The following is a 144179-nucleotide window of genomic DNA, read 5'->3' as shown; positions in this document are numbered from 1 at the left end:
CACACACAACACAGACCGGGCCTAAATCGCCATGTGTCATATGTAGAGGAGACCACTTCCATAGAGATTGTCCCTGTATTCCCCGGATACTAAGGGACCGGTCCCCTCGTTTGCACAATTCGGGAGCATCAACCTTTGATAGCCATGTTGAATGCTTACCGTCAACTAGCGAAAGTGAAGGTTCAAGACAAAGAGGGGGAGTAAGATCCCCCTGCAGACTGTGTGAAGGCGATCACGCCATCCACCGTTGTCCCTTCTTAGACGAAGCGAAGAGAGTTTTGGAAGATCGTCCGGTTTCACCGTTGAGACTTCCTCCTGGATACAAAAAACTCGTGCCAAGTCCTTCGTTGGTTGAGAATATAGCCGGCCCGCTCAAGTGGTCAGCTGAAGCGTCAGTCATTGAAAATGAACCTACTGAATCCAGACCGGACGAAAGTCCAAAGGTCGAAACGGCAGTTGACCCGGTTCTTCCTTCAGAAGTTTCACCTTCAAATGACACCGTCACTGAAGATTCATCTTCAAATGACACCCTCACTGAAGAGAATAAGGATGACACCATCCAGATTCTTTTCATCAACACAGACTCTGATGAGCATCAGGGCAATGCACCCATTCCTTTATCGCAGGAAGGAACATCGTCAGGGTCATATCCGGCCGTGTATTCGGTCCCACCACCAAGCAACCTGGTTGTGTCCTTTGATTGGAACCAACTAGGCAGACCCCGGTTGCCAGCCAGTATACCATTCAGAATCATGGTCCAAATATACAGAATGGTAATGGCTGGCACTATTATTGATGAAGGGGCATCTGTGAGTATCCTTTCCTCTATTGCTTGGAAAGCACTGGGTTCCCCGGCGCTTTTGCCTGAGATAAGAAATCTCTCGAGTTTCGATAAAGGAACCAGTCGACCATTAGGGATCCTCCCCAATGTGCCTGTTACATTGAAAGGGAAGACCGTTCAAATGAACGTGATGGTCGTTCAAGGACCCTTGGATTATAACCTACTCCTTGGACGAGACTATATATATTGCATGGGAGCAATAGTCTCCTCACTCTTTAGAGTAATGTGTTTTCCACACGAAGAAAGAATGGTCAAACTCATGGACCAACTTTCATTTCCGGGATCACGCATCGCAAATAGTCACATACCAACCCTGAATGGTCTATTCAATCAAGAAATGTCTCCACCCCCAGTCCTTCTTCCTGATGAGTGCGAGTGATTCGGAAAGATGGGACTGGAACCCAGGGGGCATGCATCCTGGTCTGCTTTGGGCAGGAAAAACCCTGGGTATAAGGTAGAATTTCCGTGAGAGAATATGACTAGTCCGTACCCCGTCCGTGGATGGAAGAGGGGTTGTTCTGGAATAAGATTCTTTTGTCAAAGTTACGTGTTTGACAAAGGTCATTCACCCTTGTCTATTTCGGTAGACAGTGCCGAGGAAATGTTTTGTTTGAAGAAGTTAACGAAACAATCTTTGGGTAACCAGAAAGAGGCAAGCCTCCCTCAATAACACAAATGTTTTGTCTTTGAGTAGTGTTCTTCTCTTGTCGCAAGTAGTTGCTCTCTTGTCGCAAGTAGTTGTTCTCTTGCGATCTTGCGAAAGATCTGTTAAAAGTTGGGCTGACGAGAAGACAAGTATCGCGTAAGACCCGTTAAAAATAACGAGAAGACAAGTATCGTTAACATTAGACTGGCAAGACGACAAGTAGCTGTGAACACCCAAAGAAAAACAGAGGTGGGAAGGAGGAGGGGCAGCCTTGAAATTGTATTTTATACCTGGGGGCATGCAAACCTTTTGGAGTGCAAGCAAAGAGCGGTTATTTATCTGTTTTTTGGATTAGTCGTTTCCGAACTTGCATAAAGAAAGGATATGGAGTAAAGCTTAGTGAAGATGAAACTCCTTAAAAAATAGAGATCTCACAGGGGACATTTCTTATCTTATGACTGGTAATCGAGCAGTTTTAGCATAAAGTTCATGCTCGTTAAAAAATAAACGCAAGATCCGAGCAGTTTTAACACGGAATTCATGCTCGTTAAAAAATAAAACATAAGCTTGAGCAATGTTTGGTGCATTCAAGCTCATTAAAAAATGAACCTATTCCGGTAAATAACCACTGTAATCGTAAATTTATCAGCCACAAAAGCCTTGGTCGTGTTTGCACCTGCCACCTCCACTTTCCATTTGGCCGATCGTTCACCTCCATATGATTGTTTACCCATTTTGAGGAACAGCTGCGAAGAGTGATTTCACCTAGCCATCCTTGTGACACTGCCGTGATTGGAAAATTCCAACCTGTACCTGGAATCTGCTGCTATCCCTGTTTATCACTCGTTCCTCAAAAGACGAGTCTTCTTTGAGCTCTTTTCAACTGACTCGTAAAATATGAAAAGATTGCTAAGTTTTGGCCTTCCAGCTCGTTAAAAGGACCGGAAGAGCTATCCCTCCTCTAGATTTTAATCTTTTTGGACCTGAGGGATTATTGCACAAAAAGGTCGAGCGCTTGTTTTATTCGGCTCGTTAAAGTTATCGAAAACTCATCCCTTCTGTATTGTTTTATACTTTTTCGGACTTAAGGGATTAGATGACAAAAAAGGAATTTTGGAGTTAACTTTCCCTACCTTTTCAGACTCTCTAAAAATGAAAAGGACCGAGTTTTCCTTGTCATTAGACTCGTTAAAATGATTAAATAGCGACAAACTTGTCTTTAGACGAGAACGAGTTTCCCTATCGCTAGGCTCGTTAAAACATAGCGATGGGCTTGCCCGAAGGGCAGGTTATAGAACAAGCATATGTTATCCTCCTCAAGCTTGACAAAAATAAAGAGGTACTGGTCAGAAATGACTGGGGAAAAATTGGGAGAACCTCAAAGCTTTAATGGTAGCAAGTCGCTCTTGAATATGACACTTTTCCTCCGTATCACATCGGGTTGGGTTGTTTCATTCACCGGTCTCATCACCATGGTCTCGCCAAACCATCCACATTTGGGGTAATGCTACTGATCCATCGCACCAGTGTCGTTATATGTTCAAGAGATGTTGTTCAGAAAGAGTCAACCATGTCCCATCCACTGCCATACATTATCCTTCATCCATCCATGACCGCCACCCTGAATCATATGTCACAGATTGTTTTCACCTCCATTAAAATCATTAGCTCCGTTCCGTGTCACTGATGTGGGATTCATTAAGGCCCTCCTTTGACGGATCGCTTCTTGTCGACTTCAGCTCATTATCCAAGAAGTTGATCTAGGAACAACCCCCTCAGTACTTTGAAGCTTGCATGCCTCAATGGCAAGTTTCTCACTTCCGGCGACAGGTATACATCAATGACCTTCGACCGAAAGATTTTGCATGGTGTTCGATGCCAAGTCCTTTATTCACACAACGTAAATTGTACTGCAGTACCTTGAGGGTCATTATCATTATCGGTGATTCCTCTCGCGCTTGTTAACGGTTTACATCATTGACCGGTAATCAAGCGATGTCTTTCCATGTTCGACTTCAGCGCAATTCTCACATGGATCGACTTGTACTTAGAGTGAAGATCGAACGAGTTTGAAGACCCCGGATCTAGTTTCATCCATCCGGGCTGCGATATATATTCAAGAAATATAAAGACATTTGACATGTACATCATTGCAGCAGATGATCATCCTACTCAAAGGATGATAATTTCAGCAGAGAATTATCAGTCTACCATCAGTAGATCGTCTGTTCTATGTACCAAAATGAATTTATAAAGCTGAGCATGGGAATGCCCGCCTCAGCTAGATCATGAAAGCAGAATTAATCATAATGTATTGTATTGTATTTTATTACAGGTCACCTCTCAGCGATTGAATGAACTTCGGATCCTCCTGATAAAGCATTTCACCCGATAAACGACCTCATACTTTAGGGGGCAACTGTTATAGACATTTTTGTGCCTTACAGCATGAAGCATGAAATGTCCATAATCTAAGGGATCCAAAGTCCCTAAACATGTTGTTCCTACCCCTAGAGGAACAAGGTCAGCAAACCACAGCACTGAATAGCAGTTCTCCACCTGAAAACACTCAAAAACAAGGCAATTCTGGATCATGTCAACTGCTCCACTGAGCATCTGCACTGAATGTCAACTGCTCCACTGTCAACCTGCGCTGAATGTCAACTGCAAAGAAGGCTACCTGCGTTGGGCGAGTTTGGACAAGTGGCATAGTCATTCCTCAAGGTGTCAATGCCCAGGAAGCTTCCAAAATGACACTTGGATCAAGGAATTCGACTGGTGATGAGTAAGAGGGTCTAGATCTCCAAGTGGAAGCAAGAACCTCCAAGTGGACTCAAGAACTGAAGAATAACTGAAGTGAGAGAGGACACTAGTCAGCTCTCAAGCTGACTCATCCTTTCTCCAAAACTCCTATATATAGAGCTCTCTCATGAGGTCTAAGGGGGGTGGAATCTTGTGAATGTAAGGAAGTGCTGTTGGTTTGAGTTTAGAACTATTGGGTGATTTGCTTTGAAGGAGGTGAAGAGGAGATTTCTTTCTGCTGGGAAGGTGATGCTGGATTGGGCCTCTTATGGTTGTATCACTTCCTAAACTTTACTTCTTCCATTAATAAAGCATTTGAGGTTCTTCTATATGCATGTGTCTCAATGATGTATTGTTATACTTGTGTATTTTATTTATTCTAATCCTTGAATCAATTATGAATGTATGCTTCTTGTAGTTTCCCTCTCTTGCCATTTTGCAGGATCTTGGTGTAGCTGGGCCAGTGAAAGAGCAAGGAGCTGGGAGTAGGTAGCAAGGAGAGAAGATTGGATCAACCATTAGCGAAAGACATCGGTTAGTGGATCTCTTTCTCCCCTATTTTACTTTCATAAAGAAGAAATCTTAGATAGCTTTGCTTCGATTGTTGCTGAGGTACTATCACCCTTAGAGTGGGATAGGGTCATTCCGTATTGGATACTTTTCCCAACAACACCTCTATGTTCATTGACTGAACAATTCCTTCGTCCGTAGAATGTACATGCGACCAAGGATCTGAAGAGGAACCATACCCCTTAGACCTATCTACCCAAACGATTGATGAGCGTTCATTTTGGTTTTCCTCCCATTCCGAGAACATTAATTGCTACAATACTTCTATTAGGCTTGGAGGCAATACCTGGTGATGATCCATGCTAACATCGTGTTCGGATACCTTCTGAATGGAAGATACCATATTGCAGGTTCCCACTGTGGCCACTTCTGCTAGGTTGTTTGGAGGTGGTAGGGCAAAATTACCCATCAATGTAGGGTATTTTAGCAGGCCTACTCCCATATTTTGAAGCAACTGAGAGCTTCAGTGGATCATCGGGATGCTTCCCGTAATTTGTGAATTGTTTGGGAGAAAGGTTTGTTGGTCAACAATTGCAATTCCTCCTTGAAAAGGAAATGAAATCTTCTTGAAGTATGTTGACACAATAGTGGCCATAGCATAAATCCAAGGCCTTCCCAGTAGGATGTTATAATCGAGATTTCCATCGATAACTTCAACATCAATTTCTACTGTTTTGCCCCCCAATTCAACTTGTAAGTTACTCAAAATCCCGTATGGAGTGTATGTTCGTCCATCGAATGCTTTTAACGTCGTTGACGATCGTGACAAGGGTGGTGATCCTAAATTTTTCCAGCAACTCATTGACATAAGACATATAGATGCCCCCTCATCAATAATTGTTTGATGAACAGTTTTTTTTAGGTCTTTCACTTGAATGAGGAAAGCGAGTTGAGCCGGTAACTGAGGTTCACATCCTTTATGATTAAAGGCCACAAGATTAGAATCCGTTGGGTCAATCCCACCTATTGCTGATAATAGAGCCTGCTTTTGGGAGGGGCAATTTTGAAGTACTTCAAGTGTCGACATAGCAGACGGCGATTGGGCCAGATCCTCTACTATATTATAATTTTGTGTCACTCTGGCATGAAGATTAAATGTTGATTTATGTACTACTCCCTTCGGCAGCTCTATCGTTAGTTCAGGAATGATGGGTGGCACAACTTCGGTCGAAGTTGTTGTCGAATTACTAGGTTGATCAGTAGCCTTGTTGTTCGACAGATATGGATTCTCGTAATCTTTATTCCTTGTCGATATCAAAGCATCATTTTGCTCTTTTGAAATGGACAACATAAGCACTTGGGATGGGAAAGCATTGTCGCTAGCAACCAGATTGGTTCCTGGGTTCGGAAATGGGTCAGTCAATACTGCTGAAGTTATTGAATTCTTAAAGATTTTCTTAACTTCATCTTTATATGGACAATCTCTCATCCAATGATCCTCATCACATATGAGGCATGGCTGAGTAGGTTTCCTTTGCCCAGAAGGGTTTGCAGAAGATTTTTCAGGAGACGAATCATCCTGTTTCTTCTTTTTGCTCTTCCCTTTCTTCTTGCCCCCTAGTTGCTTTAGTTCTTTGCCTTTGTCAGTTGACATGGCATTAACCTCTGAGGCAAGAAGTTCTTCATCTGCATTTTGACCAGAAACCTTACGGGCTTTCTTAGACGCAGCCTTTGTCGATTTCGTGCTTGTCGTACCTATCACGCCATCGCCAACATGAGAGTCCTTGTTTGATTTAGGAGGAGGAGGAATGGAAAATTCTAGCCTTGGAGCATCAGGGATTTTGTCATAGAGCGTGCCAGACTGAGTATAGATCAAGTCTAGATATTGCGCACAAGAAATGACCTACTCTTTAGTGATGACTCCTCCCTTTGCCACATCTTCTATAATAGAAGGTAACAAAGACTTAATAAACCATTCAGCTAGTAGCTGATCAGGGACATATGTTTTTACCATTCTACGACGACGTCACCATTCATGAATATGATCAAATATGTGAGTGGCCGTCGTCTGTTTGAAATTGGTAAGAAGCTCTGTTCCTATTTCGTACCTTATTGGTAACTGAAAATGGGTTAAAAAGGTGGTGGCAAGGGCGCCGAAGTTATCAAATGAAGCTCTAGGAAATTCGATGTACCATTTTGCTGCCAGACTAGTTAATGTTTGCTGGAAAAGGCAAAGCCTAATCGAATCATCATTTAGAGTGTTGGAGGAACACCATAGATGAAAGTTCATCACATGATTCGACGAATCTTCATCTAGATTTCCATTGAATGTAGGAACATTTGACCGAAGTTTATGAGGAATCGTCGGCCACTAAGGGGCATAAGCGATTGGATCGTTCGTTAGCCGATTTAGATCTGGTAACTCTAAAGTCGTCATGAAGGGCAACTATTGATTCAGGTTCGGTGAAGCGTACCTAGGATAAGATGGGATCGCCTGAGCAGTGGATCTTTGCATACCAGCATAATGCATTTGATGCTGATAACTTTGATAAGGTTTCTGGGAATAACCAATTTGAGATGATTGATGATAATTGTCTTGAATATATGGTTGTCCATTACCTGCAAAGCTTTGTTGCTCAGGTCCTTGGTAATCTTGTTGGAATTGCGGTTGTTGATGTTGCACCAGCCATGGTTGTGAAACTATTTGTTGTTTCCCAATACTGGATGTTTGACCAAGATGAGGGGTAATAGTACCCATTTGAGCCTGTGTCGCTCCAGTTAAGGAGCCACTAATTGGCAATTGTGGTTGCGTCGTGGAGACAAGAGGCTGTTGTACTACGACCTGAGAAACTTGAGGCTGGCATACAACAGGCAACGCTTGTACTTGCGACACTATCACAATAGCTGGTGTAGTGGGGATATTTGACATAGGTAGACTCAGTTGCATTGAGTATACAATTCTTGGTTTTTGAGGCAGTATTGGCACCCAACCATTGGATGTGATTCCAATTTGACCCAAATTTGGTTGTGAACTCTCATATGGTTGTTCTCCTAGAGGGAACAATGAAAGGGTATAGTGCCCCCAATATGGTGGAAATCCATTGCTCAAAGGAATGATCGGCCTTTGGGGACCAAACTGCCCAAATTGATACTGTTGTGAAGGATCAATTTGTTGAGATTCAACATAAGGAATTCCAGATACTATTCCGAACGAACAAACGAGAACAGACCATACTGTTGAACGGTCCCTAGGTGGACTCCCTTTAGCTGTTGAGAGATAGTTGGGACAGATGGTATACCAGCAAACATTGTTGGAGTGGTGGGAGGAGGTTCTGCTACTGCTGTATTGAATGACACAGTCCTAGATGTCGATGGTTGTCCAAACATATCGAGTCTATCCAAAAGACTTCCCAACGATTCTACAAGAACTTGTGATGAAGGAGTTCTAACTTTTGAAGTAGAAGAATATAGGTGGATCCCAGTTCCAAAATATGATGGAGTACTAGATGGGAGATCCTCCATAATCTCTTCTATAGCAATCAATCCGGGTGGAAGAGGTAGACCGTCAGGTCCGTAAAATATTTCTGGTGCCGAAGAAGGTATAGATTCTGCAGCGAAAGATGTTGGAGGGGTAAGACCTTCTGAATCAACCCTAGATGGAGTTGGTTCAGGAATAGAAGTGTTTACTGTTACACTAGGATCAGTTCTAATGTCCTCTTGTAACTGCGGAACTTCTTCTGTAGAGGCAGGGATACCAGAAATGGTTGGAGTAACTGGAGTCTTAGAGGATGTTGAAACACAAGTTTCAAACAAACCAGGAGACTTTGACCCAGTTAAACGAGTTCGCTTGGCCCGGAATGGTTTCGTTTCCGGAGTCAAAGATTGTTGACTCATCAGTCTCTGAAAACGATGGGGTTTTGATTGACTTTCTTCCATGATTGCGGATTATTTGATCAACTCAAAATAAGAGGGGAAAATGTTATTCCGAATTAAATGAATTTTAGACGCTTTGACACAACTTGCTTTTTCAATTTTTAAGAGTCGAGAAAAAGCTAAAGATGACTCTAGTCGCCTTCGATTTTTAATGAGCCTGAAGTGACAAGTGCTCAGATGGACCTTTTCCTTTAAGGAGTCTGAAAAGGAACGAAAGAGACTACTCGGGAAATCTAGACAGAGGGATTACCAAACCAATCGTAAAACTGCAGAATAATTTTTATGGTACGACAATCAATCTTCCCGAATGTTGTGTTCAGTGCATTGCGATCGATAGGGCAGCAGATACAGCTTCCTAAGGATAAAGGATATAGCCTATTGTGGTCTCCCAATATATACTCGACGGTACGTGGGAGCACAAGTCCGTACTGGCACTTGTCATCTCAAAGAGGAGGAATCACCCAACCTACGATGAAAGTGACAGTTACCAGGCTTTATGACGTCGGATGTCTCTAGCCTAGACTTCTAGATGTTGTGTGTTAGGTTCCAAAGCGTTTTTATGTTCATTGAATTTATTTTACAGTCGATCTTTCTTAAGAAGTTTTCCTTTAAGTTTCACCGCGTGATGTAGATATACAACTCCTAAATATGCAATCTAAGATGATAAACAGTCGTTTACTCTTCTTTTTGCAATGAAAATCCTAGCTACTATGGAAAGAGAAAAGAAATCATTTCAACATAGAGCAGAGAGCACACACTAGATGCATTGTCCTAAATCAAAATCAACAAGCAGTCTAAATGAAAATGCACATGCATGTATTTGTTTTCCGCTTTCTTAATGTGTAAATGACAAAAAGAATGTTGGGTACGAATCTGAATTATATCTTCTTTCAAAGCAAAAGTACTAACAATTTTCTTTTCAAAAAACGAAAGGGAGACAAGACGACATTTTGCGATTTTGAATTGAAAACTGCTTTCGACACTTGAAATACTATTAATTCAGATCAAATACAAGAGTAACAGTGTAATTGACTATCAAAAAGAAAAGGATTATTTTCCTTGACTGAAAACGACACTTGCGACACTTTCAAATCAAAAGACGACAATTCGATTAAGCTACTATTTTGTAAATGAGAACTGTGAATGGCGAAAAATACACAAAAACATTCACAAATCTTTGTACAATGGAGGTTGGATGATGCAAAGGAAGGGGGTTTCAACAGTGGTCTACTGATCACAGACAACAAAACTCCTGAATAAAGCTGAAGACAGTGAAGAAAAAACCAAAATCTGGAGGCAGAAACAGTCTTATTTGATCATCACACCTATAACACAGGGAAACAGGGATGCATCTCACCTACTGCACACGGGAGGTGCGATGCATCTAGATTGCCAAGAAGAGAAGGTGTGATGGTCCAGGGACGAGACTTTAACTTGGTTTTTGGTCACAGTTTGCAGCTTAGTTCAGGGATTTAGGCCAAGCTAATGATAGTCAGTAAATACAAAGTATAGGGGCTGATCTAATGAGGTTACTTGAGCTACCTCTAGGGCACTTAGGATGTTTGCAAATCAATTGTTCAATTCATAAACAAACTCGGAGATTGACTAAAGCAGCGTTGATCTACTTTGCACTTTCATAGCAAATGCAGTTTGAAGGCTAGCTGGCTTAACTTCAGGCTCCGTATGTGTCTTATGAATCAAACAAATAGAGACAAGCAATCAAATTAATCGCTCCCCAACAGAGTCGCCATTTTGTTACCAGGAAAACTAGTGTCTATTCAAAACTACTAGTCCCACTAAGACGAGTAGCTATCTTAGAAACAAACAAACTAAAGTCACTTGTGCTTTCCTTTACTAGAGATAGATGAGAAAGAAGTAGAGAGTACCAACCTCAGTCTTTCGCTTGGCTCCTTGCTTGTTTCCTTTCCCCTTCGACAAAATCTCTCCACTGCTTCCTTATATGTCCCACTTCAAAGAGCACCTGTAGAACCACAGCAACATAATACCATCAAAGCATAGAGATCTATCACTGTAAACAATATATGATCAAATATATATTGACCATACAAATGCATATATCAACACAATATTCGGAGATACACAAGAATATGGAGGAAAACTCAAATATTTTTATTGATAAAAGTAGTAGAAGAGAGGATTACCACCACTTGGTCTGACCCAGTGCCATCCTCCTAGCTTTAAAGCCCTCTCCACCTCATACAAAGCAAGATCACCCAACAATGTCTTCAAAGAGAAACCAATAGCACTTCTTTGCAAATTACTAAATTCCAACCTCTGGATCTCTGCGATGAGGGATCCATATATAGATATTTGCAGGGGGGTGAGTCAGCTTCTGGGATTTTGATTAGTGTCATCTCTCTGATATTTCTTGGTTCTACTTGGAGATTTCATGATCTCTTACTCATCCTTGGGTGAATTCAGGGAGGCAAGTGTCAAATGAGAAGCTTCTAGAAGATTCTCAGGGTTTCCACCTAGCAAACTGCTTGTGCCATTTGTCTGCTCTTGCTCATCGCACCCTACAGAAGGGCATTCCAGTATGCATCGTACTTTTTGCATGTGGCAAGTGAGATGCATCACACCCTTAGCACTAGGCAGTCTGTATGGTCCTGCTTTGACCAGTTTGGAGTGGTTTTTCATGGAGAACTTCTGGGATATGATGTAATCAGCTGACCTTGCTCCTTTAGGGTATGAAACAACACTTTTAGGGACTTAGAAGCCCTTGGTTTATGGACATATGTGATTGGGGTTGCAGTGCCCAAATATGCCTATAACAGGAAGGTTGTTGGAATTGCGCATTGAAACTACCCTGGAGGAAAGTGAATGTGAACTGTGTAGCTCTAGGCAAAAAGGTCACAACACTGAGGGACAAGACTGTGCAATATGCAGTTCAGTTGAGGCCCGGTGAAGTTGAGTTGCGTGGCCGGGAAGGTTTTTTTGGAAAAATGGCTAAGTGCGGGAGGAAGATTTGTGATGAAATTGAAATTGTTATCACACACTTAGAATACTTCGACGACATGACAACATAGACCACCAAATCAAAAAACTAGGAATTGCCTCTGTGTGACTAGCTCATGACAAGAAGCGACAAGTTCGACACTTGAGATAGACTTAGGGATGACCGTGACGACACTTGTGTGACAATGCTCAAGACATTGTGTGCATGTGCGACAAATGTTTACATGGATAGGACAACTTGTATACACAAAGGCCAACCTTTGAAACCACCAAAAAGGGTTCACAAACTTGGAAAAATAGTCAAACAAGCCAAAAGAAGACAATTAATCCAACAAGCGAAAGGGTTCAAAAAACTTTGGGAAAGCTTGTGAAATGAACTTAAGTGTTTGCAACAATCAAGGGAAATACCAAGGCTCCGAAATTTGAATGCAAGCCAACTTTTTGGAGGGTGTTGCAACTACTACAACAAATACATAAAAGATTAAGAAAAACAAAAATATTTCAGAGAACCAAAATCCTTCAATGAACCAAAATTGAAAAGAGCCTTCTCAAATAATAAAAAAGAAGCCAAATGATTCAACTTCGAGAATGCAAAGCGAAGTAATGAAAATATTGGATTACAAGAAAGTTGAGAACTAACTCATTGTCCCAGAAGTATATAATAGTTAGACACTTCACAAAGAAGGTCTAAAAACCAACTTAAAACACAAAAAATTTGAAAACATGAAAACCCTAGGTTGACAAATTGTTTTTTGCAAATAGAGATGAAAAAAACTGACACCAGCAAGAAACAAGACCATTCCAGATTGTAGATGACCTCAAGAAATCAAAAATACCATGCTACACCCTTGACGGAAGGCAAAACTTGAAAAAAACAAAAAATCCCAAATATACGTGACTTTGTAATAACAAATCTGCGTGTATACACGATTTCTTCCAAAGAAAGTGGAATATACACAGGTTTCCTTGGTAGAAACCCCATGTGTACACTTCTGTATATAAGAAAAAGAGCGTATATGCATAAAAAATAGAGAAAAATAAAAAATACAGACCTGATCCAGAAGATCAATCTAATTTCCTAGACTTCAAATGAGTCAACAATACTAGAAATTCAAGTAACAAGAGAGAAATCCTAGATCAAGGAAAAAACAACCCTTTTAGGGAATATGTGACTTTATTCCCCAGCAGAGCCACCATTTATGTTGGTGGGAATCTTCCCTAAGGTAAGGATTGACAACCTCAATAGATCGAAGGCATACTATCAGAAAGAAGCATAAGTTCAAGCAAGAAAACTATATAACCTACCAAATTTGGGTTTGAGAGGAGTACTGGTAGGTCCTATGTTTGATGTTGATCATGTAGGGTTCAAACCCTCTGCAACACTCCAAAGTGATCAGACCTACAACACAATTCATAGAAGCATATACATAGTAAGTAGTTCAAAGTGCATGCATAATAAACATGTTATATCATCAAGCATGAACATATAAATCATGACATATTACACATGAGTCACAAAAAACATGAGATCATAACATATCAGGAAAAAGATAGAGCTCTTTATTCATATCAACAAATAGTAGTGGATAGATACAACTTGATCCAACCAAGGCACCAACGAAACCTTCCTCTAGATCCTTCTAGCCCAAGCCTCAAAGATCACCTCTCAAGCATGTGAAAAAGTATGCCATATAATGAAGGATCAACATCTATGCAAGGAAACAAGGGCTTCCTATGACTGGGAGTGCAGGAGGCATAGAGAAATCAGACTTGATCTAGGGACAAAAGGAGTATAATGTCGATATCTTATCTCCTTCTATGATTAGGCCTTCCAATGAGGTGTATAATTACCACCAGAATTCAGTTGATTCATTCAGGCCACTAGATCTTGTAGGTGGGATTTTGGTGAAACCCATAAGCCCTGCCTGGAAAATAGGACATATTTTTATTTTTTCATATTTTAAATCATATATGCAGTTTTTGTGTTATGGTAACTGCGTGTGTATGCACTTTTGAAAGAGAAGAGTAGCGTATGGAATTCAAGTATGTATGGGAAAGGGTTGCCCAAGGCCATACTAGAACATCGAGACTACAGGAGTGTCGAAAGATGCTATAACACTCCCTTTATAATGTCTTACTGGAATAATTCGAAGAAAAATATATAGATAACAAACTACTCTCATAGCTCATGTCCTTCACATATTGACTTTAATTGTTTTCTTTCTTTTATTTTTGTAGTAAATTATCATAAATCTTTCAAGTTTCAACAAAAATTGCAAATTAAATTAAACAGTAAATTAAAGTATGTACTTTCAAACTATATGAATGGCCTTCTCCATTGCATGTCGAGCTTCTATCCATTTCTCCACGTAGCAGCGTCTCCACTTGTCCTTCTGATGGAACTCATGCTTGCATGCTTGCTAATGTGCTGACTCCTGAACTGTGTCGTGTTTCCACCATAGAGATTATCAACTCTTATTTATCAGTATTTCCCTCGGACGCGTGCGTTTTCGGCCTTTTGCTTTGCATGCATCTACCCTACTTGTCTTGAACCTATGCTTACCTCAGGGTGGTAGACTCTGGTTTCCATAACCTTTCTGTTCTAGGATGTTCTTAGATTCAATATCCATCTCCTCTCACAACAGAATTATCCCTGCTTATATCGTCGGGACTCCTTCTTTTTCTGACGGCTTGGTGATGGTCGGAAGATGAGGAATTTTGGTGCTCTCACTCTCAAAAGGATGCTCTGATTATAAGGTTATGGAGTGATAATAAGATCTCTATGTGTCTTATTCCCTGTTGTTGCATAGCCACAGATTGTTTTAAGATATAAAAGTCTGGTATCGATCATCTCATAATGGCCGGTTTTGGTTTGATAATAAGATTTCTATTTGTCTTATTCCCTATCATTGTATAGCCTTGGATTTATGTATTTAGTCATAAGGCCATAAAAGGTCATTAGGTTTTGCCGCATTCTCATTGATGTGGATTATATTCCAATTTTTTCTTTTGTTTCATGATTTCTCATTTAGCTGGGCTCATGTGTTTTGGTCATACTACCTTAACTGGTTATGGGTCCCCATTATTAATCTTAAGCAATATATTGTCATTACAAAACCCTGCTCTGAATTCAGAATTAAGATTGGTCCATGGTGGTGTATCTACAAATATTGCTATTGTTGTTGCATTATTTGCCCGAACTACTCTTCCTGATTCGCTCCCTCTCTTGCCACGATCTCTCCTGCCTTTTCCATTCCCAGTTTCTTTCATTGATTCCTTTTCTGGCCATCGATTGGCCATGATGTAAGATGGAGCGGGTTTTTCCCACTTTCTATTGAATGAGTACTGCCATCATTGAAGTCTTCCCTGCACATTCTTCTGATTCGACATCCATCTTTCCTTTTTGGTGTCAAATAGTGAAGCTTCCTGGGATTCGGTATCCATATTTTGAAGTTTCCATAGGCCGTCATTCTTACGATCTTCCTGGAGTCTTAACTGTCGTATTGTTTTTGCACATTCGATCCTTCATTTAGGATTGACTAAATGTCTTCTAGACTCTGAACTTTTTTCTTTTCATTTATTCCTGGAGATCTTTTGTCCTTTCCCGCTATCTTTTCGAGAATATTGTCTTATATTTTTTTGGTTGTGGATTCATCATCATTTAATGGAACTTCTCTCTAACGCGTCTGTCACATCGGCCATGGTGCGGGCCACCATGGCAGCGGAGAAGTCTTTTGCCAGATCAAAAACAATTGCTAATTGGAAATCCACTTTGGCTAAGGAATTAATTCCACATGTTCCTATCTCAAACTTGGACCCAAAGGGTGGCGAGCCTGGTGTCCCGCCGGGCCATAAGAATCAGCGTCCAATGAAAACATCCCCTCCTCCTACTACTATTAACCTAGATAGCTCATTTCTATCTGATAGAATAGCTAGCTTACAAAAGAGGGCTCTGGTTGGTCGTTGGCATTTCCTAGCTATGGAGGATGCCCAGATGTGAACTTGGATTGGTTCTAAGTGGACATCGCTTTTGGGATACAACCCGACCATCGTTCGACTAATGAACAATTGGTACAGCTTTCATTTTCTTCGTGACCAAGATTTGGAGGTTATCTTGGCTATTTCGTGGGTACATGACAAAATCTTTCTTGCTTTACACAAATGGTACATTGGTTTCAATCCCCTCCGTTGCACCCCTCAAAACAATTATATCTGGGTTAAGTTGCCGGGACTGCCCATTGAGCTTTGGACTAAGCAGACTCTTGCGGATATTGGAAACGCAATTGGTCATTTTATCTTTGTCGACCCAAAATTTCTCATTGCCAAGGATAAGCGGGTTGCTTGGGTTCTTATTGAGAAAGAATACAGGGGGGTTTCCCTGAGTACATAGATCTATCATGGGGAATGTCCAGTATCCAGCAAAGGCTGGATTATTGGGGTGTTTCATTCAAGTGCTCTATATGTCATAAAATTGGCCACCTTAAAATCCACTGCCCTCATCGTCCTAGTGGTAGACATAGGGAGCGGAATCATTTTGAAAACATCCATGTGTATCCCTCGAAAGACACCGCTGAAGAACTAAATTGCTTTATTAATCAAGATATTGATCGTGATCCCAAAGGACGAAGGGCCCAACAATCTTCTCCTCGTGGGATTTCCCCGAGGTGATCATCAAGTCTATCTCTCAAGCATTCTCAATCTATTGAGTTCATCCGTAAAATTCACAACCCAATTACGGAGACCTGTAGCCGCCCCCGATCTTCATCTAGGATTATGACCCTGGACCCGTCTCATATCTCCCCTTCTAAAAGTCAGTCTCATTTCTCTGTAATCCCTTTGCCCCCTGAACCTGGCTCGGATATAGCTGTGCCCTCTCCCCCCACTATTCCCCAACCCTCACGGGATATTCCATCCACATCCCACATTACGTATATATCTTCTTCCCCCCAATATCCCCTAAACATATTCCGCCAACTCACAGAATCCCATCTCCACCCCCATTGTCTTTTCCCCCATATCCTCCCAAATCCACAACTGATCCTAAAGGTAAAGCTCCTTGTATATCGGTCACTCCTCTAAATTCACCTGAATCATCGCCCGTAAATTTATTTTATTGTGATCTAGGCCTCCTTCTTAAACGAGAATCCCTAAAACTTCACCCTTTGACTATCCATAAGCCTAATCGGTCTCCATCCCCTATTATCAGCCCAACCTCGGCTAGTAATATTACTATAAGGCGCAAATAGAATAGAGGAAGCAGACATTTCAAGGGTAGGAAAGGGAGGTCGGATTTGAATATTAGGGACCTTTCCTTGGTTGACATCCATATCTCTGAAATCGATGTAAAGGAAATCTTTGATAAGGGGCCACTTAGAGCATGCAGGCCAGAGGATGTATCCAAATTATTAGTATTCTCTCGATGAATATTCGGGGTCTTAGGGCTGGCCCAAAATTTCTGGCCCTAAAGGAACTTTTTCATTCTTCAAATTCTAAGATTCTCCTCATCCAAGAGACTATGCATGAATGTCATGAATCAATATCTTATTTCAGACGTATGTTTCCCACATGGCATATGGTTGTGACAAGTGCTCCTGGGCTATCTGGTGGTTTGGCGGTTATGTGGGATCCGATTTGGATCTCGACGGTTGCTTTCCATTGCTTTGTTGGCATCCTTCTTCATGCCTATATTAGGGGTTCTCCAGGCCCTGTTCACATTTTAAATGTCTATGCCCCGTACAAGGAGTGATTCCCCTTCTGGGATCATTTTTTATCATCTAAACTTATTGAGCTTGACTCTCTTCTGATAGCAGGAGATTTAAATTGTACTCTGTGTAAAGAAGAAATATGGGGTAGGGGCAGATAAAATGATCAGGTGGGGGTATTGATTCGAGATGCAATCCTTCAACATAACTTTGTGGACATTCAGCCTATAAAAATGGGTCCCACTTGGGACAATGGGAGATTGAACGATGCATATCTTGCAAAAAGACTCAATCGATTCCTCATGCATGATAGCTTGATTGACCGATTTGGCATCCCATCGATGAAGATTATTCCAAATTTCATTTCGAACCACAGACCCATTACCATGCAATGGAACCTCATTGGTCACAAGTGTGGTTATCCTTTCAAGTTCAATTGGGTGTGGATTGAGGACGAATAGTTCAATAAACTGATTCAACAGTTATGGCATTCTCGTTCCTGCGAGGATCAACCGGTTTCATTCTTGGATCGTCTGTCGATCCTCAGGAATGGGGTCAAAAGATGGCAGCACGAAAAGACAATCTCCAATAGGATTGCTCTAATGGATATAAACAAGAAGTTGGAAAAATTATCGGTATACTTTAATGCTCCATGTATGTCTCAAGCATTATGTGCTAAAATATGGGATTTGGAGAAAAAAAAACAAAAAATTCTATCAATTGAAGAGGTCTCCTTGCGATTAAAGAGCAGAGCCATTTGGCTCTAGGAGGGCGACAAAAGTACGAAATTATTCCACAGGTTTGCAAATAAACGGAGGGAAGCTAATTCTATCTGGGAGATTAAGAATGAGTAGGGAATCTTGCTCATGACTCAGGAACAGATCTTTGGGGAAGCAGTTAAATATTTTCGGCATGCATACAGCAGGTTAGGGGGCAGTAATTTTGATGACATTTTATGGGGAATCGAGCCATATCCAACCATGTTTGATAATGAACAAATGATCTTCTTTATTCTATTGTATCTGAGGAGGAGCTTTTTTCTACCATGAAATCTTTTCAAAAGGAAAAATGTCCTGGTCCGGATGGGTGGCCTATAGATTTTTTCATACACTTTTTCGATTTATTCAAGATTGATCTTCTTAAAATGGTTGAGGATTCTAGGATTAACGGCTCTATATGTCGCAGTGTTTCCTCCACTTTCATTGCTTTAATCCCAAAAAAGAAGGAATCTCTTACATTTAAGGACTTCAGACCCATCTCCCTATGCAACATACTTTATAATATTATCTCAAAAATTATTGTTGTTAGATTGAGAAATATCTTATCAATATATTTTACCCCTGAACAACATGGTTACCTGAAAGATCGAAACATATTGGAGGCAGTGGCCCTCACCCAGGAATGTCTCCACTCTATGCATTCCAGAAAGATAGATGTTGCATTATTAACAATAGATCTCAAAAAAGCATACGATTGTATCGACTGGGGATTTCTTAGATTCCTCTTGGCTAAGATTGGCCTTGACAGCAAATGTTCCACCGGGATTATGGCCTGCGTTGTATATGTTAACTATGTGGTGCTCATAAATGGTATTCCTACCACTTTTTTCTCGGCTGCCAGAGGATTGCGGCAAGCTTGCTCCTTGTCTCCTCTCCTATTCATCCTGGTAATGGACTCCTTGAGTCTTCACATTAAAAGGGTGGTGCATGAAAAAAGATGCAGACCATTGGCTATCAGTCGGGACATTTCCATTTCTCATAATTTATTTGTTGACGACATCCTTCTATCAGCAATGCTTTGTAAAGTATCATGGATTTGTTTACATGAAATTTTGGGAAGGTTCCAAAAGGCTATGGGGATGTGTATTAACGAAGGAAAATCGTCTTTCCATCTGGAGAATATTCAAGGAGATCTCATTTCCTTTCTTTCCCATCTATTCAACATTAAAGCTATTCCTATCAATGTAGGTCTGAAAGACCTGGGTTATCAGTTAAAACCTGTGGGCCACTCCTCGGATAATTTGATGTGGATTCAAGATCGATTTTACAAAAGAATTGCTAGATGGGAATACAAATGTTTATCTATCATTGGGAGAGCAATATTAACTCAGTCAGTGCTAGTCCAAATTATGGTCTTCTAGGCTCATCTCTTCTACATTCCTGCTTCCATAATCAATAATATCAATAGATTGACAACCAACTTTATCTGGGGATGTAGCAAAGACAAAAATAAATTTCACCTAACAAAGCTCTCTATGCTGGCTCGTCCAAAAAAGATGGGGGGCTGGGATATAATGGATCTTAATATGTTCCGCAAAGCCCTCCGCTGTAAATCATTATGGAAGGCAATATTGGGAGATTCACTATGGAGCAAGGCCATCAAATCAATGTATATGGATAAGAGAGACATTACTTTCTGGTATAGATAAGGCACTATCAGTTCATCTCAGGGTTCTACTATTTGGAGAGGTTTTCGGAAAATAAAGCATTTCTTACTCCAAAATCTAATATGGAGTTTCCAGACGGGGAATAAAATCATTATTGGATTGGATGCCATTGCAGGGGGGGATGAAGTTATACCCATTTCTCAACAATTACTTGGAGCACTTCAACATAGAGGGATATTTTTCTGGGACAAGACCATCCTCAGATGGGATGGATCCATCCCTATATGGAAGTCAGCATTTGAACTAGGTCTCAATGAAGAGTTGGCTCACCAATGGAACCAAACCACATCGGCTATGAGGAACAGGGGTATATTTAGAACAGAAGCCGAGGACATGCTAATATGGAAGGGGTTTGGAGGTAGATCGACTATATATGTTAAGCATATCTATCTCCAGCTCCATCTCACGGAACATGATCAACTGAATGACATATTCCCATCCTCTTTATGGAAAACAGGTTGCTCTCTCAAGATCATCATTTTTGCTTGGCTAGTCTTCCACAACAAGAATCTTACATGGGATAATCTCCAAAAAAGAAACTGGAGTGGGCCTACCATTTGTCCTTTGTGCAGAACAAACATAGAAAACAACTTTCATATTTTTCTACTCTGCCCCCAATCGCAATTGATATGGCAGAATTTGGCTGTCCACTTCGGCTTCAGCAGGACCGCTTTCCCCTCCATTATGGAAGCTTTTGAATGGTGGGGCAATATGAAAATAGACTGGAGACCTATTCCTTTGCTGTCCTTATGGGCCATATGGAAATGGCGGAATAGGGCTCTTTTTTAGGCAATCTTGGAAAAAATTTCCACTGTCTTCGGATGCATTCTCTCTCAATACAATTCTCTACTTTCCACCAAAAATCAATGAGAATGAGTGGCAAGAAGGCTCTCCCTATGGAACCCTCCGGTGTCGCTCGGGCCTATTTTGATGGGGCCGCTCAACATGGATGTTGTGCTTGTGGAGTTTATATTATTCCAATGGAGGGTTAGCATATAGAAATATATTGGAACGAAGGTAATGGGTCGAATAACAAAGCTGAGGTTATGGTGCTGACAGGTCTGCTCACCATCTGTGACTTTCTCAACATTCAAAATCTGCAAATATATGGGGATTCAAAGGTGATAATTGATCATGTTCAGTGTATTCACGTCATAAAAACCTCAATCTTTTGGGATGGCTGAACAGGATAGAATCAATAAGGAAATACAGGAAGGATTATTCTATAGATCAGATCGACAGGGGAAAAATAGAGTGGCTGATGCGCTATCAAAAAAAGGAGTTGCTTCACAATATGAAGTCTGGATGATGAGTATAACAGTGGGCAACAAAACACACCATATTCAGGAGTTTAATATACTGGGTACATAACTCTCTTTCTCCTTGCCACTAATCTGGTATGTATCAGACCCCCATATTCTATGATTTTGCTTCTCTAGGTGGTTCTCTGTCTATTCGGTCTTGTTTATCCACTGATGCATCATACTTAGCATACATATGATTTGAACTTTTTGATGAGGTTTTATGGTCATGGGCTATGTAAATGCCACACACTATTAATCTTGCTTAGTCATAGATATGCAAAACTATGGGATTTCCAAAATTGGGTTATGTTGTACTGATATTTCTCATAATGAATTAATAGATATACAGCTTTTTTCGTGCTGAAAAAAAAATAAAATTGTAACTTAAATTCCCAATCTAAAATGTTTTACACAATTTTATAAACCTTTCGTAAAGTTGAATGGAATTTAGGAAGAAATGTATTATATTTATATGAATTGTCAAATGTGAAGGCTCTGAATTTTCGAGCAAATGTGTAGGTTCAATTGGATTTACAGATGGGAGCTACTTTTAATTGCCAATTCATAACTCATATTAGATGGAGAATGGTAGGTGAGTTAATTTTTTTTAGACCTAATGCATCGTAACCATTGATATTTTTTCTAATCAATGGTCCTCGTTTTATATTGGGTGGAGAGTGGGAGGGTGTATAAATACTCTCCTCACGTATATTATAAGGTGAGGATTTACATATGTCCACATAAAGTAATTTATAAATCTTTTATAATGAGATTTATGGGCAAGTTAAAATCTCCCATTTGTGTCTTAAAAACTTTCCCTATGCCCCTTTAAAACGAAATATTATTCATAATAAAATTCCATATGCATCGTTGGTCCCTCAGATATCAAATGATTTATGTTATCCATGACATAAATTTGAATTTCCAATTAAGAAAAATAAACCTTTGAAATTTCATGCTCACTCGTTTAAATACATAGGTTTCAATAGTAATTTACTACGCTTTCGGATATTAGGGAGAGAGGTTCTGAAGTTTTAAATAAAAAATGTTTTATATTATTTATATATCTTCCATGATTTATGTCTTTAAAATAATAAAAAAAATTAAATAGTTGTTTTATGAACTTTGTGAGTTGCTCATAAGATTTAAATATCTATATCTAGATGTAAAGGCGAAGGTTAAAATTTGAAATGTAATTTGTGAAGAGATTGATAGTAAATTCATCGGGATTTTAATATTCATGAAGTTTTATTTTTCAATATTGAAAATATACATACATTATTTAGGACAGTTTTCCTTTTTTTAAGGAGTTCTTAATTAGGAATACAAATGCTAATCATATTTAGTGATATGCTTTAGTTAGTAATGTTAACATTTAACTCTTATTTTTCTTATGTGATTAACAAAATTAAAAACATAATAAAAACATACACATATATATCTATGGATTGTGAAGTTCCTTAAATGATGTCACTTATATCATTAACCTCATTCCTCATTCTTTAAATTTCATTTTGATATATTTTACACATTCTTTCTTTTTTGTATGACCACGAGTAAGTGATAAGGATTTGACTATGATCCTAGGAAATTAAATAAGGCTAGAGAAAATAGGAAAAGACTTGTGATAGGGAGAGAAACCCAGCTTTTTGAGGAGGGTTTTATTTTGGAACACCATCTAGCTCCTATTGGGAATCGTGTCTCCCTACGAGGCACCAAGAAAAACAAACGAGATGTCTCCTAAATTCGGAATGGAATTGACTTACGACATATTACTATATAACTATAAACATGAATGCTAATGAGTTGTAAGAAAATTCCCTGCTAATAATTTTCCCTGAAATTACCACTGCTTTAGATTGATATTCAAGCTTAATGACCAGGTTGGAAACTTATCAATTAGTTTTCTCAGTTTATCTTTTACCGCTATCTCAGAAGTGTGCGAGATGCAAGTGCATTTTCTTTGTCGGTGGATGCATCATGGTGATCAAACAACATGTATATTAATACCCAATATAATGTATGAATAATTAATCATTTTCCTTTCCCATCATTCGATGATATAGTGAGATATTTCAACATTATCGACCAATCAACATGGGATTTCATAGAGTTTAGTAGCAAATTTGCAAGATTCATGCGTACATAATCAAATTCTGATGAAGATAAAACATATTGAACATTTAGACATGAGAAAATTTTATACCATTCCTTTTTTATTTATGCTGAAAGATGTGCCATTTTCAAAGTTATGATGAAAATAAGACATACAAATGTTTCATTTGTTATAAAGAGGATAAAAAGAGGCTTTGAATGCAAAAAAGTGTAAAGCCTAACCTATTCTATCCGCATAGTGAAAATCTTTTCATCTTAACATTTAAATTGATCAATAGCAAGAATCAAAACCAAGGTAATTGTACGAAATCTTAATATATAGGTTAATGTGCTCAGTCATTGTTCATATACAAGACATGTGTTCATATTTTCAGTTTACTAGGGTGATTATGATAATGACAAGGGCATAATGATCAAATTTCGATATATGCCTCAACTTTCATAAGAGCATTTCTAAACCATATGAAAATAATTGCATTGTTATAGTTACTGAGGGAAATATTGTTGAAATTATGGCTCAAAGCCCCTGTGTAATGTCAACAATAGAGGTACTCCAATCGTGTCTTACATAAAAGAGTGCATTTCTCACTACGATCATAGAAGTAGATCCAAATAACTCTCTCGTTATTACACTTGATATGTCAAGTGTTAACAATAGACTCCCTCATCACATGGCTTTCCATATTAAATCTACATGTCGGAAAAATAATATCTTTCGAGTTGTAGTTAATGAAGGGGCTTCCACATGTGTCATGTCAATGTCATGTTGGAAGGATATCGGGTCTTCAAAATTTGTTTCTTTCCCTACTCTCCTTGTTGTATTCGATGGTCATCCTCATAGGCCTCATGGAATTATTCCATCCGTTCCCATCTGTATTGGGGGCAAGGTTGTCAATGTCAAGGTAGAGATAGTTGATGCCAACCTTCATTATAATCTTTTATTGGGCTGAAATTGGGTTTATGCAATTGATGTCATTGTTTTATTGGTGTTTCGCATCCTATGCTTCCCTCATAAAGAGATAACTGTAACAATTGATCAGATTTATTATTCTTCTAATGATCCCAATGCATCTTCTGACTCTACCATCCCCTTGGGGAAGAATACCAAGCAGCCTGTTGAGAATTTGGGCGTAGGAATGTATTCCTCGTTGATGGGTACTTTTGATCTTCCTCCTCCTATCACTCATATTAATTCCATTTCATCCTCTAGGGTGGATCCTCGAAAAGGTTCATTCAAAACTCATTATTTTTCTGATCCTTGGCCCTTGCCCCCCCCCCCCCACTGCCACATTAAAATATAGGCAACTAGGTGTAATGGCATATCCTAAATCTGTAGCAAAAATCACATACCAATCTATTGGGTATTTTGTAGATTTTGACCCCATTCATAACCCATCATAGGATTTGGATGGTTATGTGGCTCCGGTATGAAATTTTGACTCTACTTTGACTATGGATTTCCTTGACATTGCCTTACCATCTAAAGAGGAAATTTTAGATGAAATGATCAGTGCAGAAAGACTGTGGATGATTTGCATCATCAGTCACATTTTCTCACTAATTTGCATGAATTTGAATCAAATTTGTCTGGTCCTTCTTCAATTGGAAGTGTTCATAAAATTATAAATCCTTTGGCCCCATCATATATCTTTTCCGAAGGTAATATGTATAATATCTCAAAAACAATTCCACGAAACATTTCCAGGAATCCTAACATCATCGAAAATATCTTCATCAGAGTTGCATGTTCCCATGAAGAAATCAAGATTTATACCAACCTCTTTAAGGAATTTCAAGATGTGTTTTCTTGGGCTTATGAAGAAATGCTTGGAATCGATCCATCGATAGTTTAGCATGAGCTCAAGACTTACAAAAACACTAAGTTTGTATAGCAAAAGCTTCAACTTATAAATCCTAGGAAACCTATGACTCTTAAAGTTGAGGTTGAAAATATTCTTAAGGCGAGATTCATATACCTCATTCCTCTAAATAGGTCTCGAATTCACTCCCTATTGATAAAAAGAAAGGAACGATCTGGGTATGCATCGACTTTATGGATTTGAATAACGCTTGTCCTAAAGATAATTTCCCCAATCCATTTATCAATCAAATCATTGTTTTAACTAAAATTTGCAAGGGAAATATTGTTTCATCACTTCAAAACATTATCATTGTTTTTCCAAAGAATTGCAGGTGAATTCACCAACTCTGAAGACTTGACCATCAGTCTTTATGTGTGTGTCTTATGCAAGATATTGGCTTTAAGGGTATCTAGACCGGTTCTCTTCTCTCTCCCTTTTTTCATTTGTCGCTCCACTGTTATTGTTCTCCTATTTCTTTAATTCCTGCTTCTTACCATCAATACTGAGTTCCTCTTTTGAAAATGAAAGAAGATACAATGTAGAGTATAAGACATAAAATGTGATGAAAACATGAATATAAGCTAATGTAGACAATAAAGGATTTATATGACATATACCTCAACATCAGCAATGTCGATGCCATTTTTCCACAAAAAAGCAAGAAACTTGAATAAGTTTTATTCAGTTGGGTGATAATGCCCACTATGTGGCCAGATGACCTATATAAACAAAGAAAATAAAATGTCACCATAGAAAAAATACGCCTTAGTAACAAAGTATTCAACCTTTAGGGAAAGCTTAAGCACAATCATGCCAACTAAGTTACATGTTAAAAAACTCAGGCTATAGATCACTTGTGAAAACAAATAATCTAAGGTGTGATGTCTAACCCTTTTCATTTTATCCGCAACAACATTTCATTCTCTAACACGTGAACTTGGTCAAGTATATAGACAACCTGTACTCAAATAACAACATGAAAGTAAACATTTCTAATAGTCATGAATTTTTTTAACACAAAACAACTAAAGGATTTCAATCAATATTATGTAATACTAATTTCATCTTCAACGTTTTGATGTTGTTTAAATGGACATGATACCAAGTATTTTCAATTTCATATTTAAAAGACAAAACAAAATCAAGTTAAAATTCAAAATAGAATCAAACAATAGAGAGAGGATACCATGGAATGAACATTGAACTTATAAAAATATGTTTACCTATCCACTGGTGTCTTGTATGGCATTCCTAAAACATTTTTTTCCAAAAATAGCCATGAGGTGAAATAATAACAACTTTAAAAACCATAGGAATCCCTACTAGAAACATTTCCAAAGTCAATGGGTCAAGTGCTTGAAGGATCTCCTAAAACAAATTAATCATATCAAACACATGCTCTGCATTGTCTCTCCATCCTTTTTCCAATCCCATTTCTTGTAACATGCTTATGTTATAGTCGAAGTAACAATCAAATGAAGGCATTGAAATTTTTTTTATAAACTTTGATTCTGATTTGTTTTAGGAACATATTAATTTATATTTAAAGCCTTTATGTCATGAGAAGGTATCAATCAAGTAGGACATCAGAAAATTGACCTTAACGAGGTCCTAAAAAAATTCCTACAATATCAATATTTTTCTTTCTCTAATATATTGGGTAGAAAAAAATGACATATCTGCACAAGAGAAAGCCATATATTACTTGTGTTCAAACTTTGTATATGGTGTATTCTTAGGAAACTTTTTAAAATGTTCCTCTGCCTTTATCAAAGCACATTGTAGCTTGGCTAAACTCTGTATGCTTTCATTTGGCATCAATTTCTACAATATAAATGTCACATGTTATTTTTTCCCTTTTCTCAACATGCTATAAATTATAAACTGAAAGTCACATGAAACCAAGAGTAAACCCTTTCCACACATATATCAACAAACAAGCAATGCCTCTAATAAAACTTCACACCTCAGAAATTACTCTCCCACATGCTTAGCTAAAGGTGACATTCTTTGAATCATCTTTAGATCATACTTAATGGGATATTCGTATGCTTACCGTGATGTCAATTGGGTGCTAGAAGAAATATATAAATCTCAGTTATTATCAATGAAATTCGAGTAAAATTCAGAAAAATAACATTGTGAGGTAGTGGAGAGAGAAACATATTCAATAGTAGGCTTCTGTATTTTAGTTTGATTTGAGTTGAGTTTGTATTTGAATATACAGTTTTCTCTAGAGAAGTGAAATACAAAAATGAGAATTGAAATAACTGTGTGAATTTTTAACCAATTCATATTATATATCTCTAAAACAGTTAGGCCATCTTTCTTTGCTATTTGATAGAGATTTATTGTGCATATAAGAATAATGAATTAACTATCAAACCCAATGATGAAATATATTGACCAATGAAACAAAAATGACTTAGCTATGGTTTTTGTGTGCTCAAAGGAAATCCAACAATGATTGCATGCTTTATTTATCATGAAATAGCCTTGAAGACAAATGACGATTTAAATATTTAACTCCATTACCAATGGAACATGATTATGTTGGGAAAGAAAAGCATGCATTGAAGGGCTCAAGGTCTAGCTTCGATACATAGTTATCCTTGTCACTACAAAATACAAAGTTGTCATCATTTGCTTATCTAGGTAAAAGGAAGAGTGAGTTTGTATTTTTTCACATATGACAGTATATGGAAAAGGGAGCACTAGTTTACCCTAGAGAACAATATATCTCTCCTCCACAAATACTATTGTACCCTGTACAGTATTGTACAAACCATTTTAGGATGGCATTGTTTATTATACTTGACACTATTATAAAGAGTTCTAATGACAACCTTCCTAAATTAAGAGAATTATTGTTGGAACATTCTCCAAACCAAATGGATAAAGTAACACTAAAGAAATTGAAAAAAAAAACTTGAAAAGACATGAACTTTTTCGAAGGTACATGAATAACACCATTAACAATGATAATATCAATGGAAAGTGTATTTTGTACCTTAAATAATGATAAAAATATGCATAAAACTAGGCATACTCATAGGAATGGAACATCGATTAGATTCCACCTATATATGCAAAAGTATTGAACAAATAATATGTATGACAATAAGTTTATGGTTAAAATTGTTAGATGAAATGCTAGAAACCAACTAGTTTCATGGTAGGAGGATATATCTTTTTCTTAGAAATCTTCACATAATAAATGGGTTGATAGATATTGTGATGCCCAATCATTTTCCTATTCAAACTATCATCTCAAAAAGTAATTCATTTCACTTGGCACATTCCACTTTGTTAAACGTGTCTCACTTAGAGTTAGTGGATTTGCATGTCCTTGCTTAGAGAGTAGAAAGCCCCTGGGCCCCTTGGCAAGAATGGTTGATTTCTTTAGTGGGAGGCTATTGTATGCCAAATTGTTACCCTCATGAGAGGTTGATACTACATGTTGTTCTAGAAAATAAGAAAGGAACTACATGCGGCTCAACATAGACTTGAGGAGGTGCACATCTTTCATGAGAAATATCTCCATGAAAATGGAAATTTGAAAAAGAGGGCATTATATTGCTACTTAGCTGAAGACTGGAGGTTCCTCTCCATCCTCAATAGCTTCTTCCAGACCTTCAAGTGTCACAAGGATTGCTTCTTCCACCGTTGATACAACAACTCTTGTAGGAGTGGCTTTTGGCTTCCTTGACATGTATGAAAAAGAGAGCATTATATATGCTACTTAGATGAAGATGGAAATTTGAAAAAGAGAGCATTATATTGCTAGCAATGCTTGGGTCCATCCACAACACCAATGGATTTAAGAGGGGGGTGAACGTTCTATGTTCTATTTTGAATTTCTAAATAGGAAAGCAGAAATTTGGGCACATGGATCTCTTACTAAGGATCCTACTAAAGTGAAAGGTATATTTGGAATTAATTTTCAAACTATTTTTCCCCTTATGATTTGATGGATCATGTGGTGGATTGTGGATGCTACAAATTCTTGTTGTAAAGTTATCCCACACAAGGATTCTATTAGCGACGGGGACAAGTGAAACAATGACTTTTTGAAAAAGGAGTTTTTTCAACCCTTATCTCCATGAAGAATGGAAGATCACCAAGCATGGATGACCTTTTTTGTGAATTTACAGGGCCATGTTGAACACGATTGATTATTATTTTTGTTTCTTAGCAACTAAATTCTTCACTTATAGCATTGAAACAAGAAATAAACATAATTTACCTATTATATATGTAGAGTTTAAGAGCCATGTCTTAGATTTCCCAAATTGAGACAGATGCCCATTATGGAATGTGTTTCCTTGTGGGAAAATATATCATGTCTTTAGCCTAAAACCAAAATGTGAACAAACCAAAGAAGTGGATTTTGTTCTAGTAGTGGTTGTCAGGATTCAGAGAAAGTTTTTAAGAATGCACTTAACATTCGCACATAGACTAAAGCCCAAATATGAATTTATAAGCTACATTCAAAGCTCTCCCACATGAACATCTAAGGCACTAATATGGAAGAAAACATGTTGAAATGATGAAATGCCTCCTTTGGGAATGTCACCATTCTGGAATGGTGAAACACCTCCTTTGGGAGTGTCGATTTTCAAGGAGTCATTAGCAATTCATTCAATACCATTACTATATTCTTCTTCAAGAAAAACTTCATTGGTGTGCCACATTGTTTGGAGATTGCAATTATCTGGTTTACTCATCCTTCGTTGGGATTCGACAGTGCTCGAATTTTCTTTCCTTATTCACCCTCTAGAAGATTAGGTATAAGTATGCTTTTGAGCCATGTCTCTGTTATGTAACCAGCTCACAAAATAGAAGAAAATATATATCAACGACTTCAAAATCAGCCTCTTTGAGGCAACCTCCTTTACATTACATAAATGAATAATTCTTGGATGGTACAAATGAAAAGACCTCCTTTCTATATATAGGAGTCTAATGGATCACAATATAGTCAAGCCAACATAACAATAATAATATAAGGGCACAACAATAACAATAGTAGGCTTCTATGGGGAACAATAATAACAATATGGGGACAACATGGTCACAACAATAACAATAAGGAGCTACAATGACAATAATAATAAGGGAATATACTAGTATTATAGGGGCCTAAAATTCCCCTTTCCTTTAGAAAAGTGTTGTCCTAAACACTTGAGTAGTTCTGGATGCTTCTGTATAAAATTCTCATCCTCCCATGTGGAATCTTCAGTGGGTAAGTTATTCCACTTGATGAGATACTCGGAAATTGATTAATTTCGTAGCTATTGAGTCCTTGTTTCTGTGACTTCTTCAAGCTCCAATATGATTTTTCCTTCTTCATCAAGTTCTCACAATATTTTTTGAACTCGGAGCTTGTCATCTATAACCTTCTTTAAGCATGAAAAATGGAAAACTAGGTGCACTTAGGAAGTTGTAGGACACTCCAATTTATACGGACCATAATACTTTGGTGATAATTTATTATCCTTCTTAGCTTCCTTGAGGGACATTTGTTTGTATGGTTGTAGCCGTAGAAATACCCAGTCACCTACATCAAAACTTATTTCACTGTGATGTTGATATTCTGTTGTTTCCTTTGATTGGACGAATTTCAAAAGCAATGGGTCTTTCTTCTTTCATTAAAACAACACCAATTCCATTTCCTGAGGCATCACATTCCATAATAACGGTTTTTGTGAAGTCTGGCATAGCTAAGACCAATGCTTGGCACATTGCCTTTCTAAGATATTCAAAGGCTTTCGTTGCTCTTGGGGTCCAAGAAAATGCATCTTTCTTCAGTAATGTTATTAGAGGTGTTGTTATTCTCCCATAATTCTTAACAAACTTGAGATAATATCCTGTCAACCCGATAAATCCTCACATATTATTTACGGATGTGGGGATTTTCCATTTCTTAATGGCTTTAGTTTTCCTAGGGTCTACCTTAACACTTTCATGAGATACAATATGACCAAACTATTCCACCTCTTGTACTCCAAAGAAAACCTTTGGAGATTTTTTCATATAATTATTTCTCCTCCAATAATTTGAGCACTCTATCAACATGTTGAACATGATCCTTCCAAGACTTGTTGTAGATTAGTATATCATCAAAAAATACTAACACAAATTTTCTAAGAAAGGGTTTTGTTGACAGTTTTGGAACCGCCAACATTCAGGGGATCACCTTGGTATGAAGTCCCAACTAGACCTCACACTGTTTGGTGTGGGTGTCCCATCTGGTATGATGGCTCGGTTGCCATTATCTTAAGGATTTGCCTCAACTCTTGTTTGTTAGCACAGGAGAGTGGTCTGCTTTGTCTTCGAGAAGTGAGGTTTGTGTGCCTCTTGGGTGTAAGTGTCACTTATGTCAATGGTTCTTTCACTATCGAGGGAGAGAATGAGAGTGAGTTCCAAGTCGATTGGGAGTATTCCCAACGCTGCTAGGAACAAACAACACAACAGGACATACACAACTTCCGGTGGAGTAATCCACACGGATGCGGCAATCACAACACACAAGGGAAGATAACACATATAATGCTTAGTGGATTAGTCCACACGAGTGCAACAGTTTTTTATAGCAAGTTTATGTGAAAGGTTTCTCTGATGTCCAAGAGGGTAGTCTACACGGGCGATACAACATTAACGGCATATATGATACATTTCCATTAATAGATTATGTATTACAACAAGTGAAATAGTTCAAATGTAGAACACAGGTTAAATCAACATGCATCACAAATGTTAAAGATTAGACTTATAATAGTTACAATACATGTGTTAAAACTTGTTGCCCTGTTAACAGGCTTCTGAATTAAGCGAAACTTCCAAGACACATCGTTACACCATACATCACTAACCCTGTGTGAGGGTCATTGGAGCCACTACTTACTCATCAAAGGAAATATTATAGACTCTCTTGGCTACGTGGGAGGAGCTGAGGTGAAAATTTCACTCCATGTACAAATGAGGATGTATTTATAGCCAAGGGTAAAACTGACCCCTTGTGGTTGTTCAGCTACCCTCATGATTGTTTGACTTCCATGACTTTTTGACTCTACATGAATCATTGTACAACAAGTGGGTCTCTTGGACTTCCACGTTACATTACATCGATTGATAGTATGGCCCATAGTAGAGATGCGGACGACATGACAGTGTTGGTACACTCGTACTACTGTTGGTGTGCATGTTGAGCTACATTGTTGTTGGGTGATGGATATCTTCATGGTGTGTCACAGCTTCACCTCCATATGGAACAGTGTGCGGAGTTTTCGATGGTCGTTGTTTCGCTTGATGTTGCTTTGGCACGTTGCTCCTTGCTTGTATGTTGGAAGGCTTGATAGCTCATCTATTTGTGAAAGGTGCATGTTCATTCGTTCGTCCCTCCACGATCACATCTTGCATGTTTGCTTATCCACCCATCCGCAAACACATATTTACATGATCATCTGTTCATGAGCACATCTCTTCGCATGCATCGTTCATCTGTCCGTTGGTGAACCTGTCCTTCTGCACATGCTCCCTTCGTTCATCCCATTCATTGTCGCACCATGTTTGTTGGTGTACTTGTATCTAAAGTCACTCATGACGAGACAACATCAATTCAAAAAACCTCCTAGTCTACCATGACACATGATCATTTCGGATGCAGGTGACTGGGAGAGGCAACAAGGTTGTGAGGTGGGATGATGGCTTTGGGCACTGCTGAGTAAAACTGCGCAAGAGCCGTTGGGTGATGAAGATGGGAAATCTGAGATGACATTGACTGTCCGCGCGGTCTGGCTCAGTTGGAAGGAAACACTGCGCAAATTTTGGGAGGAACAGTTCGGGCTGCGGAAAGGTAGGGCATAAAAAAATCTGTGCATTTTTTAGCACGAACAGGCAGCAAGGGTTTGACAGCAAAATTTGTGCAATTTTCTAGAGGAACAGGTCGGGCTGCATGGGGCATCAGCAGGCAGAAATTGCGCAATTTTTTGGAGGAGAAGGCCGAGACCTTAGCAGCCAAAACTGTGCAATTTCTAGATGGAACTAGCAGTTGGCTATTGGGTCACTGGCAACAAAAATTGTGCAATTCCTTGAGGGAACTGGTAGTCAACTACTGGGGCTTGGCAGCAAAAACTATGCAATTCCTGGAGGGAACTGGAAATCTGCTGCTGGGAGCTGCTAGCGGGGAAAACTTTGATAATGCTAGGAGGCTGGACTGTTGATCACCTCTATGAAATTCCTAAGTTGAGCATACTCTTGGGCAGCAGAGCGATTGCTCATGAAAACTACACAATTTTTTGGGTGAGCAGTTGGTCATCTATCGAGAGGACTTGCTAGAAAATTGTGCAATTTTCTGAGGAAGACAGGGATGGGCATTATGTGTCTATCCGACCTGTCTGCGCAATTTCCTCAGTCAATAGAGTGGGTATGGTTAGTAGCATCTGTGCAATTTTTTAGGTGAGTCAGTCCAGGATGGCTGCCGGGTCAAACTCTTTGGATATCCAACATGAAGGTTGCTTCAATTACTTGCAAGAAGTGCAGATTGAAATGATTTACTTGGTGCTTTTGCGTTGTTCTGGGTGAAATTCGATCAAGTCGATGGCGGGGTGATGATCTGGCTGTTAGAGGGGATTTTGTTCATCAAAACTTCAACAAAATGACTAAGTGTGTGAAAAAGTGAAAGATGCAAATGCGATCTTACAAACACACACAAACATGACTTGATGATGAGATGAGTCAAACCATACGGACACACATGCTCAACATGACTAACCAATGGTGTGAGCGACAAGTGCGACACTTGTGATTTTTTGTTGATCGACCGTGATAACGCTTCTGAGATAGTGAATGTGACTCCATGTGTGAGTGTGAAGGATATTTTCATAGTGAACACAATGAGTACACAGAAAGTGAAGACTTAGAGCATGACCAGAACATGGTCGCAAGCATGACTTTGACATCAACATGAAAACACTCGGGTGAAATGAAAAAGCAAGGTGTATTCGAAGACTCACACAAGCTCATGGAGTGAACTCGAGCATTTGTAGCCATCAAGTGAAACTCTCAAGGGAGGCTCTGAAATTCGTTGCAAGCCAAAATTTTGGAGGGTGGTTGTAGCCGTTACAACACTTGGCGACACACTAGTAGAACTCCAGCTTCTCTATTTTGGTTCATTGATAGCACACGGCCTTGGCCTTTCGATGAGTATTAAATCATTGTGTTAGTTACGTTAGCTTCTCCTCTTACCCCATGGACATACATGGTTCACCTTTTTTCCAACTCAGTCAAACACAATCAAAAGTTCAGCTTGATCATAGTGTTTCGAATCCAAGAATGGTAGTTTAGCTCGTGAGTTGAAGATTTTTAGAGTATAAGTTTTCATCTCTAGTGTTTCTCTGCTACCAGCAGACCTGGAGAGTACCTCGACAGACTCACACAGGAACACACACATTGCTCCACTACCAGCGAGCCTGGTTAGTACCCCGGTGGAGTTGCATGCTTCACCTCTCTGCACAAGAAGCTTTTTCTCTTCTTTTTCTTTGTATTTTTCAAGAGGATTGTGCATAGGCACTTATTCATATTTTGGGGTGGAAGAGGGATCTTGACTTATTGAGAGAAGAAGAGGTTGTTCCTTCAGAGAATCATGTAAGACATCTGAAATAGGTTTACTCATTTAGATTTTCCCCTTCTCCGTTTCTACTTGTTGGATGAGCTTAAACACACAGAGTAGAAGGCCGAATACAAGCATGAGGGCTTCCCAGTGTGGACATAGGCTCATGGTTGGACCAAAACTCCTCTTGCAGATGATTCTTATTTTCCATCAAAAATTATTCGACCGAAGGTTGTAACCAAGCACAGAGAAGACGGATACAAGATTGGCCAAGTGCTGCAATATCACAAGTCTCTTCAAATTTCAGTCACATACTCTATTCAAAAGATGGAACGTAGTAATTGGCAACGCTTATTTCCAGAAACAAAAATATTAATATACTAAGAAAACAAAAGAAACGTAAAAATAAATAGTAAGAAGAACAAAGTAAGTAAAAACAAAGGTAATAAGAAAATCAAACAAGATGAAACAACAAGCAGCAAGAAGACTATGTACATGGCACAAGCACGACCCGACCTACTGAAAGTAATGCTTGAGATCTTGATAGTTGACAGGAAGGTTGTTAATCCTTCCATCAAGGAATTACAAATGGCATGTGTGTGTGCCAAGTTTCTCACGGACCAGTGTAAGTCCACCGGGCTCTGCTACCGGAACCTGGTGGTATTCCAAAGACCATTAAGTGAAGATGACACCACTGGTTCAGATACTACATGCAACATAGGCTTAGATGATGGCATGGGGTAGTTGTTTTTATTCCGGGAGCAGTTCAAGTTCCTGAAATCAATGCATGGGCGGATTTCCCTAGATTTCTTACATGTGGGATTTAGATTAGAAAACCAAATATGATGATGAACTTTGAAATTAATCCAATCATCAAAAATCTTAGTCAATTTTTGCCTAAGGAGTTCAAATGACATGTGTGTTTTACCTAGCTATTCCTGCAATGGCTTGGCTCCTTCTTTCCCTGAAATCCCATGTTGGATTATTTGCATGTCGTGTGAACTCAGGTCATCATCAGCCCATGTGGGCACATCCCGATATTGTTTTATCAAGCGACCAAAGACTTGTCGTTGCTGTGGTGTATGGTTTGTACCGAGACTGGCCATCTTCAAATCGTGATTGGTTCCTAGGTTTCTTTGTTTGTTCATGGTGGTAGTTCTATGTGTTTTTTTGTTTCTTTGCCCTTGATAGAAGTTTTGCAAATCATAGAGCTAGCCGAGAAAAACCACACCCTCAGGGATGGGGTTTCTTTTCTTGCCATCAGCTATAGTTTTCAAGGGTTTCTCATGCTCATCTTCATCAGTTGTTATGTCCTTGAAAGCATTAACATTATTTGTGGGGCGCAGTACCACTTTGACTGCGACCACGTTGAGGATGTTTCTTTAGTTCGTCAAAATCCATGGCTCACAGCTCGCCTATACACGAACCGTTCAACATGCTAGTATTCCTGCTACTACTACTTCTACTATTGGTACAATGCATTGTACATGTTTCATTACCATCAGCTAGGCAAGGAAGGAGTCCCAACTACGTGTCTGGTGGCGTTGGAGTTAGTCGTGCAGGATAATGCCCCAATGTTTTTTCTAGGAGGCAGTTGTTGAACATGAGTTTTTTGAAGGCCAACGTTCATTCTCACTGTTAAGGGGAGTAACATTGTGCTTCATGTACCTTTCGGAAAATACCAGAACGTGGTTGCATTTTCCCTTGTACAGAAGCCACATGTGGGACCAGTCTGTAGCAAAATATCCATCCAGCTTGCTCGACTAGTCTCTACTGAGTAGTAGACCGTATCCTTCCAGTATGTCCACAACAACTATGTTAATGCATTGGTGGACTCGACTGTCATGAGATAGTCGGATGATCACGTCTTGTAGTTCACCAATGGTTGGTACTGATGTTTGATCAAGTTGGATGATTCACACAGATGTCTTGCTCCACTGTTCATTAATATTTTTCGCAATGGAGAGTGGCATGACATTGGCGGTTGCACCAGAATCAACCAAGCAATTATGAACATTGTAATTAAAAATCTCAAATGATAGTAGGAATGGAAGGCAACCTGAGTTTTCTTCTTCCATTCGGAGTGCGTTGAGCATAGTAGAAAGCTATCTAGGAGGTGTGCTTACTCCCTTGCTGGTAGAGGTTACACTGTCCATTATTGTCTGTCCCAATGCATGCAACAGGATGTCTCGCTCACTCTAGATCTTAGCTGACTCAAACAAACTGATGTTTGCCCTTTTCTTCATGTCATCCACAATGTTGTAGTCTAGAGGTGGTAGACTCATCGATTGTTATGGGGTAGAATGGATGTTCGTGTTGTCAAACGAAGTGTTTTTCAGTTTGTTGCTCATGGAGGTACTCTTGTCTGCCACTGTCTTCCCAGACTTGTTCTGGGTTTTTTTCTTTGGGATTGCTGGTGGATCAGCCTTCCTCAACAATAGTCTCATCTTTTCTTGTGCTTCCCCAACTATAAGGGGGGGCCCTTTTTGGTATTCATCTTTGCCATTAATTGTGAGCACTAATATGCATTCACCACATACCTAGAACTTGATGCTTCATTAGGTCCAACCTCTTCGTCAGCATCAGTGTATGTTGGATACTCCTGCATAATCATTTCTACATCGAGTGTATGACTGCATACAGATCTTGCGACTCGCTTCCAATCCAAACAAGAGTTCTCAGGGTGATTTTCTTCATCTAAAGAACAGAACTTAGGATCTGCACATTGTTCAACCTAGAACACAAGTTGCTACGCATTTTTTGGAGCGAACCAATTGCTACTCAATGGGATGCTTTCCTGTCTCTGCCTGGGTAGATGGCTGCTTGAAAATGTGTTTGTCTTCCATTGTTTGAGCTTGAACACTTCTGTGGTAAATTTCTTGACGAATCGAGTGAGGGTTTCAATGTTAGTTGCTTCCTTATCTCTACCCTTACTCGCCATCGCTTGGGACTCCCTATTCACATCTCTAAATTCCTTTGTTGACTCATCATCCTTGATGACTCCAATTGCACACAGGTCTTTCTCAACAGCAATAAACTCTTCGCAATTTTCTAAGAGTGTTAGTTTCACAGCTCGCTTGACAAACTATGCAATGTTGGTCGACAGTGCAGACATGTAGTAATCAACAATGATGGAGTCATGAGGTTTGGTGTCCACTGCAAATTTGTTCAACATGCATGTAAACCTCTGATTGAAGTATTTTACTTTTTTCTTTTCCCTCCATCTTCAGTCTTCCCAACTCTTTGAGTAGCATGGTTGGGGTCTTGTCATCAGCGAACTTCTCAAGGAATATGTGTTTGAATGCACCCCAGTTCTGTATAAAGTTCGTTGGAAGGTTGTGATACCATGCAGCCGCGCAACTGTCCAAGGTACATGGAAACAATCTATATGATACGTCGTCATACTGTACCTCAAGGGTCTATATCTGCAGGTAGAAGTTTTCCAAGTGATCTTTTGCCTTCACTGTGTTGTCAGGGCTAAACTTGATGTTCACTCTCTCCACTCGCTTCGGCATCTTGTGCAGAACAGCCGGGAGAGCCAATGGTCCCTGAGTCATCCATTCAAGATTTGGGTCAACCATATCTTCTTCTTCTTCTTCCTCTTCCTCTTTTTCAGAGTCTGATGGTTCCTGCTCTGATTTCATTGGTTCATCTCTGCCTCCACCTCCTCCATTGCCTTCCCCTCTACCTCCTATACCGGATTTTAATCTCAAGGTCACAAGAGTGTCTTGTTCACCTTGCCGGAATACTGGAGGTTCCTCTCCATCTTCAATAGCTTCTTCCAGACCTTCAAGTGTCACAAGGACTGCTTCTTCCACCATTGATACAACAACTCTTGTAGGAGTGGCTTTTGGTTTCTTTGACGTGTATGGAAGATGTTGTATCCCTAGGATTAGTCCGACTGCTTTTGCGAATTGGCAAGTGATGGGATGGATGGAGCGAAGTTGATGATATGGAATCTCGTGTTCAATCATGGGAGGTGAGGACTAACCAACTTCAAAGTCACGTGTGGATGAGAGGGAGTGTTAGTTATTGCCTTGACCAGATGGTTGATGAATGACTGTGAGGGGATATTCAGCCATAAACTAGTAGCCCTCCTTCTAGCGCCATAAATGTTGATGGTGTTGGACCCACCAATATTAAGGGGATCATCCTAGTCTGAAGTCCCAACTAGACCTCACATCGTTTGGTGTGGGAGTCCCATCCAGTATGATGGCCCGGTTGCCATTATCTTAAGGATTTTCCTTAACTCTTGCTTGTCAGCACAGGAGAGTGGTTTTCTTTGTCTTCAAGAAGTGAGGTTTGTGTGCCTGGTAAGTGTAAGAGTCACTTGTGTTAATAGTTCTTTCATTGTCGAGGGAGAGTGTGAGAGTGAGTTCCAAGTCGATTGGGAGTAGTCCCAATGCTACTAGGAACACACAACACAACAGGACGTACACAGCTTCAGCAGAGTAGTCCACACGGATGCAGAAGTCACAACACACAAGGGAATATAGCACGTATAACACTCAGTTGATTAATCCACATGAGTGCAACGGTTTTTTACATCAAGTTTATGTGAAAGATTTGTCTGATGTACGGGAAAGTAGTCTACATGGGCGAGATAGCATTAACAATACATACAACACATTTCCATTAATAGATTATGTATTACAACAAATGAAATAGTTCAAATGTAGAACATGGGTTAAAGCAACATGCATCACAAGTGTTAAAGATTAGTATTACAACAGTTACAATACATGTGTGAAATCATGTTGGCCTATTAGCAAGCTTCTGAATTAAGCAAAAGTTCCAAGACACATCGTTACACCATACATCACTAACCCCATGTTAGGGGTGTTGGAGCCACTACTTACTCCTCAAAGGAAATATTACATACTCTCTTGGGTATGTGGGAGGAGCCGAGGTGAAAATTCCACTCCATGTACAAATGAGGGGTTATTTATAGCCAAGGGTAAAACTAACCCCTTGCGTCTTTTTGGCTACCCTCATGATTGTTTGACTTCCATTACTTTTCGACTCTACATAACTCTTTATACAATAACTGGGTCTCTTGGACTTCCACATTACACCACATCAATTAACAGTATGGCCCATAGTAGAGATGTGGACGACAAGACTCGACATGACAGTGCTGGTGCACTCATGCTACTACTGGTGTGCATGTCGAGCTACAATACTACTGGGTGATGGATGTCTTCATGTTGTGTCACATCTTAACCTCTGTATGGCAAAGTGTGTGGAGTCTTTGATGATTGTTGGTTCGCTTGATCTTGCTTTTCCACATTGCTCCTTGCTTGTATGTTAGAAGGCTTGACAGGCTCATCTGTTCGTGAAAGGTGCATGTTCATCCATTCGTCCATCCCCGAGCACATCTTGCATGTTTGCTCATTTGTCCATCCGCGAACACATATTTGCATGATAATCTATTCGCGAGCACATCTCTTTGCATGCATCGTTCATTCATCCATTGGTGAACCTGTCCTTTTGCATGTTCTCCCTTCGTTCATCCCATTCGTCGTCATGCCATGTTTGGTTGTGTACCTGTATCTACAATCACTCATGAGGAGATGACATCAAATCCAAAAACCTCCTAGTCTACCGCGACACATGATCATTTTAGATGTAGGTGACCGAGAGAGGAAACAAGGTTGCAAGGTGGGATGATGGCTCCAGGAATTACTGATGAAAATTGTGCAAGAGCCACTGGGTGATGAAGATGGGCAATCCGAAATGACAGTGACTGTTTGTGAGGTCTGGCTCGACTGGAAGGAAAAACTGTGCAAATTTTGGGAGGAACGGTCCGGGTTGTCGAAAGGCAGGGTAGACAAAATATCTTCATTTTCCAAAACGAGTGGGGAGCGGGGTATGACAACAAAATTTGTGCAATTTTATGAAAGAACAGGCATGGCTGCATTGGGGATCAGCAGGGAGAAATTGCGCAATATTTTGGAGCAGGTCGAGAGCTTGGCAGCCAAAACTACATAATTCCTGGAGGGAACTAGCAATTGACTGCTGGGTCACTGGCAGCAAAAACTGTGCAATTCCTAGAGGGAACTGCCAGTCAGCTACTAGGGCTTGGCAGTAAAAACTGTGCAATTCCTAGAGGGAACTGGTAGTCTGCCGTTAGGAGTTACTGGCGGTGAAAAATTTACTTAGGCTGGGAGGCTAGCCTACTGATCACCTCTGTGAAATTTCTAAGTTGAGTGGACTGCTGAGAACAAGAGGGCTTTCTCATGAAAACTGCATAATTTTTTGGGTGAGCAGCCAGTCGACTGTCAGGAGGATTGGCTTGAAAAATGCACAATTTTCTAAGGGAGACAGGGACAGGCAATAGGTGTCAGTCTGGCCTGTCTGCTCAATTTTCTCAGTCAACAGAGCAGGAAAGGTCAGTAGCCTCTGTGCAATTTTCTTGGGGAGTTAGTCTCGAGGTGGCTATTGGGTCAAACTCTCCGGATGGCCAACATGAAGGTTGCTTGAATTTCTTGTGGGCAGCACAGCTTGAAATGACTTGTTTGGTGCTTCTACATTGTTCTGGGTGACATTCGATCGAGTCGATGACGGGGTGATGATCTAGTTATCAGAGGGGAGTCCAGTAGTCAAAACTTCAGCAAAATGACTAAGTGTGTGAACGATTGAATGATGCAAATGTGATCTTACAAACACACACCAACATGACTTGACAACGAGACGACTCAAAACCATCCGGACACACATCCTCAACATGACTGACCGATGGTGTGAGCGACAATCACGACATTTTTGATTTAACGTTGATCAACTGTGATGATGCTTGCGTGACAGTCAATGTGATTTTGTGCATGAGTGTGACAGATGTTTTCATAGTGAACACAACGTGTACACACGAAGTGAAGACTTGGAGCATGACCAAAACATGGTCGCAAGAATGACTTTGACATCATCATGCAAACACTTGGGTGAAATGAACAAGCAAGGTGGATGCGAAGACTGACACAAGCTCGTGGATTGAACCCCAAGTGTGTGCAGCCATCGAGTGAAACTCTTAAGGGAGGCTCTAAAATTGGTTGCAAGCCAAAATTTTGTAGGGCGGTTGTAGCCGCTACAGCAGGTTTGAAAATGGAATTCATCAAACCTTGAAATGTACAAGGTGCATTGGTAAGGCCAAAAGGTATGACCAAAAATTCATAATGACCCTCATGAGTTCTAAATGTTGTTTTCGAAATGTCTTCATTCTGAGTTGATGATATCCTGAAAGAAGGTCCAACTTGCTGAAGTAAATTGCTCCATGCAATTCATCCAATAATTTATCAATCACAGGAATGGAAAATTTATCTTTAATAGTGTGCTTGTTGATGTCCCTATAATCTGGACACATGCATCATGATCCATCCTTCTTGTGCACCAATACTACTAGAGCAGAGAAAGAACTTTGAGTAGGTTTAACTATACCAGCCTCTAGCATTTCTGCAACCATACATTAAATTTCACTCTTTTGGGCATAGGGATATCTGTAAGGCCTGATGTTTGGAGGAACACTTCCTGGAATCAAATGAATAAGATGATTATGATATGAATAGGTGGGAGGCCTTTGGGAATCTCAAATACCTTGGAATGATTTTACAAGGCTTTTTGAAGATCATTAGAAATAGATGATTTCGACGTGGGAACCTCTAGCGAACATAATTGTGCAATTATGCCATGATGTTCTTTCTTTATAAGCTCTGTCATGCTGTTAGAGCTGACTATATTTCCCATTTTCCTTGTGATACCCCTTAATTCAACTTCCTTTCCTTCTGAAAAAAATTTCAAGAAAATTCCTTGAAAACTAAAAGATATCATACCCAAAGATTATATCCATTGGACTCCTAGTACAACATCAGCACCACCCATTGGAATGGAAAGCATTTGGACTATTCAGCACATATTCTCCCATGGATAGCTTGATATTATCGCACTTTCCAGATAAATTTATGGTTCTTCCATATGCAACCAACACTTGACACTTTGGTGCTGGATATAGGAAGAAATTCAATTCCTTCACTATCTTACAATGAAAAAAATTATGGGTGCTTACCGAATCAATCAACACGATTACCCTTTTCTTCCTTATATGTCCTTCTATCTTGATAGTTTGAGGTGTGGTTGATCTAGAATTTATCCAGGATAAAGAATTAAAGGTATTACAGACTTATGTGCATGGATGTGCCTATGTTACTTTATGAAATGGATCGATAATATTGTGAAATACATAGACATTGAAGCAATTAGAGAAAACATAATAGGAAAACATATAAACACAACAAGTTTAATAAGGAGTTCACCCAAGACTCCTGGGCTATATCTCTTGTTCCAACCTTCAGTGGTGGCCTCTCTATTATGTTTTCAAAGAAGAGTTTTACAATAGTGAGCTCAATTTGAGTCTCACTAAACAGATTTAAATCAGTAGGATTGGACTTGGATCCCCCAAGTCTCTGGAGTACATAGACTCTCCTTACTAAACTCGACCTCTATTGGTCACAAGGGTATGAGCCCAATCTGAGACTCATACATGACAAGCTATACACAGAGGAGTTCGCTTGAATCTCTCAAGCTTTTCCGAAGTTCATAGACTCTCTGACCCTCTCTAGCTCTGTTTGGCTCGATGCTGCCCTCAGGTCAGCTCAACTTCTTTTGTTCTCTGCTCTCGGCTTGCTGCCTTCACTAACTCTCCTTGCTTACCTGTCTTTATTAGTTCATGGCTTTAAAGCCATTCTGCTTTCTAACTATTTGTTGGAATTCCCCTATTCTACGTCATCATCACTGTGTAACGCCTCACATGGAGGTGGCCACCTGTTTCCTAATGAACTGAGCATATTAGATTCCTTGAATCGTATTTGAATGGATGTTATTTCTGTTTTCTTCAAGATCTCTGGTGAACACGAATATTTTTCCAACTCATTGTCCATGTTAGACTTCAAATACCTTGTAATTTTTCTTTATAACCTCGCCAAATCCGGTCATTTATCAGTATGTGCCTCTGCCATTGATCTGGGCCCCCCAGATCCTACTGTCATCATTCATATTGGGCAGGCAAGTTGTGTGACATTTACCTGTCTGATGTAGGCATTTTTCTCTCTCATCCATCGGATGTGTGTCACTCGATGTGTGGCATTGGGTGGGACTCAGTCAAAATTTCTTACCGCCTCGAGGCCTTCCAATATCCTACTAGTTTGTGGAATCCCACGCTACGGAACCAAATGCATTACTTTTCTGCATTTCATAGTCATTTCAGGTTTGGGCGCTTCGGGGCTTTCCTTCACTGAGGGGAATGCCCTGCAATACGTGATTAGTGTTTTCCTTCAGAATCTAACCCCGTTTCTCGAATTGGCCTCTGTTTTACCAATTTGTGCTAGTGCGCGTCACCATTGGCCAACGGTCTGCACGCTCGACCGAGAGTCCTCGTTGTTCTGCTTTAGCAACAACTGCAACTGTCCCGATGATTCCTTCTAATAGCTTGACTTTTCTAAGACTTGAATCTTTTGGCATAATTTGAAACAATCATGAAGACTTAGAGAGTGTTTAGGATCCAATTTGGATCACGGCCTTCCCACTAAAAAAGCTTTTGGACCACCAAAAGTTGGTTTTTTTAAGCATCAATCAAGTGAGGATATTGTTTCCTTGCCTACTCAATTTCTACCCATCGAGCACTGCTTGGTTTTGAACCTTTGAGTCCAACCCTCAAGTAATCAACATCCCCTTTGCGAGTAGTTCTCACCTTCCTGTCTAGGACTGTGTCTTCTTGCAACTCATTGAGATATTCAGGTAACAGATCATCAACAGAAGGCAATTGACTCTGCTCTTCAGGATCTTCAATTAAAGTAAGTTCAAATAGCCTCAAGATGTTTGCATTAACAACTGAGTAGATGTGCATGTAAGCTGGTAAATCAAGGCAAAAAGCATTCTCACCAATTTTCTCAAGTATCTTGAAAGGTCCATACCTTATTGGTTTTAGCTTCTTACCTTCACCTTGCATTCTGTCTTTGCTGATATATAGCCAGACTTGATCACCAACTTGGAAACTATGCTCAATTCGATTCTTATCATGCCTTGCCTTGTACTTGGCTTGGCTCTTTTCTAGTTGTTCTTGTGCTGCCTGGTGAATCTCTTGGATTTGTTCAATGAAATTGATTGCCTTGTCCACATCACTATGTCCATCAACTACTATGTCTTTACCAAAGACAAAATCCAAGGGAGACCTTGGTGTGAAACCAAAACAAGTCTCAAAAGGAGAAGTTTGTGTAGAATAATGTTTAGCTCGGTTGTAAGCGTGCTGCACATAACACAAATGTTCATCCCAAAGCTTGGGATGCCTGCTGCAATAGCCTATGAGCAACTGGATCACTGTCTTGTTGACCACTTCTATTTGGCCATCTGCTTGCAAATGAAAAGTTGTGCTCTTCTTTAGTCTGGTGTCCATTAATTCCCACAGACTCGACCAAAATTTCCCAACAAATCGGGAATCTCGATCAGATATAATGGAAGTGGGTAATCCAAAATGAACCCATACATGTTGAAAGAACAACTTGGCAATTTGTTGAGCTGTAATCTATTTGTCACAAGGTATTAAAATACAAGATGAAACTGTTGTAGAAAACCCATCCACCTATAGTGTCTTGATTGCTGCAACTTAGTTTGTGAGTGAAAATATTGAAGTGATTGATGGTCAGTATGTATAACTGTCTCTTTGCCCATTAAATAATGTTTCCACTTTTTCACACTTTGTACTAATGCATACAATTCTTTATCATATGTGGGATAATTTACTACTGCAGAATTAAATGTCTCAGAATGATAACATATGGGTTTACTGTGTTGCATCAACACTGCTCCCATGGCATAGTCACTAGCATCCATTTCAATTTCAAATGATCTTTGAAGATCAGGCAGTGCTAGTACTGGTGTTGTACTAATCTTTTCTTTCAAGGTGTCGAAGGATTTTTGTGGTTTGCCTCCCCACTGAAACACCTTATTCAATCCTGTTAATGCATGTAAGGGAGTTACAATCAAGGAAAAGTTAGCAATAAACTTTCTCCAATATTGTGTTGCTCCTAGGAAGCTTCTAACTTTTGTAGAAAATTTGGGTTTAGGCCAGTTAACAATGACTGACACTTTAGAGGGATTTATCTTCTATTCACCACCTCCTACAATATGACCCAAATAATTCAAAGATGTTGTGCCAAATTCGCATTTTGAGAGCTTAACATGCAAATTCTCTTTTCTCAAAACATCTAATGTCTACTTTACATGCTTCAAATGTTCTTCCCATTTTTTACTAAATACAAGAATATCATCCAAGTATACAATTACAAAATCATCAATAAAAGGTTTGAGTACATCATTCATTACTCTCATGAAAGTAGCAAGAGCATTAGTTAAGCCAAAAGGCATCACTAACCACTCATACAATCCCTGCTTCGTTTTGAAAGCAGTCCTCCATGCATCTTGCTCTGCAACTCTGACCTGATGATAGCCACTATGCAAGTCTAATTTGGAGAAATAAACAACTTCTTTCAACTGATCTAATAGATCATCTATGCGAGGAAAAGGATAACGATTCTTAATCGTTATTTTATTCAGTGCTCGGTAATCAATGCACATTCTCCATGAGCCATCTTTCTTTCTCACCAAGACAATTGGAGACCCACATGGTGATGTGTTAGGCCTTATGAACCCTTTCTCGAGCACCTCCTATACCTGCTTCTTATTTCTGCATTCTCTAAAGTGGACAACCTGTATATTCCTATGTTAGGCAATGGAGCATCTTGCTGCAAATTAATATCATGCACTATTTCCTTTTTGGGTGGTAGACCTTTAGGTTCTTGAAATAGTATATCATATTTTGAAACAACTATTTCTAACTTAGCTTGTTGTTTAACATTACAACCCTTAAATACACTGGTTTTATCATGTTTCTTTTCCTTTACAACCATCAGTAAAAAGAATTTTCATGAATTTACAATTATTTTTATCTGCCTTGAGTTTATGAGAGTATAATTATTTTTGAGTTCATGAGCTCTTACAAAATATTCAATTCCATCTTTAATTAGTAGATACTTGTTCTAAGCTCTATAGAAAATTGCTTTCCTATCATACAAGTAAGGAATTCCTAAAACAATTCCACATATATCCAAAGGAATGATATCTAACTCAACCTCATCCACAAATGCTGACCCAAAAGAAAACTTAAGTTTACATTGTATAGTCACTTGTAGCTATGCTTTATCACATAACCAACCTAATGGATATGGTTTCTTGTGAGGTGTAGTTAGTAATCCCAGCTTCTTTACAATTGCTTCAGAAATTAAATTTACTTGTGAGCCACTATCAAACAAAGTATCAATCTTTTGATGCTTGGAAATAACTTGAATATGAAAAAGCTCATGTATTTTCCTCTCATTTTCTTCATTATCAGTGGATTGCGTAGAATTACTAGTAGATGCTTCAGAATTCTCACCTTTTATACCTATGGCTGCAATCATTGTTTCATCCCCTGAGTCTGACCCCAAATCCTTTTGAATAGCTACAACAGTCTTCTTCTTCTTGCCATTGAATTTCTTGGGTTTTAGCTCCGGATGCAGAACCTAGTTGTGTTCATCATCATGCCCATCCTTCTTGCAGTGAGTGCAGGAAGGTTTGGTCTTTTGTACAATATTTGTCTTCCTCTCTTTCCATTTATGTTTTCTCTTTTCCTTATTTTTTCTTGTAGTGGGTTTGGATGATCCCCCAACTTCTGGGTTCACATTCTTGCCTCTAGCTTCTAGATGTGTAGCCTAAACAGATACCTCATCTATGCTAGTGGGATTAAACATGAGAATGGTGTGCTTTAAATAGCTATGTAGACCATCTATATACTTCAACAAAGTTTTAGGTGAGTCTAAAGAAATTCCTAGAATCAAAGCTCTTTTCCTAAATTCTTGAGTGTAGCCTTGTACACTTTACCCTTTCAATTGGTGAATAGTTTGACAGCTCATCATGGCTTGCTGCATATAGGCTAGTGGATAAAATTTCTTTTTGATTGCAGAAACAAATTCACCCCAGAAAGAAATAATTTTACTATGTTTCTTCAAGTCAACTTGGGTCTTGCCTTCCCACCATACCAAGGAAATGCCTCCTAGGCGTAGGCTGGCCAGTTGAATCTTGCTACTGTCTGAATCAATATTCTATACTCTCCAATACACATCAATCTGTCTGATCCAGTTATCTAGCTTCTCTGCATTCAACTCTCCATCAGGAAAATCAAATTTAACATCTAATTTAATCAAGGATGTGTTTCTTTTATTTTCAGGACTTTCATGAGGAGTGGGCATTTTTTCTTCTTTCCCCTTGCCTTTAGAATGGTCATGGAAGAAAGATTATTCTACTTCTTTATCTCATTTTGATGAATCTTCATCTTTACTTTTCTTAAATTCTCTATACATTTCTTCTACCATGGCTCTCATGGTCATGAAGCTTTCCAGGCACTGAGGGTTTGATTCTAGGGGAACTTCTTCTTCTGACATTTCCCTCCTAGTATAGACTCTTCCTCTTTCTGGGTTAGCTTCAACCAACTCTCCTTCTCCTAATTTAAGCTTTGATCTAGTTAGCATTCAACAATAAATCCAACACAACTTGTCTAACCTTAATAAAACTTGAGCTCTGATACCACTTGATCTGGAATTTATCCAGGATAAAGAATTAAAGGTATTACAGACTTATGTGCATGGATGTGCCTATGTTACTTTATGCAATGGATCGATAAGATTGCAAAATACATAGACACTGAAGCAGTTAGAGAAAACATAACAGGAAAACATATAAACATAACAAGTTTAATAAGGAGTTCACCAAACACTCTTGGGTTACGTCTCCTAGTCCAACCTTCAGTGGTGGCCTCTCTATTATGTTTTCAAAGCTGAGTTTTACAACAGTGAGCTCAATTTTGGTCTCACTAAACAGATTTAAATCAGTAGGATTAGACTTGGATCCCCCAAGTCTCTGGAGTACACAGACTCTCCTTACTGAACTCGACCTCTATTGGTCACAGGGGTATGAGCCCAATCTGAGACTCATACATGACAGGCTATACACAGAGGAGTTCGCTTGAATCTCTCAAGCCTTCTCCGGAGTTCACAGACTCTCTGACCCTCTCTAGCTCTGTCTGGCTCGATGCTGCCCTCAGGTCAACTCGGCTTCTTCTGTTCTCTACTCTCGGCTTTCTTCCTTCACTAACTCTCCTTGCTTACCTGTCTCTGTCAGTTCATGGCTTTAAAGCCATTCTTCTTTCTGACTGTTCATTTCCTCTTCCTGGCGTTCTGGTTCTCCTACCTCTCATCCATTGGAATTCCCTTGTTCTATGTCATCATCACTGTGTAACGCCTCACAGGGAGGTGGCCACCAATTCCTAATGAACTGAGCGTGTTAGATTCCTTTAATCGTATTTGAATGGTCGTTATTTCCATTTGCTTCAAGATCGCCCGTGAACATAAATATTTTGCCAACTCATTGTCCACGTCGGACTTCAAATCCCTTGTAATCTTGCTTTATAATCTCGCCAAATCCTGTCATTTGTCGGGATGTGCCTCTGCCATTGATCTGGGCCCCCCAGATCCTATGGTCATTGTTCATATCAGGCGGGCAAGTTGCGTGACATTTACCCATCCAATGCGGGCGGTTTTCTCTCTCATCCACTGGACGTGTGTCACTCGATGTGTGGCATCGTGCGAGACTCAGTCAAAACTACTTACCGCCTCAAGGCCTTCTGATATCCTACCAGTTTGTGGAATCCCGCGCTATGGAACCGAATGCATTACTTTTCCGTATTTCACAGTCATTTTAGGTTCGGGCACTTCGAGGATTTCCTTCACTGAGGGGGACGCCCCTGCTTCTCAAATTGGCCTCCAGTTTTGCCAATTTGTGCCAGCGCATGTCACCATGGGCCAACGATCTGTGTGCTCGACCGAGGATCCTCGTTGTTCTGCTCTGGCCACAACTGCAACTATCACGAGGATTCCATCTGATAGCTTGATTTTTCTAAGACTTGAATCTTTTGGCAAAATTTGAAACAGTCATGAAGACTTAGAGAGTGTTTAGCATCCAATTCATATCAGTGGTTATTCCAGCCAATGCATTACAAGATATGGTTGGATTCATTTCTTCTTTCTCTAAGCTTTGTTCCTGGTGTGTATCCTCTTCTTTTGATGTTTCTTGTTCATTTTATTCTTCCTCTTCACAATCTATGTAAAGTAATTTCTTCTCAGCACAATTATGATCCTTAGTATATTTTCTATCCGTCTTAGCTTCCATGCCATCCATCTTAGATTCTGTGCCATTCAACTTAGCTTCCATGCCATTCTTTAAGCCATCCATCTTATATTCCACATAATTCTTTAAACCATCCATATTAGCTTCCATGTCTTTCTTTAAACCATCCATCTTAGCTTTTGTTACTTTTTGTGAGAGTGAAATTTGTTGCACTTGGTCTCGTAATTTTGATATATCATGTTGCATTTCTTCCTCTTCTTCATGAGTCATGCTAGAGTTTTCAGGTTTCTTAATAGGTGTTTCCATTTTCTTTCTTCAAGGCACCAATTACTGATAATTATGCTTCACTATGCCCTTTGAATTCCTTCAAACTAATTTTTCAAACCAATCTTATGCAAAATTTTAAAAAGACTACACACCTTTTTTGGCTTTGTAGAAGCTCAATATTGAATTGGTTGTATCTTTGTAATTGCAGATCTCCAATGTCTAACATTTTTTCCTTTGGTAGCCCTGTGGATCCTCGTTCCAACCCCACAAGTCTGATCAATATTGGATTCTCCATGAAAGTTATTCTAAATATCCCATGATGACTTGATTATCGACTGGTTCAATAGAGCTTACTTGTACGAAGTGCCACGTGTCCCTATTTCACCATTAAAACCTAAAACTGATACTCAAAACACTACAATCCATCCTTTTTCTGCACCTTCTTACGAAATTTCCATTTGATGCTCAGAGACAAAGTTATGACGATTTTCCCCAAGTCTCATGTTTGAGATATAATTTGGGAGCCTGAAAACACCCTAAATTCCTTGGATCATATCTCCGCATATATAGCGATACAAGATCTGAAATTTGTCCTCGTGGTTCATCAAGATTGTGTCTCAAATGGGTTTTAATTTTAACTTCTGAAACATCGTATAAAAATAGTTATATCGAAAATTCCATGATGACCTATTTGAAGTAGTGAAACCATAGAATCCAAAGCTCTATTACCAATTATTATGCAACTAACTCACAACATAGAAGAAAACAAATATAAATGAATTCAAAATCAGCATCTTCAAGTGGGAAACCTCCTTTACATTACATAAATGAACAATTCTTGGATGGTACTTATGACAAGTCCTTTCTATATATAGGAGTCTAACGGGTCACAATGTAGTCAAGTCGACATAACAATAATAATGTAAGGGCACAACAATAACAATAGTGGACTTCTATGGGGCATAATAATAAAAATATGGGGACAACATGGCCATAACAATAACAATAAGGGGCTATAATGACAATAATAATAAGGGAATACACTAGTATTTTAGGGGCCTAACAATATCTGTTCATATTTTTCACCATATGGGTTGATAAAGTACATCCCAATTTGTTGGCCAAGGGTACCTTGTTGATCAATGATGTTCAAGCTCTATATTATATATATTATTTTGACTTTATTCATCTCTAGTTGCTCTATGGAAGAGGAAATAAGTCCATTATATATACCTTCCACTTCTTGATTCAGTGGTTCTAAATATTAGATGTATTTTAAAATATATATATATATATATAATCACTAATGTCTTCTTGGATTTATATTATCATTGAAGCTTAAAATATATGAAATGTGACAGAATTAGCCTCAAGCGTTAGTTCAATTGGTTGAACCATGTACCAAAGGCATGGTTTCAATGGGGAGGCCCTAGGTCATAAGTTTAAAACCTAATCAAATCCCTTGGCGCTACAATAGTTGTTGTTGTTGGAAGTTGAGCCACTTTCCATCTAGATATTGTAAGGAACAGGGAGGGGTTCCATAAGATTTTCCTTGGAAAAAAAATAAAAATAAAAATGTGACACAATTAGTGATATGAGCTATCAAACATTATCTCAAAAATATGGTGGCTAGAATCATATACAAGGAAAATTCATGTATCCCCATTAGGTAGTTCAACCATAGTGAACATGTTTCCTTCATCATATGTAACACCTATGTTACACCTATGCAAGAACATGTGACCATAAGAAAGAAGTTTCCCCCTAATTTGTAGGAAAAAATGGGCTCGAAGCCAAAGCATATATTAAAAAAATCCAAAGAACAAAGACACCTATGTTACACCTATGCAAGAATAGGTGACCAGAAAAAAGAAGCTACCACCAAATTTGCAAGATATAATGGGCTAGAAGCGCAAAAACATATCTTGAAAAATTCCAAAGAATAGAGAAGATGTCAATAAGACTTTGTAAATTAAATTAAACTTACATTATATAATTACATAACACATACTACTTATTTTTTTCTTTTGGTAAAGTTAGTTGGATCATTGTTATCAAATCTTGTGTTTTTGCTCTGGCATTTATATGATACCAAAGATTTGAATTTAAGTAATGAACATATTGTTGGAAGTGTTAACCTGATATCAAAGTTCAAAAAGGAATCTGACATGTGGCAATAAAAATATATAACAAAACAATGGATCATAAGAAGATTTACAGGACACTATGAAGATTGAATCACTAGAATTTGAATCTATCAGCATAAACTTGTTAGTAGTTTAAGTTTCTTCCTTGTTCAATCTAATGTTGCATAAGGTTTACCTATATTTAGTTATACATCATTGAAGAAATTTTAACTATCTTTAAAAGATAATATGGACAAACTAACACATCAACGACACTCCAGTGGCACTCCATTGTAGAAAAATCCTACAATTCTATCATTTTGGTTTTAATAGAAGTTCTTTAACAAATGCATGGATATATATTGTTTTGTGTGTAACAATAATCATATCCCCATATTTCATGGCCAATTTTTGGGGATCCATACCAGGTACTCTGTGTCTGTCTCCACCACATACTCACAGTATCCATGTACCAAAGATATCTTGATTATAGTTAACATGTTATGAAACTTTGTACCTGAATTCATGTCATTGAAAAGTTTCATTCACTAAAGAAACTCATAAGCGATGCTAAACTAAATGTTGGCTTAAGGGATCCTAACCCAATGTTGAGCACGGGATCCCCCAAGGGTAGTTTTGGAGCTAACAGCCCAGATTTTGGTCCAAGTTTGTAATTACAATGTAAATACTCCACATTTTGTGGGCGTGGAGTGCGTAGTTGTTAAAGATTCATAGGGTTGTCCGCCCTTATTTTGATAATGTAATGTTGGTTGTAGAAGATCTACCCATGGTCCGTAGACCATGGAATTGTATAAATAGAGCGAAGCTTTAAGTAGTCAAAGGCATAAGATCTAAGATGAAATAATGCATATGTATGCGAGATAGTTCTAAAGTGTAAGTCTAAGTTTTGAGTCATAGCGTAGGTAGAGGCTCTACAGTTGAGTGTGCAGAGGCCTAGTAGTCTGCAGCTGAGTGCGCAAACCCCTACAGCTGAGTGCACTGGGAAAGTCAAGTCTGTAATCATCCGGAAGTATTAATAAAGAGAAGCTTCTATCATTTCTGCATATTTATTTCATGTTTATGCATCTGTTATATTGGTTATGAATTTCACTTATAATGCTTATATGATGCGCGAATGTGTACGAATATATTGTTTAAGTGGACACAAGTAAGAACATTTGTTTACGCAAAGGTAATTAAGATCTATCAATAAGATAAGTAAGTTGCTTAGACTAGTTTGGGAAATAGCGCAGCTCGCCACCCTAGTAGTGCAAAAGCATCTTAGCCCCTGATTAGGGCTACACGAAGGTCGATTGTAATGGATCGCAAAGGTGTTGAAGGTTAGAACAGGACGTGAAGGTGCTGAAGGTTAGAGTGGGGTGCGAAGTGACATGCACGAAGGCAGGTCTAGTTGGAATAAACCGACATCACATCCATCTCAAGGGTGCAGAAACTTGGTTCCAGCATCCCCCCATACTGCTTTGAGTGAGACATTAGTCTGTGCTCCGCAAGCTAATGCCAAAAGGGCCAGTAGTGTAGGGATTTGTTTGGCTAACTAACTTTGAACTTGGGTTAGGCCCCCTCAAACCAACAAATGGTTTTATTACTAGGACTAGAATCTGCATAGAGATGTGCGATGTCATACCATTGGAATCCAACTAAGAAAGAAATTGAAGGCTGGTTGGACAGAAGAATTCACGAGTTCGTAATGCAGGAGAACAGAAACCCATGACTGTCAAAAGAAGAGTGGTTAGAAAGCTACCTGTATACAGAGATCCATGAAATCTTTTTCACGTCCTTCCCTACTAAGCTATATGAGTGGATCGTGAAGCTAAAAGATAGCCAAGGAAGGTGGAAGCTTGACGGTCCTATTGTGTGCACCCTAGAGCTAGAGTGGAGATTGGAAGCATCGGAGGATAATATCATGCACGTCGTTGATCATTGTATTGATCGTATTATAGGAGGATTTGTCACTGAGTTTGTGGTGGAAACCTTAGTTAGCTTTAGCGAGGCAAAGAAACGCTTTCTCAAAGGACCCCGAGGTAAGTACGTAAAGTCTTTGAATACTTGGATTAAAATGTTATTGTGCGAAAAGTGAGTTATGTAGTTACCTTGATGTTCGGGGCTATGCAAAGCAGAAAGGTTTACAGGAACGAAGAAAATAATGGTCTAGAGAATGGCCCCTTGATTTCACCTCCGCGAGGGGATGAGGAAGAGCTCGCGAAGGTATCTCCGCAAAGAGTTATTCACTTGATAAGACAAAGAATTCCACGAATACCACCTCCACCCACACCACCACCACCATCACCTCCAACTTCACCCATACCAACTCCACCACCACTGCGATTCAGTATGGAAAACACATTGAAGTTGTCTGTGCTCAAAGGTTTGGGAAATGAAGATCCGGACCAATTCTGGTTCATTGTAAGGGTTGTATGGGAAGTGCAAGGTGTTACAGATGACCATATAAATAAAGCAACGATGGTTAGCATGCTAACCTGGTATATTAAGTACTCCAACGATAACCCAAATACGAGATTCACGGATATCCAAACAGCGCTAAATAGAGAATTTAGTAGGCCTAAATCTAAAGCATAGTTGATCGTGGGATTTAAAGAGATCACAATGCTACCAAGAGAGACTCCTTGGGAACTAGATCAGAGGCTGAAATGTACGATTCGCAAAGCCAATATGAATCTGACAGATGGACAACATCGCGAGTGGTTTGTAGCTTCGCTACTACCACATTTAAGGAGTGCGCTATCACAACAGAAGATAACAACTCAAGCATAGGCCTTAGAGATTTCTATGAGGCTAAATGAGACCCAGATGTAGGATCCTCACGTAGGAGTTCAGCATATAAACACACAGCTGAAGAAGTTGTGCCTTGAGATGCAGAGTCTGAAACAGGACAGGATGGTTCAACCAGAAGTGCACAAAGAAGTATGGTGTGTAAAATGCAAGAGTCAGGGTCATGACAAAGACCATTGCCCGATTTTTACGAATTACCTTGCAGGAGGATGACCGATTCCTTTAAGGCTGGAAGTTCAATAAGGACCTAGTGTGGCGCCTGCTTTGTGGTGTGCTATCTGTCAAATAGTAGGAAAACATGCCATGGATAACTGCCACTTATTACAGAAGTATACACAAACTTCGCAACATTTGTTCTGCAACTTTTGTAGGTCGGTGGGACATGACGAGCATACTTGTAGGAGCTATGAATTGATGATGGATATAACTCTCGTCTACAGAGTTCAGGTCGAAACATGGCCCCTTGACTAGAATGCAGGAATGGCGCGAACAAGATTTCAGGGGCGCGGAAGAGGTCGAGGTGGAGGAGGACCTGGTAGAGGTCGCGAACAGTTGATTGCTACAATTGAGGAGGGCCACGACACTATGCCCACGATTGTATGAATCTAATGTGCCCATCATGCAAGTATTGCACATTGTTTGATCATGAGATAGAAGATTGTCCTACACTGATAGTTAGGATCCGTGAAAAAGGAGCGCTACCCCCTCCCCCGACTCAGAACCTGCAAATGATGAGGTATGAGCCATGCGAGGAAGATTCGAATGTAAAAATTATGCTCCGAAGTGGAATCACGACGGGAGATGACAAAGGAAAATAGAAAGAACGTAGTACATGGGTTAGCAAATCCCCAGCGAAAGAGGTCGAGTTTGATTTGGAGCGCACTCGGGAAACCTTCATGGAAGCTAAGAAGAGCTTCACTGATGCCTCCACTTCAGGAAGTAAAGATAAACCAAAGCCAGAAATGGACCCATCCATGCTGATAGCTTTCTTGGAAACCTGTATGAAGTTATTGCGTGATAGTAAGGTTGTGAAAGGGCTACAGGAACTTATCAATAGATGTGTTGGGACCACGCCAGGAGAACCGTGCATAGTCCAGAAGATCGGAAAGCATAAGACAAGGACAGGCTGTGAAATGAGACTTACCGCGCAGATCAGAGAATATGAGATGGATCAAGTCATTCTGGATTTAGGATCAGATGTGAATGTTCTACAAAAATAGACATGGGAGTGAATGGGGACACTTGCGCTACAATGGTCTCCGATTCAGTTAAGGATGGCGAATCAATAGAAAATAATACCCATGGGGCGATTGCAAGGAATAACTATGGATATTGCGCGAGCGAGCGCGCTGGAAAATTTCGAAGTAATAGAGATTGTTGATGACATCAATCCCTACCCCACGCTCTTGGGGATTGACTGGGCCACTGGTATGAATGGGGTAATTAATCTAAAGAAGTGCAAGATAATCTTTGAGAAGAAGTCATTGTGCATAATAATACCCATAGATCCTGTTGAGGGATCTCGCTATACGAAACCAGTCCACGACTATGAGAGTGATGATGATCTGGACTACATCTACGTGATAACAATGCAAGACCAAGGCTAGGTGAATCCCACCTGGATGGATGGATTACATGGTAGCGCGATATTTCATGCACTTTGGATTCCGATGAAGAAGTAGAGTGATGGCAGAATCGGTTACACGAAGTAACTATGTTGAATTGTAACATGATGACCCGGTCGTTCCGTTGTGTGTCGACAGAAGTCAGAGATCTGCCTACTTATGATGGTATAAATGAGGTAGATACCTTCTTGGATTCATTTGAAAGGGAGGTGCCAGAAAAGCAACACTTCTAGGCCTTAGACTAGGTACTACATGCTACGCCCACAAGATGGTGGGGTATGCACAAAGGAAGCTTTGATGATTGGTGCGATTGTAGGAGAATGATGCAAGTATGATTTGGGAAGCGTAAGGTGTGACTGACAGACAAGTATTATGGGAAGGATGATCCATGCGTGCATCTAGCCAAGTGGATGCAGACCTATGGAGGAAATCTACAACCTAAGTGGGTGCACCTATTCTGTCATACCCTAGATGTTATACCAATGAAATCGTATATAGAAACAGAGCTCCGCCATGGGACAGGCGAATGGGATATCCTCTGCAAAGGGTTGATGATGACCTTCAGTTTTGAGGATGGGTGAGACAGTATTGATGAAGTGCTACAATAGGTAAAAGCAGCCATCTTTTGGATACCACAGGAGCCGATAGACTTGATTTAGCCTGAAAAGGCTACTCAGTTGAGTCGCGCAGTGGAATGTTATAATGTAACTGCTGAAGAGGCAGAAGAGGATCCGTGAAATATTAACATTCCAGAAACAAAAGGCTACCATGAGGTTCACGGACTACAGATTGAGAACCCTGATATAACCGCGTCGGTGAAAACTAAGCAGGTAAACATTAGTACGGAGGCAGAACCGAAATTCGCGAAGTTCGAACACTATTGGGATGATGCGATGGTGGATAAGGTTGTTGAATTACTCCGTGAATATCAGGACTTATTCCCGACCAAGTTTATGGATTTGAAAGGAATAATCAGAGATCTAGGAGTGATGAAATCACGTTAAATCCCGATGCGAAGCCAGTTAAGTAGAGGACTTACCTCTAATCCGAAATACAAGGAGAAGGTCTGCGTAGAACTAGACAAAATGCTCGTAGCAGGTATCATTGAGCCTGTGGAAGAATCCGATTAGGTAAGCCCAATGGTGGTACAAGAGAATAAGAAGAAGGATGAGATAATGATATGCATGGATCTTAGAAAATTGAATGACACTTGTGTGCATGATCCATTCCCAACTACATTCATAGATGAAGTGTTGGAAAATGTAGGAGGTCAAGAAGCATATTCTTTCACTGATGGGTTCTCGGGGTACCACCAGATCAAAATTGCACCAAAGGATAGGAGAAATACAACCTTCGCGACTAAGTGGGGTTGCTTTCAATATATTGTCATGTTGTTTGGATTGATGAATGCCCGTGCTATCTTTTTGTGTGTGGTTGTTGCGGAATTCAAGGGGTATATTCATAAGTTATTGAAGGTCTATTTTGATGACTGGACTGTATTTGGGTTGGTTAAGTGCCATGTAGCGAGCTTGTGCTTGAAGTTGGATACCTATCAAAGACACAAAATCATGCTTAACCTCAAGAAGTGTTTGTTCCTCTTTCCTTTTGGGAACCTATTGGGGCATGTGGTTTGCAGACAAGGGCTAATGGTAGACCCCGCGAAGATCATGATGATTCTAAACTTGGAAGCATCGAGAAGTGTGAAACAGCTATGCGCCACTCTAGGACATATGAGATATTACAGAAAGATTATCAAAGGCTATGCCCAAATCACCGTGCTGATGGAAAAATTGTTGAAGAAAGATGTCACATTCTGCTGGAACGATGACTATAAGAAAAGCCTAGATATATTGAAAGAAAAGATGGTTATTGTGCCGATTCTAGTCTTCCCAAACTGGAAGAAAGAGTTCCATGTACATGTCAATGCTTCGTGTATAGCGTTTCGGGAAGTACTAAGACAGGATGGTGAAGAAGGCTTGGATCACATTATCACATTTACAAGTCACAAATTATCCAAAGAAGAGAAGAACTATTCCACCACTGAGCACGAGGGACTAGCTATGGTCTATGTGCTCCAAAAGTATCGACACTACTTGCTAGGAGGCCACTTTAAGATGTATACAAGTCACTCCACACTAAAGTACCTGGTCAATAAGCCTATGTTGGGGGGGCGAATTTGCAGATGGATTTTATTATCCCAAGAATACAATTTTGAAGTTGTTGTGAAGCCTAGACGATTAAACGCAGGACCAAATCACCTGCCACACATCGAGACAGGGGAGGAACCTACTAGTTTGGAGGAAGGATTACCTGACGCATAGCTCTTTTTTGTGCACGTAGCAGCTGGACATTTTGAAGATACAATACACTTTCTAACAATTGTAACTACGCTAAAAGGATACTCTGTCTAGCAGAAGAAGGAATTAGTGGTGCGCGCGGCAGATTTCTCTATCATCGTTGGGCATCTATACAAGATGGGGAATGATGAAATACTGCGAAGGTATGTACCTAAATTTTAACGAAGCAGCACCCTCGCGGACGCTTATGGGGGCGCCACTGGAGGACATTATGTGGGAAGAGCAACCGCGCAGAAGATTCTATGCGTCGGGTTGTGGTGGCCAACCCTTCATCAGGATTCAAAAGCATATTGCAAGGTAGGTGATGTATGTCAGCAGATAGGAAGGCCATTGCGGAGGGATGAAATTCCTCTGAATCCACAAATGACATTGCAACTGTTCAAAAAGTGGGAAATATATTTTTTAAGACCTATTAAACCTCAAGGAAAGACAAGCGCGAGGTATATTATCACTGCGACGGAGTATCTGACTCATTGGGTAGAAGCACAGCCGGTGAAGGATTGCACGGGCACAACTGCCACGAAGTTTTTATTTGAACACGTACTTACGTGATTTGGATGTCCAAAGATCTTGATGAGCGATCGTAGTACACACTTCCTAAACAAGACGAACAACACACTAACAGAGGAATTTCAGGTGTATCACCAGAAGAGCACTCCTTATCACCCACAGGCTAACGGGATAGTGGAGGCATTCAACGAAGTGCTTGAAAACGCATTGACCAAGGTATGAAATGCGAAGCGAAGTGATTGGGACCTACACATACTTGCAGTGTTATGGGCTTATCAAACGACATGCAAGAAAATGACGGGACATACACCTTTTAGGCTTGTATATGGAGTGGAAGCCGTAATGCCTATGGAATATATCATGCCTAGTCTGTGCATAGTAGTGCTCACAGGAATGATGGATCATAGAGCCCTAGAGGAGAGGCTCATGTAACTAGAAGAGCTCGAAGAAGAATGATTTTTGGCTAGATTCCACCAGCAAGTCCAAAAGTAGCGTGAAAACTCATGACACGACTAACACATCAAGTTGCACATATTCAAGGTAAATGATCTGGTTTTGTTGTATGATATTAAATTTGATAAATTCTGAGGGAAATTCAAAATGCACTGGTTAGGGTCGTATATTATTAAGGAGATTACAGATGGTGGTGCGGTATAGTTGTTAAAATTGAATGGTGATCCCTTCCCAGGAAAAGTGAATGGTATTCGTTTAAAGCCATAGAAAGGTGGCTTGGTCACCTAACTAGCCAACTGAAGCACAGTCTTAGTGCTCTAGGCAGCTGAAAGGAGGTGCAGGACTATAAACTACTATGCCCGAGAACTACGTGATTACAGGACTATGCGCAGTAGCGAAGTGTCATAGGGTTCGCGACAGCATGAAGACAGTTGCGCTGGCATGTAGGTCTACGGGAAAGTGACCATTACAGTCACTATTCATCATGTGATGCTTTGTTTGAGGCCAAATGGAGCAGGTAGCAGGCATTTAAGGTGAACATTATGGGCTAGATTCTTGAAAATCTACCGCCAATCTAGCATTAATGGACCGAATGTGGGGGGAACGGTCGAATTGGAATTCGAAAGGTGTTATAAATTACAAGTGGTTGTCCAGCAAACAACACTTGGCAATTTGAGAACTGAGTTGTTGTGCGCTCAGGTATTCATGAACCGAGACTTATTCGATATTCTGAGATCGAATTCGTTGTTTGAGAAATTACCAGAAACACTAAGAGAACTGTGGAATAGCACTATGTCAACACCCGAAGAAGCCATGGATATAGGAGTAGTGACAGCCAAGGAAGCTGCACAGGAAATAATCATACTAAAACCAAAGAGCACTGGCATAATCGTTGAGGTCCTTAAATCACCATGCACACCGAGACCTAAGAAGGACAAGCAGGCCATGAAACCGGTGCGCATCTCGCCCAGAAATCCACTGAGGACCAGGCTCACATTGCAAGAAAAGGGGAAGGCCATTAATTTGGAGGCCGATGAGGAGGAAGCGTTTGAAGAAATCCTGGTGGAGGAGGAGGATGTAGAGATGGAAGTTGAAACCCAGGGTGCGGACCCTATGACAAGGCTGTCAGAATATGTTCCTCCAAAAAAGGTTAAAGCTAAGGTTGCAAAGGATAAATATGAGAACAAGAGATCTCTACAAACCCCATTGCTCCCAGACGATATTATTTTTGAGGGCATGCAATTGAGACGGGTTCCCATATTGAAATTTGAAGATTGGGAACTCGCAGAACACGATAAGTTCCTGCATTTAGTGACTGCGACGCTAATGCACCAAAAGATGGATGCACCAACTGGAATAAAAGAGTTGGAGCCACGCAAATGGCTCAGAGGTGTTGAGAAAGCAGAGTTGCTAAACCTTCTCTGGGTGCCACATTACCACCGCGCCCTAGTGATCATTTTTGTCATCAGGAAACTACTCTGCTTGGTGCATGATGGTTGCTTGTGACTGGAGGAGCCCATCCCCATCACAGACCATCTCGTTCACCGGATTACACGGCTACCTTGCACAGGGCAGGAAAGGTGATGCGAAAGTGTCGTGAGGATCAAGTGCCCGCGCCAATGGTTGCACTAGCAGCGCAATGTGCAGAAGGGGTCTAGTTCAACTCAGCAAACTATATATGTGGTGAGTTCCTTGCGAACTTCCACAAGGCATAGGAGCAGTGCAAAACATTTCGTTACGCATGGCTCCTGTTGTCGATAGTACTAGTGGCATGGGAGTTTCCCGAAGATAGCTAGTTCCCATTGATTGTGCAGGACCTTCTAGAGGCAACAAAGTACGTTTCTCTATGGGTGACTAGGGACGTGCAGAGGATAAGGGAGAGAAAAATATTTTGGGTTCTCATGGAGATGAACATCATGATGGGGATTAATCACAAGCCGCGGTTATTGCCCACAATCTACAATAGTTTGTAGAGCTTTGCGGAGTTCAAAGCCGACTTCCACCATGTCTTAATCAGGGCGCGAAAGGACCCTATGAAGACGTGGCATGAGATACATACTTAGCGACTGACGATGTAATTTTTGTGGTCCTTGAGTCTTGGCCGTCGAAGTGGCGCGCTCCAGCTGACTCTGCGATGGAAGTAGAGAAGTCCACCGCGTAGCGGAAGAAGGAAGAGTCAAAATTGTGGATGGCACAGCTAGTGGAAAAGCATAGGAAAGAAGAAGCAGTGGCTAAGGCCCAGGCAGTGCGTGACACATCGAAGTTAGCAAAACAACAAAAGAAGAGCACGAAGGACAGAAGTCACCTTCATCCGAACTGGAGATAGACACATAACAAGGTGGCACGGACCTGCAGACAATGTCCACCCATCTCAAGCATCCAAGACCATGAGCTCATGTAGGGTTGTGAAAGAAAACAAATGCCTCAAAGACATATTTCGACCCTATCACCCTTACTGAAGGGGACTTGCATGATATCAGCGAAATGGTGAGGGATGTCACTATGAAGGCCCTCCAGCAGTTTGAGGAACAACACCAGTTGGTATTGGGGCCTCTCTAGACACAAATACAGGAGTTGTAGGTGCACACTCCACAGGCTGGAATAGCGTCCACCAGCCTCGTAGTCGACACTTCAGCTGTCGAGGAATTGTTGCGTGCCAAGATGACCAACACAATAGTGCTACCAGATGGAGCACTCATCGCCGAGAATGAGGCCGATAGGCCTATTGTCAGCAATTTGAAAGGGGATGGGTTAAACATGGTTGTGCTCCCTTGAGAGACCCTCTATCTTTTGTAGGATGGAGTCACCGCAGAACTTCGGGCCAACGAGAGTCGCGCTCTAAAGGTAAAGAGCGAGCAGCGCATCAACATTGAGTAGTTGAGCCTGTAGGACAACGAGGTAGTGGAACAGAACAAACAGATAGTGCAGGTTGTGGAGGAAGCCTACCAGATGATCCCAAATTTGGCCATTCAAGTAAAGGAACCAATGGAGGGGTGCGTCTACAAGTTAGCCACAGGGATGCGCAACGCAAGAGCAGAAATGGCTAGGGTTCAACTGGAGCTGAACCTGCAAATAGCAGAATTGTAGTTGAAGGCTCAACCTTCAACATCACTAGAGGTCAGAGAACAGTACACCACTGTGGTTGCAACAACAATGGTGGCGGTTGACAGTGCAGTGACAGACTGCATGAAGCTGTTCGAACAATCGTTCGAGGTCCTAAGCACCTTGCAGGAGGACCCAAACATAGAGCGCTAGAGACAGAGGTGCACGAACTGCAACAGAGATACAATGACGTAAAAGGGACCACGTAGATAGTTTCCCTTATACAGAGGCTTGCAAGGATGCAGCAAGAAAAGGCGCTCAAGGAGCACGTGGATGCCGCTCAGCATAAAGAGGCAGTTTTGAAAGCACACCTACAACCATGGATCGATGAGGCTTATACAATTACATCCTCCATTGAATAAAAGCTTGTGCAACTGCAAGCAATTCATGAGAGGATTCAGGGCAGCAATTCAATAACAGTGATCACCGAACAGGGCATAGAAGAAGTCCAGCAGGCAGCCACTTAGTGCGATGCCAAACTTGCAGCGATCCAATAAGAGTTGAGAGGTCTTCGCGGTAAGATCTCCGCATTTGCAGAGTGACTCAAGGGCAAGTCACGATGTTTGTGTTGGGGGCCTATTGGGTGCTGGATCCCCCAAGGGTAGTTTTTGGGCTAAGAGCCCAGATTTTGGTCCAATTTTGTAATTACAATGTAAAGACTCCACATTTTGTGGGTGCGGAGTGCGTAGTTGTTAAAGAGTCATAGGGTTCTCCACCCTTATTTTGATAATGTAATGTCAATTGTAGAAGATCTACCCATGGTCCACAGACCATGGCATTTTATAAATAGAGCAAAGCTCTAAGTAGTCAAAGGAATAAAATCTAAGATAAGATAATGCAGATGTATGCAAGATAGTTCTAAAGTGTAAGTCTAAGTTTTGAGTCATAACGTAGGTAGAGGCTCTGCAACTGAGTGCGCAGAGGCCTAGTAGTCCGCAACTGAGTGCGCATACCCCTGCATCTAAGTGCACAGGGCGAGTCGAGTCTATAATCATCCGAAAGTATTAATAAAGATAAGTTTCTATCATTTCTGCGTCTTTATTTCCTATTTATGCATCTGTTATATTGGGTATGAATTTCACTTCTAATGCTTATATGATGTGCTAATGTGTATGACTGTATTGGTTAAGTGGACGCAAGTAAGAACATTTGTTTACGCAAAGATAATTAATATTTTTCAATACGATAAGTAAGTTTCTCAGCCTAGTTTGGGAAATAATGCAGTTCGCTACCCTAGTAATGCCAAAGCATCTCAGCCCCTGATTAGGGCTACGCAAAGGTCGATTGTAATAGATCGTGAAGGTGCTGAAGGTTAGAACAGGAAGCGAAGCAACCTGCATGAAGGTAGGTCTAGTTGGAATAAACCGACACTACATCCATCTCAAGGGTACGGAAACTTGGTTCCAACATCCCCCCATACTGCTTCAAATGGGACTTCAGTCCACACTCAATGGGCTGATGCCAAAAGGGCCAGTAGCATAGGGATTTGTTTGGCTAACTAACACTGAACTTGGGTCAAGCCCCCTCAAGCCAACACCCAAGTTCAGAGTTAGTTGCACCAACCAACAAAACCCTCAATTGCTAGCCCTTTCAGCAACAACCAACATAGTGCAGGTTGCAGTCTCACCCGATGCAGTAGTGGGGATGATAAAACTAGGTTTCTGCATCTAGAGGTCAGTGTGATGGGTCTATGTGGGTCCTAGGGCTTATTCTGGTCTTCATGAACCCTAACCTTTACAATACAGATAATTGCAGTAACGTGCATAAACCGAATCTAAACCTCCGCGAAATTCTTTAAACATTCATAACATCAATCAAATGAGATGATCAACTATTTTCACACATCAATTAAATGTTCATTCATCTAAATTCAGATAGCATAGAAAAAATATAGAAACTCCATAAGTAAATACAGATGCACAGATACACAATTATAGCTTCAAAAATAATCTTTATTGATATAATATTTTCGATTATAGACTCTTCTTCCCTGCACACACAGCTGCAAGGGCCCGCGAAGTCAACTTGCGAACTTACCAAGGTATACGCACACACAACGGCAGGAGCTATCCCCTTCGCCTAAGCACAGGAATAGACTTTCTTGTCTTAGACTTACTTTCCCATATAATTGATCTTCTATTCCAGTTACTTTCTAGACTTGTTATGACTGCTTTATATATAGCCTTCTCTTTTACAATACCATGGTCTGCAGACCAAGGAGGGGTCACAAAACTCCCCACCTTCTAAAAACTAAGGGACTAAATCCCCTTTTGACTCTTATTCCCTTCACGCTCTGCTCCCTCAAAACGCAAAGACTTTACAAGTATACAGAAGTTAATTACAAAATTTACCCTAAGGGACCATGTCCGACAATAGGCCCCCAACACACTTTGGTGACACATCCTCGAGTCACTCTACTGGTGGCACCTCGATCTTCTTCTGCATCTCACTGAACTCGATCTTCAAAACCTACATGTATGTGATTCCCTACATGGAAGCATGTTGCACTTCTTCAACCAAATTTTTAGTAGTTGGGCCTTCAACTACAAGGCCCATGGTCCTCTAAGTCTGTTGCATGCCCTTGAGCTTGCCCTGCACTGAAAAAGTCAACTAACTCGCCTCATTTTTCTATGGTTGCATTCTTGAAGAAATGATCACTTCCTTAAGACGCAACTCGTCAATCTCATTTTGGATCAGTTTTCCTTCCTACAGTCTAGTGAACCTTTTCACTTGCGCTAAGGTCTGCGTTGTTGATCTGATCTCATCAAACTAGCACTACTTTTCCCTGATCTCCACGCTAATATTTTGCAGAGTTGTATCCTCCTACAGTGAGGTCCATAACTCCATGGCCTTCTCAAACATTTTATTACAGGCCTTGACTACATTCTCCTCTTTTTCTTTAAGGGCATGTGCCTTCTCCTCAAAAATATGGTGGTTCTTGGTATTGACTTCATTGATCACTAGCAGGGCACATTGCTCTCATATCCTTAATTCATCTTACACCCCTTGGTGCAACTCGTGCAAATTTTGAATGGGCAATGTGGCCAAATTGAGATTGGTATTCTTTGTCTAGAGCATTTGTGATTGTTTTTCTGTTAATTCATCGAATAAGGAACCTTCTGGTAGTGGCACCATGCGAAGATCCATAGTGACTTCAGCATCTAAAATGGACCCACTCGCTTGATCCAGACTCGCTTACTTCCCGCTTGACTGTCCCACGCTCGCTTGTATCAAACTTGTTTGTACATGCAAATCCCTCATGCGATGTTGAACTTTGTTGAGTGACTATTGGTACTGTGCTTCAAAGTGGCTCATCATATCTGTTGTGGTATCATGGACCACATCCCCAATCTCATCCAAGTCTACCTCAGTGAGGACCAAAGGCATCGTGTCCATTGTTCTGTCAGACTTTTTCTTCTTACACTTCCTTGTGGTAGTCCTCTTCTTTTGCTTTTTGACGAGGAAGGGGTATCCCAACTCCATGCCCCCTTCTTCATCTAGATCCATCATCTCCATCGGTTGTTTGTATTTATCCATTTTTCCCTTCTGGAAAATTTTTGTGGGGTTTTTCATCGACGGTTGCCACACCGGCACTTGCTAAGGCTTCTTGTACTTTGTAGACGTGGACGGTTTAGGCCTAAGCGACCTAGGCATAGTACTAGGCAATCCAATAGACATAGGTTTTTTTGTACCTCAGCTAGGGCTAGATACGTCTCTAGGTGAGTTGTAGTCATATTCTCAATGAAACTCTTCCGAAAGAAGTCAGACATGTTTGCTAACTCTGGTCGTGAAAATAGTGCTTCCCAATCTGGCTCAAGCATATAGCACTTCCCTTGGCACAAATCAAGGTGAAAATTCTTAAGGAAAAATATCAAGAATAAAAGTGTTCGAATGCAAAGTGGTATACCATATTTATAGACCATTTTGAATTTAAATCCAACTATTCCCTCCAATTCTTGGTCATTAATGCACATTTGGCAGCATATTTCCAAATATCTGCATCTTAAATGCTCCCCCCCAACTCATTTCAATGGAAAATTCTCCATCCAATGAGCTACAGTGCTGCCAACAGTCACTTTTTGGCCAGGCTGCATGGGGCCCAACCACCTAGTGTAGCTCCTTTGGCGCAGCTCTCTACGGCGTTGTCCTTCTACTCAGCGCACAACCCCTTCGCATTTCCTTTCTAACTTTCAAATAATGTAGTTTAAAATCCCATACCTCCTTGCAGCTTCCTAGGGTACTAAGACTATCCCTCAATCATATAGTCATTGCACAGGGGTGAAATCACCCCTATACAAGTACAAGTGACTTCTATTAACCATTCTCGGGATTAATTCCCCATTCAGCTTCGTGAGATGAATTGCACCACCATTTGTAATTTCCTTAACAACATAAGATCCCAGCCAATGCATTTGAAATTTTCTAGGGAATTTTGTAAACTTACTATCATAAAGCAATACCAAATCTTCTGTCTTGAATGTGAATTTTTTTATATGGTGATCATCCCATGCCTTTTCACAGTCCTTATGCACCTATTGATGAAAGCCTATCAAGAAGTGATCCTCTTCCAATTCTACCAGCTGCGTGAGTCTCTCCTCCATAGTATCGCGATCATCCATGTCTATAACTGATGCAATCCATAAACTTGGCACAATGTATTCCATGGGAATAACAACCTCTAACCCATATACCAATCTGAACAGGGTTTGGCCTGTCAAATTCTTACAAGTAGTATTGTATGCCCAAAGTATCGCTTGTATGTGCACATCCCAGTCATTCTGCTTGGTGTTGCAAATCATTTTCAAGGCACCCTCCAGAATTTTATTTAAGGCTTCCACCATCCCATTCGATTGAGGGTGATAAGGCATACTCTTCTGATGATATACCCAAAATTCCTCAAGCAACGCAACAATTTTTTCATTTAAGAAGTGTGTACCCCGATCACTCATTAAAATTTTAGGGTAGCCGAACCGAGACAAGATATACTTAAATATAAACTTTGCAGCTACATCTGAGCTACAGTATTTCACAGGTTGTACCTCCTCCTATTTGGTCAAGTATTCAGACATTGTAATAATGTATTGAGCCCCCATCTTTTTTCCTGGTGGTTGTATTGGACACATAAAGTCTATCGCCCACTTATCAAACACATGCAACGTCACTAGTGGATTCAGGGGCTATTCATCTCTTCGCAATAGTATCCCGTCCTTTGACAAACATCACACTCCCTGCAATAGGTCTTACAGTCCTTATACACTCTAAGCCACCAAAGTCTTGTGCATAGGATTTTCTGTGCAGTTTCTCTCCTTATGTAATGTCCTCCCGCTACTCCTCCATGTGCTTCTACAAGAAATCTTGGTCGCTCATACTCTAGGACATATCTATGCAATATTTCATTAGAGTCCATTTTGTATAAGTATCTGGTAATCACATAAAAATAAGCTTCTCGAACCACCAGTTCTTTCTTTTGTTGCATCAAATATACTTCTGAGGTTGTACCTCTAGACAAAAATTGAATTATATATATGATGTGATCATCTGCGATGCAAACAGTGAAGAGTTGCGCATCAAGCAACCCTTACTCCAAATTTGTAGGCTCATCACCAGACTCAATCTGCGAGAGCTGATCAAGACCAACATTCAGATGTCCCGGCTTCACAATTACCTCAAAATCATATTCCTAGAACAACAACAACCACCTGCAAATCTTCCCCCCAACACAGGCTTGTTAACCAAATATTTCAGAGCAAAATTGTCCATATACGTCTTGAAGTGTGCTCCTAATAGATAGTGCCGAAATTTTTGCAGCGCATAGACCATCATTAGTCCTTCGCGCTTTGCGGTTGAGTAGTTCTTCTCTTCCTTCAACAACTTCCTACTCGCAAATGTTATTGGGTGGTCAATATCTCCTTCGCCTAGTTGGGTCAGTGTCTCAGCCAGCGCAATACATGATGCATCTACATGAACATGAAATTCATTTCTCCAATCGAGGAATACTAAAATGGGTGCAGTGACCATTTTCTCCTTCAAAACATCCAAAATTTTCTAATAATCCTCACCCCAGAAAAATGTCGCATCCATTTTCAATAGTTTTTACATTGCTGTAGTTATTTGTGCATACACTTTGATGAACTTCCTATAATACTTGGCACGGCCCAATGTTGCCCGCAAATGCTTAACATTCTTCAGGGCCTCCAAATTAACAATGACAGCTATCTTGGCAAGGTCTACCAGCAACCCCTGCTTGTAAGCCACATGACCCAAGAGTATCCCATAATGTACACAAAATATGAACTTCTTTAGGTTATGGGCTATATGATGTCTTCGACAGGTATCCTGCATGAGGCACAAACTAGCAACATGACGCTTTACCAATCCAAACATTGTCTAGTCATCAAAATAGACCTCCAAACAGAGTGACTCAAGGGAAAGTCATGATGTTTGTGTTGGGGGCCTGTTGGGTGCGGGATCCCCCAAGGGTAGTTTTGGGGCTAAGAGCCTAGATTTTGGTCCAACTTTGGAATTACAATGTAAAGACTCCATATTTTGTGGGCGCAGAGCGCGTAGTTGTTAAAGAGTCATAGGTTTGTCTGCCCTTATTTTGATAATGTAATGTCGGTTGTAGAAGATCTACCCATGGTCCCCAAACCATGGAATTTTATAAATAGATCGAAGCTCTAAGTAGTCAAAGGAATAAAATCTAAGATAAGATAATGCAGATGTATGTGAGATAGTTCTGAAGTGTAAGTCTAAGTTTTGAGTCATAGTGTAGGTAGAGGCTCTGTAGCTGAGTGCGCAGAGGCCTAGTAGTCCGCAGCTAAGTGCACAGACCCCTGCATTTGAGTGTGCACGGTGAGTTGAGTCTGTAATCATCCGGAAGTATTAATAAAGAGAAGTTTCTATCATTTCTGCGTCTTTATTTCCTATTTATGCATCTATTATATTGGGTATGAATTTCACTTCTAATGCTTATATGACGTGCTAATGTGTATGACTGTATTGGTTAAGTGGACGCAAGCAAGAACATTTGTTTACGCAAAGATAATTAAGATTTGTCAATAAGATAAGTAAGTTGCCTAGCCTAGTTTGGGAAATAACGCAGTAAGGCAGCGCGAAAGCATCTTAGCCCCTGATTAGGGTTGTGCAAAGGTCGATTGTAACGGATCGCGAAGGTGCTAAAGGTTAGAACAGGGAGAGAAGCAACCTGCATGAAGGCAGGTCTAGTTGGAATAAACCGACATCACATCCATCTCAAGGGTGCGGAAACTTGGTTCCAGCATCCCCCCATACTGCTTCGAATGAGACTTCAGTCTGCGCTCCATGGGCTTATGCCAAAAGGGTCAGTAGTGTAGGGATTTGTTTGGCTAAATAACTATGAACCTGGGTCAAGCCCCCTCAAGCCAACACCCAGGTTCAGAGTTAGTTGCACCAACCAACAAAACCCTAAACTGCTAGCCCTTTCAGCAACAACCAACATAGTGCAGGTTGCAGCCTCACCCGATGCAGTAGTTGGGGATGACAAAACCAGATTTCTACATCTAGAGGTCAGTGTGATGGGTCTATGTGGTTCCTAGGGCTTATTTTGGTCTTCATGAACCCTAACCTTTACAATACAAATAATTGCAGTAACGTGCATAAACCGAATCTAAACCTCTGCGAAATTCTTTAAAAATTCATAACATCAATCAAATGAGATGATCAACTATTTTCACATATCAATTAAATGTTCATTCATCTAAATTCAGATAACAAAGCAGAAATATAGAAACTCCATAAGTAAATACAGATGCACAGATACACAATTATAGCTTCAAAAATAGTCTTTATTGATATAATATTTTCGATTATAGACTCTTCTTCCCTACGCACACAGCTGCAAGGGCTCGCGGAGTCAACTTGCGGACTTACCAAGGTATACGAGCACCTAGCGACACGAGCTATCCCCTTCGCCTAAGTACAGGAATAGACTTTCTTGTCTTAGACTTACTTGCCCATATAATTGATCTTCTATTCCAGTTACTTTCTAGACTTGTTATGATTGCTTTATATATAGCCTTCTCTTTTACAATACCATGGTTTGCAGACCATGGATGGGTCACAAAACTCCCCATCTTCTAACAACTAAGGGACTAAAGCCCCTTTTGACTCTTATTCCCTTCGCGCTCCACTCCCTCAAAACGCAAATACTTTACAAGTATACAAAATTTAATTACAAAATTTACCCCAAGGGACCATGTCCGACAATAGGCCCCCAACACAATTTGGTGACTCATCCTCGAGTCACTCTGCTGGTGGCACCTCGATCTTCTTCTGCATCTCACTGAACTCGATCTTCAAAACCTACAGGTATGTGATTCCTTACGTGGAAGCATGTTGCACTTCTTCGACCAACTTTTCAGTAGTTGGGCCTTCAACTACAAGGCCCATGGTCCTCTAAGTTTGTTGCATGCCCTTGAGCTTGCCCTTCACTGAAAAATTCAATTGACTTGCCTCATTTTTCCATGGTGCGTTCTTAAAGAAATGATCGCTTCCTTAAGACACAACTCGTCAATCTCATCCTGGATTAGTTTTCCTTCCTACAGTCTAGCGGACCTTTGCACTTGCGCTAAGGTCTGCGTTGTTGATCTGGTCTCGTCAAACTAGTGCTACTTTTTCCTGATCTCCATGCCAATATTTTGTAGAGTTGGATCCTCCTACAGTGAGGTCCATAACTCCATGGCCTTCTCAAACAGTTTATTGCAGCCCTTGACTACATTCTCCTCTTTTTCTTTAAGGGCATGTGCCTTGTCCTCAAAAATATGTTGGTTATTGGTCTTGACTTCATTGATCATCAGCAGGGCACATTTCTCTCATATCCTTAATTCATCTTACACCCCTTGGTGGAACTCGTGCAGATTTTGAATGGGTAACGCGGCCAAATTGAGACTCGTATTCTTTTTCTGGAGCATTTGCGACTGTTTTTTTGTTGAGTCATCGAATAAGGAACCTTCTGGTAGTGGCACCATGCGGAGATCCACAGCGACTTCAGCATCTAAAATGGACCCACTCACTTGATCCAGACTCGCTTACTTCCTGCTTGTCTATCCCACGCTCACTTGTATCAAACTTGTTTGCACCTGCAAATCCCTCAGGCCATGTTGAACCTTGTTGAGTGACAATTGGTACTGCGCTTCAAAGTGGCTCATCATATCTGTTGTGGTATCGTGCACCACATCCCCAATCTCATCCAAGTCCCCCTTAGTGAGGACCAAAGGCATCGTGTCCATTGTTCTGTTGGACTTTTTCTTCTTACACTTCCTTGTGGTAGTCCTCTTCTTCTGCTTTTTGACGAGGAAGGGGGATCCCAACTCCATGCTCCCTTCTTCATCTAGATCCATCGTCTCCATCGGTTGTTTGGATTTATCCATTTTTCTCTTTTGGCGAATTTTTGTGGGGTTTTTCCTCGACGGTTGCCACACTAGCACTTGCTAAGGCTTCTTGTACTTTGTAGACCTAGACAGTTTAGGCCTAAGCAACCTAGGTGTAGTAGTAGGCAATCCGATAGACATAGGTTTTGTTGTTGCCTCAGCTAGGGCTAGATATGTCTCTAGGTGAGTTGCAGTCATATTCTCAATGAAACTCTTTCGAAAGAAGTCAGACATGTTTGCTAACTCTGGTCGTGAATATAGTGCTTCCCAATTTGGCTCAAGCATATAACACTTCCCTTGGCACAAATCAAGGTGAAAATTCTTAAGGAAAACTCTCAAGAATAAAAGTGTTTGAATGCAGAGCGGTATACCATATTTATAGACCACTTTGAATTTAAATCCAACTATTCCCTCCAATTCTTGGTCATTAATGCACATTTGGCAGCAGATTTCCAAATATCTGCATCTTAAATGCTCCCCCAACTCATTTCAATGGAAAATTCTCCATCCAATGAGCTACAGTGCTGCAAACAGTCACTTTTTGGCCAGGCTGCATGGGGCCCAACCACCTAGTGCAGCTCCTTTGGCGCAGCTCTCTACGGCACCGTCCTTCGACTTAGCGCACAACCCCTTCGCATTTGCTTTCTAACTTTCAAATAGTGTAGTTTAAAATCCCATACCTCCTTGCAGCTTCCTGAGGTACTAAGACTATCCCACAATCATATAGTCATTGCACAGGGGTGAGATCACCCCTATAAAACTACAAGTGACTTCTATTGACCATTCTTGTGATTAATTCCCCATTTAGCTTCGTGAGATGAACTGCGCCACCATTTGTAATTTCCTTAACAACATAAGATCCCAGCCAATGCATTTGAAATTTTCTAGGGAATTTTGTAAACTTACTGTCATAAAGCAATACCAAATCTTCTGTCTTGAATGTCAATTTTTTTATATGGTGATCATCCCAGACCTTTTCACGATCCTTATGCACGTATTGATGAAAGCCTATCAAGAAGTGATCCTCTTCCAATTCTACTAGCTGCGCGAGTCTCTCCTCCATAGTATCGCGATCATCCATGTCAATAACTGATGCAATCCACAAACTTGGCACAATGTATTCCATGGGAATAACAACCTCTAACCCATATACCAATCTGAATGGGGTTTGGCCTGTCAACTTCTTACAAGTAGTATTGTACGCTCAAAGGATCGTTGGTATGTGCACATCCCAATCATTTTGCTTTGTGCTGCAAATCTTTGTCAAGGCACTCTACAAAATTTTATTGAAGGCTTCCACCATCCCATTCGATTGAGGGTGATAAGGCGTACTCTTCTAATGATATACCCAAAATTCCTCAAGCAATGCAACAATTTTTTCATTTAAGAAGTGTGTACTCCGATCACTCATTAAAATTTTAGGGTAGCTGAACCGAGACAAGATATACTTAAAGATAAACTTTGCAGCTGCATCTGAGCTACAATATTTCACAGGTTGTGCCTCCTCCCATCTGGTCAAGTATTTAGACATTGTAATAATGTATCGAGCCCCCATATTTTTTCCTGGTGGTTGTATTGAACCCATAAAGTCTATCGCCCACTTATCAAACACATGCAACGTCACTCGTGGATTAAGGTGGCAATTCATCTCTTCGCAATAGTCTCCCCATCCTTTGACAAACATCACACTCCCTGCAATAGGTCTTACAGTCCTTATGCACTGTAGGCCACCAAAGTCTTGCGCATAGGATTTTCTATGTAGTTTCTCTCCCTATGTAATGACTCCCACTACTCCTCCATGTGCTCCTGCAAGAAATCTTGGTCGCTCATACTCTGGGACATATCTACGCAATATTTCATCAGAGTCCATTTTTTATAAGTATCTAGTAATCACATAAAAATAAGCTTCCCGGGCCACCAGTTCTTTCTTTTGTTGTGTCAAATATCCTTCCGGGGTTGTACCTCTAGAAAAAAATTAAATTATAACTGTGAAGTGATCATCTGCGACGCGAACAGTGAAGTGTTGTGCATCAAGCAACCCTTCCTCCAAATTTGTAGGCTCATCACCAGACTCAATCCGCGAGAGTTTATCAAGACCAACATTTAGGCGTTCTGGCTTCACAATTACCTCAAAATCATATTCCTAGAACAACAACAACCACCTACAAATATTCCCCCCCAACATAGGCTTGATGACCAAATATTTCAAAGCAAAATGGTCCATATACATCTTGAAGTGTGCTCCTAACAAATAGTGCCGAAATTTCTGCAGTGCATAGACCATTGCTAGTCCTTCACGCTTTATGGTTGAGTAGTTCTTTTCTTCCTTCAACAACTTCCTACTCACAAATGTTATTGGGTGGTCAATATCTCCTTCGCTTGGTTGGGTCAGTGTCACAGCCAGTGCAATACATGACACATCTACATGAACATGAAATTCGTTTTTCCAATCAAGGAATACTAAAATGGGTGCGGTGACCATTTTCTTCTTCAAAACATCCAAAAAATTTTGACAATCCTCGTCCGAGCAAAATGTCCCATCCTTTTTCAATATTTTTTCCATTGGCACAGTTATTTGTGCATACTCTTTGATGAACTTCCTGTAATACCCGGTATGGCCCAACGTTGCGCGCAACTGCTTAACGTTCTTCAGGGCCTCCAAATTAACAATTACAACTATCTTGGCAGGGTCTACCAGCAACTCCTGCTTGCAAACCACATGACCCAAGAGTATCCCATAATGTACACAAAAAATAAACTTCTTTAGGTTAAGGGCTATATGATGTCTTCGATTGGTATCCTGCATGAGGCACAAACTAGAAACATGGCGCTTTACCAATCCAAACATTGTCCAGTCATCAAAATAGACCTCCAAAAATTTTTGGATAAATTCCTTGAAGGCCACAATTACCACTCGCGAAAAGATTGTGAGTGCATTCTTCAGTCTAAAAGGCATCATTGTGTATTGAAAACAACCCCACTCATTTGTGAAGGTGGTCTTACTCCAATCCTTCGGCGCGATCTTGAGCTGATGGTACCCTGAGAACCCATCCGTGAATGAGTAGGCTTCATGTCCTCCAACATTCTCTAGTACCTCGTCTATAAATGGTGTAGGGAATGGATCATGGACACACGTGTCATTCAAATTCCTCAAGTCTACACATATCCAAATTTCATCCTGTTGCTTCTTTTCTTGAACCACCATGGGACTCACCTAGTCTGTCTCCTCCACAAGTTCAATGATCCCAACTTCCAGCATCTTATCTAACTCCTTGTGCAAATTTTCTTTGTACTTGGGATTAAATCGACAGGGAAATACTTTACTAGCTTCACATTTGGCTTTTAAGTAATCTTCATGATGCCCAGATCCCCTACTATCCCTTTTAGATCAGAGAACTTGGTGGGAAACAAGTCTTGATATTTGCAGAATAGTTCCTTGACTTTATCAACTATATCTTCATACCAATAAGCATTTATCTTCATAAACTTTAGTTATGCCTCTAACCCAATATTTACTTTCTTGGTATTTAATGGCTCTGATATATCTGGGATTTCCACCTTAGGTCCCTCAACTTCGTGTTTTCCTTCAGACTCGAGAATGTTGATGTTTCTAGGATCTTCTTCACCCTCCCCCGTGGTCATATTATAACATTCAAGTGCATGGCGCAACTACGTACTACAATCTAGTTGTACCCACTCAATGGACTCTTTAGGCATTTTGAATATCATGGCTTTCATCATCTGCAGTGCTTCATCTATACATTCAAACCCATCTTCAAAGCTAAAAGTTAACAGAAAGATTTCCTTCAAAATATCCCATTTTGTCGTCCCATTTCATAGTTCAGTTTCCAAATACGATTTCATTGGGATGGTGTCCAAAGTATGAAAAAATATGTGAACCCACTTTGACTGTGGTTCTTCTCCCCAGGCTTTTATCCATCACGCTAGATGCTCATGTGGATCGTCCTTCGCTATGTATTTCTCCACCAAGCGGGTATTGGTATACCTAGACCTCAACTTCATCATTCTTTAGTACTCCTTCCAATTAACGAACTTGTCCTTATGCATACCCTACCAACGGGTAGGCATAGACCGCAACACAATATCTAGATATTGGAACTGATGTTCCTCCTATACATCCCTTTCAAACTTATCCAAGAAATAATTAACATCCTCTAAACCATCATAATAAGGTAAATTTTGTACCTCAGTGGATATGCATCGAAGTGACCTTGTAATCTTGTTACAACACAATAATGATACTTCATATACTCAGTTCTGCCAATTCTCAAGCTCCTCATTGGAATCGACGTGTAGGAACTATCCCTAACCCACGCGATTCGTCCATTCGCAGAAGGGTTGATCCAATCCTTATCGTGTGCAGTGATCTTATAGATCTGATCTAGGTCCTCTTATTCTTCATAATCACGGATTGGTTCAGTATATTGTGCACCCTCACTCAAATCTAGTGGAACAATAACCCTAAGATTCTTCCTTTCGAATGTCATTCTGCACTTTTTGAGATTAATGACCGCGTCCATATCAAAGGCCCAATCAATGCCAAGTAGCGCAGGATACAGGTTGTTGTCATTGACTATCGCGATCACTTCAAAATCAGATAAAGCACTTGTTGCTTCAATATATATTGTCACCTCATATAGGTGTCCCATAGGAATAATATTTTTTTGGTTCGCCATTCGTAGCTGGATAGGACACCACTGCAATGTAGGTCTCCCCATTCTCTCCCAAGTTTTCTTTGGAAAAATGTTCACATCAGATCCCGGATCAATAATTACCTGATTCATTTCGTATTCTCCAATTTGTGTATCCAGTCTCATCTCGCCACCAGTTCACTTCTTACTTTTGCCTAATTTGCATATTGCGCAGTGTTTCAGCGGAGGTTTAATTTTACCCGTATAGTTTTCTATTAGTTCATGTAGCCCTTCTATTGCCTTCCTATCCCTTATAAGCTTCATGCAAGTCTTCAAAAATGTCACTAACAATGAAGAGTCTACGTCCTATGTATTATCGATTTCTCCGGACTTTCCCTAACTTCCTGATGTGGAAGCTTCCACGAAGCTCTTCTTAGCCTCCATAAAGGTTTCCTTCACTTTTCTTAGATCAAACCCAACTTCTTTTTCAGCAGCCTTGCATACCCATCCATCAACTTTTGGTTGCTTCTCCTTATCTTCTCCAGTGGTAATACTGCTTCATGTAATGTTATTAACACTAGGCTCATCTTGGCAAGGCTCCAACCTCATCATTTGGATATTCTGCGTAAGTTGCTAGCTTTGAGTCTTCTTTTCTTTCATCTTCACTATAAGTATCGGGTAATCTTCTATCACATGGTCAAACTACCTACAATACTGATAGGAGGGTGTGTCAGATTCTCACAGTCATGCGTGAAATGACCTGCTTCCCCACAATTGTAACAAATAATTTGTCCTCGACCCCTTCCAGCTCCTCCTCCTTGCCCTATTCCATGGCCTTGAAATCCTCCACGCACCACACCTGTACCCTGGTCTTGAGGTTGGTTCTCTGCATGCATCCTATATGTAGGAGTCCTTTCCATCATCAATTCATAACTTCGAAAGTTGTGCTCATCATGTCCTACCAATTTGCAAAAAGTGAAAAACAACTGTTGTGGGGTCTAGACAAACTTTTGCAGAAGATGACAGTTATTCATTGCGTGTTTCCCAGAAATTTGACAAATAGTGCACCATAATTCTACTCCTGCACTTAGCCCAATGGTGTTTTATGGATTCAAGGGGACAGGGCCTTCCCCTATAAGATAATTATGATAAATCGGGCAATGGTCCTTATCGTGACCATGGCCTTTGAATTTCAGGCACCATACTTTTGTGCACACCTTTGGCTGAACTTCCTTTCCCTTATTGAGGCTCCTCAAATCCATGTGTAAGCTAGCCAACTATGATTGAATCTGTTGCACCCCCAAATTCCTATCCTGCATGGGAGAAGCCTCCAATCTCATGGCAATCTCCAAGGCTTCATCTTGCATTCCTATTTTGTACTGAGACTATGGAAATCTCAGATGGGGCAGTAGCGAAGCAATGTAACAATCTATGTGTTGATCATCTGTGATCTTCATATTAGCCTACTGAATAAGACACTTCAGTCTTTGATCAAAGTCCTACGCTGACTCATTTACCTTCTTCTGGATCTCTTTAAACTCCGTCACTGACTAGGCTTGCAATTTAGGCTTCTTAAACTCATTGTTTAGTGCTTATTGTGTTTCCAGCATAGTCACATTGGGTTTACCTGAACAAAAATTTATATACCAGCTCAACACTTTGTCCTTTAGCACCGTAACCAACTGCACTTTCTTCATGTCATCATCCGTAATCTGTTGTACCTTCCTTACAGTATCTGCTACAAACCAGAATTATTCAAGGTCTTTTGTCCCTAGACCCTTAAACACAGGCATATTTATTACATCCACCATGTTGAATGATGGAGGTGGAGGTGGAGGTATAGGTGTAGGTGTGTGAGGCGGAGGTGATGGTGGAGGTGGAGTGCATGGATTCGGTATCCCTGCGATACCCTATCTTATTGCCTGTAACACACCTAGAGGTGTCCTCAGAATAGTACTTTCTTCATCATTGTCAGATGCTCCTACCAAAAGATTGTATTCAGCACCTGAATCTAAGTCTCTTTTGAATGCTTTTCCACTTTGCGTAGCTCCCATCAAATCTCTTCCAAAAATTAATTTAGTGGCATAACCCTCTTTTTCCATAATAGAATTTTAATCCAAGTCTTCAGGGATTTCAGATACTTACCTCTAGGTCCCTTGAAGAATCATCATTCAACTTCATTATAACTTACAGATGTATCGATCGCGAACTCAGTGATGACTCCACCCAAAACATTATCGATCTAGTAGTCAAAAGCCCGCACAATTTTTTTTCTGAAGCCTCTAAGTGCTTCACCAGTGCTGGGGTCCACACAATAGGGTCGTCAAGCTTCCATGTACCCTGAATATTTGCTAATTTAGACAACCACTCATGTAATTCATATGGAAAAGAGAAGAATAATATCTCACGTCCATCTGTGAATAGGTATCTATTCAACCACTCTTATTTTAATAGGTGTGGATTCCTGTTTTCCTAAGTCGCGAATTCATGCAGCTTCCAATCTATCCACTTCTCGATTTATTTCTTAGTTGGGAACCATTTATTTGACATCACACATTCCTCACATAAATCCTAGTCCCGACAACGAAACCATTTGTTGGCTTAAGGGGTCTTGACCCAGGTTTAGAGTTAGTTGCACCAACCAACAAAACCCTAAATTGTTGGCCCTTTCAGCAACAACCCGTGTAGCACAGGTTGCAGTCTCACCTAAAGCAGTAGTGGGGGATGATAGAACTAGGTTTCTACATCCATAGGTTAGTGTTATGGGTCTCTTTGATTCCTAGGGCTTATTTCGGTCCTCGCGAACCCTAACCCAGTAACGTGCATAAACCGAATCTAAACCTTTGTGAAATGCTTTAAACATCCATAACATCAATCAAATGAGTTGATCTACTATTTTTGCACATCAATTAAATGCTCAGCCTTCTAAATTCAAATAAAAAAGCATTAATACAGAAACTGCATAAGTAAATACAGATGCACAGATACACAATTATAGCTTCAAAAATAGTCTTTATTGATATAATATTTTCGGTTACAGACTCTTCTTCCCTGTGCACACAACTGCAGGGGGGCTTGCGCACTAAGGCTTCTCCTTTGCCTAAGTATAGGAACAGACTTTCATGTCTCAGAATTACTTGCCCATATAATTGATTTTCTATTCCAGTTACTTTCTAGACTCGTTATGACTCCTTTATATATAACCTTCTCTTTTACAATACCATGGTCAGCAGACCATAGGCAGGTCACAAAACTCCCTATCTTCTAACAACTAAGGGACTAAATCCCCTTTTGACTCCTATGCCCTTTGCGCTCTGCTCCGTTAAAACACGAATACTTTACAAGTATACAAAAGTTAATTATAAAATTTACCCCAGGTGACCCTGTCCCAACACTAAAAGAGTACAAAGTTTACTAATTACAACACTATTCTATTAGACTATTCTCATCAATTTGTCCCTTTGAAGCAGTACTGATGACTCTAGGTAAATACTAGAATCTAATATTGGACATAAGGTGAAAAACTCTTCAAATATTTTTTTACTTCCATTAAATCCATGTGTGCAATTACACTTTAGCAAGATAAGTGGAATAGAAGAAAAACATGCAGAAGCAGTACACACTCATTTACATTTCCCACAAACCAGCCATATGATATTATTTTATGTTAACAAGAAAGGAAATAAAAATGTGAGGCTCCCACTTCATCAACATAATTTTACTCTTGGGGCCAAATCATGTAGGGGCTTTCTTTTTCTAACTGTAGAGTTGGGAATTTTTGTAGTGGGACAACTGAGTGGTTGGCACAATCAGATGGTATCCCCTCTGTTAGCCTCCTGTTGCAACAGGTATTCATCTTTCATGATTGACATTTTTACATGCCAAATATGTCATAATTTTCATGCTGTAATGTTCCATATTTCCTTAAGAGGCCAAAGAAGAGGCCATGAGAGTGTGCTAGTCTAAATGCCACTGATGTATTCCAAATTTTTATGAGTTAATCCATTTTGATGAGTTTTTAGTTAAGAGAAGTCCAAACAGCTTAATCTTGGCTTCCCTATGTTTCAATTTCTTGTTGTAGAATATAGAGAATGAATATCTGTCCAAACAACTTAATCTTGGCAGATTTGTAGATAGGTAGAGAAACAAGGGTGCTCAACAGCTTAATCTGAGCCCCTAGATGCAATAAGTGTAGATTTAGATAGGAGGACAGCAAGAAGAAAAGAATTAAAAGTTGGGTATGCAAGTTCAAGTGCACCCAAACCAAAAAGAAGATAAAATGCTAGGTAAGTAGGCCGGGTAGGTAGTTTTGTGGTGGCTTAATCATCATTTGTGATCCATTTCATATTTTCAAGTGTTATATCTATTTAGATCACAAGTATGAGGCAGTTTTTTCATTCGGAGCAGCTCAAGCGAGGCATGTCTAACTTCCCCTTCTTCCTCTTCCCCAAATCATTCACTAACTTCCCCAAAGAGGTCAAGATCTGCTTGATATCTCTTAGTCTCATCATTTTCATATCAGTTGCCTTGGTAAAGATCTGCTTTACTCAAGGAATGTCCATACTTCCTCTATGAGTCATTTTCCCCCTTAATAGCCTAGGATCTCATACTTAGCGCTTTTTCTTATCATTATCATGTTAACTACTAACTTTACTATGCAACTCCCTATCTATCTCCCCTCCCCTTACTATAACATTGTTAATAACTCCCCTATATACTTATCCCCTCCCCCTAGTTGAAAATAACCATAAGTGTGCTTGGGAATTGCTAAGTTTACCTGAAACTTAGCAAGAGCCCTCATTGCCCCCCTCAAACCATCTTCTCATGCATTTTGGACTCCTTCCTATGCATTAAAACCCTCCATCAGCCATGTTTTAACCTTTTCAAGGCTCAAAACCCTCATTCATACTTTCGGACCCCTTCCGAAGTATTAGAAATCCCTCATTTTCCCCATAAAACCCTTTTTCCCATGTATAAAATCCCCTCCGATCTCCAAAAACTCATCTCCGATCATTTTGATCTTTTGTTGAATCATTTATGCATGCCTCCGATTGCCTTCCCCCCCCCCTCCCCGACGCGATATCGCTGTCGGAGGTGGCAGTCACAAGTAGTCGCCCCCATATTGCATTATCCCTTTTCATATATATATCCGCCATTTTATCGTTATATGCCGCTTTATCGTTTAAACCTTAGTTTTTCATAAAACTTGGGTTTAACGTTAAAAGCCCGCATTGTTCCATTTTTAAACATAAGCCTCGCTTTATCGCATATCACATCGTAATAAACAAAGGCCCACACCCTGGTCCATTGCCGACGCGATATCGCCGAGTTAATCTCAGCCACCCATTCGGGCCCTTAAGATCAATGGCCCATATTTAAATCGCATTGCGACCCATATATGGCTCCGACTGGCCGGAGCCGAAAAGCTATATAATGCAGTTTTGAAGGGTTTCGAGTCCGCAGACCCGTTTCAATTGTAAATCCGTTGATTTGGGTTCGTCGATGGGTCGGACCCGAAATACAATAAAGGTAGGCCTATAAGCAGTTCGGGTGCGCGGGCTATATCGCTCCATCAGAGGTTTTATGTATTGGGACCGCCGATCTGCCAAACCGCCGATTTAGCGCCAGCCGTTGGATCAGCCCACGCCGGATCCAACGGCCCAAATCTAATCCAAGCTACAGTGTTCGCCTTCCGCCCGTTTTGGGTCAAAATTCATGTATAAAGTGTTATTTTCCCTTTTAAAGGGAAAAGGGCCATTCTTCATATTTTTAATTCGGTGGCGGAGCGCGCTCCTTCTCCAAAGGATCATGATCATTTCTTAGGCCATTCTTGGATCGCTCCAGGCCCAAATTGCCCCAAATAGCAGGTTTTTGCCTCAACAAGCCATCAATACCCGATCTTCGCCATTTTTGCATTGATTCATCACTTTTTAGCAGTATTTTGATCGGTCAAGTGCCGATAGCTTTCCAAAGACAGCGGAATTCCCAACAGCGTTTCTTTTATGCCAAATGTGGCAAGCAGGGGTGATTTTGCAACGGCAAAGTGTATCAATGGGAGAAAAGAGGCGCGATTCAGTTTAAAGAGTATCAGATCGCCAAAAAGAGTATCAGATAAAAGAAATATCAATGCAGCAGTTATGGCGCAAAGCATGAGAACATTAAAAGCCCCCATCAAAGTCAATGAAGCAGCTCAGGGCCATCAAAGCTCACCAAAGCATTGTTAAATGTGTCAAAGTCACCTTAAGGCAGCAAAACCACTTGCAGGCGCAGATGAATGAATTTAAAGCCCAGATATTGCAGAAGCAGTGTATGAAGACACATATAGGCAGTGCTGCAAGTCCCAAAGCGCAGTTATGGCTAAATGGCCAGCGCATGACAACAAAGGACCCATATTAATTTATTCTTGAATCTATTGCCTCCAGCGCAGCTGATAGAGATATTTTTTACATATATTATTCAATAGATGTTAGGTTAGAATCATTCATTTCTCCAGATCTGCCATCAGATCTGTATTTGTACATATTTTAGATATTTTCTCTATATAAACCACCCTTTGTATTGTGAAAAGGGTTGGTTGGTTGATTTACACATTCTGGACTTGCATTGTAAGCTTAAGAACTTCTGTAATCAAAGATTGCTAGAATGTTTGCATCTGAAATGGCTAGTTGTGCTTTTAATGGCTGAAGAGCTTGATATGGAATTCTCGTGCTTGCTCATGGTCCAATAAGTCTTTCCTCCCTTTGTTTATCAGTTTATATGTATCTGTATCATCTATATATCATAATCTAAGTTGCAGGAAGAAGGAATAGTTCAGACCTGACTTTCGTGCCCTCTGTGCTCAATTCTTGTAACTTTTCTATGTTTTCCCCTGAATTAGTGATGAATATGCATACTTAATTGATCATGTTTAAGCTATTTCTCATTTCTGAATGTTGTCTAGGAAACTCTTCATTGCTCCTATTTATCCTTCATCCACTTTCCCTCTTTGGTTGGATGAGAGATCCTTAATTGCCTCTCATCCCCTGACCTCCATTTCATCCTTGTTCCAGCATTAACCATTGTGCCATGTGTAGCTATCCTACTCCATATTCCTCTCTTTTTCCAAAGAAAACACATCCATCAGTTCACATTCATGGACTCCATGCCCAATGGCTTGAACTTCTTACACTTTGCATGCCAACTCTGCTTGAATAGATCAACCATCCCACCAAACTCAAACAAAACCCATGTGCATCATATCTAGCCTAAAATCACCCCTTAAACAAAGCTAAATCCTAAAGAGAGAGCCCTCTCTGACTGCAGGTAGGCTAGGACCTGTAGTCCAAAGATTGGTTTGTGGTTACCTCGGCCGTATTCCCTTAGGAGTCAAAGGGAACAACCTGAGTGTTAACACCCTCCACCTAGTTTCAAATATCATAAATACACATTTGGCTTGTTGTAATAAGGCTCAAGGAGTATACTCCCCCACCCTCATGGAGTCCTGGCACTTGCTAAGTCAATAATTCCTGGCATATCATACTTACGGGTTGTTTGATACACTCTTAATGTTATAGCGGCAACCACTAGGTTTGATCCCTTCTATGGTCTTATCTATTTGGATCTGGATTCTTGGCATGCCTTGTCAAACATTGAGAAAATCCACAATATTATAAATAATATCATTCCATCTCAAGCATATCTCTAAGACAATCCGACACTACTAAAATATGGGTGCCTTTTTAGTTCAAGCATAATTCCATGACCATTAGGCACCCACATTCTCCCTGCCACTTGGGAAGTCTTCACTAGCAAATCTTAGGATGTTTGCACTAACCACTTCTTACAAACATCGACGTTGATCTGCCAATGGATTGTTTGAATTGGCATCGAAGAGAACATCCTTACGTCTTAAATCACATATATGGCCCATTTAGCAGGACTCCAAAGGTTTGAGCCAATTTCCCTCATTACGATGTATGATTTCACTATTCCAACCATGTTTTATCATCATGTCTTATTATTTCTATAAACTAAAATCATATTTTTGAAACCCTACAAGAAAAGTATATTAAACAAATTACTTATTCAACAATATAATAAATATTAAATACTTGCATACAAACAATTTTAGAACTCTCACATAGACTTCTCTAATTTCATAATATTTCTCCCTTCTGAAGACTTCGAAAGGTACAGTTTCAATATGTGGAACGACACCAACCAAAATCCATAATTTTTCAAAAACCAAAAACAACAATATAACTCATTGGTTGATGTCCCTAGTTAGCTGTGAAATTAAGGATAAATAGACACTTCAAAACAAACTACAAAAATATGATAATAAACCTACATTGATGATTTAAGTATAAAATTGGTTCTTTACTTTTGTGTTCTACCAAAGTTGTCTTGAAAAAATAATGAAAACAAATTTCATCCTACCACCCATCAAAGCCTCTTCCAAACACTTTGTCACAAGAAAATTGTTCTAACTATAAACCTCCTAAAGGAAGAGCACTGTGGTTGGAACACTATCTAACACTAAAGACAAGGAAAAAACTACACCTTTAAAAGCCATGAACTTTATCCAAGGGGAATAAATAACACCATTAACAATAATAATATCAATGGAAAGTGCATTTTGTACCTCCCTCTATCTCTCCCCCCATCTCTCTCTCTCTCTCTTCCCTTCAACTCTGTCAATATCTCCCTCCCTCTCCTTTTCTCTCTCCCCTCCATCTTTTTCTCCCTCTCTCTCTCTTCCCCTTCTCTCCCTCTCTCTCTCTCTTCCCCTTCTCTCCCTCTCTCTCTCTTCCCTCCAACTTTGTCACTATCTCCCTACCTCTCTCCATCTGTCTCTCCCATCCATCTTTGTTCCTCTAGCTCTCTCTTCCCCTTCTCTCCCTATCTCTCTCCTCTCCTCTTCTTTGTCTTCCCCACTCTCCTCTCCCCCTCACTCTCTCTCCATCTCTCCCTTGTCACTCCCTCTCTCCCTCCACATTATCTCTCTATTTATTTGTTTTTTCCTCCCTTTCTCTCTCACTCCTCCCTCTCTCTTAATTTTGATCCCATTGTATTGTGTTTAGGAAAGTATCTAAATTAAAAAGAAAAACAAAAAACAAAAAACAAAAACTTAATTGGTTGTAAAATATTGAACCTATATTTTGGATCAACCATGTCAACTAAAATACAATAATAAAATACTTTAAAAAAATCATGCACTCTCTCTCCTCTATTATGGGTAGTCACTTTGCTTGCTCTTATCGTTTAGATAGTTGGGATGGATCTATACTGGTTTTATAACATTATTTATATTATACTAATTTCACGTCTTTATATATAAAAAGTATTCTCATTTTTAACTTTATTAAAACCTTAATTTAATTTCAATGGGAATATTTTTAGTAGTGGTGAGGACACAAGGTTTAGATATATCTCCAAAGTAATTATAACTTTTTTCTTTTGGATTCAATTAAAAAATGTTATAAAATTAAAACAAAATAAAATATTTTTATTGTGAAATAAGTTATGGCTTTTGGGCATGTGGTATTGATAAGTCCGGGTATTGGCCAATGGTAATATAACAAAACCTATTTACAAGTTAATAATATCCATGGTAAAGAATCTTTTCATACTATTATAAAATATTTTGATTGTCAAATAAGTTATCAGTTTTGGGCATGTGGTATTGATAACCCATGGTATTGTAACAAAGCCTATTCACAAGTATCAATGGCAAAAGTGGGGGTCAATATCTATGGTTAAGAATATTTTCATATTGTTATAAAATATTTTGATTGAGTTAATAATATCTCCGGTAAAGTGGGAGTGAATATCCATAGTTAAGGATATATTCATATTCTTATAAAATATTTTGATTGTGAAATAAGTTTTTTTTGGGCATGTGGTGTTGATAAGCCATGGTATTGTAACAAAGCATATTTGCAAGTTAATAATATCCATGGTAAAGTGGAAGTGAATATCTATGGTTAGGAGTATTTTCATGCTGATATAAAATATTTGTATTGTAACAAGGCCTATCTTTTACAAGTTAATAATATCTACCGTAAAGTGGGGATGAATATCCATGATTAAAAATTTTGTATTATTATAAAATATTTTGGTTGTAAAATAAGTAATGGTTTTTGGACATTGAAAAAATGATAAAATTAAGTAGAATTCCTAATACAATTAAGATAGACATTATTGGCTCGAAAATATGTTAAAGAGTTAAACCAAGTAATCCACTTTGTCGAGGAGAAATTTAGGAATGAAAAATTTAGTGGACATAAAAACATATGGTCACGGAGAAAAGCAATCAATAGGATGATGTTACTCGGAAAATTTGGGTGACCATAACCATAACATGAATTTGGAAGGGTTTCTTGGAATCCATCCATATTATTGCCATCGTGTCGGCGTGAGAAGGCGACGTTCATTGTGGTATGAATAAGTAGTGCCCCACGGTTGGATTAAGCGGAGTTATTTTTTCAATTCTGCATCGCATTGTGCGAGCTAGGGTACTATCACGACAAATTTTTTCCGCGGCGCAGTTCAAGAGCCCAATTTCCGAACATCGATCCACATCGCAACGTTCAAAAGTCCTATTTGGTCTTTTGTTTCCGCCTTTGGTGTTTGTTGGGTGGCATTATTGCGGCCTTTGGTGTTTGTTGGGTGGCATTATTGCGGTGCGGTGCGGTGCGGTGAGTAGAGGATGGAATTCAACCCCTTTGATATGTTTGGAGGTGATACGCATCTGCATCCATTTCCACAGAGTCGAAGAACGCAGCAGAACCAACGCTCATTTCCTCCGAACTTCCCAACTCCACCACCAATGCATGAGAACATGAGCTCGTGGGGCAACCCTTTTGATATGTTTGGAGGTGATACGCATCCATTTCCACAAAGTCAAAGACCGCATGAGAACCAACGCTCATTTCCTCCGAACTTGAGCTCGTGGGGCTGGCCGTTCGAAGTTCGCGGCCACGGATCACCCAATGATCCCAAACCATACGCAAATAATCGGCGGGACTCTACTCCTCCTCCTCCTGCTTCCAAGCCAACTACAAGTAGAACCAACGCTCATCCAGCAAAGAAGAACAACGCAGAACCAACTACAAACGTTCATCCAGCAAAGAAGAAGAACGCAGAACCAACTACAAACGCTCATCCAGCAAAGAAGAACAACGCAGAAGCAACTACAAGTAGAAAGCAGAGAGTGGTTTCGATTCCCGTTTATGATGCAGGCACCGAATCACCATCTGTGTCTACGAAAGCAGCAAAGGTGGCGGCTCCCAGGATGGACCAGGGTGTTGCCGCTGTGAAAATACAGTCCACGTTTAGAGGGTTTTGTGTTCGGAATTCAAAGCCATTGGAGAAGCTGAGGATTATAGGGCAAGTGAAGTCAGAAGCTGATGAAATAGGGAGGCGTCTTTCAACACAAACTCAGTTGATACGTGGAAATGAGTACGAGTCCCGAAAACTTGACCACCAGATCCTGTCTCTGCTGCTCAGACTCGATGCGATTGAGGTATTTATTTTGACTGCCTTTAATAATTAATGGGGCATGAAACCTTAAATTATTACATGACATCATTTACCATTATGTTTAACCAAATAATATATGCTCTTCTTTCTTTCTGTGCAGGGTGTGAAGTCATTTGTGCGGGAGTCAAGGAAGGCTGTATACCGTCTAGTGTTTCAGCTGGAAGAGACACTCGATGCCATAATCGCAGGAAAATCTATGACTATGGAGGGGGATGAGCATACCCCTGAAATGGATTCTCATTCTCACTCTAACCGAAACAGTGGTACTCCTGAATTATCAGAAACAACGCAACTCCAGACAGAAGATGTTGTGAAAAAGGCAGAGAATTGCGAAAAGGATACCTGCGAACTAGAATTGAAGGGCTTGGATCTTTCCTCCTCAGAAACAGTTCCAGTTCCAGTTCTAGCGAATGAACCAGTACAACATCATATAGGGGGTGAAAGCATACAGTGTGATGCAGCAGCATATGATGACGATGGCATAGGGAAGGGACGTCCAGCAATAGACAAAATGGATAATGAGGCCATACAGAAGGTGTTGGCAGATCTCTACAGGAAAGTTGAATCAAATGATAAATTAATCAACGATTTAAGCTTTAGAGTTGCCCAACTAGAGCGACAGATATCCGAGGACGACAAAGACAAGTAAAACTTGTTGATAATTATTATTAGGGTTGATAATTTGTATTTAACGTGCAGTTTGATGCCTCTTTGTGTCGACCCTTGGCTCGTTTGGATGCGCATGTGGGATTTCTTTTGGCCTCCTTGTTGCTTGTCGGTTTGCAAATTTGGTACTCACCCAATATGCTGCACATGTGGCAGTTTCCCTGATTCATTTGCGGTATACTCATCGGTTAGTTACGACACTTAAATCTTGGATGAGGACCTCAGTTTGGTTATTTTGTAATTTGCGTTTGACAATAATGTCTAGTATCATGAATTTTGGGTTGTCTCTATGTGGCATTAAGGTTTTGGATGTTGCTAGTATTTTTTTAAATATGTATGTTGCCTCTATGTAAGATTATGAGGATTTTTTATGCTTGTTTTGGCCATGACTCTAATGGAATCTGAGGTTTGATGCCTGTGATTTTAGTGGGATTTGATACTCTTCTAGTTTGGTTAAATGTTGGAGTTTATTGAGCATACATTCATCCTCCATGATCATTTTAGAAATATTTCTCACTCCATGTATATCAAATTTCTTAATATAGTATTATGACCATTGGTTTATGTTGCTGTATTTTTTTTAATACGTATGTTGTCTCTATGTAGGCAAATGGGGTTTTTTTGCAGGTTAGTTTTGGCCATGGCTCTAATGGAATCTGGGGTTTGGTGTATGTAGTCCTAGTGGGATTTGATTCTCCTATTGTTTGGTTAAATGTTGGAGTTTATTTAAATGTTAGAGTTTATTGAGGATACAACAAATGGCTATTCAGATGACTTAAGGAATTCATGATAATGAGCCTACTGAGGCCATGATGGGAAATGTATTGGTGCTTTCCTTCCCTCACACTCTCACTCATTTTGATTATGGATTGTAGGGGTAGCCTAAATTAACAAGCATACAAAACAATCAACCTCCATTCATAGGATATGTACCTAAGTATGCTATAGGCCACATCATCCCAAGGGTAGGGGAGGCTTTCCCTTCTTACTAATTTTTTGTTGTCAACAGGCCTAATTTTTTGTTGTCAACAGGCAGTACCATAACAGTGCACATATTAAAACAGTAAGAAAAAACAGGAAACCACTACATTACAGGATTCTGGGCATGTTCAGCTGCAGCAAATGGAAGATTCTCTTCTTCTATGGAGACCACTGTCTGTGCAGGACTTCATTCGTAATAGTCTCCATACAATATAGCATCTCCTTTATAGGCTTCCTCAGCTTTCTCCTTCTCTGAACTTGGCCCAATGGCCCTATTGCAGAGCTTCTCAATCAACACTGACTTTCTTCACATGCTTGGTGCTCTAATATGTATGTAATTCAGCTCCCTCCCTCACTCTAACCAGAAGTAATAATATTAAAATGGAAGCGAATGAAATAAAAACATCCTTGACAACGCTATTACATAAATGGCTAGACATTGAAGTTCGAACCAAATGTATCATAAATGAATGACATTTAGGACTGATTAACTGCTCCATTCATTGATAAAGTGTAAAGGAAGCAATTTCTGCTTTCTGGTGGCTTAAGTGCACAACAATACCTTTATAATAAACCTGGCCCACTCTCACTTAAAATTGACAAGCACTGGGATCTGTTAGGTTAGCTTAGGTTGGCATCGTTTGCGTGTTAGTTTGCAGCTATGCATGTAGTAGTCAGCATGTTTTTAATTTTTACTATGCATGAAATAAGATTGAGAATTTCCAGATTTGGAGAATTATCTTATCCACATGGTGTAACTATCGGCCAACGACTTTTTATATCCATTGTGATCCTTTTTTCTTAATATAATAGAGAACTATTTTGGTTCGCCTGTTTGCTGTAAATGTCAGCAAATCTGGTTTAATATGGTATATGGTTATCCCTGGGTTTTCATGATATCATAACCATAAAGATTCACTCTACATTTTGGCACACTAGTGCACATGCTTGTTCCCGAGATCAAAAGCTTCATTGGGATTCTTGTTATCCGAAGAGGTTTAAGGTTCATTTGCTTTTACTCGTTTAGCAGGTATTGTTCGAAGAGAGCATTCTCTATCTTTTTTTTTAACATAATCGGCTGCTATTTATATTCCAAAAAGATTTGGGAGACTAAGCTCCTGAGATACATGATTTTGAGGCCCGCAGGCGAAGCTAGGAGGTGGTTTGCGATACAAAAATTCTCCTAAGCTTTTGTCATTTCTGACTTGTGGAAAACATGAGCAAGTGTAGATTTTAACAAATTGAAATAATAGAAAACAGCATCTGCAATACTATATTGATATGGCTGATATGGCGAGCTGTTGATTCATCTGGTTTGCTTTCAGCTTCAACATTCTTGAAGCTTGATGAGCTAGTGATAGGCGCATTACGTTTCTCCAACATGTATTTGAGGATGTCAGTTGACTCTTGAGCGTGGCTGCATCTATTGGCTAGTTCGTTGAACTGTTCCTGGAGCAAGGAGACCCTATGGAGGAAGAGATTGAGGTCTGCTTCGTATTTTTCGTTGGTCATCCAGGCATGTGAGTCGATTTTGGAGTCCAGAATTCTTTGGTGCACTCTGATTTGTTCCAACTCCGCCTGGAGGTCTGTGCAGTGTAGGCAATCTTCACTCCGTGCCATCTTTTGAGTTCTGAATGCTGTCCTGTTGCTTCGAGTGAAGAAAGAGTGCCTGCTAAAAAACGAAGGGACTAATTCGGAGCTTGGAACAGAAATAGAGTCGGGACTAGAATCGTTCTGTGGATCAGGATAGTGAAGGAGATAAGCTTCGGGGGAAAATAAGGGAGGGCAAGGAGGACTTGCGCTGATGAGGATACAGAAGGAAGGAGCAGAGGAGCAGCGGGGATGGGAGAAGAGAGCGGAAGCGGTAGAGCGCTGGGGACAAAGAAAAAACGCAAGGGATCAGGACCACAACTTTTGAATGCTGATATCCAGAAGGGGAGTCAGATTTAAGGAGAGCGGAGCACAGGTTAGGCAGGATGAAGTCACGGGGGGAAGAAGGGAATAGTCACGGGAGACACGGGATCGACCAGAGATCGAAAGCTCAGGTTTGGCAGCAGGATTGAAGGGCAGAGAAAAAATCGCTGACGGAGATTTGGCAAAGAAGAGATGGCGCTGGATCCTGTCAGGAAATTTCTTGAGTTTGTTGTAGGGATCAGATTTGGATATATTGTCACAAGCGATGAGGAAAAAGTCAAGGTAAATGATGTTGGAATTCTACATTGTTGTAGATGAGATTTCCTTCGGATCTGCTGTACACTTGGTTGGCACATTTATCAGCTTCTTTGTTGAAGGCGCAGAGCACATGGTAAAATTGTAGATCCCAATTTTGGCGGTTTAGAGCTTGGCACCTGCTTATTGTTTGTTGGATGAAGATGTTGGAAGCCTTACGATTACTGATCATGAGACTAATAATGGTGGCAGAGTCTCTAAAGACCATCGCTTTACTGATACCAAGCTTTTGCAGTTGTTTTAGTCCTTGATAGAGAGCAAGCGCTTCTGCCCTGTTGTTAGATAGAGATCCCAATCCCCACTCGAAGGTGGTTATGATATTTCCACTAGGATTATAAATGACTCCACCTGCACCTGCCGCTCCAGGATTGGATTTAGAGGCTCCATCAAAGAAGAGGGAATGGGAATTACTGTTTCGAAGCCATTCTGAGAATTCTTCATGTTTGACTCTAATTTTCCAATTGTGACTGGGAGTGTTGGAATGGTGGCTATCAATGTTTGTTGTTTGAATGTCCCTGTTGTTGTCTATCAAGCTGCCAATAAAGTCTCTTTCTTCTACACAGAGGCCGACAACATCAATTTTCTTTGTGTTCTTAGCATAAATGGTTTCTAGCGTTAAACTTTTAGCTTTGCTGCATAGTTGCCTAGTGATGGTCTGCTTGTCTCTAAAGATCTTGCGATTCCTTGCAAGCCAGATTTTCCACAGAAGTGCATAGGGAAGAGCATCCCACATCCTTTTAACTATGTTGTTCTTCTTATGCTGCCAAGGGTAACTCTTCTTCCAGAGGCTTAGAATCTCTCCAATGGAATGCTGGGGGTTCCAAGGGGGAGGGCTAGTAGGGGAGATTCCATTCCAACAAGAGATTGCAAAGGGACATGTGATGAATAGGTGTTGGATATTTTCTTCTACCCCTTGACAGTTTGGGGATCGGGAGGGCCCAGCTATTCCCCTCTTTTACAAATTTTCAGCAGTAAGGATTTTCCCTTTTAAAAGGGTCCAGATAAAATTTTTTATTTTGGGGATGGTCTCAGACTTCCAAACAGTTTTCTAGTGCGTCCAAGGAGGAGCAGGATAGTCCCTACTACACAAGTAATGGTGTCTAGCTTGAATTGTGTAACTAGAACCTGTGGGATCCCAACGAAAACTGTCAATGCCATTTTTTATGATAGGTGCAATGCTGTGGAGATGAATCTGAAGATTGTCAGCGCTCTTCTTGAGATTTCTGGGAATGGGAGGGAAGCTCCATCCCTTCCAAGTCTGCGAATTTATGTCCCATTGCGAAATTTGATCCAGATAATGTATTCCTTTGTTGTGCAGGAAGAGGAGAATTTGGTCCGTACCTGGTTGGCTACTGATAGGCTGGTTCCCCATAATCTTGTCTGCTCCAATTTTGACACTGCTGCCACCCTTGGGAACTTTGGATATATTTTGTGCCATAATGGGGATAACTTTTTTGTAGAGTTTCCAAACTTTTGAACTGCTTCTGGTGGGAATTTCGCAGTCTAAAAGTTGCTACATTGGGCTGCTGAGATATTTGGCTTCAAGAACTCTTTTCCACCAAGCTTGCTGATCACCAATTAATCTCCACACAATATTACCTCTAAAAGCTAAGTTTGTGAATTTAGGTGAACTGATTCCAAGTCCTCCACAGTCTTGACGTTGGATAACTTGCTTCTAGCTAACCAGGTTACATTTCTTTTTTTCATTTTCCCCCCTTGCTAGAGGAAATGACAGAGGATACTTTCCATTTTGTTATGGAAAGTGGCTGGCGCTTGCATAAGAGTGAATTGGTAAAGCAGAAGAGATGAGAGACCAGATTTGAGGAGGACCAGTCGACCTGCCGGATTAAGCCAAGTAGACCCCCACTGCTGTACTTTTCTCTTTAGTTTATCAAGAGTTGTATCCCAGATTTCAGCTCTTATGGGTCCTATGTTCACAGGCATTCCCAGATAGTTGAAATGGTCCTAATTTAGCTTGCAAGGAACCCCAAAAATATTGGCTATATTGTAAAGAGTTTGGGTTGAAGCATGCCAACCATATATACAGCTCTTTAGATGATTGATCATGCCTCCTGAATAGCTCATATATTTGTCCAGAAGAGCTTTAAACCGTCGAGCAATTGTAACAGACGCTCCTCCTATTAACAAGGTGTCATCAGCAAACTGGGAGTGGTTAATGTTTTTGACTCCATTTTCATACTTTATGCCAGTAATGAGGCTAGCTCGTCTCTTTTGGTCGAGAGCACTACTGAAAGATTCAACCATCAAGATAAACAGGTAGGGGGATAGAGGGTAGCCTTGCCGCAACCCTCTCGAAGATTGAAAAGAAGGACCAGGCCTGCCATTAACAAGGGGGGAGATCCAAGGTCCCGTGATACAAGCTTTGATGAGTTCAAGGAAGGGAGCAACAAAGCCCATTTTTTGGAGAACAACAATAAGAAAGGAGTGCCTGACCCTATCAAAGGCATTAGCCAAGTCCAACTTCAGGATGAATCCCTTTTCGTTCCTGGAATGGCTGGAGTGAATTGCTTCTTGAACTAGGAGTAAGGAGTCTAATATTTGCCTATTGGCCATAAACCCACCTTGGTTTTCAGAGATAATCGACGGAAGCAGAGGCTTGAGGCGGGTTGCTAAAACTTTAGTAAGGATTTTATAAGAGGAGTTGCAAAGAGATATAGGCCAGAAACGGGAGAAGTTGGTGGGTCGGCTCTCCTTGGGAATAAGGGCTAAGTGGGTGGAATTGGTGTAGCCTCCCATTTTCCTTTTTACGTTGAATCCATTTCAACATTTTAATGAGGTCTTTTTTAATAGTTCCCAATGAGCTCTATAGAAGCAAATTGGAAAGCCATCCGGGCCAGGTGCTTTGTCTGGCTGAAGGGCCTAGATGGCTCCTCTTATTTCTTCTTCCTCTATCTCTTTGTTCAGACTTTCATTTATTTCAGCAGTGATCTTATTCGAAAAATATTGTAAAAGGTCTGCGTAGTCTTCTTCTTCTCCATTTTTAGTTAAGAGTTCTCTATAATGATCTGAAGCAGCTTGCTTGATAGCACCTTGGCTGATTTGCTGATTCCCTTCACTATCTATGATAGAGGTAATGTTGTTTCTAATTTTTCGGACTGTGGTTTGTTTATGGAAAAAGGTCGTGTTTTTGTCCCCGCCTTTTAACCATCACTGCTTAGACTTGATTCTCCATTTCTGCTCCTCTGTTCTGTTAATGCGATAAAGCTGGCTGTAAAGGTTATCTTCATGATTTTTATCTGCCTGCTGGAATCCTTGCTTCTCAATTGTGCTATGGAGTTCCTCTAATTTCGCTTTTGTCTCTCTTTTCTCCTCTTCTGGCTCCTTGTAGTAAGTTTTTGCCCAATCCTTTAGATCATGTTTGACTCTTTTAATTTGCTTTCCCAAATATAGCCCGACGATCCTTCTATGTGTTGTCGCCAGGTATGTTGGATAAGATCTTTAGCTGTTGCATTTTCGTTCCACAACGAGTTGTATTTGAAGGGGAGAGGCCCCAAAGGGCAATGGGTTTCAAGGGTCAATGAGGTGGGGTAGTGATCTAAGGCTGTGAAGGGGTGGATGGAGGCATAAGCAGCAGAGTAGGTGGATAGGAGGGTTACGTTCACTAGAATTCTGTCCAGTCTTTCCATAATATTGTTTTCCCCAACCTTCGATTATTCCAGGTGAATTTGCAGTTTTTAGGAACTACATCAACAAGATCACCATCCTGCATTATAGCCTCCAGCTGATTTCTATAGGGATTTGGGGAGAAACAGCCTCCTTGTTTCTCATTGGAGTGCAAAATAAGATTTAAATCTCCCCCCAGAATAATGTTGTTGTTATCTTCTTCAGTTATATTTTGACTGAGGGAGTCCCAGCATTGCTCCTTATCTCTATAATGGTTTGGTGCATATACATTATAAATAACTATCTGTTGATTACTTGAAATGCTCTTCAAAACGGTCTTTATTCAGTGCTGATTTATTGTTTCTGCTGTGTTACTCCAGATGTTTTGGTTCCAGAGCGTTGCAATTCCCCCAAAGGCTCCTCTTGATTCACAAGCACAACCTTTATACTGCTTATGCTGTGCAATGATTTTGCTCATTTCTAGCTATCCCTGCTTTGTTTCTTGTACTAATACAACTTCTGGTTTCTCTTGAGTTATTAGGTCTTTGAAGGCATTTGTTTTGGAGGGGTGCCCTAGTCCCCTGCTATTCCATGAGAGGACTTTCATCATTTCAAATGAGGATTGCGGAGGGATGCTCGCCCTCCCTGCTCCTTGTTTACTGAATCTTTGTCTATTTGTCCTAAGATGTAGGACTCTATGGGGTTCTGGATGCCCATTGCTATATCCTTCTGGGCATTTTCATCTCTATGTTGTTTAGCTGATTTCTTTCCTGGTCCGTTTTTCTTTTGATTGTCGAGAGCTGCACCATGTTCCTTTGAATTGCTTCTAGTGATTTTGGCTGGGGGTGGGTCAGGCGGGAGGGAGGAAGAAATAATCAGAGGGGGAGGGGATTTTGAGGGATCGGATTGGATCACGGGGGTAGGAATATCTTCAGGTGGGGAGAGGATATGGAAGGCGTTGGAGGAAGGAGAAGAGGGTTGAGGATCTGGCTGGCGATTAGGATTAGGGAGGGATGAGGAGGATGGAGGAATGGGAGGCATATGAGAAGAAGGACTAGCTTCAGGATTTGGCTTGGGATTAGGGGCAACTTTCTTTTTCTTCACTGTTTTCCATTGCTCTTCTTGCTGAGTATTGTCTACATCTACTAGTTTAGTACAACGATTAGCAAAATGGCCATATTCATGACATACCTTGCACTTGAATGGGATCTGCTCGTAATCTAATTACTGAATGTGAGTCCAATTGTCTACCTTGAGTTTGATGGCTTATGGCAGTCCTTTGCCCAGATCGACTTCTACACAAACGCGAGCATAGGCCTGCATGTTGTCCTTAGGTTCGCTGCGATCGATGTATTTTCCTACATCATTCCCAATAGCTCGAACTGATTCATCTCCCCAGCAGTGAAGAGGAAGGTGAGGAAGCCGGACCCAAACAGGAACAACGCTCGGTATGTCCAACTCGAGATAGAAGTCCAGAGTCCACTTGTTGAGATATAATCCTCTTGAATCCATGAAATAGGGCCCATTTTGGAATATTAAGTCTTTATCTTCTTTTGTTTCAAAATGAAAGGTGAAATACCCTTTGCCACAAAATCGTATGGAGATTTTGCCTTGCGTTTTATCAGACCAATTCCTTTCCACCCATCTTTGCACTGTTTCCGGCGAAAGCCAGAGTCTAGTAAATTGCCCAATGAGTCCTTGTTCTGCTAGAGCAAGGGCAGCCATGCGAGGCAGGGTTGGAGGTAAGTTTACTTCCTGCAAAACATCAAGTTTTTTTCACGAATTGGGAGATTGCTGGGCGAGGTCTCTATGGAGGTAAAGATTCGAAGAGATCATTCTCTATCGGTATCAGTGGCACCATGCTTTTGTTTCAAACCAAAGCAATACAAAGGTTCCTTCTATTTTTTTCTTCTCTCTGTTTTTCTGTTTCTGTTGCTTTTGTCATAATGTTTTCCTACATTATATATGCTTACTAGTGCTAACTATGCACTTTGGAAAAAAAAGGTTTGTAGCAAATTGTCATAGGTGGTGAGTGTTACCCCTCACATAGCATGAGGATTGTCCTAGTTTGAAGACTTTGCACAAGCAGTCTGTGTTAGGAGGATGTTGTGTTAAGGCCATATTTGTGCGGCTGTGATGCATGTTTTTCAAGTATTACCACCTTTTTGGCACCAACATTTCATATATAGAGGCTTATATAGTACAAAATTTAAAGAGCATTTGCTTCATTGTTGAGGGTCTTGCATACATGAATATACATTCGATTGAACCCCCGGCACATTTTTGGAAAGGCGTACTGACATGTGACAATTAGGGCGCTTGACTTATCGAAGGTTTATGATGGATCCAACAAGTTCCATGTGAGATTGATATTGCTTCACATTAGATTTTGTATCCAAATGGTGAATTGGAGGTGAATTGGATCATGGGGCGCTTGTCTTAAGTATCATTTGCAGTTTTAATCAATGGCTCTGCTTCAGGGTTCTTCAAGCCTTCCTGTAAGCTAAGGCAAGGGTGTCCCTTAACACCTCTTTTCTTTTTTATCATTGTCGAAGGTTTAAGTAGATCTATAATAGAGGTAAAAATATCTAGGAATTTGAACAAAGTAAAACCGGCAAATATTTTTTCTTGAGACATTTACTATTCATTGATGATGTTCTAATTTTATGTGATGGACCTAGGAGAAGGTAAATAATCTAAAGGAAATTCTTGATTTATTTTTTACTGCTTTAGGAATGGAAATTTATAGACAGAAATCTTCCATATCACTAATCAGATAGAAGAAGAATCTGCAAAGGGGAATCATGTAGGTTTTTCCTTTTCAAAGAACATATATTGAATCAAGCTTAAGTACCTGGGCTTGCTCCTGAAGCCAAAATATTGCAAGAAGAAAGACGAGCATTGGATGGTAGACAAAATAGAAAAAAGGAACCAAGAAGTTGTGTAATCGTTGGCTTTCTCTAGGAGGTAGGTTGACTCTGGTCAAGGAGGTTCGAGAAGTGATTCCAATCTATTGGCACACTAGCTTTTACACCAAAACGGGTGCTGGAATCTATAAGGACCTGCCTGAACTTGAATAAGGGGGTCTAAGGACTGTGGTTCTTGAGTGTAATTGTGCACACGTGATACTTTATTGTGTGTCTAGTTCCAGAGGTTGAGTCAATCATTGTTATCAAAATTCAAGTCATTGTAACCAAAGTCAAGTGAGTCATCAAATTCAAGATTGTAATCAAAATACAGGATGCATGATCAGTAGTACCCAACACCCTAAAGTCACATAAAATCAAGCAAGCGTGATCAAGTGAGTGTGACAAGCAAGCGAGTCAAGTAAAAATGAGTAGAGGAAAAAGTCTACTAAATCCTTGTCAAAAAATTAAATATTTGCAAGAGTGCAACCATGAATAGCACAATAAATTGAAGTACTTAAGTGGAAATTAAAGAAAAATCAAACCATAATTGATCAAATGGCTAACACACTAGCAGCAGCAAAAGATTTTCAAAACGAAATAGATATGATGGATCAATTGTTTGATACTCTTTAGACTAAATTAAGTTAAAAGCAGGATCAGATTGATAATATGATTGATGCAGTGCCTACAATGAAGGTAGATGCAATTTGTGATACGAAAGACCTAATAGAAAAAGTCAATGCATCTTGTAATACACATGAATTCATCGACAAATATGATACAAGTTGTGGCACATACGAGCTCATAAAGCAAAGTAATGCAAGATGTGATACAGAGGAAGAAATCTCATTCAACAGAAATCGGCATGGATTGGGATACACCAAAGAAAACAGCTTTCATATTCCAAATTTCTCTACCAGTTCAGTTTGTGAGTGCAGGATTTCTTGATGAAGTTAAAAGTATTGATAAAAAAGTGTCAGCATTGTCAGAGAAATGGTCACATCGAGAGTCAATGTTTGTTGATTTTTGTGTAGCATCGGGAGGTATTCCTGCATGCCAAGAGGTCACCTAAGTTGGCCTAGAAGAATTGTGAAAATTAAAATTAAAATTTTACTTTTTGGCCATCATGTAGGCTCAAAAAAGACCAGTCAGCCCCACCATGAAAGGGTGTGTCCTTTGGTCAAAATTCAATCCATTCGACTTGTATATATACATGACATGACACTTCACTTTGATCATTCATCATCACATCATCTCTCTTCTAGAGCAGCAGCACGCATGACAAAAGGAGGCCAAATTGACTTCACTTTGACCGAGTTGAAGGAGGGTAGGTTGACCACATTTGACCAAGTTACAGGAGCTGAGTTTGATCGTAGTTGAATGAACTGCAAGAGTCGATTTTGACCACAGTTGACCAAATTGCAAGAGCCAGGTTTGGCTGCAGTTGACCAAATTGTAGAAGCCGAGTTTGACCCCAATTAATGGAGCTGCAAGAGCCATATTCAACCGCAATTGACAGCAGGAGTAGCAGGGAAAAATTTGACCATAGAACTGACCGCATGTCCAAGTTTGGCTAGGCTGGTTTGACTGCAAATTTTGGGCAGTTTGACCAACCTTGACTTGCTGGAGTTTGACCAGATTTGTCGGCATTTTGACTTGGATATTAGCATAGATTTCTAGACAAATTATAATTTGTAAACCTTGCTGAAGAATAATTTCTCCTAAAGAAAAGTTGTTGGGTTTTCTCCCAAGGTTGGGTTTCCCAAGATAAAATTTGTTCTCTATTGTGCATGGTTGTCTCTTTATGATATTTATTGTTTCCACTACATTTACTATTGAGATTTTCTATGTATAATTGCTCAATGATTTCAGTGACATGAGATAAATTGATAGAAGATCATTAGGTAGTCATAATCATATTAGAAGACTAGTTTCTACTGTGCATCTTGTCGAAAATTCAACATGGTTTCAGAGCCATCTAGTTGAAACAATAGCTATTGAAGTCAGCCTAAGAGATAAGTGTTCAACAGCTTGATTGGTTTTTGGACCTTCTGTTAAAATGGCACCAAGTCTTAGAGTTGAAGACATGTTAGATGGTGCCATCAACTTCAGATCTTGGAAACCTAGGATACTCCTTATCTTGAAAGAGAATGAAATTCAGGATCATGTGGAGAAAGTCATTCCATAGCCAGAGGAAGCTCAAGAGAAAGCCGAGTATATGAAGAATGAAGCCAAGGTGAAGAGAATCTTGGTAGATTCCATAAAGGACCACTTGATTTTCATGTTGCTACATTGAAAACTACCAAAGAAGTATATGATGCTTTGGTATGATTATATGAGAGGAGCAACACTAGTAGGGAGTTAACCTTGAGAAATCGTCTTCATAAAGTCATGATGACTATATCAGATTTCGTTGTCTCATATCTTATGAGAGAGTCTACCAATTTCGAGATGAGCTTGTAGCCATTGGAGATACCATTGATGACACAGAGCTTGTTACAATGACTCTCAATGGATTTCCCTCCTCATGGGAGCCATTTATTCAAGGAATTTGTGCACGAGAAAAACTTCCCAAGTTTGATAAGCTATGGAATAATTGTGTCCAGGAGAAGACCAAATTGTTTTCCAGGAATAGCTTGCAAAATCCACAAGATGAAGAAACCCAAGCTCTTGCAACTCACACAAGGAAAGGAAAAGGAAGAAGGAATTTTGGAATGATTGATAAGAATAATACACGTAGAAGACTTGCTCCTATTTAGGATCAGAAGAAAAAGGATATATCAAAGTTCAAGTGCTTCATTTGTCATGATTTTGGATCTTATGCCTCCCAATGCCCTGAGAAGAAAAGGAAGAGAAAGCAGCATGCATCAACAATCAATGTTGATGATGATGACGATGAGCATCCACCATAGAAGAAGACAAAGGAATCTAAGCATGATGAGATTGCAGATGGACTTCAGTGCTTTCTACAAGGATGCAAGGATCAAGAGGGAGTTGACAATTCCCTACAGGCCTCAACAAATTTATTCCTTGATCAAGAGATTATATATTTTTTTCTCCCTTGATTATCATTGTTATTTTATTCTTTGGTCAACCTCTTGTCCTTGTTTTTGGGTTTGTTATGATTTTTCCTTCCATGGCCTCCTGAGTGGAGTTTGTAAAAAGGAAAACAGAGCCATTGTGGACACTGCCAAGGTGATGATTCACATAGCAGATGGCAACATAGAAGCAAGTTTTGAGACAAGAGGATTCTCTCAGAAATAGGGAGTGGACTACGAGAAGATTTTTGTTCCAGTTACCATATGGTCAAATTCTTAGAGTTGAAATAATTGCAAGGACATCTAGGACCGTGCCAGATGACCAGATGAGCTTCCAACAAATAGTCAGGCAAAGTGGAAGGAGCAACCTTCCAAGAGGATGTCATGAGTTGAGATTGTCAGAATAGATGCTCAGAAACGGGAGGTCTCTAGAAGCAATATGTCTTCTATGAAGGGACCATGTGAGACAGCGTAGTATGCTTCATTGACACAATAAACAACAATGCTAGAAGGACTTTCCTGCATAACAAAGGAAGTAGCAATGGAAAATGGGCTTGTTTATGTCACAAAGGGAGCAGCGGTTGCAGGAGGATTTGCTTCCATGATAAAGGGAGCAACCTAGATTACCACAAGAAGACCTGCTTCAATGTTAGAAAGAGTTGGCCTCAGAGTTTGAGATGAAGGATCTTGGTCTGATGCACTATTTTTCATGGGATTAGAGGTGTGGCAAAGACATAATGAGATCTTCCTCAGACAAGGGAAGTATATTGTTCATATTTTGAGAAGATTTGATATGATGAACTACAAGTCCATGGCTACACCTATGATGATCAATCTGAAGAAGTTGAGTGATTTCGCTTCAGATTTAGATTTGGTGGATCCCACAATTACAGTGAGTTGTTTGGATCCTTAATGTATTGGGTTAACACCAGGCTTGATATTTGCTTTGCAATGAACACCCTGAGCCAGTATATGGTTAATAACTTGATTCGAGGTAGATCCATTGGGTTGCAGTGAAGCATATGTTGAGGTACCTGCATGGTATAGTTGGATATGCTTTGAGATGTCTCAAGTGGGTCTTAGGTGGTGAAGTGAGGTTGCAAGAATACACTGATTCAAATTGGGTTGGGAGTGCAAAGGATAGAAAGAACACCTCAGGGTGCTGCTTCAGCGTGGGATCAACGATGATATACTAGTTTAGCAGGAAGCAAACTTCTATCAGTACCGCAAAGGCAAAGTATTTCGCAACCATTGTCGCAAGTCGTAAAGCAGTGTGGCTTCGAAAGCTTCTTTCAAGACTATTTCATCAAGTCACTTCATCCGAGACATGGTGCAGAAGGGAACAATGAAACTCTAGTACATGTCCACAGATAAGCAAAGTGCAGACATTCTCATTAAGCCTCTATCTAGAGTGAAGTTTGTATACTTCGTAAACAAGCTTTCCGTGATGTAGAATGCCTCCCTCGTTAAGAGAGAGTTTTGATATCTTTGCAAGATCAAGCAGACCATCTCCAGAGAAGCCAGATAGACTTAGTTGGGTCATGTTGATTTAACCAAGGCAGATGGATGCGTTCACCTAAGTAGCCATGAAGGGCATTGGTTGGGTCATGTTGATTTAACTAGGGGTGAATGGCCAAGGGCAATTGCAATATTGGACAAATCTTCTCTTGAGAACCTAGAAGAACTTGGTTGGGTCATGCTGATTTGACCATAGCAAATAGATGTATCATGTAATTCACCTGAGAAGCCATAAAGGACTTTGGTTGGGAAAATTGGTCAAGGGTGAATGGTCCAAGGGTGGATCTTCTCTTGAGAAGCCATAAAGGACCTTGGTTGGGTCATGCTGATTTGACCAGAGGAGATTGATACATTTAACTAAGAAGCCATAAAAGACTTTGGTGGGCCATGCTGATTTGGCCAAGGATAAATGGTCCATGATACTCACATTGCCTACTCCACGATGGAGTGATCTATAGACATGCATGTGAGGAGTCATATTACCTACTCCAAGATGGATTGATTTATAGACGTGCATGTGAGGAGTCAACACATCAAGCTCATTAACTTTTCTTATGTAGTAAAAATTTCAGCTAAGGGGAAATATGTTGCAGCCAAGGAGAATACCTCCCTCGCTAAGAGGGAGTGTTGATTATTATGTAGCATCGGGAGATATTCTTGCATGCCAAGAGATAACCTAAGTTGGCCTCGAAAAATTGTGAAAATGAAAATAAAAAATAAATTTTTGGGCATCATGTAGGCTCAAAAAGGACAAGTCAGCCCAAGCATGAAAGGATGTGTCCCTTACCCATTCGACTTGTATATATACATGATGTGACACTTCACTTTGATCATCATCTCTCTTCCAAAGCAACAACATGTGTGACAAAAGGAGGCTGAATTGACTTGACTTTGACCGAATTGAAGGAGGGCGGGTTGACGACATTTAACTATTGAACAAGAGTCAAGTTTGACTGCTATTGACCAAGTTGCAAGAGCCACAATCAACCGCAAGTGATTGCAAGGGCGACAAGGCCAAATTTGACTATGGGTCTGAGTTTGACCAAGTTTGTTTGACCACATATTTTGGGTAGTTTGACCAACATTGACTTCTAATTATTCTAGGCAATTTGACCAACTTTGACTTGTTGGAGTTTGACAAGATTTTCCAGGTATTTTGACTTGGGTATTGGCACAAATTTCTAGACAAATTATTGATTTGTAAACCTTGTTGAAGAATAATTTCTCCTAAAGAAAAGTTGTTGGGTTTTCTCCCAAGGTTAGGTTTCCCAAGATGAAATTTGTTGTCTCTATTGTGCATGGTTGTCTCTTTATGATCTTTAATGTTTCCATTGCATTTACTGTTGAGATTTTCTGTGTATAAGCTCAATGATTTTAGTGACATGAAATAAATTGATTGAAGATCATTAGGGAGTAATTATCAGATCAGAAGATTGTTTCTACTATACATCTTGTAGAAAATTCAACAATGCTTTAATCTCCATCCTTGTCTTCATTGTGGGAATACAAATCATCTATCAACAAGATGTCAAAAGCAAAAGAAAGCAGAGAAAACAATCCATTATGGATGGATAAATTCTTGGAGATGGAATTAAGAAGTGAAGAAACTACATCAGTCTTACCACCTAGTCAAAACAGAGGTAAAGACACAAGAGTCAAAGCAGGTACTCTCCACACCTAAAGGGGGACGGCACAATGATAAAAGAAATTTTCCTACACCTTTAGGGGGGGGAGTAAATTGATGAAGTCAAATGGGTTAGTGGTTATCCAAAAACCACTACCTTATTCAAAGAAAATTAGTTGGTGGTAATCCAAAAACATCACATCATTCAAGTGCAAATTGGTTAGTGGTAAACCTTAAACCACCACATCATTCAAAGCAAATAGGTTAGTGGTAAATCTTAAGCGACCAGTTTCCATGGAAGATGATTAGTGGTCAACCGGAAAAATCACCACCTAAAGAACTCAAAGCCCAGATTTGGATCCTATCAAGAATCAACTATTGAAAGTCAAATCAGCAGAATCAATCAGCTTTCAATCAACAATGATTTCAATGGAAATGTTCAAACATATCAGCTGATCGTTTCCAAATATTCAAATATTGGCAGTTTTACAGGCATATCTTCATCAAAACTCAATTCAACAGTTTTAAATTGAATGTAACAAATGTTATTGGTACAATTATTTAGACTTGTGATTAAGTGGGGGATGTTAGACTCTGAATCCCTAAACAATCACAAAGTCTGAGAATACACTTGTAATTATTATCTTGACGAGGTGTCATGATGATCCACTGATGAGTTGTCAATGTGATCTAGATCTAGATCTAGAAAAACTAGAATAATCATTGATGTAATAGAAATTCAGATTTTGAGATCAATACACAAAGATAGAATGGTTTCAAGCATTTTCCACCACTTGCTTGTCTTGTCTTGCCCATGTTAATTCTTAATAGGTATGAAATCGTTAGACACAAATACTTCATTACAGCCAGGGTGGCCCCCAACAAATCAATCCAGAAGGGCCTTAAAGGCCTTATTAAGATAGATGGGTAAAGACTTTCCATAAGGTTTTGAAATGCTTTCTTGTGGGATACTCAAATTAAAATTATACATCTTAAGAAGGCAATATTGTTTGCATTTTTCCATATATGAATGGTAAGAGTGGAGTATTCAAAATCTAATATAGCAATTAGTTGTACCTGTCCCAACACATGATGTATGTATCAAACACTTTAAACGTCGGTAAGTAGCCAAGGATTTCAAAACAAATTGACTACATTTATGTAATATCTGTTACTGATATTTCACGGATTCTGATAAAAAGCTCTCAAATTATAGGTGATGCTAAGTTATTCTCCCCTTTGTTTTGTTACTTGTGTGTACCTAAATAAAACCTTATGCATCCCTTCATGAATAATTTCAAACAAATCACATGCGTTTACCTTTTTTCAATCTTAACTGATTTATTTTTCTACACTGTTGCATGATGGATAAGACGATTGCTAGGTTTCATGTTATGCTGCTACTGCATTCTTTATGTCAATTTTTATCGAAGTAGTCTAACAAGGTGGAGGAATTGCCTGGTTTCCGTCACCGCCCGAAAAAATGTCCAGCTCCGGCCACTGGCAATTCCTCCGCCCTCAGCCACCTTTCGCGAGCTCCGCCAACCTCCGCCACCATTCCACCCACCACCGTGGAACATTAATTCATCTGACATAATTCTGAGTGCGGGTATGGCAATTCGAATTTGCCCCAAACCAATTCCCATTTCGCTCGTTTGCATTCAAATTTTCTCAGAGAAGAAAACTTGCTCAACCATCCTCAAGGCCAGGCATTCATTTTGGGCTACATGAGTACAGGCTTCTAGAGTGAGTTTCTGACAGTCCATAATACTGCAAAGCGTATCATGTTCAGCTTTTGTAAGGGAAAGATGTGCCATCAGTGGTCACCTCACAACATTTGAAGGACACAAATCTCTGTTTGTACATGAAGTGAAGCTAAACTATTAGCCAATGGCATGGCAAGGAATTTCATACCATTACTGGCACAAGGATGGAGATATTACAAAAAACACAGACTTTGATATAGCTGTAATATCCTGCATTGTCTCCATTATCAGAGTAACTTCTGTTGCTTTTACTCTGGGCAATGAAGTCACGCCATCGTTAATGCCAATGAAAGATCACTCGGCAAAAATGGATTCTGTGAATCGAGCAAAGATATTAAAACATTCTGTGAGCAAGGAAAATTGAATGAGGCAATGGGTTTTTTACATGTTATGGATCAACAGGGAATTAAGCTAGACCTCGCTGTTTATAATTCTCTATTGCAGACGTGTATTGACATGAAAGCAGTAGCAGAGGGCAGGCTAGTTCATGAATATATGATCAAAGATGGGTTTAAACCAGATACAAATTTGAAAACCAAACTTATTATCTTGTATGCTAAATGTGGTAGTCTTGTTTATGCACGCCAAGTGTTTGACGAAATGTTTGAAAGAAACGTGGTCACATGGACTGCCATGACTGCAGGATATGCTTAACATGGGTATGCTGAAGAAGCCCTATTGTTGTTTTCCAATATGCTAAGGGTTGGAATTAAGGCTAATCAGTATACTTTTGCAAGTGTTCTACAGGCTTGTGCGTGATCATGGGCTCTGGAACAGGGAAAACATATACACAGTAGCATCCTTAAGACAAGATTTCGGTCGTATTTATTTGTGGAAAGTGCTCTTGTTGATATGCACTCGAAATGCGGAAGTATAGAGGATGCACGCCGAGTGTTTTACAAAATGTTTCAACGAGACGTGGCTTCATGGAATGCAATGGTTGCAGGTTATGTTGTGCAAGGGGATGCTGACAAAGCCTGGAGACTCTTCTGTCTGCAGCAGGCAGGAATGAAGCCTGATCAATTTACTTTTGGCAGCATACTACGAGCGTGTAGTAGCTCAGCAGCCTTGGAAAAGGGTAGCCAGGTTCATGCTTGCATTATCAGGATGGGTTTTCAATCATATTCTGTTGTGGGAGGGGCACTTGTTGATATGTATGCCAAGTGTGGCAACATGGACAATGCACGTGTTATATTTGAATTGATGTCCCCAAAAGATGTGATCGCTTGCACGACGATGATTATTGGTTATGCTCAACAACACGGTCATGATGAAGAGGCATTATCAATCTATTATGAAACATGGCGTGTTGGTATAAAACCAGACCATGTTATGTTTTCTAGTGTTCTCGGTGCATGTGCTGGCCTTGCAGCCCTGGAGCAGGGCAGGCAAATCCATGCTCACATTTTTAAAGTTGAATCTGAGTCACATATTGTTTTGGGGAACGCTCTTGTTGATATGTATGCAAAATCCAGGAGGATAGAAGATGCACGACATCTATTTGACACAATGCATGAAAGAAACGTGGTTTCATGGACTACCATGATTACAGGATATAGAAAGCATGGTCATGGAAAGGATGTTCTCCAACTTTTTGAGCGAATGCAACAGATGGGCATAAGGCCTAACGATGTTACCTTTTTGGCTGTTCTGTCTACCTGCAGCCATGCAGGCTTAGTGGATGAAGCATGGCAATATTTTAATTCCATGATTCAAGATCACCATATTACTCCAAGAGCAGAGCACTATGCCTGTTTGGTTGACCTTCTTGGACGAGCTAGGAGCCTAGATGATGCACATAAATTAATCAAAGAGAAAGTGCCTTTCGAGCCCAATGCTTCAATTTGGGGTGCCTTGCTTGGTGCCTGCAGAATCCATGGCAATGTTGAGCTAGGTAAATTAGCAGCCGAACACCTGTTTGAGCTAGACCCCCAAAACTCTGGTAATTATGTGATGTTAGCAAACATCTATGCGGCATCTGGCAGGTGGGCAGATGCAGTAAAGGTTAGAAAAATGATGAGGGATAGAGGAATAAAGAAAGAAACTGGCTACAGTTGGATTGAAATCAAGAAGAGTGTATATACTTTTGTCGCGGGGGATAGATCACACCCTCAATCTGAGGGGATTTATGCAATGATAGATGACTAGTCAGATGAAGGAAATAGGGTATGTACCAGACACAAACTTTGTGGTGCATAACATAGAGGAAGAGCTGAAGGAATATATTCTTTGCCATCACAGTGAAAAGTTGGCCATTGCTTTCGGGCTTATTAGCACACGCCAAGGGACACCTGTACAAGTTGTAAAAAACCTTCGTGTTTGTGGTGACTGTCACACTACCACCAAATTCATTTCCAAGATTGTTTAGAGGGAAATTGTAGTTAGGGTCAGGCGTTCGAACTCGGCTAATTGCTGAATTAGCTTCAGAATGTGACGAACATCTTCTTTGTTTCTATTGTCCTTCACTGTGCCAAGTGAGGTCAATTTTTATCGTTTTGAAAATAACAAAATCAAAATGAGGATGATGAGTAAGTATCCATTTGATATTTTTCAAATTTAATCCCTATGCTTCGCTTGTATCTCACTATTAATGCATATGAACACTCAATCCATCATTGTGTTATTCCTTAACATGTTTGATACATAAAGATATCTCATCACTTGATGTTGGTTGCTCTGTGAGCTGGATCTTGGGAGGAGGCGCCCAAGATCTAAAAGATTGAAATGGATCTCGGGAGGAGAGACCCCCAAGATCTGAAAACTTGAAATGGATCTTGGGAGGAGAGACCCCCAAAGATCTGAAAACTTGAATTGCCAGAAGAAAAATAGGGGAATGCCCAATAAACAAAACCACAAAGAAACTTTGATTTAAAATAGTAATGAAAATAAACCAGCTAGGGCGATGGTAGCTTATCTTTGAGAAGAGATGTGGTGCTACATGCCTCTGAACTGTAAAGGCTACAATGTGGCAGACAATCTGTCCTTTTACAACATGTGACTTGTTACTTATAGTATTTTTCAGTTACAATACCACGGGTCAATTCCATGGGTGAATGAATACCATGGGTGGATTTTACAATACCACGGGTGGATGCCATTTACAATACCATGGGTTGATGAATAATATGGGTGGATGAGTACCATGGGTTGATGCCATTTTCCATTCGGATCATTCCTCCCTCCTTAAGAAGCAATGGTCCCCATTGCGTAAAGTTCCCTCCTGCAAAGACTTTGTTGAATATGAAGAGCCACTGAAGATAAGGGTTTTATGTGGTTAACCCAAAACCCTGATAAACGAAGATCTGAAGATAGAGATACCCTGTAATGCTTGTGACCAACTGTGATTCTGACAGTGTGCGGCCTAGCAAATGGACTTCGATGACAAGGATTTTATGCGGTTGACCCATAACCATGATGTTGGTTGTTGATGAAGTAGCAGGTGCCTACATAGCCTGGAGTGGGAGGGCACGTCTCCAAATAACCCAAGGCGAATGCTGCTATGTTGAAACTGATGAATGTGAAGCAGGTGCCTACTAAAGTGGGGTGGGAGGGCATGTCTCCAATGGGAACCCACTCTGAATGCTGCTCCAGAATTAAAATGGGCATAACTCAGTCAATACAACTCAGAAGATTTATTATAACCTGTTTTTAGAAGCAGAAGGATCATTTTGCATCTTCCCATGAGCTAAAAATCCTTATCTGGACACTCTGAGATCTCAGATTCGCGCTACAACAGTTTCACCGTCACAAAAATTCTGGTAAAATAGCTGATTTTAAATCAGCGATATCTCCCACGTCCGAACTCCGATTCGACCCATTTTTTTTTTTTGAAATTGGGTGATTTTTCGAGAGGAATCTAGATCTGGTATTTGTTTTTGTAAATTTTGTACTAAATGTTTCAGATCTGATTTGCAAAGTCGCCGCCCAAAAAAAAATTCCTGCAAAAAAATGAAAAAAAGAAAATTCTTCCTGCTTGACCCAAGAAAGTGCTTTGTGGAGGTTGTAGCACATGCCTAAAGTTTGTTGAATATTGCTACAAAATTTGAAACTGAAATATGTATCAAACCCTCATTCCCATGGAATCATAACCTGCTCTGATACCACTGATCTGGATCTTGGGAGGAGGCCCCCAAGATCTAAAAGATTGAAATGGATCTCGGGAGGAGAGACCCCCAAGATCTGAAAACTTGAAATGGATCTTGGGAGGAGAGACCCCCAAGATCTGAAAACTTGAATTGCCAGAAGAAAAATAGGAGAATGCCCAATAAACAAAACCACAAAGAAACTTTGATTTAAAATAGTAATGAAAATAAACCAGCTAGGGCGATGGTAGCTTATCTCTGAGAAGAGATGTGGTGCTACATGCCTCTGAACTGTAAAGGCTACATTGTGGCGGACAATCTGTCCTTTTACAAGATGTGACTTGTTACTTATAGTATTTTTCAGTTACAATACCACGGGTCAATTCCATGGGTGAATGAATACCATGGGTGGATTTTACAATACCACGGGTGGATGCCATTTACAATACCATCGGTAAATTCCATGGGTTGATGAATAATATGGGTGGATGAGTACCATGGGTTGATGCCATTTTCCATTCGGATCACTCTACCACATACTCAATCCATCATTGTGTTATTCCTTAACATGTTTGATACATAAATATATCTCATCACTTGATGTTGGTTGCTCTACCACATAATCATCTTAGTGTAATCTATCTTCGCGCTTTGTGCCATGTGATGGGTTGACCTAAGATTTGATTTCACCACCATGATGACTCAATCGCTTCTTTGATGCACCAGATGGATGGATCACCTTATTGCAGTCTTTTTCTACCTGTCCATGTGATTCATTCAACTTCACTACTTCAAAAGCATTACTAACCTTGGATTCTACTACAGATTAATAGATGAGCTACATAAATTGTTAATTTCTACAATACTTGCATATTAGCCTAATTTTACAAAGAAAAACATATAAAACGTAGAATAACATAATTATTACATTTGTAGAACCTTCTTTAGTTCATATGGAATATTTCATGTGAAATATGACAAAATGATGTAGGAAAGATGATTATGAGGGTTTCTACAAGGTAAAAGAGATCAGACTAATGTAAAAAAATGATGAAATGTTACTAATTATGGGCCCATCATTCCCCATACTTAATTTAGTGCATGTCCTCATGCAATTTGACAAAATTGCAATTTTTTTGTCAACTTCCTCATTTAGAGTATGGTTTCAGATGGTTAGATGAAAATGCCCAGGTTGTTTTGGGTGCCCTTATTTTTCATGGCAACAAACCATCTAGGCTTCCTCACTAGTATATTTTCGTTCATAATTTTGATCTTTAAGTGTAGTTCCCTCCTATATTTCTTGAGTTTGGAATTTTTATGCTACCAGTGATACATCCTTTTGAGAATCTTGTGGTTTTTCTCTTTGAGCATTTCATTCTCTCTTTTGATATGTCTCTCTAAAACTTCTAGTTCTGTTACCTCTTATTTTGATGCTTTGATGATATCCTTTTCCATAGGAATGTCTAAAGGAAAGTCACACTACTCAAAATAATGTTCAGGAATATGAGAATAATCTTGTACCTTTTCATTATGTGCCTCTTGTTCCACAGAATTGATTTATTCATAGACCTATTGTTGAATTTTATCTCATCCTAGCTTTGTTTGTGACAATTATGGCTTTCTTGCTTCTAAGTTTTCCATTATTTTAGGTGAAACAAGGTTATTCTCATTACCCTGTTTTTTCATGCTTCTTGTTACCCTTATGTATTTATTTTTATTTTATTTTTTAAATATTTTAATCCCATAAACAACCTGGACATTGTCATGGTCAAAGGCCAATGAGGGTTGAACCTTATCATTGCGTTTTTTGTTGTTGGATTTTTGATTCCTTGCCTCTAGTCAAAGATCTCGTTGGATTTTCATGACTTCATCAAGCTGATTTTGCCTTAATGGAATAGTATATGATAGCGTAATAGATTGTTATGTTATTTTGAACATGCCCTCTTCATGATTTGTTGATGTTCATTGAACAATGTTCTGTCCTTTTATGCTTGTGATAAAGTGTTAACTGTCCTATTGCCCAAATCAACGTTGGTTGTTATCTTTTAGTTTTGTGTTTGGTGAAAGTGTTTATTTTGATCTTGTGTGCTCGTGTATATATGCGTGTTGATGTTCCTGATCACATATAGTTTATTGTTTGCTAGGATAATGATGGTGTTGATTAGTTTTCAAAATTTTAACGTGGATGCTCTTTTTTTCAGGTTGTTCTACAGTTCTGCTTCCAACCAGGATTGTCCATGCATTGAACCTCAATGTGGAAGACATAAATTCTCAGCCAAGCACACAATGTGGTCTTTTTCCAAGAATGCAATTCTCATCCAAGCACACAATGTGGTCCTTTGCCAAGCACACAATGTATTGTGTATCTATACAAATAATTTTTGTTGTAAAATGCATCATGGAAGTGATGGTCATGGTTGAAGACTTGTATTTTATCTAGTCCATGGTTTTCCAACTTCCAATTGTACAGCAAGTGGTAACGCTGTGATAGATTAATTTACCTTTTGTATAAGCATCATTACATGAAATGATGCTCTAGAAGCACGAGGGAAGTATTATTCAATACTGTGGCAGTTTCCACAGTCTTGAGGGAACAGTTCTAGCATTTTGTAATAAATTGAATACAATGAAATCCATTGCAGTGAATTTCTTGCTAGCAATTTGTTATATTCCAAACTTTTGATGTTCAGCTCCACTCCATTTTGGTATCTTCCTTTTTATGTCAGTAAAGCAGATCCGTTGCAATCACTGTACTTATCATTCCAATGGTAACCCCTTTAAATTATTAATTAACCAATTTAAGCTAATAAGGAAGATCCTTGCAAGTGTCCACTCTATTCCATCTATGTTCCTCGAACATGCCAATGAAAACACTGATTCATTCTTTGAAATCTGTTCCCCTCACCATATTTCCGCTGTTGATCAAATGGCTCTGCGATGCATATAGTAATGACAGTATTCGTATACCCACCTGCCCCTGATAGTTGAAATGGCTTAGGCATTTTCTAGGAACTACAAAATCCCATGTTACATTACACTTTATAAATGTTCCAAGAATTTTTGTCCTTGCTCATTTCCCTTAACAAAATTTATAAAATTTGACAGCATTTAAAAATATCGATGGCGTTCAATTATTTGAAACAAAGTTTTAGGTTCTAGAATTCTACAAGGTATATTTAATGAGCTTTTTTCATCATTTTTTATATTCTGCCATAAGAGAACCCCTTTTTTAGCATATCCACTGGCCACTACACATTTCTGCCATTAAAAGGATTCAAGCTCATCTTTTGAGGATTACTAATGCTCAGTAAAAATGATCTCAGCATAAGCTCATTTGGTACGAGAAGGAAGCTCATTTGTTGTCATTCTTGCTATTGTCTTTGCTTTATGGTTCTTGTTATCAATCCTAAATCAACTTTTTGTTTTCTTCTATTGTTCATGGGAATATCTGGAATTCTATTATATTCAGTTTGGTTTAGATTGGGAAAACAATTGCATCAAATTATATTTCTTTTAAAGGCAGGAAAGATGGGTATATGGAGTAGACATAAAATGTTCATGCTATATTCACTGTGACTTTCACATATACCAATCAAACTACCCCATGATTCCAGTTCTACACAGCTTGAACTTGGTAAGCAGGCATTACCGTAAGATTTCAATTATTTCTTTTATTGGAGAATTGTTGCAGAGAAGAGAACCCCTTTTTTAGCATATCCACTGGCCACTACACATTTCTGCCATTAAAAGGATTCAAGCTCATCTTTTGAGGATTACTAATGCTCAGTAAAAATGATCTCAGCATAAGCTCATTTGGTACAAGAAGGAAGCTCATTTGTTGTCATTCTTGCTATTGTCTTTGCTTTATGGTTCTTGTTATCAATCCTAAATCAACTTTTTGTTTTCTTCTATTGTTCATGGGAATATCTGGAATTCTATTATATTCAGTTTGGTTTAGATTGGGAAAACAATTGCATCAAATTATATTTCTTTTTAAAGGCAGGAAAGATGGGTATATGGAGTAGAGATAAAATGTTCATGCTATATTTACCGTGACTTTCACATATATCCATCAAACTATTTGACAATTTCCACAACTATATGTGTGAATGCCGGGGCTTTGTTTATCATAGTGTTGCCTTTGACTTATCTCCTGCAAGATGCTGACTGCAGTTAATTGCATCGCCATCCACTGAGGGTATATCGCCATCCACTGTTCAGGTACTCCTTGTATCATGATTGATGTTGAAAAACAATAAATCCTGTGTGGTGAGCTTTTGATGGCAAGTAACTTCAATCATTTTACTGTTACAGCTGGGAACACCTATGGCATAAATTAGAGTTGAAGTGATTGCATAGAGTAGTATGAAATAGGTATTTGGGCTTGAATTTGATTAGGACAATTATTGTGCAGCACACCTGTATAATGACTAGGAGATTGAGGGTGTGATTAAAGGGGGGAACTATGGAAGGAGTTTTGTGGCCATGTCTAGTATGCGTATCAATTATGTGAGGATGCTCTGCAATTCAGCAATTTGCATAGTTTTACATTTCATTATTGATAGAAGAGAGCAACTAGTGGTAGACACCCAGTGTTCAAGGATCATCCCACATGTCAAATGACTGGCAAGTGATATATGACAAACAAAGATGGTAAAGGCTGGTATTTGCTGGGGCTGATGACAATTCAACTTGGCATTATATTTTAAAATCCAATTTTGAATGGATTGATGGACGAAGATATTAATTAAATTCATTAGTTAGTGGGTTTGGTTTAGATATTGCCAGTGTTCCATGGGGATGTGCCCCCTAGTGTGTTTCCCATACTTCAGGGGCTGTATGTCCCACTTTTGGGGAAGCTCAGGGAAATGATTCCCGAGTGTGGGGGATGCTTTTGCCCAGCTACACCCCCCATCCACAGAAAAAAGATAAGGGGAAACACATGGGAAATGATTCCTGACCTGATAAGACAGAACAAAGATAGGGGATTGAGTTTTGAGGAGTTTGTGACCTTGGTAATTAATGGTAATATTAATTATTTCAAGATGTTTGAGAGGTGCCAATCTCATTGGACTTCATATGGAGAAAGTAAAATTTCATATCTCATTCATATTTCAGTGGACTTAACAGTTTTCCAGATTTTGGATTGTAGCATTTCCACTCGATTGTACATTGATGAATTTTCATGGGTTGAATTGCTGTTGTTGAGATTTTATCATATGGGGATCCCTATGTTAGGGGCCCCGATGCGCCCATCCCCCATGAATTTCCCTAAAATTTGGGGTTTCCCACATGTCCCCCATGTGTGTTTCTCCACTCACGCACTCTGCTGCCCTGGAAACTTGGTGGAACATAGGATATTGTGCATACTGTGTGTTCTATTATGACCAATGGTTTTGAAACTTGTAATTTTAGTCAAGAGCAAACAATTATGTTCAATTACAATCCATGATTCTGTCCCTATGCAACAAATGGCTCCTATCTGTTGTTGATTTACCATTTAGTACCCAATTGAACTTTGATGGGAAGTTGATATGAGGTAGTGGGATTGGCAGCAGACACAAGCTGATGGAACAGAATCAATTTAGCTGATGTGTGATTCTTGCAAAAGTTGTGTGCTTTAATGATTGTTAAGGTATGCTGTCAGCCTGGTACTTATCTGGGTAAGACTTCCATGAATCCGTCCCTATGCAACAATGGATTGTATTCCTTGTTGATTTACCATTAACTGCCCACTTAACTTTGATGGCAAGTGGCAAGTTGATCTAAGGTAGTGGGATTGGCAATCAATGCAAGGTTAAGGAGCAGAATCAATTTTGCTTGGGTAATTTTTACAAAACTTGTTAGGTCTAGTGATTGTCAATGTATGTTGGAAAGTGGGTAACATTTTGGGTTTCTCGGTGTCAAACTTCCACTGAAGATGGAAAGAGAGAGGATTCTGAACTGCAATTTGAACTAGTCTCTGTAAAATTTAAATTGTTTTTCAAATTGTTGTTTTTTTCCTTGATGAGAAGTCTGTAACTTGAGGGAATCAAATTTGATACGACATGGTAATAATGTTTGAACTATAAATTGAATTTGAAAATATATTCAAACTCTGTGCATGGCAGGTGTTGGTGGTAAGGGAAATCTTCTCAGGATTAATGCAGAAAAGCTTGTACCAGCTCAAAATTCTCTGTCCATGTTGTATCCAGTCTTTAAATTGATATGGATGCTGCTAGTTGGATGATTTATTGGCCTTTAGCTATTCTCCAGTTCATAATTCATTGCTTGAATGATGTAGCATTTTGTAAGTCTCTTCTTTACATATGCTGTCAGGTTTGGAAGCTTTGAACTCTTGCCTAGTTAAAAATAATTGCTCTATGAATAGATGCTGCAGGCCTAATTTTGTAGAATGCAAATAAGCCAAATTTAATTGGTGCTATATAGACTAGACAGAAGCCAATTACACAGCACAGTGAATGCAAATTAAAAGTTTTGTCAAGAATGTAAACATAATGAGGATATATGGAGCATAAAAATGGTGGAAGTTGTACACATTTGCTACCAGGGAATGATAAAAAATGTGTCTTCTTCTGTTTCTCAAAATCATTATTCCTCTGATTGTTTCGAAAGTTACTAGTTTATTCCCTTTTACATTAAACTTGTTAATAGAAATATGTAGATCACTTAGAAATGCGATAAATTCCAAGGTAGATATAATCTTTTGGAAATATTATAAACAAATGAGGATTCTGTATTATCGCTGCTTCATTTCTCTGTTAGATTGTTAATGAAATAATGATAACTTTGTTCAATCTAAATTTGATTCTTATTCTTCTGATTGGATTGCACGAATAAGATAAAATCTACAGAAAGGTTATACAGGTTGGTTTATCTATAATTACTCTTTGGATTGCCTCTGCTTTCAGTTGATATACAGGAATGTTCACTTCTTACATGTAACTTGGAACATTTATGGCAAGCTTTTATGTATCATACCTGGGTTAAAAACCTCTTGCAAAAAACGAGGAAAATTTTCTAAGCCTTTTCTGTCATGTTAAATAGTAGTTTTCAATTTCTACACATTTTGTTAATACTTGAATTTTGAATATCTTAGCATGGTGAATTTGGTTTGCTTCAACAATACTCTTTCGTTTATATGCTTAGTTTGTGTCCCTGTGTGGAAGGTGGTTCAAAATTCATCATATGCACTTACTGTTTTAAAGTTTTTTATTTGGTTTAATTTTTTAAATGTTTGACTACCTCACTTGGCACAAGTGAAAGACAATAGGAACAAAGAAGATGTTCCTCACATTCTGAAGCTAATTCAGCAGTTAGTCGAGTTCGAACGCCTGACCCTAACTACAATTTCCCTCTGAATGATCCTGGAGATGAATTTGGTGGCAGTGTGACAGTCACCACAGACACGAAGGCTTTTTACAACTCGTACACAGGTGTCCCTTGGGGTGTGCTAATAAGCCCGAAAGCAATGGCCAGCTTTTCACTGTGATGGCAAAGAATATATTCCTTCAGCTCTTCCTCAATGTTATGCAGCACAAAGTTTGTGTCTGGTACATACCCTATTTCCTTCATCTGACTAGTCAAGTTATCTATCATTGCATAAATCCCCTCAGATTGAGGGTGTGATCTATCCCCCGTGACAAAAGTATATACACTCTTCTTGATTTCAATCCAACTGTAGCCAGTTTCTTTCTTTATTCCTCTGTCCCTCATCATTTTTCTAACCTTTACTGCATCTGCCCACCTGCCAGATGCCGCATAGATGTTTGCTAACATCACATAATTACCAGAGTTTTGGGGGTCTAGCTCAAACAGGTGTTCAGCTGCTAATTTGCCTAGCTCAACATTGCCATGGATTCTGCAGGCACCAAGCAAGGCACCCCAAATTGAAGCATTGGGCTCAAAAGGCACTTTCTCTTTGATTAATTTATGTGCATCATCTAGGCTCCCAGCTCGTCCAAGAAGGTCAACCAAACAGGCATAGTGCTCTGCTCTTGGAGTAATATGGTGATCTTGAATCATGGAATTAAAATATTACCATGCTTCATCCACTAAGCCTGCATGGCTGCAGGCAGACAGAACAGCCAAAAAGGTAACATCGTTAGGCTTTATGCCCATCTGTTGCATTCGCTCAAAAAGTTGGAGAACATCCTTTCCATGACCATGCTTGCCATATCCTGTAATCATGGTAGTCCATGAAACCACATTTCTTTCATGCATTGTGTCAAAGAGATGCCGTGCATCTTCTATCCTCCCGGATTTTGCATACATATCAACAAGAGCGTTCCCCAAAACAATATACGACTCAGATTCAACTTCAAAAATGTGAGCATGGATTTGCCTCGCCTGCTCCAGGGCTGCAAGGCCAGCACATGCACTAAGAACACTAGAAAACATAAAATGGTCTGGTTTTATACCAGCACGCCAAGTTTCATAATAGATTGATAATGCCTCTTCATCATGACCGTGTTGTTGAGCATAACCAGTAATCATCGCTGTGCAAGCGATCACATCTTTTGGGGACATCAATTCAAATATAACACGTGCATTGTCCATGTTGCCACACTTGGCATACATATCAACAAGTGCCCCTCCCACAACAGAATATGATTGAAAACCCATCCTGATAACGCAAGCATGAACCTGGCTACCCTTTTCCAAGGCTGCTGAGCTGCTACACGCTCGTAGTATGCTGCCGAAAGTAAATTGATCAGGCTTCATTCCTGCCTGCTGCATTAGACAGAAGAGTCTCCAGGCTTTGTCAGCATCCCCTTGCACAACATAACCTGCAACCATTGCATTCCATGAAACCACGTCTCGTTGAAACATTTTGTCAAACACTCGGCGTGCATCCTCTATACTTCCGCATTTCGAGTGCATATCAACAAGAGCACTTTCCACAAATAAATACGACCGAAATCTTGTCTTAAGGATGCTACTGTGTATCTGTTTTCCCTGTTCCAGAGCCCATGATCACGCACAAGCCCGCAGAACACTTGCAAAAGTATACTGATTAGCCTTAATTCCAACCCTTAGCATATTGGAAAACAACAATAGGGCTTCTTCAGCATACCCATGTTGACCATATCCTGCAATCATGGCAGTCCATGTGATCACGCTTCTTTCAAACATTTCGTCAAACACTTGGCGTACATAAACAAGACTACCACATTTAGCATACAAGATAATAAGTTTGGTTTTCAAATTTGTATCTAATTTAAACCCATCTTTGACCATATATTCATGAACTAGCCTGCCCTCTGCTACTGCTTTCATGTCAATACACGTCTGCAATAAAGAATTATAAACAGGGAGGTCTAGCTTAATTCGCTGTTGATCCATAACATGTAAAAAACCCATTGCCTCGTTCAATTTCCTTGCTCACAGAATGTTTTAATATCTCTGCTCGCCTCACAGAATCCATTTTTGCCGAGTGATCTTTCATTGACATTTTGAGTTGGCATTGACGATGGCGTGACTTCATTGCCCAGAGTAAAAGCAACAGTCGTAAATAACAAGTTACTCTGATAATGGAGACAATGCAGGGTATTACGGCTATAGCAAAGTCTGTGTTTTTTGTAATATCTCCATCCTTGTGCCAGTAATGGCATGAAATTCCTTGCCACGCCATTGGCTAATAGTTTAACTTCACTTCATGTACAAACAGAGATTTGCGTCCTTCAAATGTTGTGAGGTGATCACTGATGGCACATCTTTCCCTTACAAAAGCTGAACATGATACGCTTTGCAGTATTATGGACTGTCAGAAACTCACTCTAGAAGCCTGTCCTCATGTAGCCCAAAATGAACCCCTGGCCTTGAGGATGGTTGAGCAAGTTTTCTTCTCTGAGAAAATTCGAATGCAAATGAGCGAAATGGGAATTGGTTTGGGGCAAATTCGAATTGCCATACCCGCGCTCAGAATTTTGTGAGACGAATTAATGTTCCACGGTGGTGGGTGGAACGGTGGCAGAGGGTAGCGGAGCTCGCGAAAGGTGACTGAGGGCGGAGGAATTGCCTGTGGCCGGAGCCGTATGTTTTCAAGGCGGTGACGGAAACCGGGCAATTCCTCCGCCTTGTTAGACTACTCCATTTTTAGTAGCTGTTTATCAGTGAAAGGTTCTCTTACATCTGTATGAATAGGCAATGTGCACTATGATTTTGAGAGTAAAAGAATCCCCACATATCTTTATATTCCTTGTTTTTAACTTTATTGTGTTAGTCATAGAAGCAAGCTGCAAGCTAATGAGTTGAAAGTTTGTGAATGGATTTGAACATTTAAATATGACATGCATTGACCTGTGTCACAACATGTTTGGGTATTTTTAATCTTTAAAGTAGAAGAGAAGACAATATTTCTTCTTTTAGTTCTGTAGTTTAATGAAAAAAGATGGAATTTAATGAGCTGTGTCTTTCAAATCTATTTGACTTGAAAAGATGAATCATAACTAGCTGCAGAGGAGAGAAAAGATTGTTATGCATTTGATAAACAATGGCAGAACTATAGACATGTATATATTTGATTTGAGTTGCAATGTCTAAACAGATAAATGAATTTTCTGTTTCAAAATTATCACGAGAAGAATGACGCCTTCAGTTTACAACAGCATCTGTCCTAGATCCGTTTAGGTATGGGTCTGCATGGCAAAAACAATCCAAACAGATCCCAAAACAGTTCCTTTTTGGATCCATTTTGTGGTCCGTAAATATGTACCATAATGGATCCTGAGCAATAAATTAATTAAATACCACCGAGGATCTGAAGGCACTTTGGAAAATCCCCCCCATCACTGGAACTGACAATCTTATTTATATTACGGGGCTTGATTATACATCCTAAAGCAATACAAGTTCATGTGCAATATACTGTTGAGCATTGAGTCACACCAACTCAATGAAAAATCATCCAGCAAACCATTAATTGTACTACACACCTGATGTTATCGAGTACAAATTTAACTTACAATAATTTACTCTGAGAATCTTTATCACATTTACTAAAAAAAACCTATTTGTATATCACCATAAATGGTACAAATAAGCCACACAAAGTTTTTGACGAAGAAAGCCCTAATTCTTTGGCTGATCCAATTTTGTTGCCCTTTTAACCGACCTCCGACAGCCCGATACCTTCATCCAAGCTTATGGATAAGGTTAAGAGGCTGGGAAAACTTTACTTAATTAATCGATTTACAATTGTAATACTATTCTACTAAACAATTCCCTCAATGATGGTAAAGGTTCTATTAAACCCCATTTATGCTCTACCTAAAACCATTAGAAAACAAGCAGATCCAAACCAAGTTTGGAAATGTAATGCTAAGCAGACAAACTGAAAGTTCTGAAATTGTTATAAAGATTATTCAATTGTGATTGCATAAGTTACAAAGTAAATTAATTTTGGAACGCCTTGGCTATTATATGAAAAGGATAGTGAGGATTGGACATTATGAATTGCAACCGAAATTGAATGTAAGTAAGAATGTCTTGTTCAAGGGAATTTTGTAATCGTATTTATACAGATAGATCAAAACAAAAACATTCAAACTGAAAGTTTTGAAACTGTTACAAAGATTAGTACATGTGATTATAAAAGCTACAAAATTAATTAATAATTTCTAAATGCATTGTCAAAACTATATGAAAAGGATGTCGAGGATTGGACATTAATAATTGCAACTGAATTTGAACGGAAGCAAGAAAGAATGTCTTGTTCCTGGGGAGTTTTTAAAATTTAGATGAAATTTATCATATATATGCATCCCTATACAGGCAGATCGGATCAAAAACCCGAATACAGATTAGCCCACTGGACCATCATACCAAATTGGCATGCCAGTACCAAGCAACTTCGAGCGCCTAGTTAACATATTGGTACCACGCAACTTAGCTCTTCATTTACGTCATCACAACTTGAAATTTGATGGCCACCAAGCTCTACGCTATTTGATGGTTGAAATTACAACACACTTTACATTTTAAAAAGTGCATGCTACTTGCTCGGACTGGTTTCCTAAATTAAAACCGGCAAATGCATGGTCTCTCCTTTTCTTAGAAGGATTCGTGTCATATGAATGCAATGTGTGGATCTGCTGCGGTGGATCTCTTCCATGTTTTGACTTTTTTGACGGGTATCCATATAATCACGATTGTTTTTTATCATATTTACCAGCGCTTGCATTCAAATCCCGAGGGTTTTGAGAATACTTGCCAGATCTTAAGTTCGAATCCCAAAGATTTTGAGAATATTTGCCAGGTCTTGCGTTCGAATCCCAAAGATTTTGAGAATATTTGCCAGGCCTTGCTTTCGATTCCCTTTTCTTGCCATGTCTTGAGTTCGAACCGATATCATACACCACGTCGGAAGTATATGAATCGTTATTTTTTACCAAATTAGAACCCGCAAGCGAATTTATTTGGCGCCTTGTAGAAAAATCAGTTGATTTCTGAGTATCATTATTATTTCTCGCTCTTCTTGTCGCTTTGGAGTATTTGTCTGATTGCTGTTGATTAGAGGATGAAGAACTATACCTATGCCTGGCCGGAGTCGATCCACTGACCTGCTGTGAGCGGGACAACCTCGCATCGTCGGCATCGATGCTGCTAAACCTACTGTACGGCGTCGCGCTCCGAACGGAGAGCTTCCCATCGAAAGCGAGGCTTTCCGGTCCATCTTTCTCGGTCCAGAGATCGATTCCCCCCGGCTTCTGAAACCTGTCGGCCAAGGCTTTGAGCTGCTCGTCGGCCGTAACGGCGAACAAAGTAGGGGCTTTGGCGGGCTTTTCCCAGGGCTTTTCAAGATTGGCTGTGGCTGCTATGAGCTCTGCTCGCTTCCGCATTTCGTAACGCTGCCGTTCTCTCAGGAGGCGGCTTTGAGGAGCTGCTTGGATTTCTGCTCTTGCATTCTCTTCCACTGCCATTTGGTCACTCCGCCAGGAAACGTGCGAGGACCGCCTCCCATCATTCTGACTTGTCTCCATGCCGATGGAAGGCTATGGTTTGGAAGTTGGGATTTCAGGAACATTGGGGTAAGCAGCTGACCCTTCCAGGAATCCAACGGTGAAACGACCAGGCCTGCCATTACAGAGAGAGCAACAATATGCAAAATTCCGACCCGAGTTGCAACAGCTAGAAAACCATCCAAACCAGATAATGAACGGCGTGCCAAATCAATGAATTATCTTGCATGGGCAGCCCACCTAGCCTTGGCAACTTGGAACTTATGTGTGGTGTGGAACCAAAGATAACGTAGCCGCCCTGGTCTGAAATTTTCTGTCTGCAGGTGCTGTGTGGAACCAAAGATATTTGTAGCATGGCTTGGATACTTTTATGTGTGTTATTTAGTCTTTAATGAACCAAAGCTTTTCTACCAAACAAAATCTTTTAAAACTTTGTTATTGGAATTATTAAAATAATATTTTACATAATATTATATTAGGGAAGGCAAATTTTCAAGAAATAATTCTCTAACCACGTAACCTGCACAACATAACCTGCAACCATTGCATTCCATGAAACCACGTCTCGTTGAAACATTTTGTCAAACACTCGGCGTGCATCCTCTATACTTCCGCATTTCGAGTGCATATCAACAAGAGCACTTTCCACAAATAAATACGACCGAAATCTTGTCTTAAGGATGTTACTGTGTATCTGTTTTCCCTGTTCCACAGCCCATGATCACGCACAAGCCCGCAGAACACTTGCAAAAGTATACTGATTAGCCTTGATTCCAACCCTTAGCATATTGGAAAACAACAATAGGGCTTCTTCAGCATACCCATGTTGACCATATCCTGCAATCATGGCAGTCCATGTGATCACGCTTCTTTCAAACATTTCGTCAAACACTTGGCGTACATAAACAAGACTACCACATTTAGCATACAAGATAATAAGTTTGGTTTTCAAATTTGTATCTAATTTAAACCCATCTTTGACCATATATTCATGAACTAGCCTGCCCTCTGCTACTGCTTTCATGTCAATACACGTCTGCAATAAAGAATTATAAACAGTGAGGTCTAGCTTAATTCGCTGTTGATCCATAACATGTAAAAAACCCATTGCCTCGTTCAATTTCCTTGCTCACAGAATGTTTTAATATCTCTGCTCGCCTCACAGAATCCATTTTTGCCGAGTGATCTTTCATTGACATTTTGAGTTGGCATTGACGATGGCGTGACTTCATTGCCCAGAGTAAAAGCAACAGTCGTAAATAACAAGTTACTCTGATAATGGAGACAATGCAGGATATTACGGCTATAGCAAAGTCTGTGTTTTTTGTAATATCTCCATCCTTGTGCCAGTAATGGCATGAAATTCCTTGCCACGCCATTGGCTAATAGTTTAGCTTCACTTCATGTACAAACAGAGATTTGTGTCCTTCAGATGTTGTGAGGTGATCACTGATGGCACATCTTTCCCTTACAAAAGCTGAACATGATACGCTTTGCAGTATTATGGACTGTCAGAAACTCACTCTAGAAGCCTGTCCTCATGTAGCCCAAAATGAACCCCTGGCCTTGAGGATGGTTGAGCAAGTTTTCTTCTCTGAGAAAATTCGAATGCAAATGAGCGAAATGGGAATTGGTTTGGCGCAAATTCGAATTGCCATACCCGCGCTCAGAATTTTGTGAGACGAATTAATGTTCCACGGTGGTGGGTGGAACGGTGGCAGAGGGTAGCGGAGCTCGCGAAAGGTGACTGAGGGCGGAGGAATTGCCTGTGGCCGGAGCCGTATGTTTTCAAGGCGGTGACGGAAACCGGGCAATTCCTCGCCTTGTTAGACTACTCCATTTTAGTAGCTGTTTATCAGTGAAAGGTTCTCTTACATCTGTATGAATAGGCAATGTGCACTATGATTTTGAGAGTAAAAGAATCCCCACATATCTTTATATTCCTTGTTTTTAACTTTATTGTGTTAGTCATAGAAGCAAGCTGCAAGCTAATGAGTTGAAAGTTTGTGAATGGATTTGAACATTTAAATATGACATGCATTGACCTGTGTCACAACATGTTTGGGTATTTTTAATCTTTAAAGTAGAAGAGAAGACAATATTTCTTCTTTTAGTTCTGTAGTTTAATGAAAAAAGATGGAATTTAATGAGCTGTGTCTTTCAAATCTATTTGACTTGAAAAGATGAATCATAACAAGCTGCAGAGGAGAGAAAAGATTGTTATGCATTTGATAAACAATGGCAGAACTATAGACATGTATATATTTGATTTGAGTTGCAATGTCTAAACAGATAAATGAATTTTCTGTTTCAAAATTATCACGAGAAGAATGACGCCTTCAGTTTACAACAGCATCTGTCCTAGATCCGTTTAGGTATGGGTCTGCATGGCAAAAACAATCCAAACAGATCCCAAAACAGTTCCTGTTTGGATCCATTTTGTGGTCCGTAAATATGTACCATAATGGATCCTGAGCAATAAATTAATTAAATACCACCGAGGATCTGAAGGCACTTTGGAAAATTCCCCCCATCACTGGAACTGACAATCTTATTTATATTACGGGGCTTGATTATACATCCTAAAGCAATACAAGTTCATGTGCAATATACTGTTGAGCATTGAGTCACACCAACTCAATGAAAAATCATCCAGCAAACCATTAATTGTACTACACACCTGATGTTATCGAGTACAAATTTAACTTACAATAATTTACTCTGAGAATCTTTATCACATTTACTAAAAAAAACCTATTTGTATATCACCATAAATGGTACAGATAAGCCACACAAAGTTTTTGACGAAGAAAGCCCTAATTCTTTGGCTGATCCAATTTTGTTGCCCTTTTAACCGACCTCCGACGGCCCGATACCTTCATCCAAGCTTATGGATAAGGTTAAGAGGCTGGGAAAACTTTACTTAATTAATCGATTTACAATTGTAATACTATTCTACTAAACAATTCCCTCAATGATGGTAAAGGTTCTATTAAACCCCATTTATGCTCTACCTAAAACCATTAGAAAACAAGCAGATCCAAACCAAGTTTGGAAATGTAATGCTAAGCAGACAAACTGAAAGTTCTGAAATTGTTATAAAGATTATTCAATTGTGATTGCATAAGTTACAAAGTAAATTAATTTTGGAACGCATTGGCTATTATATGAAAAGGATAGTGAGGATTGGACATTATGAATTGCAACCGAAATTGAATGTAAGTAAGAATGTCTTGTTCAAGGGAATTTTGTAATCGTATTTATACAGATAGATCAAAACAAAACATTCAAACTGAAAGTTTTGAAACTGTTACAAAGATTAGTACATGTGATTATAAAAGCTACAAAATTAATTAAACTAAATGCATTGTCAAAACTAATGAAAAGGATGTCGAGGATTGGACATTAATAATTGCAACTGAATTTGAACGGAAGCAAGAAAAATTAATTTAGATGAATTTTCATATATATGCATCCCTATACAGGCAACGGATCCCCGAATTCAGATTAGCCCGAACGGAGAGCTTCCCATCGAAAGCGAGGCTTTCCGGTCCATCTTTCTCGGTCCAGAGATCGATTCCCCCGGGCTTCTGAAACCTGTCGGCCAAGGCTTTGAGCTGCTCGTCGGCCGTAACGGCGAACAAAGTAGGGGCTTTGGCGGGCTTTTCCCACGGCTTTTCAAGATTGGCCATGGCTGCTCTGAGCTCTGCTCGCTTCCGCATTTCGTAAAGCTGCCGTTCTCTCAGGAGGCGGGCTTTGAGGAGCTGCTTGGATTTCTTCTCTTGCATTCTCTTCCACTGCCATTTGGTCACTCCGCCAGGAAACGTGCGAGGACCGCCTCCCATCATTCTGACTTGTCTCCATGCCGATGGAAGGCTATGGTTTGGAAGTTGGGGTTTCAGAAACATTGGGGTAATCAGCTGACCCTTCCAGGAATCCAACGGTGAAACGACCAGGCCTGCCATTACAGAGAGAGCAACAATATGCAAAATTCCGACCCGAGTTGCAACAGCTAGAAAACCATCCAAACCAGATAATGAACGGCGTGCAAAGCCAATTGAAGCCAAGCTGACTAAATAATGCCCATCCAAAATGAAAATAAAGTAAATGAAAGAGCATCTTCATTTATAATTTTTTTAAAACAAAAAGACACCCATCAAAAGTCACTGAAGAAGAACATATGTATTCATTGTATACATGTTCTCCCCTTAGAAACTAAACAATAATAATCATCCTGTAGTCATTGTATACATGTTCTCCCCTTAGAAACTAAACAATAATAATCATCCTCTGATCTGTCAATGATCCTCACTTAAGACAATCTTAATCTTCCCCAGTCTCAAATCTCTGCAGCCTTATGTAAAGTTGACGATTATACTGTAGTTACTTCTTGAAGTAGGAGATAATTTCTCAAAGAATCTTGTAGAATGTTGCATAAACCAGTTAATGAAGAACAAGGAAAACTTCATCCACCTTATCTCCTTAATAAATGCTTGCAGACCTGGCTTATTATATATAGCCTGCAGAGCTGTTGGTGGCAGGCATAATAGCATTGGAATTACCTTTACTATGACAGTCTGTAGAGTACACCGTTGCTTCTTTATGGCGTGTCAATGTTTCTAAAAAACTCCGCACAATTTTGTTCGAGGTCTATTCAAGTAATTACTCTGGTCAGTGGGTGGTGGAGGGAAGATGAGAAAGTGTGTGGGAAGTGGGTTGGTGGTGTTATAGTTCCTAGAGACGATCTCGGGTTGAGGAAATGATCGGTACCTAGGATATCTTAGAAGAGTGCTTTGAGAATTTGTGTCCTACTCCATATTAATATAATTGGAATTAGATTGATTCAGAATTTGGTTCAATCACCCCTGCCAAAGTAAGTATATATATATATATATAAAATGGCTGACACAATAAAATGCAGCTTAATATTTGTCATTGTAGTAAATAAAATGGAGAGAGAGAAAATAAGGAAATGAATTCAATGCAGAGGGTTGGATAACACATAACCCTAAGCAACGAATCCCAACAGAACTATGAAAGAATAAAGAGATGAAAGTGCAGAAATTGTGGAGCGCAGTTAAGGTTTCCAGCTCTATATTTTCATGGGTACATTCTGTCACAAAATAAGATTGGTAAAATCTGTGATCTCATAGGTACTATTGGCAACAATATAACATTGGTAAATATGTAATTGCATAGGTACCGTTGCTACCCTATAACATAAGTAAATCGATAATTTGAGAGTGAAACTGACATCTTCTTTACACAATTTCAGAGGAAGATAAACATACATGAAATGACAAACAAAGGGGAACACATACTACACATTACTCCACTTGGAATCACCAAATCTGCGTCAATAATCTTTGAAAATGGAGTGCATATCATAGGTCCAACACAGTTGACATTTGTATAAGCATTAGCACCTCATGAACAAACTAATTGAACCGAGAGCCGGAACCTCTTTCTGTATATAGGACTTGAAATACCTGCATAGACAGATTTCAGACCTCTGGGAACAAGATTTTTGGAACCTCTCAAATGATTTTCTTCCCCCTATATACGGGTAGAGGGGGAGTTTTGAATCAACATTTACAAAATATTTTCTAATGTTACAATTGTCTAATCAATTAGCTGTCTCGGCGTGCGCATATTCAAATGATTACATAACAGATTGATTCTTTCTTTAAAACACATACATTACAAAATAACATACCATGGGAAAACTGAATGATGGCTACATCAAAAAATCTCCATGCCAATTCCTGTGATCGCCTTTGATTAGGACAAGTCTTTGCCACTGTGTTCCTTTGCGGTTATCGACCAATATGCTTGTCGCTTTCTCATCCTAACAGTTTAATCTCCCCTCTTGGAACTTGATCTGAACTTAAACAGGAACGCAACAACTTACAAATATAATCATAAACACAGAGATGCAACAGAAAAACACTTCATTTCATTAATAGAAAAATACTAAACTATGCTTACAAACATAATGGAAATAAGGTAACTAGGGTGAATGTAGCTTATCTCTGAGAAGAGATGTGGCGTCTATATGCCTCTAAACTGTGTTACAATGAGGCTCAATGGCCTATTTATTATTGGAAAACATGAGAAAACCCTAAACAATGAAAACCCTAACCCCAAGAGATGTAACACCAAGAGTTTGTGAGCCCTGTTGGGGTTAGTTGGGAAACCAACTTCCCGGGGTCATAACCTGGTCCTATTATTTCCCTTTGGTGTGTACGATACCTTGTTAGAAAGGTCTCTCCGAATACTACATGTTTTGCCATAGGCCCCTACCTATGGTTATGGGCCTGCTGCAGATTTCAAAAAAATGTTGTTTAAGGGGTCAAAACTGCTCCAGAAGTTCAGGACCCGAAAAACTGCTAAAAATAATAAATGCTGAAATGAATAAGGAAACATATGAAACTGACTGGGGGGTCTACGTGGAATAGGTGGGTGATCACCAATATTCACATGGATCATTCCTCCCCCCTTAGGAAGCAATGGTTCCCATTGCGTGCAGAGCCTCCATGAGGTGAGGTAATTTCTGGTGTACCTAGTCCTTGGTGAACTACTTTCCATGGTGAAGGAGTTGGCCTGTTTTGACAACTCGATATAGTTGTATCCTCTGTTGGTGAGTGTTCTTGATCTGTGTGTCCATGATCTGATAAGTTGTGGCTTGTTCCATGCAGTTCGGGTTGAGCTCTGTTGGTGTGAGTTGTTATGCAATGTCAAATGTGTACACCAATGGCAAAAGTAGGGCCGAAGGCGATCTACATTGAACACTGGGTGCAAACCAAGGAACGGTGGGATGTTGAGCTCGAGGGCATTGTCACCGACGGCCTTAGTGATGGTGTATGGCTCATATCGGAGTGGGTGATGCTTGCGGTGGGGTCCAGCAAGGCGCTCCTTCTACAAATGTAGCCAAACTTTGTCGCTCACATGGAACTTGTGTGACACTCGATGATGATCATGGCGCTGCTTGTACTTAGAATTGACTCTATCCAATATATCATGGACTTGCTAGCGGATGTGTTGAATGCGCTCAATGAAGTTAGCCCTTTTAGCTTCAAACTGAACATGAGCCGAATCTCCCTGAGGGGCTACAAATGGTATGACCACATCAATGGGGCATAATGGCTGAAATCCTAGCCCTACCTAAAAGGGGTTGTGGCCTATTGAGCTGTGGAGAGCTCTGTTGTAGCTGTGTTGGACATAGGGGAGACTTTCATCCCACATGCGTGGATGCTTCGAGTTACACATGCACATAATGTGTACGATCATCCTGTTGACAACCTCTGTTTGGCCATCAGTTTGGGGATGGAAAGCTGTGGAATTAGTAAGTTTTGTATCCAGCATCGACCATAAACTTGACCGAAATGCACTTAGGAATCTATTGTCCCGATTTGAGACAATGGACTGTGGGATCCCAAAGTGTACCGATACTTGCTCAAAGAAGAGCTTAGCCGTGGCCTCTACTATGATACTCTTCTTGCAGGCCGCCATGATGGCCATCTTAGAGAATATGTCAACGACCACGAAAATGAAATCGTTGCCATGCTTAGTAGAAGGAAGGCCCAACATGTAATCCATGGAGACAAATTCCCAAAGTCGGCTAGGAGTGGGTAGAGGAGTATACATGCCTTGCTTCTTGATTGTTGGTTTGGAAATGGTGCAGGATCTAATGTACTTCCCAACATCATGACGAAGTTTCGACCAATAAAAATACTTCTGCAATACCGCCACTGTTTTCTCTACTCTGAAATGTCCAGCGACCCGATTGTAGTGCGTCTCCCAAATCATCTTGGCATGCTCACTTGAAGGAACACATATGTGTCCCAGGTGGCATAACAGTGCATCATGAAGGTGAAAATTTGGAACTTGCTTCCCTTCCAGGAGTTTTTGGTATATGTTGCCGAATTTTGGATCGCTCTTGGAAAGATGTGGCCACCCCGATGTCTCGTGCCCACATGAGTCGAGCACAGTGATCAATGCCATGACTGGTGGTCGGCTGAGGCAATCAATGACATTATTGGTGTTGGCCTTCTTATATTTAACGTTCAAATAAAACTGTCACATATAGGTGGACCATTTTTTATGGCGATCGTTCTACAACTTCCCTTGTGTTTGTATGAATTGTAGCGGTCAGTGGTCTATGTGGATGACCATTTCCTTCCCCAGAATGTAATGCTTCCATTGACAACATGCCTGCACAATGGAATACATTTCTCTATCGTAAGTGGGGTACTTTTAGACTGTGTTTGAAAGTGTCTCACTATGGTAAGGCATTGGATGCCCATGCTGAGTAAGAGCCACACCAATAGCATAGTCGGAGGCAACTCACTGTGGTAAGGCATTGGATGCCCATGCTGAGTAAGAGCCACACCAATAGCATAGTCGGAGGCAACTCAATGGTTTGGTAATGTGAGCATTGGAGCAGAACATAGGAAATTCTTTAACTAAGAGAACGCTTGTTGTTGAGTTTCCGACCAAAAAAACTTTGCTTTTTCTCCACCCTTGGTGACTTGACTTAAAGGCCAAGTGATATGAGAGAACCCCAACACGAACCTACGGTAGAAATTGGCAAGACCCAAAAAGCTACGGATCTCTATTAGAGTGGTTGGGGCTGGACAATCCCTAATGGCTTGTATCTTGGATGGGTCTACATGTACACCTTGCTCATCAATGATGTACCCTAGATATTGAACTTGGGTTAGGCCAAAGGTGCATTTCTCCAAGTTAGAGCACAACTTGTGTTGGTGCAGGGTTTGAAGGACTTGTCGAATATGGTGGAGGTGCTCTTCCCAAATTTGATTCAAGATCAAGATGTCATCTAAATACACCACCACGAATGAATTGGTGAAGGGTCGCAAGATGTCATCCATCAGTCTCATGAAGGTTGCAGGTGCTTTCGTCAATCCGAACTGTGTTACCAACCATTCGAAAAGGCCCTCCTTGGATTTGAAGGCAGTCTTCCACACATCAGAGGGTTCGATAGGCACCTGGTGATAACCTGACTTCAAGTTAATCTTGCTAAAATATTTTGCCCCCTTGAGTTGGTCCAGAAGGTCATCAATCTGCGGGATTGGGTACCTATCCAGACATTGATCTTGTTCAGTGCTCGATAGTCAATATAGATCCTCCAAGTCCCATCCTTCTTCTGTACCAATACAATCAAGCTCCCACAAGGTGATGAGCTTGGCCTGATGTGCCCTTTCTGCATATTTCTTGTATCTGCCTCTTAATCTCATCGTTCTCCAAAAAAGAGCATCGATAGGTCGGTCCATTAGGAAGTGGCGTGCTCGAGGTCATATTGATGAAGTGCTTGACCTGACAGTGTAGAGGTACCCCTGTGGGTGAGGCGAAAATATCCCTGTACTCCTCCACGACCTTGTCCATCTGCTGCTGCTGTGCAAAGGAGCCTTGCTTAGAAGTCGTGGCCACAACCTTCTTTTTGCCCTAGGGGCGAATCATAAGTAAAACAAATTTCTTGGTCTAGGAAATGATCTTACTGCATTGCTTTGTAGTGATCAAAGAGATGGCACTAAGGGCTACCTCCAGTATCCTGTACAACTTATTAGCCAAGATAATAATCACAGAGCAAGGTCTAGACTCATATACAACATGTCAATTCCACAAGTATGGTTTTCCTAACAATACATCACAAAATTCAAGAGGAGAAATGTCACACAATACGTCATCCATGAAGGGCTTGATGTTGGAAAGAAGGCGACACTACTAGCTGATACGAAGATCTCGTCCTTGGTGAAGCCACCCAATGGTGTACGACTGTGGATTTGTTGTAGTATTTAGGCCCAGCTGCTTCACAACCTTTGCTGAAATGAGATTCTTTTGGCTCCCGCTATCGACAATGAACTACAGCGGAGAACCCTTCACCCACATATATGAGTAGAAGAGGCATTCCCCATCCTATGGATTTTCTGGCTCAATCTTCAAGATCTTGGTGGTGGCCACGGTGGCACTAGGCTCCGCATCAATGATCTGCTTCCCTTTGTTAGTTTCCTTATCATGTTTTGATTTAGAGTCGGAACCTACATTTGATTCAGAAGCCTTCACCTCGGTTGCCACTGACTTCTTGGCCTGACACTCACTTGTATTGTGAGTGGAGCTCTCATGGAACTCACACCATTTTCGTGTGTCCTTCGTCGTCTTCGAGGTGTTTTTATTTTTTTGCGGCTTTGAAGGGCTGTCCTGGGTAGCCCTTCCTTGGCTTGGTCCTTTGTTCTATGGTTTGGGGGTGCCTTTTCCTTGCTTTGGATTCACAGATCCAAAGTCCCGCTTCTTCTGTTTAAACTTCTGTTCAATCCTGATAGTGTGATAATACGCCATGTTAAGCGAGGAAATGTCAAGAACTCCATCTCATCCTGTATGTACTTGTGTAGACAGCTGCGGTACTTGAACACCAAATGCTGCTCAGTATCCTTGATACCCAACTTCATGCGAAGGGTATGGAAAGTATTTGTGAACTATGACACATCTTGGTCCCTTCCCTACTGTAGTATGGTCCACTTTATGTATTTGTCTTCATAGCTCCCGATAAGGTAATATTGTTCCTTGATGGCGTTTCAGGGAGAATTCCAAGTGGGTGAGGCTGAAAACAATGAGGGTTCACTTTCATCCTTTTGTTCACAGTAGGTTTCCCACTAATTCTTGACGTGCGGGGTGGCTTTAAGAAGTGCAAAAGTAATATTTTCCCGATTGGAAAAGTCATGAACTGAAAAATATCCTTCCAATAGATTTAACCATTTATCTACGATGTCTGCATCTATGAAACCTTTGAATATGGGAATATCTAAGTTAACTTGTACCTTAAAAGGAGTGGTGCCTCCAGAGTGGCTGTTGGATAAAGATGCATCGCTTGTGGGTAGCCATCGAAAGACCTGGGCAAAGTTATCCATCATCGCGTCCCTCTATCGCTCGAGGGCTTCCTCGAGCAACGTTTTGAAAGGGTCTCCTACCCCTTCGTCTTTCTTTTCTTCCACCATGGGAGGTCGTCAGGTTTTGCGAGGCTGATCTTGTAATGGTTCAACCAGATCAAGTCCTAACTCCTTATACCATGACCTCATTGGGGACATGCAAAGAAAAAAGAGAAAGAGCAGATCGCTCTCATACCACTGATCCAAACTTAAACAAGAACACAACAACTTAAAGATATAATCATAAACACGGAGACGTTGCAGAAAAACACTTCATTTCATTAATAGAAAAGTATTGAATATGTTTATAAACAAAATGGAAATAAGACAGCTCGGGTGATGGTAGCTTATCTCTGAGAAGAGATGTGGTGGCTACATGCCTCTGAATTGTGTTACAATGAGGCTTAAGGGCCTATTTATTATTGGAAAACATGAGAAAACCCTAAACAATGAAAACCCTAACCCCAAGAGATGTAACACCAAGAGTTTTTGGGCCTCGTGGGGGTTAATTGGGCAGCCAACTTCCTAGGATCGTAACTTGGTTATATTATTTCCATTTGGCGCGTGCGATACCTTGTTGGAGAAGGTCTCTTTGAGTACTACAGGTTTCACCCTAGGCCCTTACCTATGGCTACGGGCCTGCCGCAGACCCCAAAAAAATGCCATTTAGGGGGGTCAAAACTACTTCGGAAGTTCAGGGTCTCAAAAACTGCTAAAAATAGTAAATATTCAATTGAACAAGGAAAATGAAACTGGCTGGGGGGTCTAGGTTGAATAGGTGGGTGGACACCAATATCCCGTTGGATAAAATGGGAAGTGGAGCATTTGTATTGATTTTAGAGAGCTTAACAAGGCTATAAATAAGGACCTTTTCCCTCTGCCTTTCATTGACCAAGTACTAGATGGCCTTGAAGAGAAGATATCATTTTCCTTCCTAGATGGATTAAGTGGGTACAACCAAACATAGATTAGCCCCAAGGACAAAGACAAGGCCACATTTACATGTCCTTGGGATAACTTTACCTATTGAGTCCTTCCATTTGGTTTGTGTAATGATCCTGCTACCTTCCAGAGGGAAATTCTGAGTATCTTTTTTGGCCTTGTTCATGAAACTGTTGAGATATACATGGATGACTTCACTCCTTACAGATGTGACTTCCAGGAAGCTCTTTCTAATTTATGCAAAGTCTTAAATAAATGCATTGAGATTAATATTTCATTAAGTCCCAAGAAATGTGAATTTTTGATGAATTCAGGGATTGTCTTGGGCCATTCCATATCTAAGGAAGGGATATAGGTTGAACCCAACAAGGTTGCTATCACTAAAAGGGTCCCTACCCCTAAAAAACAAAGGGATGTCAAAAGATTCCTTATATTGGATCGGTATTATAGAAGGTCCATTAAGGAATTTAGTAAACTGGATTCACCTTTGGTTGGATTACTGGTCAAATACTCAGACTTTTGCTCGGTAGATAAATGTCAAGAGGAATTTGAAGCATTGAAAGATAAGTTGACCACTATACCTATCCTTAGGGGTCCCAATTGGGTATTTCCTTTCCATATCCACACAGTTGCATCACATAAAGTTGTAGGAGTAACCTTAGGACAAGTGGAAGACAAACTGTTGGCTAAGGTGCAACCTTTGAATAAGTTTATGCACAATATCACTAGATATCAAACTTTTGTTCACACTGATCATATATCCATTAAGTATTTAGTGAATAAACCTGATGTCAATGCCATAATCATTATATGGTTATTACCATTACAACAATTTGATTTAACTATTGTTGACAAACCATGGAAAGAGAATGTGGTTGCATAATTTTTGTCAAGACTAACCTCGCCTGCAGGAAATGAGCAGATGGTAAATGATTAAATTCTAGATGAACACCTCTTTTCCATATTGTTGTTATCTCCTTGGTTTATTGATATAGAAAAGTACTTGTTTACTAGGAGTTTCCCTCCTAATCTATCCTCCAAGGAGAAAAGAAACATTGTTAGAAATAGCCCCCCTTTCACTTGGATTGGGGGAAATATTTTTAAGTTGGGGCTAGATCATATTTTGAGAAGATGTGTGAGGGAAGAGGAGTTCTTTGACATCCTTTTAGAATTACATGATGGACCTTGTGGGGAACACTTCACTGCTAAGAGGACAACCGTCAATGTTCTACAAGTTTGTTACTGTTAGCCTACTCTACATCAACATGCAAGAAAGTACACAACTATGTGTGATCAATGTCAGAGGATGGTGAAGCCCACACCCAAGGATGAAATGGCCATACAACCTTAAGTGACTCTGAAGCCATTTGAGAAGTGGGGCATGGACTTCATTGGGCCTATTGATCGACCATTAGGATAGAAGAAGTACATCATTTTGTGCACTCATTACTTGACTACATGGGCTGAAACAAAGGTAGTGAAGGTAGAAACTGAGCAGAAAGTGTTTGAATTTCTAAGGGAGAACATATTCTACAAGTTTGGTTTTCCAAGGGAGTTGGTCACTAATAAAGGGACAAATTTCACCTCAAATATGATTAAAGGCATCATGGAGCAACACCACATCAAGTACAGGAAATTCACTGCCTATTACCCTCATGAAAATGGGCAAGTGGAGGTCACACACAAAGCCATGGAAAACATTTTGACCAAGGTTGTTTGCAACGATAGAAAGGATTGGGAAGACTGACTTGTAAAGGCCACTTGGGCGTACAACACCACCTGGAAAACCACCACTGGATTTACCCCATTCGATTTGGTCTATGGAAAGAAGGCCCTATTGTCCATTGAGTTTGAACATAATACCCTAAGGGTGGCAACTCAATTAGACTTATACCTCACTGCAACCCAACAAGAAAGGATTCTCCATTTTAATGGTTTGGATGAGCTCATATTACAAGCTCTCCTACACACTTAGGTAGTCCATTTATAGAGGAAGATCTGACATAATAAACACATTAGGGAGAGATCTGTTCAAGAGGGTGACTGGGCCCTCCTGTATGATTCAATGTTTTAGGATTTCAAAGGGAATTTAATTACAAGGTCATTGGGACCCTATCTAGTGCAAAAATGTTATAAGAATGGGTCTATCCAAATTAGAAAAATTGATTAGGAAGGTATTTCACTTCTTGTTAATGGCTACCAGTTGAAGTTTTATAAGAAGCTTCTATCAAAAGAGGAGTTTACTAGTTTAGTAAGAACGGAGATGAATGTTATTGGGGACCTCATAACCCCCAATTCATCCAAAATTTGATCAGGAGAAGGAAAAATGAAAATAGAAAAAAGAAAAATAAAATAAAATGCCTAGGTGAAAACCTCCATGAGGCACCGGAGTCCAACTCTAGGGTTGAAAACATCCCTCAAGCAGCTCAAGAGAGAAAAGGAAAGAATGAAAGAATAAAAGTATCCCTAGGTGAAAACCTCATTCGAGGCACCTGGGGCAGGCCTATAGATTGAAAACCTCTTGGGAGGAAACTTGTAGGTCTCAAAAAAAGAAAAAAAAAAGAGAAAAGAAGAAAAGATAATGAAAAAGAGAAGAGAGGGGGGAGCACAAAGAGTTCAAGGAGTCCTTACATCAGTTCTAGTAACACCTTTCTTTTGTAGGATTCTAGACAGTCAAAGTGACAATAGTTTAAGGAAAAGAGTCCACATCCCATTTCTTCATCTCCCAAACTATCCCATGCATTTCCTCCATCATGTCACCCATCTCCCTACATCCCTTCATCACCAAGCAAGAAACTACTCTCGATTTTGCGTCGATCCTACAATGTTACAGGATTTCCTTGAACTGCAACAGGATCAACGAGAAGTGCTATAGGATTGAGATTTTCTTAGGTAAAGGGATCAAAAGTCATGTTTTCCTTAGTGAAATGACAGGATAGGTTCATCAAGCCTCATTCACCTCTCATCCACTCCATTTAACCAATCCTTCCCAAAAGTCCACCTTTGTTCATAAAATGACACCATTTTCACTCCATCTTCACAAGCTTCCATCATCATCAGAATTTCCAATGCCTTTCTATAAGCTCACCATGAATTATCCAGGCCACTCAATGCATTTCATGAAGATAGTTGTAGTTTTTGAAGGGGTTGTGTGGTTGCTACAAGAAAGATTCCAATCCTATAACAACCTACACAAACCCTACAGAACCATAAACAAAGAAGCCATCTTAACCATGAAGATTTGGCCACCTTAAGCATCAAGATACCATCCTTGAGATTTGAAGAAGCCACACCATCCTTGAGAGGTAGCTATAAGATCACCAATCCACTCCAAAAGTAGCAAATCAAACACTCGAAGACCCTGCATGAAAAAAAAACTTCATCAGTCAAACACCTATTAGAAAGCATCATCAAATTGTTTTTTTTAAATGAAGACCTGTTGAGGAGACAAAAGTATGGGAGATAGCACCTTCAAATAGTAGATGATCAGTATCTAGTTCAACAACAACCTGCATGCATCTATAGCAACTCAACATCATAGGTAGGCTCATGTATGACACGCCTCACCTCTTCCCTTATGTCAATATTGGTTTAAAAAAATGTTTTTAATGAGCGAGGAAGGAGTTTTTATGGGCAGGAGGTGGACCATAAAATTGACCGCCCTAAAATAGTAAAAGTGCAGTTCACTCAACCATCCATTCAATGTGGAAAATTCAAAGTGGGGAAGGTGATAATTACGAGGAGTGGGGGTAGTGGCTAAAAAAGGAAATACATGTATAAGACAAATAGCCAAGTGCATTGAGCCGACTAACACAAAAATAAGTAAAAGGATGAGGCTCGACTTTAGTTGTACCGATTCTTATTCCCAAAATAGTTAGAGAAGCTCATTAAGGCATTGAAGGTTGAGCTAGATTCTACAAAGGCTTTCCTAGGGTGCTACAAAGGAGCTACAAAGTTGATTTGCAGGTTCTATAGGATCAGGCATAGTTGCTACATGAATACTAGAATTGTTACAAGATTGCAGAGGAGGCGCTACAGGATTAGGCTGAGAGGTGAAAAAGAATCCAAACTAACAAGAACCTTCCTCCAAACTCCTACAAACATAAAGAAATCATCCCAAACGGGGTAAGTGGAATATTTTCTTGTCATTTTCCATGAAATTTTTGAGTGAATTTTGCTTCCTATAGGAACTTTATAGAAAACCCTTGTAGAGTTAAATTTCTTTGGAAAAAAATATTTTCTTTCATAAGAAAGGAAAAGTGGGAGTAGAGGTAGTTTTCTTGAAGCAGGGGATATAATGATTCTATCTCTTTGACTAAAAAGAGGCATTAGCCTTTGTACCCTACCTTGACACCCTAAACTTCTCAATGAAATATCCTTCAAAAAATCTCTTTGGAATAACCTAAGAAGGCAACAATAGGAGCCATGGGGGGAGGTTTCAATCAAAGAGAGCCCATAGACAACAATTGAATCCATCAACATCCTCTTCTTAGATACATTTTCCTAAGCCACCAGTGGACGGGGTTCTTTGAAAAATTGAACGGGTATGATGATGAGTTAACCCATGAATTTTCCATGTCCCTCCATTCTTAGGGAGATGAAAATGCCACCACTATTGTTAGGGAAATTTCCATGCTGAACATAGATATCATTAGCAGAGTGACCAACACACCCTTAGGAGTTCGATGTGGCAAGAAAGATAGGACAATAGCCATCAAAACCAAGAAAATCTTCTTCCTAGTTGAGGAGAAGCATGTTGACGACAAAAAAAGGAGCAAGAAGGGAAAGCCTCCTCTACCCTTGGGATGAAGTGGCCTATAGAATACTTAAGTACATATCCTGTGAATGGCGGTTGATTGTTTTGTATGTCTATCAATTTAGGCTATTAAATGAGCTGAGGTTCCAGGAAGAGTTACGAATTCAAAGTAGGCTCAATGTTCCACATTTACTCCTGTAGACCATAATCAAAATGAGCAAGAGAGTGAGGAAAGGGAAGCACCAATACATTTCCCATCATGACCTCATTAGGCTCAATGTCATGAATTCCTTAAGTCATCTAAAGAGCCCTGTGTTGTGGATTGACTTTGTGGACATGGATATGGAGGCCTTCATTGAAACACAAATCCTCAACATAACATAGCAAGAAGAGACACCGAAATGTTGCGTTGGACGTAGGTAAGAAGATGAAGAAGAATTGATAGAAGAGGAAGAGGAAGAAGTTGAGGAAAATACAAAAGAATTTGGAGGAAGAGCTGGAGAAGAAATGAAAGAAGAAAATTGGAAGCAAAAGTCAGAAGAGTACACCCATAAAGAACCTTTTAGGCATAGGAAGAAGAGGAAGAAAAAGCAATAGTTAAGCCTTTCACCAAGAAACACATAACAAGAGGTGGTTTCTACCTTGACCACACTTAACACACCTATCAAGCCCAAGAAAAGGAAACCCATGTAGGCCCCCTTATACTTCAAAAAAATAAAGAGTGCCAGAATGAAGCAAGGGAAGCCTCAACCTCCCTCGATGGTCCCAATCAAAATTGTTGAATCGGATAGCCACCAAGAGGAAGAATTGGGACCTGGTGAAGGGAAAATATAGGAGGTCACCTCTCCTAAAGCCAAGGGTAAATAACCTTTGAAATCCATGAGAATTCTTACCATTAGGGCACCCATAACCAAGCAATTGAAGGAATAAACGGGGTAGATATAAGGGAAAACAATGCTGCTACAGGAGAAAACAAAGCTGCTGTAGGAAGGAACAAAACGATTATAGGAAAATACAATTTTCTACAGGATCAAGAACAAGAGCTATAGGAAGGGATAACAACTACTCAAGAGGAGGTATAAGGTATACAATGACTCCATGGTCCCACTCCTCAACTTGATTTTGGATCCTAATACAAATTTATTGAGGGTGGGAGAATTATGCCTACAAAATTTGCAATTCCCCTCTTCTTTGAGCTAGAAAAAGAGAGGCAGAACTCACTAGTGGATGAAAATTGCAAAATCCAAGAAAGTAGAGGATGTGGGGCTCATGGAGGAAAAGTTGCAACAAATGGAAAAGGAATTGTCTGACTTGAGGATAACATAATCAATCCTGAAGGAGAAACTGCAGTTGTAAAATAAGAGGCTGAGAGAGAAACTCTAGGAAAAAGAGGCACAACTTGCCACCATGGAATGTTTTTCTATGGAGGCCATCCAATGCAAGAAACCATCCAAATCCTATGCCATTTTTATCAAGGAACAATGGCTGCAATTTCAAATCAAAACATTGACACAATATGGCTCTCTACCATTTCAGGATTATAAGAGGTTCATTAAATTTTTCTAGTAGGTAAGCGTTGAGGATAAAGCCAAATTGATTAAATTCTATATGCACAACATGTCCTCACGGACATGAAATTTTGGGACCCCAACTCAAAATTTGGGGATGTACAATTGATGGCACTAGCCTCTTGGTGAACACATGAAGAAACAAGGGCCAAGGAAGCAAGGAAAATTATGGTCAAGGAAGCAAGTGAGCCCCTATAAATTAGGGTAGAGTTGATAAGCCCCAAGGCTAACATCACTAACCATAACATCATCACTTTTGATCCCCAATTTTCCCCTTTCTACATGGCAACACAAGAACAATATATCCTCCATTTCAAGAATACATTTAGGTTGTTGGGAACTGAGAGCTTGAAGGCTTGCCAAAGGAGATGGCATGCTCCATCCCATAGTCTGAAAATCAGAGAGTATCACTCCCCTGAAAGGTTGAGGAATGCCCTAGAACGAACCCCACTCTACGAAAAAATAATTAAAAGGTTGAAAATCAATTGGATAGGGCTCAAACTCAGTGCTCCCTTGTTGGGCCTACAGGAGAGAAGAGATCAAGTAGAGGAACAAAGTGAGTGGGAAAACATAGAAGCCAATGCGGAGTTTTATCTATGGGAAGGAAAGACATATTAGATGCCTTGGGATGTCAGGGAGGCCACCAAGGACATACATGAACTACACATTAGTGATTAAGTTGCTCTAAGGATGAGAAACACTTTCAATAGGGGTTGATGATGGTTCCCATCAACAGGTATATTTTAAGACCTATTTTGCTATCACACAACCTATACAAATCTTCTTCCTCACATTAATTTACATTTTTTGCTATAATGTGCTTAGTAGGAAGACTAAAGGGTGTTTGCCATACTTCATGGCCTAATGTGGTTTATGTGCAAGCAAATGAGCAATTTTTAGTACATTTATGATGCAAAGGCACATTGGAGACAACTAAAGGAAGTGTAGGAAGCTTTTCCCCTACATTTACTCCCTTTTGACTTGAAGTGATCCCTAGAATCACTCAACTACACTCATCTACAACTCGAGGTCCACTGAAATCCGATGAACTCAAGCTCATGAGAGGATATAAGGGAACTAGATCAATTATTTTCATAGTTTTGGATGGAAGCGACCCTCCTTCCAAGGGAGCTTCCCATCAATCATCTTTTGTATAAATAAACAGGCTTAAGGGCTCATTAGGATTCAAACTTTTGGAGCTAGGAAAAGCTATTGAGAGACAAGTACTTGAGATTGTTATTTCCATTTTGATATGATGTCATTAGGGGAGTTTTGAGGTCTGAAATGGGCCTCCTAAGGAAATTACAAAATAATAGTGGAAATAATAAAATAATATTAGATTACATCATCGAATTTTAGAGGGAAAAAAAGAAAAAACTATCTTTTCAACTCGTAATTAAAGCTTATCTCCCTACGCGTTTACTCAAATTTCAAGCAGAAATACTCGTTGGATGCATAATTCTATTCCTCATCCAAGGAGTACCCATGTTGCATAATTTCAATGGACCCTGCTACATGAAAAATGAGAAATACATGAAAAACGCGATTGCAATCATGTTTTTTCATGTATTTCTCATTTTTATTGTAGCAGGGTCCATCAAAAGTATGCAAAATGGGTACTCCTTGGATGAAGAATTAAATTTTGCATCACTACTCCCACTCGAAATTTGAGTAAAACCTTAGGGATATAAGTTGAAAATATGAGTTGAAAAAGTATTTTTATT

The 144179-nt window shown here is 39.9% G+C and overlaps 5 protein-coding genes and 1 pseudogene across 5 annotated transcripts; 2 read left to right on the top strand and 4 right to left on the bottom strand.

Moving 5' to 3' along the window:
- The first annotated feature begins 89040 nt into the window (after nucleotides 1-89040).
- LOC149195643 (uncharacterized) lies at nucleotides 89041-113873 on the top strand. Its single transcript, XM_089408646.1, has 2 exons — nucleotides 89041-89700; nucleotides 113486-113873. Exon 1 carries the CDS (start codon nucleotides 89044-89046, stop codon nucleotides 89494-89496), a length of 453 nt encoding a protein of 150 aa, XP_089264772.1. The 5' UTR covers nucleotides 89041-89043; the 3' UTR covers nucleotides 89497-89700; nucleotides 113486-113873.
- Nucleotides 97614-98072, bottom strand: LOC149195645 (uncharacterized). The gene has a single exon (XM_089407985.1). The coding sequence runs from the start codon at nucleotides 98070-98072 to the stop codon at nucleotides 97614-97616; it is 459 nt and encodes a 152-aa protein (XP_089264111.1).
- Nucleotides 108055-109350, top strand: LOC149195644 (putative pentatricopeptide repeat-containing protein At3g13770, mitochondrial pseudogene; annotated as a pseudogene).
- Nucleotides 113874-118451: 4578 nt separating the features above from the next.
- Nucleotides 118452-125625, bottom strand: LOC149195641 (pentatricopeptide repeat-containing protein At3g20730-like). Its single transcript, XM_089407982.1, is given in 4 exon segments — nucleotides 118452-120376; nucleotides 124781-124965; nucleotides 125068-125282; nucleotides 125380-125625. Coding segments are annotated over 4 exon segments (2319 nt in total). The 3' UTR covers nucleotides 118452-118703.
- Nucleotides 122759-124623, bottom strand: LOC149195642 (uncharacterized). The gene has a single exon (XM_089405378.1). It carries the CDS (start codon nucleotides 124265-124267, stop codon nucleotides 123431-123433), a length of 837 nt encoding a protein of 278 aa, XP_089261504.1. The 5' UTR covers nucleotides 124268-124623; the 3' UTR covers nucleotides 122759-123430.
- A 2082-nt stretch (nucleotides 125626-127707) lies between the features above and the next one.
- Nucleotides 127708-128725, bottom strand: LOC149195640 (putative DEAD-box ATP-dependent RNA helicase 48). The gene has a single exon (XM_089407981.1). The coding sequence runs from the start codon at nucleotides 128209-128211 to the stop codon at nucleotides 127708-127710; it is 504 nt and encodes a 167-aa protein (XP_089264107.1). The 5' UTR covers nucleotides 128212-128725.
- Between the last annotated feature and the right edge of the window lie 15454 nt (nucleotides 128726-144179).

This window comes from Pinus tabuliformis, chromosome 2_2 (genome assembly GCF_031772625.1).
Source record: "Pinus tabuliformis cultivar Carrire ecotype Pingquan chromosome 2_2, CPIR1, whole genome shotgun sequence".
NCBI lineage: Eukaryota > Viridiplantae > Streptophyta > Pinopsida > Pinales > Pinaceae > Pinus > Pinus tabuliformis.
This window is presented reverse-complemented; position numbering and strand designations above follow the sequence as displayed.

Bases quoted from the DNA above. Each gene is read 5' to 3' on its own strand.
- LOC149195645 (XM_089407985.1), bottom strand. From the start codon at position 98,072: ATGGCTGCCCTTGCTCTAGCAGAACAAGGACTCATTGGGCAATTTACT.
- LOC149195642 (XM_089405378.1), bottom strand. From the start codon at position 124,267: ATGGAGACAAGTCAGAATGATGGGAGGCGGTCCTCGCACGTTTCCTGG.
- LOC149195643 (XM_089408646.1), top strand. From the start codon at position 89,044: ATGACTATGGAGGGGGATGAGCATACCCCTGAAATGGATTCTCATTCT.
- LOC149195640 (XM_089407981.1), bottom strand. From the start codon at position 128,211: ATGGCAGGCCTGGTCGTTTCACCGTTGGATTCCTGGAAGGGTCAGCTG.